The 144,179-nt window shown below is 40.7% G+C and overlaps 1 protein-coding gene and 1 non-coding gene across 2 annotated transcripts; both read left to right on the top strand.

Annotated features, from left to right (window-relative positions):
• Window positions 1-34,829: 34,829 nt before the first annotated feature.
• Taf1 (TATA-box binding protein associated factor 1) lies at window positions 34,830-132,020 on the top strand. Its single transcript, XM_032889549.1, is given in 41 exon segments — window positions 34,830-35,068; window positions 35,656-35,770; window positions 35,910-36,026; window positions 40,653-40,772; window positions 42,480-42,721; window positions 44,177-44,395; window positions 44,765-44,855; window positions 44,858-44,982; window positions 45,495-45,704; window positions 49,312-49,486; window positions 50,374-50,501; window positions 50,595-50,702; window positions 50,794-50,967; window positions 51,609-51,782; window positions 52,228-52,332; window positions 62,012-62,212; window positions 62,344-62,485; window positions 63,124-63,254; window positions 64,690-64,770; window positions 66,689-66,838; window positions 66,987-67,106; window positions 67,358-67,533; window positions 76,760-76,938; window positions 78,690-78,903; window positions 79,398-79,563; window positions 79,861-80,072; window positions 82,201-82,309; window positions 83,310-83,408; window positions 84,674-84,851; window positions 88,801-88,868; window positions 90,804-90,926; window positions 92,059-92,151; window positions 92,238-92,322; window positions 102,795-102,862; window positions 103,370-103,486; window positions 103,632-103,637; window positions 106,922-107,047; window positions 108,179-108,335; window positions 109,112-109,289; window positions 113,705-115,016; window positions 131,998-132,020. Coding segments are annotated over 40 exon segments (5,679 nt in total). The 5' UTR covers window positions 34,830-34,888; the 3' UTR covers window positions 113,922-115,016; window positions 131,998-132,020.
• Window positions 64,017-64,137, top strand: LOC116889537. Its single transcript, XR_004386472.1, has one exon. It is a non-coding gene; the product is annotated as a small nucleolar RNA SNORA26 (small nucleolar RNA).
• Window positions 132,021-144,179: the final 12,159 nt, after the last annotated feature.

Below are 144,179 nucleotides of genomic sequence, written 5' to 3'. Positions count from 1 at the left end.
GGGACTGCTCTTCCAGAGGTCCTGAGTTCAAATCCCAGCAACCACGTGGCAGGCTCATAAACCATCATTAATAAGATCTGATGCCCTCTGGTGTGTCTGAAGACAGCTACAGTGTACTTATATGTAATAAATAAATTAATCTTAATAAATAAATAAATAAATATCAAAAATAAAAAAAGATGAGAGCTGTCTAAAAGAGGGCTGGAGAGATGGCTCAGTGGTTAAGAGCACTGGCTGCTCTTCCAGAGGTCCTGAGTTCAATCCCCAGCAACCACATGGTGGCTCACAACCATCTATAAAGAGATCCGATGCCCTCTTCTGGTGTGTCTAAGGACAGCTACAGTGTACTTATATATAATAAATGAATAAATCTTTTAAAAAAAAGAACCAACTCTTTTGAAGGAATTCCTCTTGTAAAGGACTCAGATTTAGTTCCCAGGACTTATCCACATGGTAGCGCATAACCATCTGTAATTCCAGGTCCAGGGGATCCAGTACCCTCTTCTGGCCTCCACAGAAGAAAAAGAAGAAAACAAGAGTTGCTAGGCATAGTGGTATACACCTTCAATCCCAACACTGTTGGGATGCAGAGACAGACAGATGTCTGTGAGTTCAAAGCCATCCAGAGCTATATAGTGAGATGATGTCTCAGAAAATTTAAAAAATGGACTTGTTGGTAGAGTGCTTGCCTAGCATACACAAAGCCCTGCTTCCATCCCCATCTGCCCCATACATTGGATAGGTGCACACCTATAATCCCAGCTGGGAGCAGGAGAAAGAGGAACAAAATTCAAGGTCATCTTTACTACATAATGGTATTTGAAGCCAACCTGGGCCAAAGGACATCTTGCCTAGAAAGAGAAACAAAGAAAGAAAATAAGCTAGGAGAGTTGCCTAGCATGTACAAAGCCCTGGGTTCTGATTCTTAGCACACCTTACACAAACACATTATAGGAGATTAATTTCTCCTCCTGTCCCATCCCTGACTCTTCTAGATTATTCTAAATACAACTATTTCCATGCTTCACTGATTCACTGTCATATTAAAGTGGATTTTCAGTGCCAGATGTTTGCAGCACCTCAGCTGAAACTCAAGGATTCTATAGAGGTGCTCATTCATGTCTGTTTTCTGTGGTATTCCAGGTGGGGCCCTAAACGATCATCTCAAACCAGGTTGTTTTGACTCTGATCCTTCTGTGTGTACTCCCGAGGCTCGCCTTACAGACCTGCATAACCATGGCCTTGTCACTTTTTTTTCTTTCTCCACCACCTCTGACTGTGTGGCTGGTCTCCGCCCTGAGCTCTTGCATAGTACTAGGATTATGGAGCCAAGACCAGCGATCAGCAATGGCTGATGACCATTGCTTCTTTCTGCTCACGGAACACATTAAAAGATAGCTGATTTGATAGGTTTTACTGTAATCTCAATGACTGGCCGCCTCTGATATAGATTCTGCCATATCTTCTCTCTGTGACCAAGTCAATTTTATTTACGTTTTTGTTGCTGTTGTTTTTGAAATCTGGGTGTTAGGACACTGGAAGTGTTCCATTATAAGAGGCAGTTCTAGAAAGCCCTGCCTCAGGGCATTAATGGGTTTTGTTTATTTAACGTTACAGACATCTATTAGTGACTGGTATAAACCACTTCTGCAGTCTATGTCTTTGTGTGTTTTGTTCCTGACATTTTTAATTTTTAAGGACTTATTTATTTATTATATATATAGTACACTGTAGCTGTGTTCAGACACACACTAGAAGAGTGCATCGATCCCATTACAGATGGTGTGAGCCACCATGTGGTTGCTGGGATTTGAACTCAGGACCTCTGGAAGAGCAGTCAGTGCTGTTAACCACTGAGCCATCTCTCCAGTCTTGGTTGGCTTTTTTTTTTTTTTTTTGAGACAGGCTTTCTGTCTAACAGTCCTAGTTGTCCTGGAATTCACTCTGTAGACCAGGCTGGCCTTGAACTCACAGAGATGCATCTGCCTCTGCCTTCAAGTGCTGAGATGAAAGCCCCAGCAACAACCACCTAGTGTTTAGAGGTTTTGACTCTAGATTTATAAAATTAAATTCTTAAAGCTGAAGAGATGGTTTTACTGTTAGATATATACTGTATATAATTGTTAAGAGTATATCTGTAACTCCAGTTCCATGGAGACCTGGTACCTCTGTCATCTACAAACACCAGTACCATGTGCATATACCCACACACATAATTAAGAATAATGAAATACATCTTTTTTAATTCATTTAAAAATGTGTTTTGATGTTTGGCCTGCCTGTATGTCTGAGGTGGGCTGGGCTTGGCATGCTAGATTCTCTACAACTGGGGAGTTACAGACAGTTGTGGAGTTGTCATGTAGGTGCTGGGAACTGAACCCAGATCTTCCGGAAGAGTAGCCAGTGTTCTTTTTAATGACTGAGTCATCTTTTTCCAGCTATAACATTTTTAAAAAAATGCTTTTAAGTGAGGAGATTTGAAAGGCCTGAGCCTGGCTGACTCGAAGACAGGCAGTAAACTAGCAGTTTAGGAGAGACCAGGCCTGAGTTTCTACTTCCCTAGAACAGGGGCCAGAACTGAACAACCACAGATTTAGCGGGGGACCTCCTCAGCTTGTAAAGGATAAAGCCAGACTTGCTGCCAAGAGGTGAAGAGGTACTTCTCCTTGGCATGAAGCAAGAATAAATAATCTGAATCATAGAGACAGAACCATTTAATCTAAACATAGATCACTTTACCCTCCCTAATGTCCTCTTTTTGGCTTTCAAACTGAGTCTATGAATCTTAGTTGTGGTCTTTTCCATCCTGGTGGAATTGGGCCCCTGCATACAGGAAGAAATGCTCTTGCTTTTGCTTACTGTTTGAGTCTATCGTTTTTAGTGATTCACAGACCTTACCACATCGTCAATCCCAAGTGGCCTAACTCCCTAGGATATAGACACAACGGGTGTGGTGGCAAATGCCTTTAGTCTCAGGACTCAGGAGGCAGAGGTAACAGATCTCTGAGTTTGAGCTTGGCCTGGTTTACAGAGTGAGTTCCAGGACAGCCAAGGCTATACACACAAATCATCTGAAAAAGCAAAGCAAGGATTTCTGTCTCTCTCTCCTTTCTTTATATACATGTGTATATGAGTGTATTTCATGTATCGCTTATAATTATAGGAAGTATAAAGCTGCATGTTTTTGAGGCTTTAGCAACAGCTTTGGTGTTGTCTGTCCATCACCTTCCATCCCTCTGTGTTGTAGTCCCTCCTCTGTCACCCTTACTCCATATCAGCTGTGTCTTCTTTATGCTCTTCTCAAGCCCCACACACACCCTCACGGGGTCCCTTTATGCTCTGTTGGTTTCGTCATTACTCTAATGCTGTATACCACATCTGAGGGTATGGAACTAGAACCTAATGAGAGAGAACATGTGACATGTATCCTTCTGGGTCTGAGTTAAGTCACTTAATATGAGCTTTCTATGTTTACCCATTTACCTGCACATTTCATTTTTTACATAGGAATAGTATCCATAGTGTATGTAAACCACATTTTCATTATCAACTGTCACTTGAAGGACATGCAGGTTGTTTCTTTGTTTCCTAACCATTGTGAAGAGAGCAGCAGTGAACTTGGCTGGAGTGAATTGTGGAGCAGGATGTCAAGTCCTTTGGGGCAGATGCCAAGGAGTGGTATAGCTGAGCCATAGTAGACATATTTTTAATTATTTGAGAATTCTCTATGCCAATTTCCAGGGAAGCCCAATCTGCAATTCCACCAACAGTGAATGACAGTTCCACTTTCTCCAATTACCAATATTTTGCTGACCTTAGCCACTTTGACTGTGATAAAATCTCAATGTTGTTTTAATTTGCATTTTCTAATTGCTAAGGATTATGAATATTTTTGAGGTATTTCTTAGCCATTTTATTTTCTCTATTGAGAAGTTTGTTTATATCCCTACCGTCTTTTTTTAAAGATTTATTTATTTTTTATTTTATGCAGTGGTGTTATATCTGCAGTATGTTCATGAAAGGTGCCAAAAATTTTGAATTGAGCTACAGACAGTTCAGGAGCCACCATGTGGGTGCTGTGGGAGTTGAATCCAGGTTCTCTAGAAGAATACCTAATGCCTTAACCACTGATCCATCTCTCTAGGCCTCCCCTACCCCATTTTTTAAATTGGGTCATTTGTTTCTTTGATTTTTTAGTTATTTGTATAGTCTTGATATCAACTTTCTGGCATATATGTAGCTGACATGATAACAAAATCCCTAGCACCAGGAATGAGAAACCTTCCTTGACTGGTTGGTCGGCATAGTCCAGGTGACCTCAAAACTAGACTATCCATGTGGCCCTTTGCTTGTTTTCTCAGGTTGAGGGTGACCTCTGTTGCTGAAGATGCTTAGGACACAGGACTCAGATGATTAGAGTTGATCTGACCTGAAAGCCTCTTTTCCTGCATTCTAGTTTCCCATGGTGACAGAAAATATAAAACAACGGAGGGAAGCAAATTAAATAGTCCAGGTGCACCATTATGACCCATGACAATTGCCAGCAGGGTAAGGTATATAAAGTGCAGTAAGTGCTACTCACAAGGTCTCATAGGCCCAAAACAGAGGAAATTGCGTGAGAACTGGGAAACCTAGTTAATTTTCTGGAGTTTAGTGAGGTCATGAGCCTTAGAAAAGAATCTATTATTGCTGCTTTGGTGGTAACAGCATAATACCTTACTACACCTAAATCTTATCTTTATACCTATTGGTAAGTGTAGCTACCATCACCATCAAAGGCTTCCTCATTTTACAAAAAAAAAAAATCACAGAAAAACCACAACTGGAAACAATACAGAAATCAACTGATCATGGAAGCCCAGCCCTAACAGATATACATATCTGTGTATATATAGTCTTGTGTCTGTGGCTCGGGACCATCGAGAAAAGGGGACAGAAGATTACAATCTTCTGAATCCCAGGAATTGCCAGAAGCAGCCGCCTCCTAGAAATGGCTGTACAAACAAGACCAGAACAATGACAAGATCAATGGACATGTTAACATGGAAGGGAAAATTACACATGGTCCCACCCCTAGACAAAGACCTACAGGCAATGATGACTGTTGGGAGGAGAATCAAGTTTTCCCAGGTTGAGCCTCTTATTACTTGTCCAATGCCGAGTGATCAACCCTAAACAACATAAACACAAACAACAAAACAAACCATGTTGTATTTATATATTTGTACATATGGGGGTGTAAAAAAAAATAAAGAGGCTATCAACTTGAGGGGGGTGTGTGTGTGTAGGAGGGGTTGGAGGAGGGTACGGGAGGGCCTGAGGAAGAAAGGGAAGGGGAAAAATAATTTATTTTGATTAAAAAACATTTAAAGGGGGTTGGGGATTTGGCCCAGTGGTAGAGCGCTTGCCTAGGAAGCGAAAGGCCCTGGGTTCGGTCCCCAGCCCCAAAAAAAAAAAAAAAAAAAAAAAAAAAAAGAACAAAAAAAAAAAAACATTTAAGGGGGGCTGAGAGATAGCTGAGTGGTTTAGAGCACTGGCTGTTCTTCCAGAGGTCCTGAGTTCAAATCCCAGCAACCAACATCGTGGCTCACAAACCATCTGTAATAAGATCTGATGCCCTCTTCTGGTGTGTCTGAAGACAGCTACAATGTATTCACATACGTAAATAAATTGTGGGGTTGGGGATTTAGCTCAGTGGTAGAACGCTTGCCTAGCAAGCGCAAGGCCCTGGGTTTGGTCCCTAGCTTCAGAAAAAAAATAATAAATTGTAAAAAAAGTCACTGTTTAAAAAACAAAACAAAAAATTAAAAACAAAACAAAAAGTTAAAAAGTAAATTGTTAGCTATATTTTAGCTTTTTTGTGTGTGAGACAATTTCTCTTATAACCCAGGTTGACCTTGAACTCAAGATTTTCCTACCTCCACCTCCCAAGTGTAAGAATGTGTATGCTACCATGCCCTAGTTCATGTACTGCTGAGAATGGAGGCCATTCTTAGTCTTGATGTTTGTCCTACTTTAAGTAAGGCTTGCCTCAAATAGGTGATCTACCTGCTTCCACTGCCAGAATCTCACCATCAGAGGTGTATGTCCCTATATATGGCATAATAATCATTTATTAACAGTTATACAGTTGGGGATTTAGCCCAGTGGTAGAGCACTTGCCTAGGAAGCACAAGGCCCCGGGTTCGTCCCCAGTCCAAAAAAAAGAACCAAAAAAAAAAAACAGTTATACAAAAAGCCAGAAAATTGCTAGGCTAAGATTATATATATATATATATATATATATATATATATATATATATATATATATATATATTGCTAACAAGCCCTTAGGTTGAACTCGATGGTAGGAGAGGATTTTCCATGGCACCTTCCTCCCCACCAGCCTTCTAGTTTGTTGTTGTTGTTGTTTATGTCCCTGATTGGGCCTGAAGCTTTCCACCACACAGACTTTTCCTGTTTTCCTGGATGGGGATTTTCACCTGCCTTGTTGTTTTCCACGGCTTTTGCCTCTGGTATATAAGGAGATCTCAGTGAAGCCTTGGTGACACTCTCTGAAAACGGGTGATCCGTGTACGTGTTTTCTTTCAATCCCACAGACCTACGCCCGATTTCACACACTGGCGGTGCAGGCGCTGACAAATACTAGTCATGCACGTGGTGCACAGATATGTATGCATGCAGATCACTTATACACACAAAAGAAACCAAACACAAAACTGGAAGAAGGGTTAGCTGTGAGTTTTAGCCTTGCTTACTATGAAATATACCTGCAGTGTAACCCCTAGAACCAAAACAAAATTTAGTACTTTTGAATTATTATAATGGAAAAGTTTTACCTAGCTACAAAGCCAGAGTCATAAAGGATACATTGTGTGATCTACAGATAACATAGACTTTTTGTTATGTGCTGTCAGATAAACCAAGCAATTGTAAACACAGGCGGAACACCTAGAAATCTCAAATCCAGGATCTAGAACTTTTATGTTGGCACTCAAAAAAGTTATAATTTCTGGCTTGAGAATTTTAGTTTAGAGGTTTTCAGCAGGTGAATTGTATATAACTGTTACTTTATACAGAAACCTCCGAAGCCTGGAATGTTGCTGTTCTGAGCAGTGTGGATAGGGGACACTATACCTGTATTTGCACACATTGTTATTATAGCCAGCAGTGGAGCTGATAAGGGCCAGATTATTGAGTTCTTTAATATTACTGGTGAATTACAGTTTTTATTTTTATTATTTCTTTAATGGCTTCTTTTTTCAGATTTATTTTTATTTGTGTGTGTTTGTGCTTATGTGAATGTATCTGTCTGCTGTGTGTATACCATATGTAGATGGGTGTCTATAGAGGCAGGAAGAGGGTGTCAGATGGTCTGGAAGCGGAGTAATAGTCTGTCTGATATGGGTGCTGGGATCTAAGCTTGGGTCCTCTGGTAAAGTTTTATATTTTACACTGATCCATCTATCACTCTAGCCCCTTTATTATTCATGATTTATTTTCAGATGGATTCTCATTATGTGACCAGTCTGGTTCTGAACTCTAGGACTCAAGAGTTCTGACTTCTGCCTCAGCCTCTTAAATAGCCAAGTCCCCAGTTCTATGCTCCCACATCCAGCTTAGTACATTTAATTAGGTCAGTTTATCAGTGATATGTCAAAGCCTTTGTGCATGCTAGGCAAATGCTCTGAAGCCCAGTAGTCCCCGCTTTAGTCAAACTTCCAAGCTACAGTGAACCAGAATTAACACTAATAACTAACATTGGAACAATCCAGTATTCTTCATGTGTCATCATTCATCCATTAGCTTTGAATAACAACTTTACAGCATACATAGTATCATTTTATGTGTGGGAATGAGGCCAGTTAAATTTGTGTGCCTTGGATTATAGAAATACCTATGAAAGTTAGTTGCAGTGTCTCTTAAATAGCTATAGACTTTTTGATTTAAGTGTTCTTGCCTTGGTGGCTTTGAGATACTTAATCTTCCATAATAGTCATTGTGTTCATTTGTAAAGTGAAGATAACCTTCCATAAAATAATATTAAATGAGCTAAAAAATGGCTAGTTTTGTTAATTAAGAATGGGGGCTGAGATAATTCACTGGATAAGAGCACTGACATCAAGTCTTCCAGAGGTCCTGAGTTCAATCTCCAGAAACCATCTGTAATGGGACCTGATGCCCTCTTCTGGTGTGTCTGAAGACATTGACAGTGTATATAATACATAAATAAATTTTTTTTTTTTAAAAGAGGGGCTGAGAGATGGCTCAGTGGTTAAGAGCACTGACTGCTCTTCCAGAGGTCCTGAGTTCAATCCCCAGCAACCACATGGTGGCTCACAACCATCTGTAATGAGATCTGATGCCTTCTTTGGTGAGTCTGAAGACAGGGACAGTGTACCCACATACATAAAATAAATAGTAAAGAAAAAAAAGCTAGGCAATGATAGAATACATGTTTTTTTTAAAGATTTATTTATTATGTATAAAGCATTCTGCCTGCATGTACATCTGCAGGCCAGAAGAGGGCACCAGATCTCCAGCCCCTGCAAAATCCTTTTATTTTTGTGGGCTTTTTTTTTTTTTAAAGATTTATTTAATGTATATGAGTACACTGTAGCTGTCTTCAGATACATCAGAAGAGGACATCAGATCTCATTACAGATGGTTGTGAGCCACCATGTGGTTGCTAGGATTTGAACTCAGGACCTCTGGGAGAGCAGTCAGTGCTCTTAACCACTGAGCCATCTCTCCAGCCCTTTATGTGGGTTTTTTAAAATAGTTTTTTAACATAGGGTTTCACTATGAAGCCATGGCTGGCCTCAAACTCACAGAGTTCTGCCTGCCTCTCCCACGTGCTGCGAGTAAAGGTGTACACCATCACAACCCAGCTGAAATATTTTTATATTAAAAATAATTTTACTCATATGAGTGGTTTGCCTGCATGTGTGTGTGTTCACCATGTGTGCGTCTCGTGCCTGCAAAGGTCAGAAGGCACTGGTTCAGGACTGGAGAGATGGCTCAGTTGAGAGCACTGACTGTTCTTCCAGAGGTCCTGAGTTCAAGTCCTAGCTCAAAACCATGTGTAATGAGATCTGACATCGTCTTCTGCTGTGTCTGAGACAGCAAGAGTGTACATGTGTAATAGATAAATCTTTAAAAAAGAAGGCACGGACTCTCCTGAAACTGGAGTTTGTGCTTGTGGATTTGTGAGTCTGTGGCTGTGAACCCACATGTGGTGATGGGAAATCAATCTGGGTCTTCTGCCAGAGCAGCCACTGCTCTTAACTGCCAAGCCAGGTCTCTACACCTGATGTAGGGTTTTTTTTTTAAATCAAAATAAACAACCCAGCCACAAAACCTCCCACCCTGTGGGTGTGCTGCGTTAAAGTTGGCTGAGAAATTGTGAGAGTAGCCAACCAATGACTGGTCTGACTTGAGACAGAGGGGAGTGGTTGCCACAAGAGGGAGAAGCCCATGCCTGACACTGTCTGCAGGGCCAAGTCCCAGAGGCTGGATAGCTCAGAGATCTAAGATAGAACCAAATACAACCAGAAAATAAAAGTCAGTAACGTGATTTCCAATGATACTCTGCTATACTCATAGATCAGAGCCTAGTATAATCAGAGAGCATTCATCCAGCAGCTGTTGGAAATGGATGCAGAGACCAGGGCAGAGCCCAGGGAATCCTTTGGAAGGATTTGTTGTGTTTTAACCTTTGTAGGAGGGTAGAGGTGTGTACGGTATGTATACAACTTTGAAAGACTTTCTCTCCCACGTGCAGTTCCAAGGATCTAAATCAGGTTGGCAGGTTTGCGGCATGACCTTTCAGGAGCCAGAGAGGTTGGAGGGCACCAAAAAACACAGCAGCCACAGAATCAAGTAACCAGGGCTCATAGGTGCTAACAGAGACTGAAGCGACAATCAGGGAGCCCCTATGAGTCTGAGCTACGCCCTTTCATGTATATATGGTTGTGTAACTTGGTGTAATTATGGGACTAACAGTGGGAGTAGGGGTATCTCTAACCCTTGCCTGTTCTTGGAACCCTTTTCCTCTTACTGGGTGTCTTGTCCAGCCTTAATACGAGGGGATATGACTAATCTTGTAACTTGTTATGCTGTGTTTAGTTGATATCCCTGGGAGGCCTGCTCTATTCTGAAGGGAAAGTAGGAAGGGAGAGGAGGAGGACTGGGAGGAGAATAGGGGGAAACTGCAAAGTCAGGATGTAATAAATGAGAGAGAAGAATTTTTTTTTTTTTTTGGTTCTTTTTTTTCCGGAGCTGGGGACCGAACCCAGGGCCTTGCACTTCCTAGGCAAGCGCTCTACCACTGAGCTAAATCCTCAACCCGAGAAGAATTATTTTTAAAAAAAGAAATAGGGGTTGGGGATTTGGCTCAGTGGGGTTGGGGATTTGGCTCAGTGGTAGAGCGCTTGCCTAGGAAGCGCAAGGTCCTGGGTTCGGTCCCCAGCCCCGAAAAAAAAAGAAAAAAGAAAAAAAAAAAAGAAAGAGCAGGAAAAAAATAGCCAAGTCCTGGGGTTGGGGATTTGGCTCAGCGGTAGAGCGCTTGCCTAGCAACCGCAAGGCCCTGGGTTCGGTCCCTAGCTCCGAAAAAAAAAAAAAAAAAAAAAAAAAAAAATAGCCAAGTCCTTACTAAACCAAGAATTTGGAGAGAGAAGAGAAAAACTTTCCTCTTGTTTCCGAATCATACAGCTATCTTTTCAGGGAACAAGTCATGTTCTCAGCTTCCCACAGATTGTATTATATATTGCATGCATATATACAAGCGTTTATAATCTTTGATTTCCCTTGCACAAATGATAGTCCACATTGTTTTGAGTCTCAAGGCATATTCATTTATTTTGGGACAGGGCCTTACTCCGTAGCCCAGGCTGGCCAGAAGCTAACTTGTATAATCCAAGCTGGCTTCAAGCTCCTAGTGATTTCCTGCTTTCCTCTCCAAGAGCTCATTTCACATGTCCCAGGCTGGCCTCCAACTTGCTCTGAGGCCAACAATGTCTTTGAACTTCTGATCTTCTGTGTCTCTCTCCAGAGCACTGAGATTAGCAGTGTCCAGCAGCACAGGTGGTGACTGGGGACTGGAACTGCTGTGCAGACACTCTACTAAGGGATACCTTCGTCCCATTTGTTTCTCGTTTTGTTTTTACAAGTGCTGAGTTTCCAAGTATGGGTTTCAATACCTGTCTTCCTTCCTCCCTCCCTCTGGTCCTCTCTTCCCTTCTTCCTTTTTCCTCCATTCCTCCTTTCCTGTCCTTCCAGGTTTTCTTCCCTTTCTTCTTCTCTCCTTTTTTTTTTTTTTCTGGATTTTTGAGATGAGGTGTTAGTATTCTCTCTAAGCTCCAACCCACAGTTACCTGGCAACAGCCTTGTATGCTCTGGCCCACAGTTACCTGGCAACAGCCAGGTATGCCTGACTCACTATAAAAGAAACTGCTTGCCCCCTCCTCTCTCTCTTGCTCTCTTGTTCTCTTTCTCTTGCCTTCCTGCCCCCACTCTCCCCATTCCCTCCCCCCTCCACATGTTCATGGCTGGCCTCTACTTCTCTACTCTCTCTCTGCCTTTCTCCACCTCTATACTCTCTTAACTCCCCTCCCTATTCCCTGAATAAACTATTCTATATTATACCATTGTGTGGCTGGTCCCTGGAAAGGTGGGGGAGGGATGTCTCAGCATGGGCCCGCAGAGGCACCCCTTCCCCCCACAGCTCACCACACATCCATAGAAATATATCCTCCCTCTTTTTTTTTTTTTTTTTTTTTTTTTTTTTTCGACTGGGGGACCGAACCCAGGGCCTTAGCGCTTTGCTAGGGGCAAGTGCTCTGCCGCTGAGCTAAATCCCCAACCCATATCCTCCCCTCTTTATCTTTTTGTAAACACATCACAAGTTATCTTGTAGCCCTCGTGGGCTTCACACTCACTATGTAGCGAAGAGTAGCCTTCAACTTCTGATCTCCTTACCCAGCCTCATGAGTACTGGGATTATAGGCAAGAGCCATGGTACTTTGCTATTACCTTTGTTAAGTTTATATTTTTATTATATTCCTATTTAGCGTGTGTATACATGTGGCGTGTAAGTGTTCATGCACCCACTCCACAACGCTTGTAAGGGAGTTTATTCTCTTCTTCCACCACGTGGAAGAATGCAGTGGTCAGGCTTGCTAGCAAGCACCTTTATCTACTAAGCCCTCCAGACAGCCCTGACTGTTTCTTAATGTATTCTTTGTATTCTGGGCAAGCAGTCTACCACTGGTGTGTGTGCCCAGCCTTTCCTTAGAACCTTTAAACTATTCTAGATGTCCATTTCTTCTGGGCTCTTCCTATTTTTTTTCTTTTTTCGGAGCTGTGGCCCGAACCCAGGGCCTTACGCTTGCTAGGCAAGCGCTCTAGGACTTAGCTAAATCCCCAACCCCCTATTTTTTTTTTTCTTCTTCACACCTTTACTTTTAAATGTCCCACTGAAATCCACTATTACTTCTCTCTCTCTCTCTCTCTCTCTCTCTCTCTCTCTCTCTCTCTCTCTCTCTCTCTCTCTTGCATTCTTCTTCACGTGTCTGTCCTATAACACCCCAGGACAGCCTTTTTTTTTTTTTTTTTTTTTGAACTGGGGATTGAACAGGGCCTTGCGCCTTCCTAGGTAAGCGCTCTACCACTGAGCTAAATCCCAGCCCCAGGACAGCCTTTAATGCACACAGATCTGCCTGCCTCGGCCTTCCAAGGACTGAGATAAAGGCTTATGCTACCATGCCTGGCTGGAAGTTATTTCCTGAAACCCAGTTACAAATTAGCTATCCTTTAAGCTTAGGATAGCATCCCTTTCCCCTGTGGTATCAGAGGTTTGAGCCTTGTGCATCCTAGGCAAAAGTTTTGCCCTTATCTATACCCCCAGGTAACCTGGTAATGTTAAAAATGCAGTTAAGGGGTTGGGGATTTAGCTCAGTGGTAGAGCGCTTGCCTAGCAACCGCAATGCCCTGGGTTCGGTCCCCAGCTCCGGGGGAAAAAAAAAAAAGTTAAAAAAATGCAGTTAAGGGGTTGGGGATTTAGCTCAGTGGTAGAGCGCTTGCCTAGGAAGCGCAAGGCCCTGGGTTCGGTCCCCAGCTCCGAAAAAAAGAACCAAGAAAAAAAAATGCAGTTAAGTGCAAAATCAAAATGAAAGTTAATAGGCAATTCACCATTTCCAGACTTTAACACAACTGGCTCCATGATGGAAGTACCATTCATGCTGTAAAAGTAAGCATGTGGACAACACCACCTGTCGAAACTAAAACAAAACCCTAATTCATCAGTCCCTTGCTTTTTTGGCTTCTATAATTCTACTTCTGGTTATCTGTTCTTGTTAATTGAAATATGTCAACCCAGAATATGATTTTTGTGTTTAAAAGGTCACCCTGAGAAAGGCTTACTGCTACACTGGGATCCTGAACACCCAGTGTAGTCACCGGCTGGCTAATAAAGACTTTCTATTAGCTTAAACCCATGTCTTCTTTGGTTAATACCCCACAACAATGTGGAAATCCAAAACAACCAACTCACCACTTCATTAAACAAAGGAAGCATTTATATGCAAACTGACCACTTACAAATTATACCCAAATCATGAGGGCTAGAGGGATGGCTCAGCTTTTAAAGAGCACTTATAGAAAATAAACTCCATTAGAAAAAGTAAAAAAAAACTTAAAACAATGAAGGAAAAAAAAAAAAAAGAAAAAAAAAAAGGACAACAGTAGTAAGACACAGTAACAGGGATGAAGGAAAGCCCACACGTCCTCATCCCTAAACAAAGAACTACAGGCAACTAAAGAATGTTGAGAGTGGGAGAAGTAGTCTTCTCCAGGGAAGAGCACACCAACTGGTTGTCCAATACCAAATAGCTCTGAAAACATGCATTTGAGTCACTTTATGTGAATTGAGTAGGTTATTTTAGGAATATATGTGTATATACATATATGCATATAACAACAATCAATGAAAAGAGGTTAAAGAGAGCAAGGAGGAGTATATGGGAGGGTTTAGAGAGAGAGAAGAGAAGGGGCAAATTATGGAATTATAATCTCAAAAAATGAAAGAAATAATTTTAAAAAGTAGGCTGGGCTATGGTGGCTCATGCCTTTAATCCCAGCACTCAGGAGACAGAGGCAGGTGGATCTCTGAATTTAAGGTCAGCCTGGACTACAGAGCAAGTTTCAAGATAGCCAGGACTACACGGAGAAACCCTGTCTTGGAAAAAAAAAGAATATAGGCAAAGAGCGATTACACATAAGTAGATTAATATTAGATTTCAAGTTTAAAATGTCTGCTAGTTTTATATAAGAAAATGAAAGGTAAGTGCACACTGACAGAAAATACCTACAACACATGTCTGTAACAAAGGCTTTGGATCCAGAACATGAGAAGAATTCTATAACTCAAAATCAGAAAGCAGCCCAACAACGGAAGGAACAAAGGGAAGTGGCTGGGGCATAATATGCTGCAGTTCTAGCGACATGAATGGTAGGACAGTTGGTGCTAAAGCCACACTGGCAGACCCATCTCCAAAAGATATTTGTTCAAAGAATTATTGCATGTACATGAGTACATTGTTGCTGTCCTCAGACACACCAGAAGAGGGCATCAGATCCCATTACAGATGGTTGTGAGCCACCATGTGGTTGCTGGGATTTGAACTCAGGACCTCTGGAAGAGCAGTGAGTATGCTCTCAACCACTGAGCCATCTCTTCAGGCCCAGTGATGCACATCTTTAATCTCAGCACTAGGGAACCAGAGGAAGTGGTTCTCTGAGTTTGAAACTAGCCTGGTCTACAAACTAGCCCAGGACAGCCAGGGCTATGTAGTAACCCTCTTTAAAACAGCAACAACCACCAAACAAAACAAGGACTTGGAGGGCTGGGTGTGTTTGTGCACAACGTTAATCCCAGCACTCAGGCTACAGAGGCAGGTGGATCTCTGTGAATTCTAGGCCAGCCAAGGCTGCATAGTGAGACCTTATCTAGGAAAAAAAATAACAAGAAATTAACTCCCTCTACACAGACACAGGGTGGAAAGTGGGGAGCTGGAGAGATAGCTCAGTGATTAAGACAAATGGCTGCTATTCCATGAGATCCAAACTCAATTCCCAGAACTTACATGGTGAGTTAAAACAGGCTACAACTCCAGTTCCAGGGATGCTGATATCCTCTCATGGCCTCCCATTCACTGAATGAATGTGCTGCATAGACATACATGCAGGTAATACACATGCACATAAAATAATAAAATTAAAAATGTAAAAAAAAAATAATAAAGTTAAAAATAAAAAAAAAAAAAAAAAAATAAAAAAAAAATGAGAAAAAGAGAAGAAGAGAAAAAAAGAAAAAAAGAAAAAGAAAAAAAGAAAAAGAAAAGAAAAATGTAGAAACCAAACCAAAGATAATAGAAATGAAATAAACATATTAAAGAGGAGCTGAGAATGGTGGTATGCATTTATAATTTTAGCATTTGGGAGACAGAAAGAAGAGAATCATCACAAATTTGAGACCACCCTGATCTACAGTGCAAGCTCTAGGCTAGCCAATGCAACATTACATTCAACAACAACAACAACAACAAAACAAAACAAAAAAAAATAAAAAAAAAAAACCCTCAGGACCATACCAGACTGCCAGGTGTGGTTGCTCGAGTCTGTAATCCAAGCACTCAGGAAGTCAAGACAGGAAGTTAATTGAGTTTGAGTCTAGCCTGGGTTACATAGTGAGACCATCTCAAGAAACAAAAATAAATGACAGAAAGCATAAAAAGGAACACGTCACAGAGGAACGTATATAACTATACCTGAGAAAGTGCTTAAACCATTAGTTATCAGAGTAATGCAAATAAAAGTGCTAGTGACATATGACTGTGTATCCACTAGAATAGCTGAAGTGAATGCCATTGGCAATACTAAATAACGGGGACTATTTGGAGCCCCTGGGATTTTTCATGTCAGAGTGTGAAACAATAGCTTTATAATGTTAAAACGGGCAAATGTATACCTATCCAATGACTGCTGTTAAAGTTAAATGCTAGCGCACATCAAAAAAGGCACATGTTTAGAGCAGCTCTATAGTAACTGAGACAGAAACAAGTTTCTATTATGACTGATGACTACCAGGCCACTAAAAAAGAATGAAACATTGATTCCCCAATACTTTGTGTAAGGTTCATAAACATACTGAGGACAATTAGTAAACAAGGGGCTGGAGAGGTGGCTCAGTGGTTAGGACTGTGTGAATGCTCTTGCAGATGGTCGGTGAGCTTCCCAGAACCCAGACCGGGCAGTTCAAACTTCTCATAACTCCAGCTCTCTCACATAACTTCTGGCACACACAGCCACCACACACCAATGGCATACCCTCCCACAGACATGCATGCATGCACATAACAACAAATTAAATATTTTTAAGTAAACAAGAATAAAGTTATCTGCAGATAAAAGCCAAGTTCAATCTCCACACTCAACATCGGGTGACTCACAACCATCTGTAACTCCAGCTCCAGGGAACCGGAAGCCTCTAACATTTATGTGTTCATAACTCCCCACACACACACACATGCACACCTACACATTAAAATTTTAATTTTTAGGGGTTGGGGATTTAGCTCAGTGGTAGAGCGCTTGCCTAGGAAGCCCAAGGCCCTGCGTTCGGTCCCCAGCTCCGAAAAAAAGAACCAAAAAAAAAAATTTTAATTTTAGGGGCTGGAGAGATGGCTCAGTGGTTAAGAGCACTGACTGCGGGGTTGGGGATTTAGCTCAGTGGTACAGCGCTTGCCTAGGAAGCGCAAGGCCCTGGGTTCGGTCCCCAGCTCCGAAAAAAAAAGAACCAAAAAAAAAAAAAAAAGAGCACTGACTGCGGGGCTGGAGAGATGGCTCAGCGGTTAAGAGCACCCAACTGCTCTTCCAGAGGTCCTGAGTTCAATTCCCAGCAACCACATGGTGGCTCACAACCATCTGTAAACAGATCCGATTCCCTCTTCTGTTGTATCTGAAGACAGCTACAGTGTACTTATATATAATAAATGAATAAATAAATCTTTAAAAAAAAAAGAGCACTGACTGCTCTTCCAGAGGTCCTGAGTTCAACTCCCAGCAACCACATGGTGGCTTACAATTATCTGTAATGGGATCTGATGCCCTCTTCTGGTGTGCCTGAAGACAGCTACAGTGTACTTATATAAAGTAAATCAAATTTTAAAACAATTTTAATTTTATAAAAAGAAGAGAAATACAACGCTGAGCTGGGTATGGTGACACAAATGCCTGTAATCCTAGCATTTGAGAGGTTCTCACAGGGTCATGAGTTTAAAGCTAGACTCTGCTATAGGAGACCCTGCCTCAAATGAAAGAAAACAAACAAAACCTACAAAGAAATGTAATTAAGAAATAAAAGTAGACAAAGTCTCATGTATACTGTAATATGGACCTTAAACTAGCCATGAAAGATGATATATTCTTGGGAGACTATCCCTGGGAGATGTAAGTTAACATCTGATTTTTAGTCAAAAGGCCAAGAAGAGCTGATACCTGACTCTGCACTGGGACGGCACTAATAGATCAAAGGATGGCGTATACAAGTGAATCTTCAATAGTACATCTATGGGGCTGGAAATATAACTTACTGATAGAGTCCTTAACTAGCATTGTGAGACCCTGCATTCAGTCCCAATGCCAGAGAAAAGTTTATTAGAAAGTTGCTTACAGAGGGAAGGACAAATGTGGACAGTTGCATTTTTCCAAAGTTGCCAACCTGCCTCCCAACCTCCTGTGGTTTGTGGCTCTAAGGCTGCAGCAGAATTAACAAATCTGAGTTTAGACCACCACCTAGTGTTTTAGCTGCAGCAGTGACCACAGATTTGAACCAGACTCTGGGAACATTATCTTTATGTGCACTCCATTTTTGTCTTTATGTGCAACTTCTCTGGATTCAGAAAGCACTGTCAAGCTGTGAGCAATTTTACTGAAATCTGGCGTGTGCAATGGCCACCTGGTGGCTCATTACAACATGGAGTTATTTGCTGCGTGTGGCAGTGCATGCCTTTAATCTCAGCACCCTGAAGGCAGAGGCAGTTGGATCTCTGAGTTCAAGGTCAGCCTGGTGGACAGAGCCAGTTCCAAGACAAGTCAGTGCTACTCAGAGAAACAGTTTCAAAAAACAAAAACAAACAAAACCAAAATCAAGATGGAGTTACTCTAAGTAGACCAAGAGAACCAGTCTCACTAACATGTATGACCCAATTTAAGCATCCAGAAAGACACATTTATAGGAACCATAAAAATTGCCTGCATGTGGGGGTAGGAATGTGGAACAACTAAAAAATAGGTACTTTTGGATGGGCATGAAAATGTTCTAAAATCTGATTTTAAATTTTTTATTTTTATTCTTATGTGTGTTTTGATTTCATGTATGTATATGTACCACTTGCATGCCTGTTGTCCAGGGAGGTCAGAAAAAGGCATTAGATACCCTGGCACTGGAGTTATGGACAGTTGCAAGACAACGTGTGGGTACTTGGAATGGAGCCCAAGTCTTCTACAAGAACAATAAATGTTCGTAACGGCTGAACCATTTCTGCAGCCTCATAAACTTTATTATTTTTGAGACAAGGTCTCTACATAGATCTGGCTTGTCTGAATTGGAATCCAGGATGGCCTCTGACTTGGAGAGATCCACCTGTTTCTGCCTGTGAAGTGCTGAGGTTAAAGCATGCTCTACTACACCCAGATAAACTTTTTTGTTTAAATTATTTTTTTCTTGGAAATTTTATACATGAGCCATGCATCTACATCACTTGAGTACCTCCCTCTGCTCCTTCCAACTCTCCCTGAAAATTGCGTGCTCTCTTCTTTATTATTGTTAGACACACATACACTCACTCACACACACACACACAACTTACATACTGAGTTTGTTTATTTATTTATTTATTTATTTATTTATTTATTTATTTATGTATTTATTGGTTTTTGGGGACAAGGCAGTTGAGTCAGAATCTCACTATGTAGCTTTGGCTGGCCTAGAACTCACTTTGTAAACCAGGCAGGCCTTGATCTACCCATGTCTGCCTCTCCCTCCCAAGAGCTACTATTAAAGATGTGTACTGCCATGGGTAATGGTACAATAATTCTTGAAATTACAGTGTCTACCCTAAGAATACTTAAGCAGTCAGTAAAATAGCAAAGAACTGAAGCTTGAGAAGGAGGAGAACTCACAGGGGAAGTGCTTACCATGTGTGAAGCCCTGGGTTCTATTGCCAGGAGCACAGAAAAATGGGGTTCCCGGTGCAGAGTCGGATATAGGCTGTTCTCGGCATTTTTTCTTTATGTTTCCCTCTACATACCTTTGAAACAAATATCTATCAGTGTGGGCCAATTACTGGTTTTTCTATTACCACCATAGACTTGGTGATAGAGAATTATCAACCCTTAGAAAGCCTATGTCCTAAGTCTTTTGTGTGGCCATTTCCTTTCTCATTCATATCTTACCCTAAGGACACACCACAAGTATCATCCCAAAATAAAACAAAACCAAAAATTAAAAAAAAAAACCTGTCATGCCAGCCATTATCAGGCAGTCCTAGCCTATCTTCCCAGGGGCTTCTGTCCCTGCCTTTAGCTGTTCCAAGTCTATAAGTATTGGTATCAGGAACCCATCCCAATTTTTAGGAAGCCCCACAAAGGTTTTATTACAATACCCTGTTCTGGACCCTGAAAACCCAGAAGGTAAGCAACTTTTGATGACCTATTTCTTTTCCCACAGCTACCTCAAATAAAAGCCAAACTTAGAAAGCTAGAGAGGGGGCCCTTAACTCCACAGGCAGAAGTTTTGGTGTGGCCTTCAAAGTATATCGGGTTGGGGATTTAGCTCAGTGGTGCGCTTGCTAGCAAGCGCAAGGCCCTGAGTTGGTCCCCAGCTCCAAAAAAAAAAAAAAAAAAAAAAGAGAAAAACAAAGTATATCATGAGAGAGATGAGAAGGCTTGCAGACAAAAATACCATATGCTGGCTAAAGCTCTCCGCCAGCCCCAGCTACTGCCCCGAACTCCTGGCCTTCTACGGCTAAGGGACCACCAGGCTCCTGATATAAATGTGGTCAACAAAGTCGTTGGGCAAGGGCTTGCCCTAACTTCCACAAGCCAAAGGGGCCATGTCCTAGGTGCCATTAGGAGGGACATTGGGCTGTCGATTGCCCTCATGTTGCACAGGACAGAGGGACATCACTCCCAGGTATCCATCCAGCTGATCTCCTAGGCTTGGCTATGGACGACTGAAGGGACCCGACCACTGCCATCACTAGCAGGGAGCCCAGGTAGCCATCATGGTATGTAGGCGGCCCATCTCCTCCTTCCTCTTGGACACTGGGGCCACTTACTCAGTCCTGATGGAGTTTTGGGGACCCACATCTCTTTTGTTTTCCTGTTGTTGGGGTAGGAGAACAACTTTACCTTCCTCACCAGATCCCGACACTTAGTTGCTTTTTTTTTTTTTTTTTTTTTTTTTTTGGAGCTGAGGACTGAACCCCGGGCCTTACGCTTGGGATCTACCACTGAGCTAAATCCCCAACCCCAACTTAGTTGCATTTTTAGGGGTAGACCTCTCACCCATTCCTTCTTGGTAGTGCAACATGCCCTGTCCTTATTGGGATCTTCTAGCCTAAGGGAGCCTCCATTTCCTTTGCTCCACCCATTCGCCTTAACCCAAGCTCGCCAGCAGCCCCTCTGCTCCTTCTTCTAGCCAGTCAACCTACTCACACTAACATGTTGTTTCCTTTACCAGCTTCTCAGATTGACCCCCAAGTCTGGGACTCCGGAACCCCTCTGTTGCTAAACAGCCGTCTCTTGTTGTCATCCAGTTACTGGATCCTACCACGCACACAGCTCCAAGCTCAATACCCTCTCCTCTCCAGAGCCTTAGGGGGACTTAAGTCTATCATTTCTGACCTCTTAGGAAAAAACTCCTTCGCTCTACCTCTTCCCCCTTTAACACCCCTATACTAGCAGTTAAGAAGCCCAATGCAACCTATTGGCTGGTTCGAGACCTCAGGCTCATTAATTCTGCAGTGGTTCCCCTCCATCCTGTTGTGGCTAACCCTTACACACTTCTTTCCACCATCCCCTCAGGGAATTCCCATTCTCAGTCCTAGATCTCAAGGATGCACTTTTCTCTATCCCTCTGGACACCTGGTCACAGGACATACTTGCCTTAACCTGGACAGATCCTGACACCTACTTCTCTGCCCAACTTAACTGGACTGTTCTACCTCAGAGATTCCAGGACAGCCCACACCCGTTTAGCCGGGCCCTGGCTTCTGACTTACTCTCCCTGTCTCTCCCTAAAATCCAAGATCATGCTTTATGTAGATGATCTTCTCCTTTGTAGTCCCTCTTTAAAAATTAGCAAAGCTGACACCTCTGTGCTTCTAAATTTAGTTTCCAGTCGAGGCTACAGGGTCTCACCTTCTAAAGTCTAACTGTCCACTCCTCATGTTACCATTTGGAACTAACAATTACCACAACCCACAAAGCTATATTACATTAGATAGAAAGAACCTAATTCAGTTTCGGTTCCTTCTACAAAGGAAGAGATTTTATCATTCCTAGGAAGAGCTAGGTTTTTTGTTTTTTTTTAATGTTCCTGGGTTCCTTCCTTTTCCCTCTTTTCTCGTCCCTTATAGGAAGCAGCGTTAGGCCCCACCCACAAACCTCTTCTCAAACCTGTTACCAAGCCTTTTCAAAGGTTCTAACAGGCTCTCCTTAAGGCCCCAGCCTTATGTCTCCCTGACCTGACTCATTCTTTTTCCCTCTACAAAGAGGAATTTGCCCTTGGAGTCCTAGGTCACCAACTGGGACCTCTTTTGTAACCTGTAGCATATTTGTCAAAATAAACTAGATCTAACCATCCAGGGATGAGCACCTTGCATTTTTACCTTAGCAGCCTCTAAACTCCTTATTCGAGAGTCAAAAAAAACCTAACCCCTGAGTCGCCTATAACTGTCTTCTCTTCTCATAACCTGTCACAGCTCCTAACTTAAAAAGGATTGCAGACTCTACCTCCCTCCAGGGTTCTTTCTCTCCAGGTAGCACTAATGAAGACTCCACACTCACCTTCCAGTCACGCCCGCCTCTCGATATTTCCAGTATTCTTCCTCTATCAAATACTAACCACTCCCTATCTCACTCCTGCACCAAAACTTTAAAGGAACTATTATTATCTATCCCTCACACATACAGGAGAGCACATTGCCTCAGGCCACATACCATATATACCTGGTATATAGATGGAAGCTCCTTTCTACACGAAGGAGCCAGAAAAGCTGGCTACACCATAGTGTCAGACATGGTAGGTGGTTGGGACACAGGCCCTTCCTACTCATACTACCAATCAACAGGCTGAACTGACAGCCCTTACTGGTGCCTTTCAATTGGCACAGGGATGATCCCTCAATATCTACACAGATTCCAAATAGGATTTCCATATCCTCCTGTCCCACTCGCTATCTGGAAGGAGCACAGATTACTAATGTCTAAAGGAGGATCAGTAACTAATGCAAACCAAATTATGGCTATGCTAAAGGCCTCATATCTCTCCACAGATATTGGAATTGTCCACTGCAGATCCTGCCAGACGGATGACTTTATTGTCTCCAATGGAAACAGCCGAGTCAATGAGGGAGCTAGTGCTGTGGCCCTTAAGGGCCTAGACTTGTCTCACCTTCCCCAGGACATTCTTACACTGCCATCCAGTACCCTACTTTCACCCCCTGACAGTCACCAAATTCTGTTCTATCTTCACCAGCTCTTTCAACCTAACAGCCAAGTTGTCTTATTTTGTTAAGACCCACCTACAGCCTACTCCTGAGGACTTAAGTTTCTTTTTTTTTTTTTTTTTTCTTTTTTCGGAGCTGGGGACCGAACCCAGGGCCTTGCGCTTGCTAGGCAAGCACTCTACCCCGGAGCTAAATCCCCAACCCCAGGACTTAAGTTTCTTAAAACCTATCATAGCCTCTTGCAAAATCTGTCAGATGTCAGACTCCAACTCCAGGTATCATAGCACCCCTTTCTTACCTATCATGCTATAGGTTCTCTTCCAGGAACTGATTGGCAACTTGACTTTACCCACATGCCCACTGTCAAACGTGCCAAGTACCTCCTGGTCTTAGTGGACACCTTCTCAGGGTGGGTAGAGGCAATTCCCACAATTAACAAAAGGGCTCAGACAGTCTCCGATCTCCTCCTCCGAGAGCTCATCCCCAATTTGTGTCCCAGCTCCCTCCAGTCAGACAATGGTCCTGAATTTACTCCCCAAACCTCTCAAATTCTGGCTAAGGCCCTAGGCATCCCCTGGCATTTTCATATTCCCTACCACCCTCAATTTTCAGCTAAGGTAGAAAGAACTTCTTTAAAAACCACTCTTGTCAAGCTGTCACAGGAACTTCACCTTGATTGGGTAAAACTCTTACCTCCGGCCCTTTTCAGACTACGAGCTCTCCCCAAGGGGCCTTTCTTCATTTCATTCTTTGAATCCATGTATATACATCCTGTCCTAACTCCTGCTCTTTCATCTAAATGCTCTGCCCTCCCAGACCACATACTCACCCCATTGCATTGCCACCTTCGTTCTCTCCTTTGGAACTTTGCTGACTACCATCTACCTTGGCCACACACTGTCCCTTGTCTGCTGCCTGTCAACATTGGAGACCAGGTTCGTCTACCTCCTCATCCCTCTCTCCTAAATGGCAGGGCCCTTTTAAGGTAATTCTTGTGACACCTACAGCTGCTAAACTCGAGGGGCTCCACCTGTCTCACCTCAAACCTTTCACCCCTCCACCTAAACATTCTTCATACACATCGACCCTAACAGGACTGTGCTCTGTTAAGCTCCAGAAGACCACCCACCTTGTCCCCAATCCCAGAAAGTGAGAATCCACTCTGTCAGCTGTGCTCAACACCATTGGATTAAACATGGGCTTCTCATCCTCCCCCTGCTGCTTGTTTCTATTCAGGGTAGCCCTTACATCTGGAGATTTGAGGTTCAAGAAACCCCCACAGATAACAGTCTTTCCAAATAGGGTCCAGAAACTGCTCCATGGCCAGATGCCATGAGCCAATCCACATTGCTGCATCCCTGTATCTGTTATCCCATCGAAATATTATGATCTCTTTACTTGCTTTCTCTTTGACCAGACAAAAAATGATTGTAAAAGAATGGCCAGATGAATATGGGGGCTGCCCATATTGGTCTTGTCAGATACATATGCTAGGATCATGGACCAATCACTTCTATCAACAACGCAAGACACTCTTTTCCTACATAGGAGACCCATGGAATCCCAGGTGGGAGACAGGAGTTGTTGGTAAACTAGCTCTACCGGAAAAATCAAGTAGGAACTCCAATAAGTACTATCCACATTAAGAGAAAATATGTCTCAATTGCCCAACCTCTAGATAGGAAAGGTAGGAGAGGTAGTCAAACACTCCTCTGAGGTCCTCACCTCTTTAACATCCCCCCTCATAAACGACACCAACCTGTTATTCGCCTTTTGCTCCAGACCTTGACCTCAGCATACCAACTCCTTAACGTCACCGGACCTGGTCACTTCAAAGATTGCTGGCTATGCGTCCCCCCAGGAACTAACTCACAGCTGCCACTTACGGCTTCTCCAGTGATACAACCAGATAACTTTACCTCATGCTTTGTCAGCTGCCTTGACTCTGATGTCTCTACGACTCCATACCTTTCCTCTATTTCTGTTTTTGGTGTGCAAACTCTTTTTTTTTTTTTTTTTTGGTTCTTTTTTCGGAGCTGGGGACCCAACAGGGCCTTAAGCTTCCTAGGTAAGCGGCTCTACCACTGAGCTAAATCCCCCAGCCAGCAAACTCTTTTAATACCCTAGGACACATTCTGTAGGAACTCTAAGCTCCCTAGACTGCAATAGAACCACAATCCTTGATACCTCATCTCTCCCACAATGCCCTGCAGTCCAAAACACGTCAATCCTCTGTGGCACCCAGGTATATCATTGTCTGCCTGCCAGCTGGTCAGGAGTTTGCACGTTGGTGCTCCTCCTCCCTGAACTAGAGGTAATCCAGGGAAACAAGCCCCTGACAGTCCCAGCTGTAGATATGACAGCTGCCCAGCATAAGAGGGCAGGGCAGGTCGTGCCACTCTTGGTCCCTACAGGGATAGCCATAGGGGCTGGCACTGGGATTGCAGGGATAACTACTTCATGACCCAATATAATGAGTTCACTTACGAGCTTAACGACAGGTTTCAAAAGAGGTCTGAAGCCATGCTTACCATCCAGAAACAGATTGATTCTTTAGCAGCTGTGGTGCTTCAGAACCTGTGGGGGGGGTGGATGTCCTGACACCTCAGGAAGGTAGTCTTTGCCTGTTCCTCTAAGAAGAATGCTGTTTCTACATCAACCGATCTGGGATAGTGAGAAATAAAATTCAGGAGCTACAATCAGACATGCAGAATTTCAAGGAACGTGAGACTTCCGATTCTTGGATTTTCGAAAACCCTATATGGAAGTGGATACTCCCTTTCATAATGCCTTTCCTAGTCATCTTCCTGGCATTATTATTTGCTCCCTGGCTTATTAATCTTGTCTCTACATTCCGTCAGCGACAGATACAGAAATTTCTAACCATTAATCAGTTCCTGTTACAGGATTACCAGCCACTGTCCTCAGAGGAGCCTGGTGTGAACGTTTACCAAGTGGACCCTGATGGTGAAAGTCAGCTGTTCCTGGACATTGATGATGCCCCAAGACAGCAGGAAGCAGCCTAAGGGACATGACACCCCTATTCCCCTTTCTTTTTTTTTTTTTTTTTTTTCGGAGCTGGGACCGAATCAGGGCCTTGCGCTTGCTAGGCAAGTGCTCTACCACCTAAATCCCCCAACCCCTATTCCCTTTCACCATCAATTCCCCTTCCCTTCTCTTTATGATAAGAAAAGGAGTTATGTTGGTATCAGGAACTGAATTTTCCCCTCCAGCAGTGACGTCACCTGGCCACCTGCAGGTGACAGGGACCATGGCTTCTGTTGCCATGGCAATGGCCATAAATTCCCAGCATACACTTGGTTCAGTTCCCACCTTCACCTGGGAGCAGTTCACAATTTAAATAAAAGGCACACTCTTTCTTCCCCCCTGCTTTTTTTCTCTCTTCTCTCCCTCTTCCCCCTTTTTGTCTACATCGTTCTCAATAAACCTCTTCCGTGTGGGACTGTATTGGTTTGGTCTGGTCTGTCCGGATACGAGCCGCGATTCTATCACAACAATAAGGGTGGTTTGCTAACTTTTCATCCTCAGTGACTTCCCTACATTCTCTGAATGCTTCTCAATTGTTCTAGCTTTAAATTTTAGTGTGTATGGGGGCTGGTGAGATGGCTAAGCGGTAATAGCACTGAATGATCCCAGCAACCACAAGGTGGCTCACAACCATCTGTAATGGGATCCGATGCCCTCTTCTGGTGTGTCTGAAGAGAGCGAGAGTGTACTCACATACATAAACTAAATCTTTAAAAATAGTGTATATATTTAGAATATTTTTTAATTGTGTAGGAGTGTATATGCAGTGGACGAACGCGCCCTCAGAGACGACAGGTGCTGGATCCCCTAGAGGCGGAGTTACAGATCGTTGTGAACTACCTAATGTGGGTGCTGGAAAGAGAACTCAGGATTTCTGGGAAAGCTTACAGATCACAGATGTTACCATGCCTGGTTTCTTTCCTTAAGTATTTCATATGAATAGAATCCTATACTGTGTGTATGAGAAGCTGGTACTAAAATCTGGTTCCCTAATTGGTTCTTGATTATGTCAATAAAGATAGTGGAAGCCAATTACTGAGCAAAGGGAAAGGTGGGACTTCCGGGTCTCAGGAGGTAGAGGAGGGATTGTAGGGCGTCTTTCCCGCCAGGGTTTGGAAGGAGAAGCGTCCATCCAGCCTTCACTGTGGACGGAGTCGCGAGATGGTTGGCGGAGCAAGCTGTTAGTTGATGAGATTAGGGCAGGAGATTCTTTGCCCAGCCATTGTGTGTGCGTTTACTATCAGCGGGGCTAAGGTGGGTGGGCAGGAGGAGAAAGAGAGCAGCTGAGGCAGTTTTTGGCAGCCTGGCAAAGCTAGCCAGGAGAAATGGGCAAATTGGAAGTGAGGCCGAAGGCAGCAGATCTCAGAGCTAAACTGGGAGAGGTCGGAACGCGGGCTGGTGGGAGTATTATCTTGGAGCTAAGCTGAAAGCGCCGCCCCAGGCAAAGGAGCAAGCGTGGTTTTAAAATTACACACTCGCAACAGATGATGTCCAACGTGGAAGGCGAGAATCCACTATTAATTTAGGGATTCTTAGATGGATCATACACACAATGATATAAGTCTAGGAGGCGGAGAATTGGTTTCTTGGAGCAAAGCAGAGTCATGTGGCTCCTTAAACACAGGGACAGGCTCAGGAGGCTCACAGGGTTAGGAATGATTAACATAAGTTAAGGGTCTGATAGTAAACTCATGGTTCTGAGTTAATTAAAAAAGGGTGTTTTCAAGATATTTCAATTAGAAATAGCAGAGAGTAGTCAAGGTTTAACAGCTCAGATCACCTTATATAGTCTTCAAAGCCGTTAGAAGTCCACAGTTAAGGCCATTTCATTATTAAAAAATCATTTGACTAGAGACATGTCTGGTCCTAACAGCACCCCCTTCTTGGTTCAAAGATGATTTGAGCAGCTTCACTTCCAGGTGAGGTTGCTTTGGGCAAAGTAGCCACTGGGCAGAAATTGCCCATTTCATTTACAGACAATACTGTCCAGAGAAGGACACTTTTTGCAGAATAGTTGACTACTAGCTTTGCTGAGACAGGGTCAGCAGCCCTTCAAATTTCTGCATTCTAAGTCTGTTAGAGGACTTCTGGGAAAGCAGCAAGCATTTGTAACTGCTGAGCCATTTCTCCAGTCCTCAAGATAAGTATAAATTAATTGCACAACATAACTAGTTTTATTATGACATTTAATATATACATATACTTCGATCATTTATAAAAGTATATCAAATTATTTTGCACTTAGATGTTTTTTCTTTTCACATGCAAAGTAGCATTTTCTTACAAATTTTTCATATCTTACTTGGGTTTGGTTGCCCCTCTCTCCTCCACCTCCCTGTCTTCCATCACCACTTAAACCTTTCCACACTCAGTATTCTCCATTTCACTTTTTATTTATGTGTATATGTGTTTTGCTCACATGTACATGTGTGTAACATATGTGTGTCCGTGAAGGCCATACTAGAGCATTTGATCCCCTGGGACTGGAATTTAAGTCAGTTCTGAGCCACCATGTGGGTGCTAGGAATTGAACCCACATACATATACTATATAAGCAAAGCACCCAGAAAAAAAGTCTTCATCCAGCACGGCTCCACCTCCTAAAGGTTCCCAAACTCCCACAAATAGCACCACCCACTGGGGAGCAAGTGTTCAAATATGTGACCTGAACAATAGGGCATTTCACTATAGCAGGGTTGCTGTATGTATGGTTAGTTACTTTGGCACTCAGTTTTCCGGACCCAGGTCAGTTCATCCTTGCATACATGCTGCACACAACCATCTGTTCAGTTTTCCAGTACCAGAGACCCCCATCTCCTTTGGCCTGATTCTGGCACTCAGAAAGTGTTGGTGCTTCTGAACACACACAGGCAGGAACACTCATACATGTAATTTTAAAAAGTGTTGTTTCAAGTGTATAGCTTAAAGTCATTTAGTACATTTATTTTGCTGTGATAAGTCACCAAAATGTCATTCTGGTGCACTTTTTTTCCCGGTGTTTTTTTGAGACAAGGTCTCATGTAATTGAACCTGGTCTCAAACTCACTATGTAGCCAAGCTGACCTTGAACTCTTGATCCTCCTGCCTCTACTTTTCAAGTCCCTGGATTATAGACTCACACCATTGTGGGTACTTTCAGGTTTTTTTTTTTTTCCAGAGCTGGGACCGAACCCAGGGCCTTGGGCTTGCTAGGAGTCCCCAACCTCAGTTTTTTTTTAAACTCTTTTTTAAAGATTTATTCATTTTATTATATATAAGTACACTAGCTGTCTTCAGACACACCAGAAGAGGGCATCAGATTCCATTACAGATGGTTGTGAGCCACCATGTGCTTGCTGGGAATTGAACTCAGGACCTCTGGAAGAGCAGTCGGGGCTCTTAGCTGCTGAGCCATCTCTCATCCCCCCCCCAGTTTTTTCTTTATAGATTTGTCTTCCAGTAACCCATGTTGGCCTTGAATATAAGATTCTCTTGATTCAGGGTTCCCCAAGTGCTGGGATTACAGATTTACAATGTCTGATTTCTTTCCTTGTGTATTTCATATGAATAGAATCATACACTATATAGTCTTTGTCTTAAGACAGGGTCTTTTCTTTTAAAAAGGGATTTGTGTGTGTGTGTGTGTGTGTGTGTGTGTGTGTGTGTGTGTGTGTGTATACATACATACATACACATAAGCATCTATCCCCACAGGTGAAGTCACAGGCACTTGTGAGCCACTGAACACAGGTGCTGTAAATTTAGGTGCTCTGGAGGAGTAGTATAACTGCTGAGCCATGGAGACAGGGTCTTATGCCACCCATGCATACCCTGAACTCCCTTTGTAATCCAGGATAGACTTGAACTCCTGATCCTCTTGTTTCTACCCTCTCTCAGGTAGACCAGGCTGGTCTTAAACACAGATCCCGGTCTCTGCCTCCTGAGTGCTAGGATTAAAGGCTCGTGTCACCACCACCCAGTGGCTCACTTCTGAATGGTGAATATTGCACTGTACAGATTTCTCATAATTGCTTCCTGACTTCTGAAATGGTAGACATTTTGGGTTTTACTATTTTTGGAGACTAGATTTCACTGTCCAGCTCAATTTCTAGGATTTTATGTGTGAGCCACCATATCCAGCTTGAGTTTTCAATTTTATTACAAAGTAATATGAGATCCAAGACAGCTAGGGCTACACAGAGAAACCGGTCTTGAAAAGCCAACCAACCAAACACCAATATGACCATTTCTGCACAAGGTTTTCTGTGAACACGGTTTTTTAAGTATTGAGATTACCATGCTGAGTCTGTTTTCTCAATTGTTACAGTACTAGAACATGAACTCTGTCTCACGTGGACTAGGGAACTGTCCTACCCCTGAGCTACGCCCTGCTGAGCAGATTATATACTTTTGTGAGACAAGGTCTCACCACATAGCTCTGGGTGTCATCTCCTAAGTACTGTTACAGGTGTGAGGTACCACAGCCAGGCTTGGATGGATTTTGTTTATTTTGTGTGGGCCTGTTTTCTTGTGTGTGGATGTGAGGGACGACTTGTAGGAGTTGGTTCTCTCCTCCCACTGTGTGCGTCCTAGGAATCAAACTCAGTACATCAGGCTTGATGACAAGCGCCTATGTCCATTACATTATCCTGCCAGCCTTGGAGATTTATATATATATATATATATATATATATATATATATATATATATGTGTGTGTGTGTGTGTGTGTGTGTGTGTGTGTGTGTGTGTGTGTGTGTGTGTGTGTGTGTGTGTGTTTTCATTTTATCCCGTGCTTATGAGTGTTTTGTCTGCATGTATATATGTGCACCATGTGCCTGCAGTTCCTGTGAACATGGAGGCCAGAAGAGGTGATAGATCACCTGGAACTGGAGTTACAGGCAGTTGTGAGCCACCATTTGGGTGCTGGGAACCAAATGCCAGTCCTCTGTAAGAACAGCAAGTGCTCTTAACTGCTAATCCATCTCTCCAGCCCTTAGAGATATATTTTTCACTCTCTTGGATACAAAATTAGGAAAAGAATAGCTAGATCATGGGCAAATAAACCATGTTTATTGGTGCTAGGGATAGAAATTAGGGCCCTTAGTGCATGCTAAGTATGTACTACCACTGAGTTCTAGTACATCTCCAGTCTCTAAATCCATGTTTTAAGATAAGATTGTAGCCAGGTGTGTAGCACATACATTTTATCTCAGCACCAGCAGAGGCAGGTTGTAGGACAGCCAGAATTACATAATAGAAAGACCTTATCTCAGAAAACAAAACAAAGCTATGTAGGAACTGGGCTAGAGAGATGGCTCAGTGGTTAAGGGCACCTGCTGCTTTTCCAGAGGGTCCAGGTTCAATTCCCGGCACCCATATGGCATTTCCCAACTGTAACTCAAATTCCCTAACACTAAGATATATAGAATAAAGTTAAATACATTTTAAAAATAGATAGGCATTTGTAACACTAATAATATTCAAAGTTACTTTCCATGTACTACAAACCTCTATGTACCTCTCATTGACTCTGCTTTCCCTACATCAGAACTACCCAAGAGGCAATGTAGTATAATAACTACTAGAAAGCATGGTAAAGGTCATCATAGGAGCTGGAGAGGTAACTCAGTAGGTAAGAGCACTTACTGTTCTTGTTGAGGACCTGAGTTTAATTTCTAGCACCCACATTAGGTGTTTCACAACCATCTGTAACTCCAGTTCCAGGAGATTTATTACCCTTTTCCAGCTTCTTCAGGTGCCCACACACATATACATAAATACAAATAAAATTAATTTAAAAAACTCCTAACCAGGCATGGTGGTGCATGCCTTTAATCATAGGGCAGAGGGCTGGCTGGAGAGATGGCCCAGCGGTTAAGAACACTGACTGCTCTTCCAGAGGTCCTGAGTTCAATTCCCAGCAACCACATGGTGGCTCACAACCATCTGTAATGGGATCCAATGCTCTCTTCTGGTGTGTCTGAAGACAGCTACAGTGTATTTATATACAATAAATAAGTAAATCTTAAAAATTAAACTAAATCTGAAAAGCAAAAGTGAGGGGCCTGAGGAGGTAGCTTAGTTGGTAGCGTGTTTTCCTAGCATGCACAGGGCCCAGGTTTTGATCTATAGTCCCATATATACCTGACATCATGGTTCATGCTCAACATCTGAACAGTCAGGAAACAGAATGTGAGAATCAGAAGTTCGAGGTCATCCTTAGGTACAAGAGTTTGTGACTAGCCTGAGTTATATGAGATCCTATCTCAAATACCAAACCAAAATTAAAACCAAAATCAAATGGGTATCCAGGTGTAAATTCAGCTACCTGGTTAGCTGAGATAGTCCCTGGAGCTCCAGGTCAGCCCTGGCAATTTAGAGAGATCCTGCCTCAACATAAATTTAAAAAACTGTAATTCAGTGTTAGAGAACTTCTCTAGTATGCATAGGCTCTGTGTTCTAGCCATAGCATCGCAAAAAACAAACAAGGGACTGACGAGATGGCTCAGTGTTTAAGAGCACTGGCTGCTCTTCCAGAGGACCCAGGTTACATTTCTCAGCATCCACATGGCTCACAAACATCTTCAGTTCCCTGGGATCTTCTTGCCTCTGAGAGCCTCAGGCATGCATAAGGCACACAGAAATACACATGTGGTAAAAAAATACTGTGGCGTATGTGTGTTTTGTGTGTGTGTGTGTGTGTGTGTGTGTGTGTGTGTGTGTGTGATTAAAATGAAATAAATAATAATATGGAGTGGAAGGATGGGTTAGTGACTAAGAATGCTTACTGCTGAGGACCTCTGGCACAGGGCCTCCTATCAGTAGCCAGCACTGACATGGTGGGCTACTACCTGTAACTCCAGTTCCATGTGATCGAACAACTTATTCTGACCTCAGTGGCATCCTATATACACTTAGTACACACAAACTATGCGTACACACAAATATATGTAAAAAGAAATCTCTTTACAAAAAGCAAAGAAACAAAACACAAAAATAAAAAGAAAGGGGCTGGAGAGCTGGCTTAGTGGTAAAGAGCACTTGTTCTTGCAGAGGCCCTCAGTTCACTTTCCAGCATAGGCCAACTTCCAGCTATCTATAACTCTAGTTACAGGGGATCTAATGCCTTCCTCTGACCTCTGAAATCCCTGGGTACACACACACAGTGCCTAACCATATATGCGACAACATATCCATACGCATAAAATCAAAATAAGTAAATCTTGAATAAGAGTGTTAGGAAGGGGCACAGTATGAGTTTTAATCTATTATCATTATTATTTTGTTTCTGAGACAGGGTTTAGTTCCACCACACACATGGCAGCTCACAACTGTCTGTAATTCCAGTTCCAGGGGATCTGACACACTGCCCTTCCTGAGGACCTGAATTCAGTTCCCAGTACACACTACATCAAGCAGTTCCAACTGTGCTCCAACTCTAGGGGCAGTCAACACCTCTGGCCTCTGTGAACAATTACACTGCAGTGCATATACCCATGCACAGACATATACAGATAAATTAAAAACTATAAATCGTAGAAAATGTCCGCATGTATATACTAAAGAGGGGTGATCAAATATCATCACAGGGCTGAACTTGGTGGCAAAGACCTATAACTTCAGTTAGTTGGGAGGCAAAGAATAGAAAATTCAAGGCCAGGCCTAGGAAACAAACAAACTAGAGCTGGAGAAATGGCCCAGCGGTTAAGAACACTGACTGCTTTTCCAGAGGTCCTGAGTTCAATTCCCAGCAATCACATGGCGGCTCACAACCATCTGTCATGGGATCTGATGCCCTCTTCTGTGTGTCTGAAGACAGCTACAGTGTAATCACATACATAAGATAAATAAATCTTTTTAAAAAAACAAACTAGGGGCTGGGGATTTAGCTCTCAGTGGTAGAGCGGCTTACCTAGAGGCATAAAGGCCCTGGGTTCGGGTCTCCTCAAAAAAAAAGAACCAAAAAAAAAAAAAAAAAAAAAAACTAAACATGTACAAGGAAACATACAAAAATGCAAAGTAGGAACCCTGAATAAATCCTAGATTTGGCAACAAAGATGCTCCAATTCCACCAATTCTTTGTGTGAAACAAAAAATATATCCTCAGGATAGGACTCAGGTTGGGTTGGTGGCAGATATATTACTCAGTGAGGCATCTCGCTGGTTCAATATGTCTATTTTTAGACAAATATGTAAAATACTTTAAAAATGTGTTTTAAGACAGGGTTTCCCTGAGTAGCCTGGAACTTAACTATGTATACTAGGCTGGTCTTGAATTGAGAGATATTTCTACCTCACCTTTCTATACCAAGCAAAATAAGGTTTTTTTTTTTTTTTTTTTTTTGGGCACAGGAGTTGAACATACAGCCAGTGAGCTGTATCCCAGCCCTGTACATTTACTTATTTACTTTCTGTCTCTCACTTTCAATTTCTTCCCCCCCTTCCCCCTTCACCGCCATTTCTCCCGCTTGGTTTCTTTCTTCTATCCAGGCTTTTAAATATTTATTTTGGGTGCTGGGAATCAAATATGAATGCTAAAAAACACCGTGAAAATATGAAAATGTTTAATGTTTGTGAATCTTGAAGTTTCGGTTGTTTATGTTACTAAGCTTCACATTTTACGATGGGAAGATGTAAATTCAAAATAAGTAAGTAGGAATCCTACCCTTATCAGAATTCATAGCAACGTTCCTTAGGAGAACGGCACAAACCGGAAAACAGGGTTCAAAGTATTGAAGCCGCTGACCCGCGGATTCCAGGGGTCATAGGTCACGCGGACTCTACTTGCTTATTGGTGAAAAATCTGCCGCTCTTACCATAGCAACCGGAACGGACCCGCGCAGTTGATGGGCGGGACTGAAGTTGGTTTGACCAACCACCTTCCATTTATCCAGACTGATGTTGGGCAGCCCAATCATAAACACCGAATGAAGCAGTCATCCTGCGATCAAAGGATCACGTAGGACTGCCCGTCCTTTCCGTTTTTTTCAACTTCCGGTATTCTCTGGTTGGGTCAGGGAGCACTGCAAGTCACTAGTGTGCGACTGACGTTTTTTGTTTCCGGCCCATGGGGCCAGGGTGGGCTGGACTGCTGCCCGAAGACGGTTCTGGTAGCCCTTCCGCCGTCATGTCGGACTCAGACAGCGATGAAGATTCTGCTGGTGGAGGCCCGTTTTCTTTGACTGGGTTCCTGTTCGGCAACATAAATGGAGCAGGGCAGCTGGAGGGTGAAAGCGTCTTGGACGATGTGAGGCGTGGGCCTGGGGCTGAGGGTGGTGTGGCTAGGGGGAACCACTGACAGAGTGGAAGCTGTTTAGGAGCCGGTAATAGAGGGCGTTTTAACTCATTTTGGGGGCACAGAGGATCCCCCTTCTCTTGGGTTTGAGGTATAGTGGAGAGCGAGAGGGCTCAACTTTAAGGAAGAATGAAGAGAAGAGGAAAATGGTTAAGTGCCAGTCACTGATGTAGACGTGTTTGGCTTGAAGGTAACATTCTCCTTGCCTCATAGGAAAAGTAATAGTAAACTCTAGTAAGGTTATCAGAACGGCTACTGTGTAAGACCTTAAAGAGTCTTGGAACTCTGCTTTTCTGGCTTTCGGTGATCGGGAATGGCTCCAAAGCCAGGACTATGGATGGACTCTGTTGTTTGGATCTGATCTAAATGGAATTTAGTAGATTTCCTATACAGTTCTTGAATGTGATGTTTCTCTGAGCACATCATGGAATCATTTCTCAGATGGATTTGCGACTTTGTTATGAGCAAGGGAAATAAACTTTGTGTAGGACCTTCAGGTTCGGTTGTTACTTTCGACTCTCATGCTGTCCCTTTTTCAGGAGTGCAAGAAGCATCTTGCAGGCTTGGGGGCATTGGGCCTTGGTAGCCTGATCACTGAACTCACAGCAAATGAAGAATTGTCTGGGACTGATGGTACCCTAGTAAATGATGAAGGTGAAGTCTGGGTCATGGGGAGGACACTGTGGCTCATGGGGAGAGATTAACCATTGTACACTTACATTAAGTTGGGGATTATCTAAGGGAAGTGATAATTACTTGCTTTCTCTTGAGACATCCCTCTTTTTATCCATAGGATGGATTAGGAGTAGAGAAGATGCTGTGGACTACTCAGACATCAACGAGGTGGCAGAAGATGAAAGTCGAAGATATCAGCAGACAATGGGGAGCTTGCAACCCCTTTGCCACACAGGTGATTCTCTCTCTCTCTCTTGTTTTCTAGCAATGGGGTCTCTCGACATAGCCCTGCCTGTCTTGGAACTCACTATGCATGTCAGGTGGTCTCAAACTCAGAAAGAGCCACCTGTCTCTGTTTCCCAAGTGTTCCCCACTATGCTGAACATTCTTTAATGTTGTAAAATTGGTAGTGTGGTGCATTTTCTTCCTGAATAAGTCTGTTTTGGACTCTGACTTCTATATTTGATTTCTGCCATTGTTCTTGAATGTGTGTACATTTGCTCTCCCTGCTATTTCCATTGTCATTTTAGTGCCAGAAAGTAGTTATCCTCTTACCAGATTCAGGCTTTTAATCTTACAGTGTTTAATCTCAAATTGTTGATTAATAACAAGGGTGATAATGATTTCTTGTCATCTCATATATTTAAGTACCTGTAGGTTTGAGATAACTATTCTTAGATGCTCTTCAAAGTTAGAGGTTAAAACAAACCCAGTCTTTGCCCTTAAAGATTTTAGATTAAGAAGGATTAAGTTTACAATCTTATGTTAACAATCAAATATATTTTGGCTCAAATCATTTCCCTATTACACTTCTTCATGTTCAAAACAAATGTATTCACTGCTGTATTTTAGAATAACAATCCCAGAATTGAAAGAGGATTGGCCTCTGCCTCTAGAGTGTTGGGATTAAAGCCTTATACTACCACGTTATGCTTTTTTTTTTAATTTTTGAATGATTTAGGCCTTAAAATTGATTATGTAGCTGAGGTTAGTTTTGAACTCCTGATATTCCTGCCTCTACCTATCGAAGTTTTGGGATTATAGGCATGTACCATCATGCTTGACGTTGAAAAGATTTTATTATTTCTTTTTTTGTTTGTTTTTTGTTTCATATTTATAATTTTTATTAATTTAGTGTTTTAAAAACAACAACATTAGTAGGAGTGCTCAAAATTGTGTGTTAAGAAGAAATAAAATTTTATTAGGGAAGATATTAGGTGGATAGTCAGGTTGCAGTGCTGGGTGAAAGTTGAGATCGGCATTTGAAATGCTGCTTGAGGGCTGGAGAGATGGCTCAGCGGATACATAAGCACCGATTACTCTTCCAGAGGTCCTGAGTTCAATTCCCAGCAACCACATGGTGGCTCACAACCATCTGTAAAGAGATCTGATGCCCTCTTCTGGTGTATCTGAATACAGCTACAGTGTACTTGTATATAATAAATGAATAAATCTTTAAAAAAAAAAAAAAAAAAAAAGAAAGAAATGCTGCTTGAGGTTATCCAATTTGGAAAACCATTGCTTGCAGTATATACACTGGTAGGGGCACTCCCCAGTGCGCTTCTCCCCATGTCTGACAAGCATATCTAAAAGGCAGAATTTCCGTTAGAATCCCAGCTCACTGCTCACATAGGGCTTCTCCCCAATTTGTGTTCTCAGATGGTCTCTGAGAAAATAAGGCTTTGTGAAAGATTTCTCACAATAACCATATAGAAGTGGGGCTTCAAATTGTGAGTCTTTTTCTGGGGAAGGTGGTTCTGGGTCTTGAGGTTTGAATTGTCTAGAGGAACCTGTCTTGGACAAAAGCAGAAACTGAAACATTTTCTGGAGGTTGTCTTGAGGGACAAAGGACAAGGTGAATGATCTGAGGACTGTCCTCCACTAAAGGGAATCACCTGAGGATGGAGGACTTCATCACTGGGTGCTGTATTCAGACCTCTTCAAACATTCTGGCCATGATAGGGTACCAACTTGCCATAGTGGTTTATTTGGGCACTACTGGGGATGTGTTTTGTTTTCTAAAGCAGTGTTTCTTTGTGTTGCCTTGACTATCCTAGAAATAACTCTGTAGACTAGTTATTTCTATTTAATTATTTCATAAGTCATAAGCCAATAAAACAAAATTTGTAGATTTTTTATATATACATTATTTGAGATTTGATGCCATAACAAGTTAGTAGTCAACCTGACTGTAAAATAGTGTGATAGAATGGACAGAATAGATTTCTGGGTCAGAATACTAAACGTTCAATCCCAACTTCATATTTCACTTGAATTTGTCATTTGTAGTAATCCCCAGTTTTTTCTGAAATCAATAAAATTATTAATGTCTTTTGGGGGATTTAAGTTTGTGTTTACATGATAGGAAAGCATCTAGTAAACCCAAGAAAAAGAGTCTTGATATCTTTCTGGGAAGGTTCCTTTAGGCAGCCAAGATGTGTTAAAATTGTAGAAATAAGGTTAGGGTAAAATGTATATATTTGGATTTAAATTAATCGAGTGGGAAACAGAAGTAGATGTACTTCTGAGTTTTAGGCTAGCTATGTCTATATAGAAAGTTCTATGATAGAAAGTTCTATGACAGCCAGGAATATGTAGAGGGACTTTGTCTTAGTTAGGGTTGTACTGCTGTGTTGTCTTATAAAGGACAACATTTAATTGGGACTGGCTTTACAGTTTCAGAGGTTCAGTCCATTATCATCAAGGTGGGAGCATGGCAGCATCCAGGCAGGCATGGTGCAGGCAGAGCTGAGAGATTTACATCTTCATCTGAAGGCTGCTAGCAGAATACTGACTTCCAGGCAGCTAGTACTAGGGTATTAAAGCTGGCACCCACAGTGACATACCTACTCCAACAAGGATACATTTCCTAATAGTGACACTCCTTGGCCCAAGCATATACAGATCATCACAGACCTGGAAAAAAAAGATTGATACAGATAATATTTTGTATGTGCACCACAGCACATGTGTAGAGGTCAGAAGACAACTTTGTAGAGTTGGTTGTTTCCTTCCATCTCTACTCGGATTCTAGGGATTGAACTCAAGTGGCCAAACCTGTGTGCAGCAAACCATTTATCTAATAAGCTGTCTCATTGGCCTTTGGGGGCTTTTTGTTTAGATTTATTTTATTTTATGTGTAATGATGTTTCTGCCTGCATATGTGTCTGCATTGTCCACAGATGCCAATTGGGTGTGCTGATGGTTGTGAGTAACCATGTCACTACTGCAAATCAAATTCAGGTTGTCAGGAAGAATAAGCCAGTACTTTTAATGACTGAGCCATCTCTCCAACCCCTGCCTTTTAAAATAGTTGTATTTTTATCATATTTTTAAAAGATGTATTTATTTGGGTGAGTGTGGGTGTTTTGTGCCTACATGTATGTATCTACACCACGTGTTTGCCTGGTTCTCATGGAAGTCAAGAACATGTCAGATCCTCTGGAATTGGAGTTATGGAGTTATGGAAGATTGTGAGCTGCTCTAAGTCTTCTGCAAGAACAAAAGTTGCTTTATCTGCTGAACCATTGGTCCAGCCTCTATTTTTGTTTATTTTTAAAATTACATTTATTTGTTTTGTGTGTGGAAGCTTATGTCCCAACACACAGGTCAGAGGATAACTTGAAGGAATCAGTTCTTTTCTTCTACCATGTGGGTTCCGAGAATCAAACTGAAGTTGTTAGAATTAGTGGTAGTTGTCTTTATCCACTGAGCTATTTTACCAGCTCCCTTGAGGGCTTTTTCGTTGCTATCTTCAGGCAGCATAATCCAGAGCAATCTTGAATTTGGTATGTTAGTTAAACATGGCTCGAACTCCTAATCATCCAGCCTGACTGCAAGTGTTGGGACTACAAGCATGTTCCACTATATTGGCTGGTAAGGGTGATGGTTGAAGAAAGGAGGTGTGTAGAACAAAAGAATTGGGCAGGGAAAATAGTACATGCCTGTAATCCCAGTACTTACGTTGCATGAAATTTTATATCAAAACATTGAAAATAAAATATGGGGGACTGGAGAGATGACTCAGTAGTTAAGCTCTAAGTCCCAAGTTTAATTTCTAGCAATCACATGGTGATTTACAACCATTTATATTGGGATCTAATGCCATCTTATATTGTACAGATGTACATGCAGAGCAAGTGCCAATACACATAAAATAAATAACAGACCTTTAGCCAGGTGGGGTGTTAATCCCAGCACTTGGGAGGCAGAGGCAGGTAGATCTTTGAGTTCTAGGCCACCCTCGTGTACAAAAGAACAAGTTTTAGGACAGCCAGGATTACACAGAAACCTTATCTTGAAAAACCAAACCAACCTAAAATAAGTTGTTCAGGACTAATTATTGAGTATTGCCAATAGTTAAAAAGCACTGAAAAGAATGATCAACTACTAAAAATATAGACAGAAAAAGTATACCTAGGACTTTGAAACTGTGAAGAAAATTTAGTTTAGTTTTTTTTTTTAATTTTAGAAACTGAGGAAGAATATTCAATTAGGAGATTGAACAACGTGAAAAACAAAACCCAGTATGATAATGAAAAAGTTTCAGACAGTTCCCAGAAGCTCTCCTACTCTTGTGTGAGAATGAACATTTGGCTATACCACGGCTTTTTTGAAGCAGAGCTACGTTTTTAATATATCATTTGGTTTTTGAGATAGGTTCTTACTATGTAGCCCTGGTTGTTCTCAAACTCAGAGATCTACCTGCTTCTGTCTCCTGACTGTTGAGATTAAAGTCATGTGCCACACAGAGAAGGCTCTTCTGTTATTCTATGGTGCTATAAATTCTTGAGATTTGAAGGAAGCTCAAGGGTATTGTATAGCATTCTTCATATTAAGGAGATCATCTTGGTTTTAACAGATTATGATGAAGATGACTATGATGCTGATTGTGAAGATATTGATTGCAAATTGATGCCTCCCCCACCTCCACCCCCAGGACCAGTGAAGAAAGAAAAGGACCAAGATGGTCTTACTGGTGGTAAGTAAAACAAGGTCTACTTCCTTTTAGGAATGAGTGTCTACTCATAAAACCAGGCTTTTGGCATGCTTAAGGGGCTTTCAAAAATGACCTGTTATAGGGCTGGAGAGATTGCTCAGTGGTTAAGAGCAGTGGTTACTCTTCCAGAGGACCTGGTTTCAATTCCTAGCACCCCTATGACAGCTCACAGCTATCTATAACTCCCAATCCAAAGAATATGATGCCCTCAGATAGACATACATGCAGGCAAAACCCCAATGCACATGAAAGTAAATCTGAAAAAATATGTTAGAAAAGGATTGGTCTTCTTAAAAAATTATATAAGTGTCAAATTCTGCTATTGAATAGAAATTTTCTTTATAAAATGTTCAGAAACACACAGTTAAGAAATAGCAATTTAATTTATTGCTCCCTCCTCAAATTAGTTTGCCATCACAGTTATAGGAGTTCTTGACTCAGAAGAGTTTCCCTAGAACTTTGTTTTTGTTTTTGTTTTTGTTTTTTTCTGGAGCTGAACCCAGGGTGGCCTTGCGCTTGCTAGGCAAGCGCTCTACCACTGAGCTAAATCCCCAACCCCTAGAACTTTTTTTTTTTGAGACAGGGTCTTACCATCAAGCACCTCGCTGAAATTTTCTATAATAGGCCAGATTTTAAACCTGTAGCAATCCTTCTGTTTCTGCCTTCTTAGTGCTGGGATTATATGTATGAGCTACCTACCATACTCTGTACCCCCAAGACTTTCTGATGTAACTAATTTATATACTCATATTTAGAACTTATCTTTTTTTTTTAAAAAAAAAAACAAACAAACTTTTAATCGGTCATGGTAGTGTATGCCTATATTCCCAGTACTCTGAAGACAGGAGGATGACTGCTAGATTGAGGCTAGCTAGGACTATGTAACAAAGGACTGTCTCAACAATAAAGCAACTTTCAGGGATGTAGCATCACTCATATTCTGAGATTATAAAGATTTATGAGCTCTTGAGTTGTTATCTCACCATTCTTAACCCTGTAACAGTAATAATCCTGCCATAGGTTAGATGAAGAACAGCATCTGTCTTGTTTTTTCAAACAGGGCTTCACTGTGTATCCCTGGCTGGCCTGGAACTTTATGTAAATGGGTTTGGCCTTAAATTCATAGAGATTTACTTGCCTCTGCTTGCTGAGTGCTGGGATCAAAGGTGTATGCCACCATGCCTGGCCCTGGTCTTTTATATTTTGAGACTATGTTAACTTAATTCCTTCAGTTGGTACTTTGAGCCATTTTCTTTAGTTTGCAGAGTAAATGTTATTTGACTTATAGTATAGAATTTATTTTTTTTCTGTGGGCTTTAACAATTCTTCATCTTATAGATCTCCGAACTGAACATAACAGGGCCTGATTAATGTGAAGTATTAATATAATTTTGTTATTATTTACAATATTGGGCACAGTACTGGTCATTTATGGAAAGTAGTAAATGTAGTAATAGTGTTTATTTTCTCTCATCACAACCCTAGGGTACCAGGTACAAGGTGAGTTTGGGGATGTTGGGAAATAATAAGTAGGATGAGTTTTCTGGCCTGCATACTAGTAACCTGGGTGCTTGGGACTATATCTCCTGCCACAGAACCATGCATATTAGCTTAGAACGGGGTGTTGGCTGAATTTGAGGAAATGTGTTCATAGTTACATGCCAAAGGGGTTTCTTTTCCTTGTTGCAGTGTCTGAAGATGGAGAAGGCATCATCTTGCCCTCCATCATTGCCCCTTCCTCTTTGGCCTCAGAGAAAGTGGACTTCAGTAGTTCCTCTGACTCAGAATCTGAGATGGGACCTCAGGAAGCAACACAGTCAGAATCTAAGGATGGAAAGCTGACCCTACCATTGGCTGGGATTATGCAGCATGATGCCACCAAGCTGTTGCCAAGTGTCACAGAACTTTTTCCAGAATTTAGACCTGGAAAGGTACTTTGTACGAATAATGTCCATAATGAAAACTGACTTTTTCCAGATTCCAAGTTCTGTTGTTATAATGCTAAGTATACAGTTATGAGTCATGAGATTTACCACTGGCATGAATATAAGTCTTAGTGATGTTCTTATTCAGTGGCAGATAATTGTTTATATAGGAACTTTTTATGCTGTATTAGATTTGGTTTTTCTTTTTTTGAAGTTGTATATAGGAAATGTGTATCCTGTTGCCAAGTATGGTTGTGCATGCCTTCAATCCCAGCACTTGAGAGGTAGAGGCAGGTGTGTCTTAGTGAGTTTCAGGCCAATTTGGTCTACATAGTGAGTTCCAGGATAGCCAACGCTATGTAGAGAGACCTGCCTCAAACAATAACAGCAACAAAGTTGTCCTGTTGGTGGCCGGTGAGATGGTTCATTGGGTAGAAGCACTTGCATGCAGACCTGAGGATCTTCGTTTGCTCTGTAGATCCCACAAGTTGATCAGAGAGAGCCGACTCCTGAGACTTATCCTCTGACCTCCACACATGCATTATGGCATGTACATCTGCATACATACATAAACACATGACTAAATAAAATAAGTTTCCTGTTAGAATAAACAGTAAACCAAGTATCTTAGTTATTATTCTATTGCTATAGACAACATGACCAATGCAACCTATAAAGGAAGGCATTTAATTGGATGCTTGCTTACCATTTCAGAGGGTTAATCAATCCAGAACAGTATGGCAGAGAGCTTAGTGGCAGGCATGGTACCTAAGCGGTAGCTGAAAGCTTATATGTGAATCGACAGGCAGACAGTGAGACTAGGGCTGGCCTGGGCTTTTGAAACTTAAAGACCACCCCCCAGTTACACACCTTCTCCAGTAAGGCCATACCCCTTGATCCTTTTCAAGCAGTTCTATTAACTGGGAACACAACATTCAAATATATGAGTCTATGGATCAAACCTAGTAGTAGGACCTTGACTCTAGCTACTATGGAGGCTAAAGGGGGGTGATCATTAGTTCAAGGCTTCCTGGGCTTAAGAGTGAGTTCAAGAGCAACCTAGGCAACTTAGTGAGACCTTGACTCAAGAAGGTAAAGACTAGCCAGGTTTGGTTGTGTTTGCCTTTAAACTCAGGCAAAGAAAATGGATCTCTGAGTTTGAGGCCAGCCTGTTCTACATAGAGTTCCAGGCCATGCCTACATAATGAGACCCTGTCCCAGAAAACATAAAACAAAACTAAGGATTGAGAATGTAGCTCATTGATAGAGCACAAGTCCCTAGGTTCAAATCTCAGTACCACACCAAAAAAGAACAAAGAAGAGATAATTGTCCTATTCAGGGATAATACTTCTGTGGTCTCAACTTAACACACCTTCATTTTTTCCTCTGCAGTTGAATAGATCACTTGAGAGTTTTTCAGACACTGAATCTCTGACATAATACTATGTTCTACGTTCTAGGTGTTACGCTTTTTACGGCTTTTTGGACCAGGGAAGAATGTCCCATCAGTTTGGAGGAGTGCTCGGAGAAAGAGGAAAAAGAAGCACCGTGAACTTATACAGGAAGAGCAGATCCAGGAAGAGGAGTGTTCAGTAGAATTAGAAGTCAACCAGAAATCTCTGTGGAACTATGACTATGCTCCACCACCACTTCCAGAGCAGTGTCTCTCTGATGATGAAGTAGGCAAAGTCTACAAGGGCGCATGTAGAAAGCTCTCTAGCTTATGTCAAAGTTGTAACTAACACTTTAGCGTTAAGAGTTCTTTGTAATTGTCAGTGACTAATAATGAGCTAAATCTAATGGTTTCACTTTTCCTGTTGTATCAGAAAAATGTTTGGTGGGGCAGGGCAGGGTAGATGGTGATACATTGCTAAATATAAAGCCATTACTCATGGACAGAACATGTCATGTTATATCCAGGTAAAAATTCCTGTTCAGGAATCATCCTTGTGGTTCCTCTCTCTAACCTTATAATTGTTAATTCTCTGTAGCCTTAGGTCATTTGGAATAGGGAACCCCCGACCTCTACATCTCTCACTTTGTTACAGATCACAATGATGGCTCCTGTGGAATCCAAGTTTTCCCAGTCAACTGGAGATACAGATAAAGTAATGGATACCAAACCAAGAGTGGCAGAATGGCGTATGGACCTGCCCGGCTATGGTATGATATGTTAGGTGTTCCTGAAGATGGCAGTGGCTTTGACTATGGCTTCAAAATGAAGAAGACTGAACATGACTCTACAATGAAATATAACATAATGAAGGTAAGCAAACTTGATTTATGAGAGAGGAATCATCAGTGTGCATAGGGGTCTATCATTTTTACTACTTAGCTGGGGATTTCTTGAGTAGGATCTTTAGTAGGAAATTTGCATAGTAGAGTATCATCTAACTAGGCCCTGTTCTAACAATTCTATTTTTGAAATTCATGCTGTTGGAGTGGGAGAGGAGGCAGATTTTTTTTTTATTATCAGGTAGTTTGCACAAGTAAAATGTCATTTTCTCTGTTCTGGAGAGTGATTCCAAGAGTGATTCCATATGCTGGGGTAGCACTCTTATCACAGGGCTACATTCCCAGTCCTTGGCTTTTGAGACAGTCACACTTTGTATCCTGGGCTGACTTCAAATTGGAATTCTCCTTTCAGTCTCCTAAGTGCTAGGATTGCAGGTATTTGACACTAAGCCTGGCAAAGCACCACTTTATGAATCATTTAGTATCTAGATTAGAAACTTTGACCAGTGACTGATTGATTTATTATTCTTTCTACTTATATAGAAACTAAGAAAACTTGAGGAAAACAATGGCGTTGATCTTCTGGCAGATGAAAACTTCCTAATGGTGACACAACTGCATTGGGAAGATGATATCATCTGGGATGGGGAGGATGTCAAACACAAAGGAACAAAACCTCAGCGTGCAAGTTTGGCAGGTTGGCTTCCCTCCAGTATGACTAGGAATGCCATGGCCTACAATGTTCAGCAAGGTATGCCTCTATGCCAGCAATTTCTTTCTTTTTTTTTTTTTTTTTTTTTCCGGAGCTGGGGACCGAACCCAGGGCCTTGTGCTTGCTAGGCAAGCGCTCTACCACTGAGCTAAATCCCCAACCCCCATATGCCAGCAATTTCTAACACACAGGCTTTCATTTCAGTCATTATAAGTAATCCTAGTTGTAGTCTTTTAAGCGTCAGAGGGACAGTGAAACACTTCAAATCTAATCTCTGATTTTTTTCTTTTTCTTTTTTTTGTTCATAAAGGTACTTTATATTTATCATTTTATAATTTTTTTTCTCAACGAGGTTAAAATAAAAATACTGTGCTTAGCTGAACAGTGGTGGTGCACGCCTCTAATCTCAGCACTCAGGAGGCATAGGCAGGCTTGATCTCTGAGTGTGAAGTCAGCCTATAGAGTGAATATTGGGACAGTGAGGGCTACAGAGAGACCCTGTATTAAAGAACCAACCAAACAAATAAATCAAAATTACATACACAAAACTGTGCTTAACAGCATGAAAACAGTGTCAGAAAGGAAAATTCTGATAACCACCAACCAAAGAGTACACAGGAATGTACCCATTGCCCCAGCTGCATATGTAGCAGAGGATGGACCTTGTTGGGCATCAATGGGAGGGGAGGCCCTTGGTCCTGTGAAGACTCGATGCCCCAGTGTAGGAAAATGCCAGGGCAGGGAGGTGGGAAGGAAGGGGTCAGTGGAGGAGCACCTTCATGGAGGCAGGGGGTGGGAGGATGGGATAGGGGGTTTCTGGAGGGGAAACAGGAAAGGGGGATAACATTTGAAATGTAGATAAAGAAGGTATCCAATAAAAAATGGGAAAAAAAGAACACTAGAGAACAAATATCTCTAAATCACAACTAAAAAAATGGTTATCATTTAAAGATAGTCAGCTTTGGGGTGCTCTGTTATACAAATGTTATACAAATGTTATACAAATAAAGGAAATGAGAGTCCTAAAAAATTATCAATTATTAACTTTTTTGATATTTTGTTTTCTGCAAGTATATGGTAAGCTTAATTAATTAATGTTGAGACAAGGTCTTGCTCTGTACCTGAAGCTAAACTGGCACTCACTGTTTAGCTCAGGTTCTCCTTAAACTCACCATCTTCCTAAGTACTACAGTACAGGTATTTGTTGCCATGCCATTTGAGTTCAGTGTTACAATGCTGTTTTTGTTTTGTTTGTTTGTTTTAAGCTAGGGTTTTTATGTAGAGTAAGCTGGCTCAACTCACAGAGATCCTGACTCTGTCTCCTGAGTGCTATGGTGGCAGTGTTTTTGGAGATAGAGTCTTGTGAATCTTGTCCCTCGGGTTGGCATCAGATTTACTGCAGTCTTCCTACCTTGGTCTCACAAGTGTGCAATTACATGTGTAAGCCATTACAACCTTCTATACTGTGGTTTTTCTTTTGCTTTTGTTTGGTTGTTTTTGTTTTTGAGATAAGTTTTCACTGTGTAGTCCTGGGCTATGTGTAGACCATGCTAGCCTGAAATTTACAGAGATCTGCCTGCCACTGCCTCCCAACTGTTGGAATTAAAGGTATTTGCTACTACTCCTTGTTAATTTTCTCTTAAAATGTAATTTTATATGTAAGTTTTCAAAGTTGTGTATATAAATGTTAATGACATAGGAAACATGAATTTTTAGAAGAAAAGTGGTTTTAAGTATTTCTATGTGAGAGCCATCAGTCAGACTTGAAAGCACTTTTTAACAAGTTCTTGGCAATCTCTAAATTATTCTTGAACATTTTGATAACCCTTTGACCAACACTGAGGTCAGAGGGGTATATTTAAAAATCACCTTGATTTATTGGATTTTTTTGAGACAGGATTTCACTCTGTATCCCTTGCTGGCCTAGTACTTGTCATGTATGTAGTTCAGACTTGCCTTGAACTTGAAGTAATCCTTCTAACTTAGCCTCTTGAGTACTGTGGTGGACAAGTAAATGCCAGGAAATATTTAAAATGAAGGAAAAGGAAATATGAAACAGCATATTTGGTATTTTATTTGTAAAAAATAAGAAAAAAAAAACCAGTTGAACTATAAAACAAAAATCTGGCAAAAATATATTAAAGTATCTGCAGTGGTTATTTTAGTTTCTTCAGTTTTCTTTATACCATTCTGTATTCTCCACATTTTCTCAGTAACTCTGGATTTATTTTACAATTTAGGCAACATACTACCACCACCACCACCACCACCACCCTGCTGTTGGTTTTTCTTTTCAGCAAGTCTTACTATATATAACTGAGGTTGCCCTTGGACTCAGTATTCTAAGCCCTTACCTGTTGAGTACTGATTATACTGATACATCACTACACCCAACTCAAAAAAAAAGCCTTAATTTTGTTTTTGTTTTTTTCAAGACAGGGATGTCTTTGAGCTCTCTGTAGACCAGGTTGGCCTCAAACTCAAGAGATTCACCTGCTTCTTGAGTTCTGGGATTAAAAGTGTGTGCCATCACCACCTGACTAAAAATGGCCTTAATTTAAGAAGTCATTTGAAAAGAATTTTCTCTTTAGTTCTGTTAAATACTTTTTTAGGATTTTTTTTTATTATTATTTTTTATACTCCAGATTTTATTCCCTCCAGGTCCCACCCCCAGAGTTTCACATCCCACATACCCTACCCCCAACCTGTGTACTTCCCTCCACCCCTGTCTCCACAAGGATGTCCCCACCCCACCCACCCCAGACCTCTAAACTTCCTGGGGCCTCCAGTCTCTTTGAGGGTTAGGTTCATCTTCTTTGTTTCTTTGTTTGTTTGTTTGTTTTGGGTTGGTTTTTTTGGCAAATATCCACTTTTCAGTTGCTTAGTTTCTTTTCTAAATTTTTGTTTTTTTGAGACAAAGTCTTGCTGGGCAACTCTGGCTAGTCTCTTCCTATCTCTGCTTCCCAAGTTCTAGGATTAAAGGAGAATGCTACCATATCCAACTCAGTAACATAGTGTTTTGATATAAGATCTTGGTGTGTAGCCATCTTGTCAGGCCTCAGGCTTATAATTCTTCTTTCTGTCTTCCTGAATGCATAGTATTCTTAATTAATTATTCTTATTCTTATTTAGAAGCACGTTTTCCTTACCGATATTCGTTTTATTTGCTAACATAGCTTAATATCAATATTGATCACTGTAATTTTTTAAATGATTTACTTATTTTATTTTGTGTGTTTTGGAGTTTTTGCCTGCATGGTATGTCTCTGTGAGGGTGTCAGATTCCCTGGAACTGGAGTTACAGGTGTAAGGTCCTAGGTGGGTGCTGGGAATTGAACCTGGGTCCTCTGGAAAAGCAACCAACCAGTGCTCTTGCCTGCTGAGTCATTCCTCCAGCCCCTTACCATAATTATTTAGCTAGTCCCTTAGTAAGTAGTCTGATTAAGTTTTAAATATTATAAACAATATTGCCATGAATATTTTGTTAGCAGTGTTTTCTGTTAAAGTGAGATATATATGATATCTAGTAGCTTTCTTTTGAATAGTTATATGAGTACCTGCACTAATTTTTTCTTTTCTTTTTGCTTGAATCATAACTAAAGGAGCATTAATGCTTTGTTACTACTCTCTCTTCTTGTTCTGGTCAGGTTTACAGTTACATTGGATGATGATAAACCATGGTACTCCATTTTCCCCATTGATAATGAAGATCTGGTATATGGACGTTGGGAGGACAATATCATTTGGGATGCTCAGAACATGCCTAGGATTTTGGAGCCTCCTGTTTTGACACTTGATCCCAATGATGAGAACTTGATTTTGGGTATGTTGATAGCCAAAGCCAATGCTCTTTATCTTTGACATCTTATTATTGATGTCAAAGGGCAAGAGGATATAAAAATGTTAAAGAAAGCAAAAACTAGAAACTTAGGTGATGCTTTTTTAAAAGAAAAGCTGTAGCTTCCAGAGTTTGAGTATGGTTTAGGAAAAACTCATGTAGAAATGTTGAGGGGTTGGGGATTTAGCTCAGAGGGGTTGGGGATTTAGCTCAGTGGTAGAGCGCTTGCCTAGGAAGCGCAAGGCCCTGGGCTCGGTCTGACTCAAAAAAAAAAAAAAAAAAAAAATGTTGAAAAATTGTATCTTCAAGACATCATTAGACATGACTAGGCAATGGTGGTAAACACCTTGGGAGGCAGAGGCAGGCAGATCCCAGAGTTTGTGGCCAGCCTGGTGTACAGAGTTCCAGGACAATCAGGAATACACACAGAAACTCTTAAAACAAACAAATGATATCAGATATAGTCTAGCTGGAATTACTGACTAAAAGTCTGGAAGTAGAGTGAAAAATCTACTTAGAAACTCCAAAAATATCAGTGGAAAGGTGAGTTTTAGCTGTGCCTGGTAGCATGGATCCCAGCTACTTAGGAGGCCGAGGTAAGAAGACTGTAATTCCAGACTGTCTAGGCTGCAGAGTGTGTTTCAGGACAGCTTTAGCAATTTAGTGAGATTGTATCTAAAAATAATGGGAAAAGAGTTAGAGGGCTGGAGATGTAGCTCAGTGATAGAATCCTTACCAATCCTTCGTATTGTACAGAGGAGTGGGGAAGAGGGTAGGAGAAAGGGAAGAAGAAGAGGAGAAAACAGGAGGAATAAACAAAATTGAGCATTTAGGGATAGCAATTCCAAAGTCATTTCTTGTTATATCGTCAGAGATCCCCGATGAGAAGGAAGAAGCTACTTCTAATTCCCCTTCTAAGGAGAATAAGAAAGAGTCATCTCTGAAGAAGAGTCGAATTCTCTTGGGAAAAACAGGAGTTATCAAGGAAGAGCCACAGCAGGTTTGTGAAAAGAAAAGGACTTGGTATTTAGAAGAACAAAGAAAGGTATTAGGAAAGGGTAATCTGACCAATACTTATTTGATCTATCATTAGAACATGTCTCAGCCAGAAGTGAAAGATCCATGGAATCTCTCCAATGATGAGTATTACTATCCCAAGCAACAGGGTCTTCGAGGTACTTTCGGAGGGAATATTATCCAGGTACAAATTGCTGCTTTGTTTTGTTGGAAGGTATGGGTAAAGATTGCCTGGGAAGTAGTATTTAATTTTAACTCTTCTGTTTCCTGTTTAGCACTCAATTCCAGCTGTAGAATTACGGCAGCCCTTCTTTCCCACCCACATGGGACCCATCAAACTCCGGCAGTTCCATCGCCCACCTCTAAAAAAGTACTCCTTTGGGGCACTATCTCAGCCAGGTCCACACTCAGTCCAGCCTTTGTTGAAGCATATCAAAAAGAAGGCCAAGGTATAAATGAATCCTGGTTATGAAAAATGTTCTGTAAGATAATTGGTACAAATTTTGGAGTTATACTAGATATTAGATTATCTTAGGGAATTATTTTCTCAGATGTGATATAATTTTATTTTGGTTATTTAGAAGAATGTCTTTAAGGGTTGGGGATTTAGCTCAGTGGTAGAGCGCTTGCCTGGGAAGCGCAAGGCCTGGGGTTCGGTCCCCAGCTCCGAAAAAAAAAAAAAAAAAAGAAAGAAAAAGAAAAAAAAAAAGGAGAATGTCTTTAAAAATAAAAATTATTTTTTTTTTTTTAGAAGCCGAGGATTGAACTCAGGGCTTTGAGCTTGCTAGGCAAGCACTCTACCACTGAGCTAAAACCCTAACCTCTAGTAGATTTAGATGAAGATACCACAGGATAAAATATTGCAGCTTTCAAAACTAGTTTACTAAAATCTGTAGAAAATTTACAGATTAAATAGAGAAAATGCTTAAACAGTGAGAGAAAAGATGTTCAGAATGCTATTTTTCAGTTTTAGAGATATGTTTGAAAGTTTTCACAATAAAATTGAACAAACACGTAAAAAAGTTTTGGTATTGTCTCAGATTGGCTATGAGTGTGTGTAGTTTATCTATATTGTCTTCATTTTGGACAGATGAGAGAACAAGAGAGACAAGCCTCAGGTGGTGGAGAGATGTTTTTTATGCGCACACCTCAGGACCTTACAGGCAAAGATGGAGACCTTATTCTTGCTGAATACAGTGAAGAAAATGGACCATTAATGATGCAAGTTGGCATGGCAACTAAGATAAAAAACTACTATAAACGGGTGAGACTGTACTCAAATAATTTTTGTGGTTTTTTATATGTGTATGTTTTTTAAATACATATTTTATGTGTATGAGTGTTTTGCTGTATGTATATATGGATGCACACCACATACATGTGACTGAGGAGGCCAGAAGAGTGTGTTTCCTGGAAGTATGGATGGTTGTGAGCCACTATATGAGTGCTGAGAACCAAACCTGGGTCCTCTGTAAAAACAACTAATATTCTTAACATGGAGCCATCTCTCCAGGCCCTGAAATTTTTTGTTATCACTATAACTCTAATTAGGTATGTAATGATACTCTGTGAACATGTATTTTACCATATATGTTTCTTGGGGGAAAGGACTAGCATTCTTGTTTATAGCAAATGCTATGCTTATGGAAAATTACATGTATGTTTATTGGTTTTATTCTGTGAGTCTGAGTTTGCTGTGTTTCTTCTAGAAACCTGGAAAAGATCCTGGAGCCCCAGATTGCAAATATGGAGAAACTGTTTATTGTCATACATCACCTTTCCTGGGTTCTCTTCATCCTGGCCAGTTACTGCAGGTGAAGAATTCTTTCCTGTCTTTATTCTCTTCTAAGGAAGTTGACAGATAAGGAACAAGTTTTCCCAGAAAAGAACAATTTTGGTTGATTGAGGCATTCATGTATTAGGTATAAGTTAGTATAATCACTGGGAGTAATTATGGGTGTAGTGGTGGACACCATTAATCTCAGCACTTGGGAGACAGAATTTGAGACTAGCTTGGTCTATATATTGAGTTCCAGGTCATCCAGGGCTATGTAGAAAGACCCTGTCTTGGGGTTGGGGATTTAGCCCAGTGGTAGAGCGCTTGCCTAGGAAGCGCAAGGCCCTGGGTGCGGTCCCCAGCTCCGAAAAAAAAGAACCAAAAAAAAAAAAAAAGACCCTGTCCAAAAAGGGAGGGATCTGGAGACATGGCTCAGTAGCTAAGAACATCTAGAGGACTGAATTTGATTTCTCAGCTCCTACACAGCAGCTCACAAACATCTGTAACTCTAGTTTCAGGAGATCTGAACCGTCTTCTAGTATCATTGAGCACTTTATCCATGTCGTGCACAGATAAGATAGATAAAGGCAATCCATGCATATTTTAAAAAATAAAAAAGAATTAAAAATAAAAGCTTAGTATAATTCACTGGATATGGAGGGCAGGAGGATCGCTATGTAGCAAGTTTCTGTCTAGTTTGGTAAATTGGAGACTGTCTCCAAAAACAAAACCAGTAAAACAAAATTTAAGGCAAGATAGTTCCTTGAAAATAATTCTGTGTTATTTTAGATTTTTGGTCTAAATATAGAAGAATGGGGTTGTTTATTGTTTGATTTGTGGAGGTTTGTATGTGTGGGGATGTGTGTTTTGAGTTAGGATCTTTATAACACAGGCTGACCTGAAAGTTACTATTTAGTCCAGAGTGGCCTCAGACTGGCCTCAAACTTTGGGGCAGTCCTCAGCCTTATGAGTGCTTGGATTGCATATATGACCATGAGCTACTATAAACTACTATTTAAAAAGTATACACTGGTTGGGTGTGGTGATGCACACCTTTAACTCTAGGGAGGCAGAGGGAGGTGGATCTCTGTGAGTTCAAGGCCAGCCTGGTTTACAGAGTGAATTCCAGGACAGGCAAAGGTATTGTTATGCCTGCTTATAATCCCAGTACTAGGAAGGCACAGGCAGGAAGATTATAAGTTTGAGGTGAGCCTTGGCTGTACAGCAAGACCATGTCTCAAAAATAAAAAAAAAAAAAAAACGAAAATACATTAGGAAGTCTACCTAGAATTAATAAAGGTTATAAGTGTTTTAAATTCTTCATGTAAAATTTGTTTGAGGGACTAGAGATGAAGCTTGGTGGTACTCACCTAGCTTGTTCAAGGTCCTGGGTTTGTATCTACCACTGCAAAATAGTGGCATATTTTTATGATAATTTGTTATGGTGATCGTGAATAATGAATCATACTTGAATGTTATAGTCTTGTCATAGTAAAGTGTAGATATACATTTTTTGGCAACCTCTTTTTTTTTGGCAACCTCTTTTTAATAAGGGTTCAATCTCTTCTCTAGCTCACCACCCAGTAGAGGTAGTGGAAGAGAAAAGAGAAAAGTTATTAGGATAGGGGGAATTGGACCTGTTCAGCAATAGTTCTTTGGGGGCAAGCTTGATATTTCTCAGCAGTTCAGTCCCATAGCAAACACCAAATATGACACAGCAGCTGCAGACCAGTCCTCTAGGCAGGCAGACACCAGGCATGAACCAGCAGCTACAGTCCAATCCTTTCAGCAAGCTCTCACCAGATTCTGATTATCATTGGCTTTCCTCTTCAAATTTTCTTTCTGGTTTCTTGTTGGTTTTAAACCAAACCATCTCCTTCTTTTGTCACTATTTTTATAGTTTCTTTTCCCTAGTTTCTTTCTCGGCTTGTTTCTCTTTTTTTGTAGAGGAAGGCTACTGATTTATTTGAGTTAATTTTATACCCAGCCACTTTGCTGAAGGTGTTTATCAGGTTTAGTAGTACTCTAGTGGAACTTTTGGGATCACTTAAGTATACTATCATATCATCTGCAAATAATGATATTTTGACTTCTTCCTTTCTAATCTGTATCCCTTTGACCTCCTTTTGTTGTCTGATTGCTCTGGCTAGAACTTCAAGAACTATATTGAATAAGTAGGGAGAGAGTGGGCAGCCTTGTCTAGTCCCTGATTTTAGTGGGATTGCTTCAAGTCTCTCCATTTAGTTTAATGTTAGCTACTGGTTTGCTGTATATAGCCTTTACTGTGTTTACGTATGGGCCTTGAATTCCTGTTCTTTCTAGGACTTTTATCATGAAGGGGTGTTGAATTTTGTCAAATGCTTTCTCAGCATCTAATGAAATGATCATGTGGTTTTTATCTTTCAGTTTGTTTATATAGTGGATTACGTTGATGGTTTTCTGTGTATTAAACCATCCCTTCATACCTGGGATGAATCCTACTTGATCATGATGGATGATTGTTTTGATGTGTTCTTGGATTCGGTTTGCAAGAATTTTATTATTTTTGCATCAGTATTCATAAGGGAAATTGGTCTGAAGTTCTCTTTCTTTGTTGGGACTCTGTGTGGTTTAGGTTTAAGAGTAATTATGGCTTCGTAGAAGGAATTCGGTAGCGCTCCATCTGTTTTCAATTTTGTGGAATAGTTTGGATAGTATTAGTATGAGGTCTTCTATGAAGGTCTGATAGAATTAATTCTGCACTGAACCCATCTGGACCTGGGCTCTTTTTAGTTGGGAGACTTTTAATGACTGCTTCTATTTCTTTAGGCGTTATGGGGTTGTTTAAATGGTTTATCTGTTCCTGATTTAACTTTGGTACCTGGTATCTGTCTAGGAAATTGTCCATTTCCTGCAGATTTTCAAGTTTTGTTGAATATAGGCTTTTATAGTAAGATCTGATGATTTTTTGAATTTACTCTGTTTCTGTTGTTATGTCTCCCTTTTCATTTCTGTTTTTCTTAATTTGTATACACTCTCTGTGTCCTCTGGTTAGTCTGGCTAAGAGTTTATTTATCTTTTTTATTTTCTCAAAGAACCAGCTTTTGGTTCTGTTTTATTCTTTGTATAGTCCTTTTTGTTTCTACTTGGTTGATTTCAGCTCTGAGTTTGATTATTTCCTGCCTTCTACTCCTCCTGGGTATATTTCCTTCTTTTAATTCTAGAGCTTTTAGGTGTGCTGTCAAGCTCCTGATCTATGCTCTCTCCTGTTTCTTTCTGCAGGCACTCAGAGCTATGAGTTTTCCTCTTAGCACAGCTTTCATTGTGTCCCATAAGTTTGGGTATGTTGTACCTTCATTTTCATTAAATTCTAAGAAGTCTTTAATTTCTTTCTTCATTTCTTCCTTGACCTGGTTATCATTGAGTAGAGAATTGTTCAACTTCCATGTATATGTGGGCGTTCTTTTCTTACTGTTATTGAAGACCAGCTTTAGCCCGTGGTGGTCTGATAGGACGCATGGGATTATTTCTATCTTTCTATGTCTGTTGAGGCCTGTTTTGTGCCTGATTATATGGTCAATTTTGGAGAAAGTACCATGAGGTGGTGAAAAGAAGTTATATTCTTTTGTTTTAGGATAGAATGTTCTATAAATATCTGTTAAGTCCATTTGGTTCATAATTTGTATTAGTCTGTCTATGTCTGTTTAATTTCTGTTTCCATAATCTGTCCATTGATGAGAGTGGTGTGTTGAAATCTCCTACTATTATTGTGTGAGGTGCAATGTGTGCTTTGAGCTCTAGTAAGGTTTCTTTTATGTATGTAGGTGCCCTTGTATTTGGAGCATAGATATTTAGGATTGAGAGTTCATCTTCTTGGATTTTTCTTTTGATGAATATGAAGTGTCTTTCCTTATCTTTTTTGATGACTTTTGATTGAAAATCGATTTTATTCGATATTAGAATGGCTACTCCAGCTTGCTTCTTTAGACCATTTGCTTGGAAAGTTGTTTTCCAGCCTTTCACTCTGAGGTAGTGTCTGTCTTTGTCTCTGAGGTGTGTTTCCTGTAGGCAGCAAAATCCTGGGTCCTCATTACGTATCCAGTTTTTTAATCTGCGTCTTTTTATCGGGGAATTGAGTCCATTGATGTTGAGAGATATTAAGGAATAGTGATTGAGGCTTCCTGTTATCTTCGTATTTGGAGATGAAATTATTTTTTGTGCTTGTCTTCTCTTTGTTTTGTTGCAAAATGATTAGTTTCTTGCTTTTTCTAGGGTGTAGCTTGCCTCCTTGTGTTGGGCTTTACCATTTATTATCCTTCGTAGGGCTGGATTTATAGAAAGGTACTGTGTAAATTTGGTTTTGTCACGGAATATCTTGGTTTCTCCATCTGTGTTAATTGAGAGTTTTGCTGGATACAGTAACCTGGGCTGGCATTTGTGTTCTCTTAGGGTCTGTATGACATCTGTCCAGGATCTTCTGGCTTTCACGGTCTCTGGTGAGAAGTCTGGTGTAATTCTGATAGGTCTGCCTTTATATGTTACTTGACCTTTTTCCCTTACTGCTTTTAATAATCTTTCTTTGTTTCGTGCATTTGATGTCTTGACTATTATGTGACAAGAGGAATTTCTTTTCTGGTCCAATCTATTTGGAGTTCTGTAGGCTGCTTTTATGTTTATGGGCATCTCTTTCTTTTAGGTTAGGAAGTTTTTTCTTCTATGATTTTGTTGAAGATATTTACTGGTCCTTTGGTTAGGAGTCTTCACTCTCTTCTATACCTATTATCCTTAGGTTTGATCTTCTCATTGTGTCCTGGATTTCCTGTATGTTTGGGCTAGTAGCTTTTCCGCTTTACATTATCTTTGACAGTTAGTACGATGATTTCTATGGAATCTTCTGCTCTTGAGATTCTCTCTTCTATCTCTTGTATTCTGTTGGTGATGCTCGCATCTGTGACTCCTGATCTCTTCCCTAGGTTTTCTGTCTCCAGGGTTGTCTCCCTTTGTGCTTTCTTTATTGTTTCTATTTCCATTTTTTAACTCCTGGACGGTTTTGTTCATTTCCTTCTCCTGTTTGGTTGTGTTTTCCTGTAATTCTTTAAGGGTTTTTGTGTTTCCTCTTTAAAGGCTTCTAGTTGTTTACTTGTGTTGTCCTGTATTTCCTTAAGGGAGTTATTTATGACCTTCTTAAAGTCCTCCATCATCATGATAAAATGTGATTTTGAATCTAGATCTTGCTTTTCTGGTGTGTTTGGATATTCAGTGTTTGCTTTGGTGGGAGAATTGGGCTCTGATGATGCCATGTAGTCTTGGTTTCTGTTGCTTGGGTTCCTGTGCTTGTCTCTCGCCATCAGGTTGTCTCTGGTGTTACCTCATTTTGCTATTTCTGACAGTAGCTTGACCATCCTATAAGCCTGTGTGTCAGGAGTGCTGTAGACCTGTTTTCCTGTTTTCTTTCAGCCAGTTATGGGAACAGAGTATTCTGCTCTCAGGCGTGTAGTCTTTTCTGTCTACTGGCTTTCAGCTGTCCCTTTGGACGTGAACCAGAAGGGCCTGCCCCTACTTCTCCTGGGTCCCTGTGCACACGGGGCCCAGATGGCACTAGGCATTTTCCTGTAGAGTCAGAAATGTGGGCAGAGAGTAGTCTCCTCTGGTTTCCCAGGTGTGTCTGCCCCTCTGAACATCTAGCTCTCCCTCACATGGGATTTGGGTGCAGGGAGCTGTTTGACCTGGTCCTTCATATCCGTGCAGTGTCTGCACCACAGCGTTGAGTGCCCCTGTCTTCCTGTTCCCAGAGGCCCTATATAGTTTCCTCTTGGGCCAGGGATGTGGGCAAGGGTGGACAGTACTGGTGGTCTCTCCTACCCTGCAGTCTCAGGATTGTCCACACTTCTGACTGATCAGCTCTCTCTCCCACAGGGTTTGGGAGCAGGGAGCTGTGGGTTGGGATTAGCAAGGTTCGGGCGCCAGCTAGAAGCCGGAAGTGTCTGATCCCAGAGGAATTTTGCCTTTGTCTGAGTCTACCAGACAGGTCACTTGGAGCAGAAAAGTTGGTCTTACCTCTGGTCTCGGGTTTGAAGTCGCTCCTTGCGGCTGAGTTTCAGCTCTCTGTGAGGGCAGCAACCAGAAGGGCCTGCCCCTACTTCTCCTGGGTCCCTGTGCACAGGAGGCCCAGATGGCACTAGGTGTTTTCCTCTAGAGTCAGAGTTGTGGGCAGAGAGTAGTCTCCTCTGGTTTCCCAGGCGTGTCTCGATAGCTCTTTTTGTTTTTTAATTCTTCCCTTTGAAATGGAAGTCTCATGTAGCACAGAGGGGCCTTGAACTCCTCATCTTCTTTACACTACTTACCAAGTACAGGGATTATAGGTGTATACCACTATCATGCCCAACTTATTTTTGTCATGAGTGTTTATACGTGCACATGTGTATGATCACATGAGTGTGTGGATACATGTACATGTGCATGCAGGGGTTAGCAGGATGTTTGAATTTTGTGGTTCTTAGTTCAAAATATCACACAAATGGTTCTGATAGTCTTTGAGGAACTCCCACACTTCTGTCTAAAATGTCACAAGCCATGTCTCCATCATCTGCACTGTTTGAAGCATTATCTTCAATGTTTCCATAGAACAGCTGATTAGACTCAATGGCTTCCCCAGTTTAATTTTCCAAACTCCTTTTACAGTCCTCCAAAAAACACAATCATTATTTCACAGCAATATCTCATGATCCTGTGCAAGTTTCTATCTTAGGATTTCTATTTTTTGTGATAAAGTACCAGGACACACCAGGATATACATGATAGAAAGAGAATTGACTCATGCAGGTTGTCCTCTTAAGTTCTATGAGTACTCTGTAACACACACGTGCCCACAAATGTGCACATACTCACTCACTCACTCACTTACTCTCTGTCTCTCTGTCTGTCTCTGTCTTTGTCTATAAATAAATAAATAAATAAATAAATAAATAAATAAAGTACTTAAAGTTTTAAGAAATATTTACTATCTTTTGTTATTTTATCTACAGTAAATGTTGAGAATTTAATTTCTTAGCCTAGACGTGGCACATATTTAAGTCCCAGAATATAAGAAGCAGAGGCAGACGGATCACTGATTTTCAGGCCACCCTGATCTACAGAGCTACTTTCAGGATGGCCAGGGCTACACAGAGAAACTGTATCTCAAGCCCCTCAACCAAAGAATTTAATTTTTCCACCAGTGTAGAAGTCTTTCTTTTTAGTGTTATTAGAGTTTTTAAAAACTGATTTAATTGAGTTTTTACTTTTTCTGTGTATTATTGTTACATCTGTGTGAGGGTGTCAGATTCCCTGGAATTGGAGTTATAGACAGTTGTGAACTCCCAGTGTGTATTGGAAATTAAACTTGGGACCTCTGGAAAATCAGCAAGTGCTCTTAACCACTGAGCTATATAACATCCATTATTAGGAATCTTTTTTTTTTTCCTTTTTTCAGAGCCGGGGACCGAACCCAGGGCCTTGCGCTTGCTAGGCAAGCACTCTACCACTGAGCTAAATCCCCAACCCCCATTATTAGGAATCTTAAACAATTTATTTTAAGCTAGGAAGTGGTGGCTCATGTGTTTAATCCCAGCATTTAGGAGGCAGAGGCAGGTAGATCTCAGAATTCAAGACCAGCCTGGTCTAAAATTTGTGACTTCCAGGGCTGTTACACAGAGAACCCCTGTCTTAATAACAAAACAACAAAAGAGTACATACCTGTGAGTTCACCTGTGGAGGCAGAAGAGGATGTTTCTGATTCTTTATCTAAAGTTATGGGTATTTGTTAGCTGTCAGATGTGGAGGCTGAGATTAATTAGAACTCCAGACCTTAGAATAGAGCAGCAATTGCTTAACTGCTTAGCCATCTCTCTAACTCTTAGGACTTTTTGGTGGTGGTGGTTACTTTTCTTTAGATTCAAAGCTTGTAATAGTTGATTTCCTATCTAGCTTCTGCTTCTATCTCAAATATTTACATCCTCTGCTCTCCTATGTTTTTGTTTATTCTGTCCTTTTAGCATACTTTGCTTCATTGTTTTTGTTTCATTTATAATTAATTAACTAATTTGTAAAAAATATTCTGAAGCCAGGTATGATGGTATATGCCTATAATCCTAGTACTCAACAGTTTGAGTGATACAGGAAAGATGCCTCCCTGGTCTTCTGTGAGACCTTATCCCCCTAAATTATTTTGTCCTCACCTCTCGTAAGTGAAACTGCAGGTTAGGAATATATTATTGTATTTTTAAAGCTTTTCATAATAGTCCTATGAAGTATAGGCATTTTAAATATCCTGCATTTTACAGCTAAGGAAACTTAAGCTCAGAAACTTTGACTTTTATGACTTCATACAGTGACTGGCAAAGGTTATTTCTTCTGAATTTAAACTGTATAATTTTTTTCACTTCTTTTTTTCCCTTGGATATTTTATGTATTTACGTTTCAAATTTTATCTCCTTTCCTGGTTCCCCACTATCCCATCTCCCCTCCCCCTGCTTCTATGAAGGTGCTCCGACACCCACCTGTCTTCACTTCTTCTTTTGAGTCAAGGTCTCTTTCATATAGCCTCTGTTGCCTTCAAATTTGCTTTGTGGTCAAGGATGGCCTTGAACTCTTGATCCCCTTGCTTCTGCTTTTCTTTGTATTTCCTTTAAAATTTATTTATTTTATGTATGTGAGTCCACTGTCGCTGTTGTCAGACACACAGAAGAGGGTACCAGATCTCACTACAGATGGTTGTGAGCCACCATGTGGTTGCTGGGAATTGAACTTGGGACCTCTGGAAGAGCAGTCAGTGCTCTTAACCACTGAGTCATCTCTCCAGCCCACTTCTGCTTTTCAAGTGCTGGAACTTATGTGTTACAATACCTTTTCCTCCAATACCACTAATTAATTAGTTAGCTAGTTAATTAGTTTGTGTGTATATGTACATATTTTATATCCATGTATGGAAGCCAGAGATCATTGTCAGTTGTCTCCTTCTATTACTTGTTGCTTATTCTTGAGATACCATCTGCCTCTCATAGATCTTGGAGTGCAGTTTTGCATAGAAGAGTTGTACGGCAGGCTTTATAGGGTCGTCTTGTCCCCACTATTCCATTTCTTGCTACCACTGGGATTATAGGCATATACCTCTGTGCTCAGCTTTTTATGTGAGTGCTGGTCTTCATGCTTGTGCAATAAGCACTTTACCTGCTGAACCATCACCCAGCCCCATTTTTTTTCTTTTTGTGGGAGAGGGAGAGTCCTCATATAGTCAGGCTGGCCTCAGATTCACTGTGTAGTCAAGGCTGATCTTGAATCCTAATCTTCCTGTTTCTAACAAGGGCTAGAATTACAGAATATGTTATTACATCCAGCTTTGACTCAATTTTTTTTGAGAGACAGTTTCCCGCCATAGCTCAGGATGGCCTGGAACTCACTGTGTAGCCATGGATGGCCTTGATTCTCCTGCCTCAGCCTCTGGAATGCTGGGATTAAAAGCACACACTACTATTCCTGACTATATTTTTAAAGTTTTTCTTCCTTTTTATCTGTTAGGTTCTAAAAGACAGTGCATTAAAAAAACTAAAAAAAAAAACTGTTTGATATTCCATATTTTGCTCATCTTACAGACTTTAGAGCTAATGCATATAGATCAAAGTAAGCTTTTCCATTTTTAATCATTGACTAAATTTTTTGGGGATTCTCTGTAAATAACTTTTGTGGTTTACCTTCATTAGGCATTTGAAAACAACCTTTTTCGTGCTCCAATTTATCTTCATAAGATGCCAGAGTCTGACTTCCTGATCATTCGGACAAGGCAGGGTTACTATATTCGAGAATTGGTGGATATTTTTGTTGTGGGCCAGCAGTGTCCCTTGTTTGAAGTTCCTGGTCCTAACTCCAAAAGGGCCAATACACACATCAGAGACTTTCTGCAGGTAAGGTGGGAGTATGGGAGTTGGGCTAAGATGCACATGCTAATAGATGAAAACATATTTGAGTTGGAGAAGGCACCCTGGTGAGGGTTTTTATCCTTTATATAATAAAATGTATTTGGCTTATTGGACAGGTTTTTATTTACCGGCTCTTTTGGAAGAGTAAAGATAGGCCGCGGAGGATACGGATGGAAGATATAAAGAAAGCCTTTCCTTCACATTCAGAAAGCAGCATCCGGAAGAGGCTAAAGCTCTGTGCTGACTTCAAACGTACAGGTCATCAGTGTGACTTCTTGTCTTCTCTGATGCTCTCATAATCCTAAAGAATTAATGACGGGGTTGGGGATTTAGCTCAGTGGTAGAGCGTTTGCCTAGGAAGCGAAAGGCCCTGGGTTCGGTCCCCAGCTCCGAAAAAAAGAACCAAAAAAAAAAAAAAAAATTAATGACATTCAGTTAAAAGAAATCATAGCTAATAGAATATAAATTGATGTCTGTTAAAAGGAGAAGGTACTAAACCTTGTAACTAGAGACTTTGATAATTTGATGATAATTGGTTGCTAGTATAGTCCACGTGAGTATTTGCATGTATTAAGATGTGAGAAACTGGGCTGCAGAGATGGCTTAGCAGTTAAGAGCACTGGCTGCTCTTCCAGAGGTCCTGAGTTAAATTTCCAGCAACACATGGCGGCTCATAACCAACTGTAATGGGATCTGATGCCCTCTTCTGGTGTGTCTGAAGACAGCTATAGTGTACTTACATATAATAAATAAAATAAATCTTTAAAAAAAAGAAAGATGTAAGAAACCTGGCAGCGGTGTCATATCTAGGGCATTTCTTGTTTCAGTGTCAGTTAACTATACTGTTATTTTGGGGTCTTTAGAATTCAGAACAGTTTTCCCTGAATCTTTTCCAGGGATGGATTCAAACTGGTGGGTGCTGAAGTCTGATTTTCGTTTACCAACGGAAGAGGAGATCAGAGCTATGGTCTCTCCAGAACAGTGCTGTGCTTATTATAGCATGATAGCTGCAGAACAGAGACTAAAGGTAAACCTCTTCTTGTTAGGCACTGCTTATGTCTATATTTCTTTTCATAAAGAAGAGTACTGTAGAGATGATAGTTACTATTATTAAACTGTATTAGGTACTTCCTGTGTGTTAATGGATTCTAAGGAAAGCTAAATGTACCTAAATGGCAATGTGAGGCCCTGTGAGGGACTTAAATCATACTGCCTTGCTTTGAAAATGATAGCACATTTGAGTGATAACTGTTGTGGAAAACAAGCAGGGAAAGGCCTTTATAGATTTCCAGGTAGGCAGAGGTGATAGCTGAAAGTATGGTTTAGAGATGTACGCATATAAGGAAGGCTGTCTTAGTTAGGGCTTCTGCTGCTCTGCAGGGATACCATGACCATGGAAACATTTATAAAGGACAATGAGTAATTGGGGCTGGCTTACAGTTCAGAGGTTTAGTCCGTTGTCATCATGGCAGGAAGCATGGTGGCATGCAGGCACTAAAGAGGTAGCTGGAAGTTCTATATCCAGGTTGGCAGACAACAGGAAGACAGCATGACATGGGGTTGGCTTCAGCATTTGAGACCTCAAAGCCCACTTCCACTGACTCATTTTCTCCAACAAGGCCACACCTCTAATACAGCCACATCTAATAGTGCCACTCCCTGTGTGCTTATGGAGGTCGTTTTCATCCAGACCACCACAAAGGCCAAAACAGAAAATTCCATAGTTAGAATTTCTCTTTATCTTTACTTTAGATTGTTTGGTTTGAAAATGTGCCCTATGCCCTTTCATGTGCCCTTTTAAGGTTGTTGCAGTACTTTAAGAGGCTAACACAGAAGGATAAAGGAAGTCTCCATAAAACCCAGAGAGGAAAACTGCACCTCCTCTTTGGATCCTGTCTGGAGTCACAGATGAAGGAAAAAAAAAAAAGAAAAGAAAACGTGCCCTAAGCTATCTACATGTCCACATAAGTTCCTTGAAAACTTTTTTGTGTGGGGAATGTAGGGATGGCTCAATGGTTAAGAGCACTGGCTGCTTCTCCAAAGGTCGTGGGTTCCCAGCACCCACATGGCAGCTCACAACTACTGTTCCAGGGATCTGATGCCTTCACACAGGGCATACATGCAGGACAAACACCGATGCACATACGATAAAATATAAATTAATTTTTTAAAAGATTCTAGGAAAAAAAAACTTGTTTGAATCTAGGACCATGCACATGTTAAGCAAGAATTTTGCCTCTGAACTAAAGCAGCAAATTCCTTGGAATTTGGTCTGTCTTCTAGTAGTTCAAAGTTATCAAGGGTGCTCAACAGTAATATATACATTAAAAATTACAGAATCTATTTTCTGTGCAGAATATTTTTTGGTAGTTTATATTTGTTATTCAGAAAAACTGTTTTTGGAAAAAAACTTATGTTTTGTTCATTTGACCATATTTATGCATAGAATTGTCTTCTTTCAGGATGCTGGCTATGGAGAGAAGTCCTTCTTTGCTCCTGAGGAAGAAAATGAAGAAGATTTCCAGATGAAGATTGATGATGAAGTAAGATTTTACTTTTTTTTTTCTGAGACAGAATGTTGCTAGTAACCCAGTCTAGCCTAGAATTTTAAATTTTCCTACCTCTGTCTCCCAAGTGTTGAAAGTACAGACATACCAACATGCGCAGTAACTCTTATTTGTTTGTTTGTTTGGTTTGCTGGTTTTTGAGACAGTGTTTCTCTGTGTAGCCTTGGCTGCCCTGAAACTCACCCTGTAGACCTGGCTGGCCTGGAACTCAGAGATCTGCCTGCCTCTCTGCTTCCTGAGTGCTGGGATTAAAGGAGTATACCACCGCTGCCCAGCTTATAGATTTTTTATTGTTAATTATATGTCTGTGTGTGGGTATGTGCACATAAGTAGGTGAATGTTGGGACTGGGAGAGATGGCTCAGCAGTTAAGAACACTGACTCTTGGGGTTGGGGGATTTAGCTCAGTGGTAGAGCCGCTTGCCTAGGAAGCGCAAGGCTCTGGGTTTGGGCCCCAGCTCAGAAAAAAAAAAAGAAAAAAAAAAAAAAAAAAAAAAAGAACACTGACTGCTCTTCCAAAGATCCTGAGTTCAATTTCCCAGCAACCCCATGGTGGCCCACAACCATCTGTAATGTCTGTAATGGAATCTGATGCCCTATTCTGTTGTCTCTGAAGAGAGTAACAGTGTACTCACATATATAAGATAAATCTTTTTTTTTAAAAAAGTAGGTGAGTGTAGGTGCCTGTTGAAGATTAGCAACATTGGATCTCTCTGTAGGTGGACTTTTACAGGTGACTAGTTGTAAGCTACCTTATGTGGGCATTTGTAACTGAACCCAGGTCTTCTGAAAGCAGTAAGTTTCTTAACGTCTGAACCTTATCTCCAGCTTGCATTATATTTTTCTTCCCTTTTCTTTATTTTTCTCCTTTCCCCCCTTCTCCCTCTTCCTTCTTTCCTTCCTTCTTCCCTTCCCTCCCTCCCTCCCTTCTTTCAGCAGGGGTTTGCTTTATGTCATTCTTGCTGTTTTCTGGAACTTAGACGTAGACCAGGCTGGCCTAGAACTCACAGAGATCTCTCTGCCTCTGCTTCCCAAGTGCTTGGATTAAAGGTGTGCCACCATACCCAGCTCTGTACTTTTTCTTAATTCAAAGAAAACTTTTAAAGATTTATTTATTAGTGTATGTATGTGTGTGCTTCTGTACAGAATACAAAAGGGGATCACATAGATCCCTTAGAGCTGAAGTTTCAGGTGTTTGTGAACATGGGGCTTCTTATGTGGGTGCTTGGATCCAATTTCTAGTCCTTGTTATTGTACACCAAATGCTTTTAGTCACTGAGCCATCTCTGGCTCTCAACACTCTTTTTTTTTTTTTTTTTTTTCGAGCTGGGGGACCCAACAGGGCCTTGTGCTTGCTAGGGCCGCTCTACCACTGAGCTAAATCCCCAGCCCCTCAACACTCTTTTTTAATCAGTGCTTCTCGTTATCTCTTTTAAAAGTAAGGTTTTGGGCTAGCAAGATGGCACACATCTGTAATCCCATCACTCTCAAAGCAGGGAGATCAGATATTTAAGGATAAGCTTTCCTACTGAGGGAGTTTCAGGCCAACCTGGGCTATAGACCCTATTATAAAAAATCAGAATAAGGAAGCCATCTGAATTACAATCAAATGCAATTGTCCTTCTAACTATGAGCATTATGAGTGTGGGTACAACACTACCTACTGAAGTCCTATATGGATAATGGACTGAAGAACATCGTTTCCTCATATTCCCTATCCTGATTACACTCTGAGTCTCTATTTAATATCATGATATAAGTACCATAGAAAAGAGCCGATAATTGGATAGCCACTATATTTACATTGATAATTTAAGAAATCATGAAAATCTTTTTAGGTAGTAGGTATGGAACATTGTTTCCCACAACCCTGAGAATCCTTTCCTTTATCTCAGGTTCGTACTGCTCCTTGGAATACTACAAGGGCTTTCATTGCTGCCATGAAGGGCAAATGTCTCCTGGAGGTGACTGGAGTAGCAGATCCTACAGGTTGTGGTGAAGGGTTCTCCTATGTGAAGATTCCAAACAAACCAACACAGCAGAAGGTGAGAGTCTAGAAATCAAGGAAGGAATGAGGTTTGAGCAGTAGAAATGAAGAGTGGAGGGCATGGAAATGCTTCATTTTCCAGAATGGCATCAAAGCTTACTGTTAGGAGGTCAGCTCAGATTCTTACTTGTTTCTGTTTGACACAGGATGATAAGGAGCCTCAGCCAGTGAAGAAAACAGTCACAGGAACAGATGCAGACCTTCGTCGCCTATCTTTGAAAAATGCCAAGCAACTTCTTCGTAAATTTGGTGTGCCTGAGGAAGAGGTAGGTTTAGAAGAGGAAGATTCTTAATAAGAGGCTTTGTATGCAGATAGAACAGGTAGGAAGGTGTTACAAAGAACCATTTGGGGTTTTTATATGGTGTAGATCGTGATAGGTCCTAAATATGTTACCAAAACTTTCTAAATTTTTTTTTAGGCTTTGGTTTTTTTCCCCTATGTTTCTAATTATGGCCCTGTTTTGTCCTTTAACATCCTTGAATGCGTTATATATATATAGTTCTGTGTTTCTCTCAGATTAAAAAGTTGTCCCGCTGGGAAGTTATTGATGTGGTACGCACAATGTCAACAGAACAGGCTCGTTCCGGAGAGGGGCCCATGAGTAAATTTGCTCGTGGATCAAGGTTTTCTGTGGCTGAGCATCAAGAACGTTACAAAGAGGAATGTCAGCGCATCTTTGACCTACAGAACAAGTATGTTGACTCAGTACTGTAGAAAGTTTAAGCTAGAATAGGAAGGTTTCCTGGACATGTTTTATTTTGAACTAGTGGTCTTGGACATGCAAGACTAATACTTTATCATTAAACTCTGTCTCCAGCACTCAGATACTATTTTTGTATTTTGGAATGAGGTAGCCCTGCTAATCTTGAACTTGCTATGTGGGGGTACACTGGCCTCAAACTTTTGATAATCCTCCTGTATCCATCTCCTATATTCTGGGCCACAGGTATCCATGCTCTACCAGATATTGCAAATGAAGAGGATGTCACCTAAAAAATGTAATTAGGTGGTAGGATATCTGGAATATCAGGCACTGTCTGTAATAATACTGCTAGAGTACCTAGGCCTGTTTTTTTTGTTTTTTGTTTTTGTTTTTTTTGTTTTTATTAACTTGAGTATTTCTTATATACATTTTAAAGTGTTATTCCCTTTCGGTTTCCAGGCAAACATCCCCCCTCCCCTTCCTTATGGTTGTTCCCCTCCCCACCCTCCCCGCAACAGTCTAGTTCACTGGGGGTTCAGTCTTAGCAGGACCCAGGGCTTCCCCTTCCACTGGTGCTCTTACTAGGATATTCATTGCTACCTATGAGGTCAGAGTCCAGGGTCAGTCCATGTATAGTCTTTAGGTAGTGGCTTAGTCCCTGGAAGCTCTGGTTGTTTGGCATTGTTGTAAATATGGGGTCTCGAGCCCCTTCAAGCTCTTCTAGTTCTTTCTCTGATTCCTTCAACGGGGGTCCTATTCTCAGTTCAGTGGTTTGCTGCTGGCATTCGCCTCTGTATTTGCTGTATTCTGGCTGTGTCTCTCAGGAGCGATCTACATCTGGCTCCTGTCGGTCTGCACTTCTTTGCTTCCTAGGCCTGTTTTTAAAGACGAGGTTTTACTGTGGAACTCTGGCTGGCCTTGAACTCACCATGGACACCCAGCTGGCCCTGAATTGTAAAAGTATCTTTTATTTACCTGATGGAATTATTGTCTCAGAAGTTTATTGCTTCAGTCTGCTAACCCAGGCCTTCTAGCCTCTTTACAATCTTACCTAGCTGAACGAGTTCACCCTTTCTAGTTCTGAGCTCTCACTTGCTGGTTCAACTCAGCTGTTCTGACTTAAACTCTTCTCCAAGCTGACTGATTCAATCTGGCTTCTCTCTCTTGGCCTCTCCTGAATTACTCTGCTTGGCCTCATACTAACTTTGGCAGTATGTTCTAATCTTCTGCCTTCTTATTCTTTGCCATGTCTATCTTTACCTGTGTATCTTCAACCTGTCTCTGTAAAACTCTCCCAGATAAAATGCCTCCTTCCTTTCTCACAGCCCCTTAAGTAGCTTCCCTTTCCTCTCTTTTCATGGGAGTTGGTCATACCTTTCTCCGATTTGTCACTTTGTCTGCCACTCAATTAGATATCACTTTCAAACATGGGTGCCTTCTACCAAGTAACTTTATCTTTATTGTTTGGGACTAAAGGTGTGTGCTAAAGGCTGAGCTACACTATAACACAATCTTGGGGTTCACAGTGTGATCAAATATCCTTCAGCACTGAACCTATCACCTGCCTTTTTGCTTCCTGTGTGCTAGGATTAAAGGCACATACCACCATACACAACTTTTTTTAATGCTCTTTTTTTTCTAAGACAGGGTCTTGCAATGTAGCCTATATGAGTTTCAAGCCTTTGGCTTGTCTTTGCCTCCCAAGTGCTGGGATTATAAGCAGCATGTACCACCAAAACTGTTGAACCTGCTGTTTTCAATTAAGCAAAGGTTTTGAATATCATAGACTGCTAAGCTTGAGCACTTAGTTCTGTAACAGTTCTTGTGGCCTACTAGAGCTGGCCTAATAGTTTTAAGTGTGGTAATGGCTATATTTTTTCTTTTTTTTTTTTTTTTTTTTTTTTTTTTTTATTTTTTTTTTTTTTTTTTATTAACTTGAGTATTTCTTATGTACGTTTTCCGTGTAAACTTCCCCCTCCCCCCTCCCCTTCCTTATGGGTGTTCCCCCTCCCAACCCTCCCCCCATTGCCGCCCTCCCCCCAACAGTCTAGTTCACTGGGGGTTCAGTCTTAGCAGGACCCAGGGCTTCCCCTTCCACTGGTGCTCTTACTAGGATATTCATTGCTACCTATGAGGTCAGAGTCCAGGGTCAGTCCATGTATAGTCTTTAGGTAGTGGCTTAGTCCCTGGAAGCTCTGGTTGCTTGGCATTGTTGTACATATGGGGTCTCGAGCCCCTTCAAGCTCTTCCAGTTCATTCTCTGATTCCTTCAACGGGCGCCCCGTTCTCAGTTCAGTGGTTTGCTGCTGGCATTCGCCTCTGTATTTGCTGTATTCTGGCTGTGTCTCTCAGGTTCGATCTACATCCGGCTCCTGTCGGTCTGCACTTCTTTGCTTCATCCATCTTGTCTAATTGGGTGGCTCTATGTGTATGGGCCACATGTGGGGCAGGCTCTGAATGGGTGTTCCTTCAGTCTCTGTTTTAATCTTTGCCTCTCTCTTCCCTGCCAAGGGTATTCTTGTTCCCCTTTTAAAGAAGGAGTGAAGCCTTCACATTTTGATCATCCGTCTTGAGTTTCATTTGTTCTAGGCCACTAGGGTAATTCAAGCATTTGGGCTAATAGCCACTTATCAGTGAGTGCATACCATGTATGTCTTTCTGTGATTAGGTTAGCTCACTCCAGAATGATATTTTCCAGTTCAACCATTTGCCCAATAATTTCATAAAGTCGTTGTTTTTGATAGCTGAGTAATATTCCATTGTGTAGATGTACCACATTTTCTGTATCCATTCCTCTGTTGAAGGGCATCTGGGTTCTTTCCAGCTTCTGGCTATTATAAATAAGGCTGCGATGAACATAGTGGAGCACGTGTCTTTTTTATATGTTGGGGCATCTTTTGGGTATATGCCCAAGAGAGGTATAGCTGGATCCTCAGGCAGTTCAATGTCCAATTTTCTGAGAAACCTCCAGACTGATTTCCAGAATGGTTGTACCAGTCTGCAACCCCACCAACAATGGAGGAGTGTTCCTCTTTCTCCGCATCCTCGCCAGCATTTGCTGTCACCTGAGTTTTTGATCTTAGCCATTCTCACTGGTGTGAGGTGAAATCTCAGGGTTGTTTTGATTTGCATTTCCCTGATGACTAAAGATGTTGAACATTTCTTTAGGTGTTTCTCAGCCATTCGGCATTCCTCAGCTGTGAATTCTTTGTTTAGCTCTGAACCCCATTTTTTAATAGGGTTATTTGTCTCCCTGCGGTCTAACTTTTTGAGTTCTTTGTATATTTTGGATATAAGGCCTCTATCTGTTGTAGGATTGGTAAAGATCTTTTCCCAATCTGTTGGTTGCCGTTTTGTCCTGACCACAGTGTCCTTTGCCTTACAGAAGCTTTGCAGTTTTATGAGATCCCATTTGTCCATTCTTGATCTTAGAGCATAAGCCATTGGTGTTTTGTTCAGGAAATTTTTCCAGTGCCCATGTGTTCCAGATGCTTCCCTAGTTTTTCTTCTATTAGTTTGAGTGTGTCTGGTTTGATGTGGAGGTCCTTGATCCACTTGGACTTAAGCTTTGTACAGGGTGATAAGCATGGATCGATCTGCATTCTTCTACATGTTGACCTCCAGTTGAACCAGCACCATTTGCTGAAAATGCTATCTTTTTTTCCATTGGATGGTTTTGGCTCCTTTGTCAAAAATCAAGTGACCATAGGTGTGTGGGTTCATTTCTGGGTCTTCAATTCTATTCCATTGGTCTATCTGTCTGTCTCTGTACCAATACCATGCAGTTTTTATCACAATTGCTCTCTAATACTGCTTGAGTTCAGGGATAGCGATTCCCCCAGAAGTCCTTTTATTGTTGAGCATAGTTTTAGCTATCCTGGGTTTTTTGTTATTCCAGATGAATTTGCAAATTGTTCTGTCTAACTCTTTGAAGAATTGGATTGGTATTTTGATGGGGATTGCATTGAATCTGTAGATCGCTTTTGGCAGAATGGCCATTTTTACTATATTAATCCTGCCAATCCATGAGCATGGGAGATCTTTCCATCTTCTGAGGTCTTCTTCAATTTCTTTCTTCAGAGTCTTGAAGTTCTTGTTGTACAAATCTTTTACTTGCTTGGTTAAAGTCACACCGAGGTACTTTATATTATTTGGGTCTATTATGAAGGGTGTCGTTTCCCTAATTTCTTTCTCGGCTTGCTTCTCTTTTGTGTAGAGGAAGGCTACTGATTTATTTGAGTTAATTTTATACCCAGCCACTTTGCTGAAGTTGTTTATCAGCTTTAGTAGTTCTCTGGTGGAACTTTTGGGATCACTTAAATATACTATCATATCATCTGCAAATAGTGATATTTTGACTTCTTCTTTTCCGATCTGTATCCTTGACCTCCTTTTTTGTTGTCTGATTGCTCTGGCTAGAACTTCAAGAACTATATTGAATAAGTAGGGAGAGTGGGCAGCCTTGTCCAGTCCCTGATTTTTAGTGGGATTGCTTCAAGTTTCTCTCCATTTAGTTTAATGTTAGCCACTGGTTTGCTGTATATGGCTTTTACTATGTTTAGGTATGGGCCTTGGATTCCTATTCTTTCCAGGACTTTTATCATGAAGGGGTGTTGAATTTTGTCAAATGCTTTCTCAGCATCTAATGAAATGATCATGTGGTTTTGTTCTTTCAGTTTGTTTATATAATGGATCACGTTGATGGTTTTCCAGATATTAAACCATCCCTGCATGCCTGGGATGAAACCTACTTGATCATGGTGGATGATTGTTTTGATGTGCTCTTGGATTCGGTTTGCCAGAATTTTGTTGAGTATTTTTAAGGTCGATGTTCATAAGGGAAATTGGTCTGAAGTTCTCTTTTCTTTGTTGGGTCTTTGTGTGGTTTAGGTATAAGAGTAATTGTGGCTTCATAGAAGGAGTTCGTAGTGCTCCATCTGTTTCAATTTTGTGGAATAGTTTGGATAATATTGGTATGAGGTCTTCTATGAAGGTCTGATAGAATTCTGCACTAAACCGTCTGGACCTGGGCTCTTTTTGGTTGGGAGTCCTTTAATGACTGCTTCTATTTCCTTAGGAGTTATGGGGTTGTTTAACTGGTTTATCTGTTCCTGATTTAACTTCGGTACCTGGTATCTGTCTAGGAAATTGTCCATTTCCTGCAGATTTTCAAGTTTTGTTGAGTATAGGCTTTTATAGTAAGATCTGATGATATTTTGAATTTCCTCTGAATCTGTAGTTATGTCTCCCTTTTCATTTCTGATTTTGTTAATTTGGACACACTCTCTGTGTCCTCTCGTTAGTCTGGCTAAGGGTTTATCTATCTTGTTGATTTTCTCAAAGAACCAACTTTTGGTTCTGTTGATTCTTTCTATGGTCCTTTTTGTTTCTACTTGGTTGATTTCGGCTCTGAGTTTGATTATTTCCTGCCTTCTACTCCTCCTGGGTGTATTTGCTTCTTTTTGTTCTAGAGCTTTTAGGTGTGCTGTCAAGCTGCTGACATATGCTCTTTCCTGTTTCTTTCTGCAGGCACTCAGCGCTATGAGTTTTCCTCTTAGCACAGCTTTCATCGTGTCCCATAAGTTTGGGTATGTTGTACCTTCATTTTCATTAAATTCTAAAAAGTTTTTAATTTCTTTCTTTATTTCTTCCTTGACCAGGTTATCATTGAGTAGAGCATTGTTCAATTTCCACGTATATGTGGGCATTCTTCCCTTATTGTTATTGAAGACCAGCTTTAGGCCGTGGTGGTCCGATAGCACGCATGGGATTATTTCTATCTTTCTGTACCTGTTGAGGCCGTTTTGACCAATTATATGGTCAATTTTGGAGAAAGTACCATGAGGAGCTGAGAAGAAGGTATATCCTTTTGTATTAGGGTAGAACGTTCTATAAATATCCGTTAAGTCCATTTGGCTCATGACTTCTCTTAGTCTGTCTACGTCTCTGTTTAATTTCTGTTTCCATGATCTGTCCATTGATGAGAGTGGGGTGTTGAAGTCTCCTACTATTATTGTGTGAGGTGCAATGTGTGTTTTGAGCTTTAGTAAGGTTTCTTTTACGTATGTAGGTGCCCTTGTATTTGGGGCATAGATATTTAGGATTGAGAGTTCATCTTGGTGGATTTTTCCTTTGATAAATATAAAGTGTCCTTCCTTATCTTTTTTGATGACTTTTAGTTGAAAATTGACTTTATTTGATATTAGAATGGCTACTCCAGCTTGCTTCTTCCGACCATTTGCCTGGAAAGTTGTTTTCCAGCCTTTCACTCTGAGGTAGTGTCTGTCTTTGTCTCTGAGGTGTGTTTCCTGTAGGCAGCAGAATGCAGGGTCCTCGTTGCGTATCCAGTTTGTTAATCTATGTCTTTTTATTGGGGAGTTGAGGCCATTGATGTTGAGAGATATTAAGGAATAGTGATTATTGCTTCCTGTTATATTCATACGTGGATGTGTTATGTTTGTGTGCTTTTCTTCTCTTTGTTTTGTTGCCAAAACGATTAGTTTCTTGCCTCTTCTTGGGTATAGCTTGCCTCCTTATGTTGGGCTTTACCATTTATTATCCTTTGTAGTGCTGGATTTGTAGAAAGATATTGTGTAAATTTGGTTTTGTCATGGAATATCTTGGTTTCTCCATCTATGTTAATTGAGAGTTTTGCAGGATACAGTAGCCTGGGCTGGCATTTGTGTTCTCTTAGGGTCTGTATGACATCAGTCCAGGATCTTCTGGCCTTCATAGTTTCTGGAAAAGTCTGGTGTGATTCTGATAGGTCTGCCTTTATATGTTACTTGACCTTTTCCCTTACTGCTTTTAATATTCTTTCCTTATTTTGTGCGTTTGGTGTTTTGACTATTATGTGACGGGAGGTGTTTCTTTTCTGGTCCAATCTATTTGGAGTTCTGTAGGCTTCTTGTATGCCTATGGGTATCTCTTTTTTTAGGTTAGGGAAGTTTTCTTCTATGATTTTGTTGAAGATATGTACTGGTCCTTTGAGCTGGGAGTCTTCACTCTCTTCTATACCTATTATCCTTAGGTTTGATCTTCTCATTGAGTCCTGGATTTCCTGTATGTTTTGGACCAGTAGCTTTTTCCGCTTTACATTATCTTTGACAGTTGAGTCAATGATTTCTATGGAATCTTCTGCTCCTGAGATTCTCTCTTCCATCTCTTGTATTCTGTTGGTAAAGCTTGTATCTACAGCTCCTTGTCTCTTCTTTTGGTTTTCTATATCCAGGGTTGTTTCCATGTGTTCTTTCTTGATTGCTTCTATTTCCATTTTTATTTCCTTCCACTGTTTGATTGTGTTTTCCTTTAATTCTTTCAGGGATTTTTGTGTCTCCTCTGTATGGGCTTCTACTTGTTTATTTATGTTTTCCTGGAATTCTTTCATGCATTTTTGCGATTCCTCTCTGTAGGCTTCTACTTGTTCTCTAAGGGAGTTCATCATGTCTTTCTTGAAGTTCTCCAGCATCATGATCAAATATGATTTTGAATCTAGATCTTGCTTTTCTGGTGTGTTTGGATATTCCATGTTTGTTTTGATGGGAGAATTGGGCTCCGGTGGTGCCATGTAGTCTTGGTTTCTGTTGCTTGGGTTCCTGCGCTTGCCTCTCGCCATCAAATTATCTCTAGTGTTACTTTGTTCTGCTATTTCTGACAGTGGCTAAACTGTCCTATAGGCCTGTGTGTCAGGAGTGCTGTAGACCTGTTTTCCTCTCTTTCAGTCAGTTATGGGGACAGAGTGTTCTGCTTTCGGGCGTGTAGTTTTTCCTTTCTACAGGTCTTCAGCTGTTCCTGTGGACCTGTGCCTTGAGTTCACCAGGCAAGTCACTTGCAGCAGATAAGTTAGTCTTACCTGTGGCCCCGAGGCTCGAGTTCGCTCGCGGGGTTCTGCCCACGGGCTCTCCGCGGTGGCAGCGACCGGGAAGATCTGCGCCGCCTCTTCCGGGAGCCTCCGTGCACCAGGGTTCCAGATGGCCTCCGGTATTTTCCTCCGGTCTGTTTCCTTCAGGATCCGGCGGTGTCTCAGGCTGCTCCTCCTGGGCCCTTCCCCACAGGAACCCAGAGGCCTTGTACAGTTTCCTCTTGGGTCAGGGATGTGGGCAGGGGTGGGCAGTGTTGGTGGTCTCTTCTGCTCTGCAGCCTCAGGAGTGCCCACCCGACCAGGCAGTAAGGTATCTCTCCCACGGGTTCTGGGAGCAGAGAGCTGCTGCGGGCCGGGATCCGCGGGTGTGGGACTTCCGGTAAACACAGGACGTGCCTGGTCCTAGAGGGATTCTGCCTCTGTTGTCCCGATTCCACCAGGCAAGTCACTTGCAGCAGATAAGTTAGTCTTACCTGTGGCCCCGAGGCTCGAGTTCGCTCGCGGGGTTCTGCCCCACGGGCTCTCCGCGGTGGCAGCGACCGGGAAGATCTGCGCCGCCTCTTCCGGGAGCCTCCGTGCACCAGGCATTCCAGATGGCCTCCGGTGTTTTCCTGCGATCTGTTTCCTTCAGGATCTGGCGGTGTCTCAGGCAGGGCTCCTGCTGCTCCTGGGCCCTCCCCCACAGGAACCCAGAGGCCTTGTACAGTTTCCTCTTGGGTCAGGGATGTGGGCAGGGGTGGGCAGTGTTGGTGGTCTCTTCCGCTCTGCAGCCTCAGGAGTGCCCACCCGACCAGGCAGTAAGGTATCTCTGGCTATATTTTTTCTTATAGTGACTTACGAAAGAATAATAGTGTGCTATTGTAATGATCCATGAATCTAAATGTTGTGGTGTACTAGAGAGCTGAGCATTGCTTGGAAGGCTGAGGCAAGAGGACTAAACAATTCAAGGCATACCTAGGGGCAGAAGAGAAAGCATACAAACAGTGAGAGTCTCTTTCAGGAAAATAAATGAAAATGACCTGTGTGCTGTTTTCTCAGCTTTTCTCCAGGAATTCTGAAAAAAAAATTACTGCAATTTTGCAAATTTGTGAAATGTCTAGCAAGATGTAGTTTTTCTGTTATGGGTTTCGTGTCTGTGGATTCAGCATGTATCTTTTTTTTTTTTCTTTTTTTCGGAGCTGGGGACCGAACCCAGGGCCTTGCGCTTGCTAGGCAAGTGCTCTACCCCTGAGCTAAATCCCCAACCCCTTGCATGTATCTTTTTTAAGGTTGATTTCTCAATTTTCTTCTCTGGTCCTTCTTCTTTGTGTACTTGTATTTCCCTCGTCTTTAATTTTTTTTCCTCTTTTCCTAGGGTTTTGTCATCAACAGAGGTCTTATCAACTGACACAGACAGCAGCTCAGCTGAAGACAGTGACTTTGAAGAAATGGGAAAAAACATTGAGAATATGCTGCAGAACAAGAAAACAAGCTCTCAGCTGTCCAGGGAACGGGAGGAGCAGGAACGAAAGGAACTCCAGCGGATGCTACTGGGTGAGCGGACTTCTCAGATTAGAGAAGAATCAAAAATGGAACATGGCTAACTGCAGACTATAACTGAGCCTAAGCTGAAGACCAAAAAGGGAATGAATATACAGAAATTTGTAGATGAGATAGCAAGATTTCTACAAATGACTGTAGTCTGTGGGGAAGAAATTGAATAGATGCTGCCAGATTACTGCTTCCTTTTTCTGTGTCAGGTATTTGCCTAAACCAGGCTACCAATACTGTACATAAAATCAAATCAGCTTTCTAGGCTTTGATCCTCCAAAGTAACAGGCTTTTTCCATCCATCCATCCATCCATCCATCCATCCATCCATCCATCCATCCATCTATCCACTCACTTACTTTTCATCCCAATACCAGGTGCTCATCCCCCCATTCCCCGTTCCCCTTCTCTGAGAAAGCGGAGGCCCCTCTGGATATCACCCTACCCTGGCACATCCTTTCCCACTAAGGCAAGCAAGACAAGGAGGCCAAGTTAGGGGAATGGAATCCACAGACAGGCAACAGATTCAGGGACAGGTCCCAGATCTACTTGTTGAGAGACCCGCATAAAGACCAAGCTGCACATCTGCTACATATGTGTGGTGGGCCTATATCCAGTCCATGCTCACTTTTTTGTTGGTGGTTCAGTCTTTGGGAGCCTCAAGGGTCCAGGTTGGTTGACTCTGTTGATCTTTGAAGTATCTGGCTAGGTATGGTGGCAGATATTTTTAATCCTAACACTTGGGAGGCTGAGGAAGGAAACTCTTGACTTCCAGGCCAACCATGGCTACATAGTAAGACCCTATCTTTAAAAAATAAAGTACAGAATCTCTGGATGAATTTGCCAGATTGTCTTTGAACTCTCTAAGTTGTATGCATAAGATTCTAAGACCTATGGCTTGCAGAAGATTCTTAAAGAAGTCTTTGATCCTAAAATGAACTAAAAGCCATCCACCAAAAGTTGCAGAAGCTGATGATAAGGGTGATGGATAACGAGGTCTCCATGATGCTTCCAATTACAGATATCATCAAGCAGGCAATGAATATAGATACAAAGAGGATGAAGTCTGAGGATGAACATTAGCGTGACCATTTTCATTCATACTGGTCTTATCTTTGTTGTCCATCTCTATGAAGCTTTGAAAAATTTTGTGTTTCTGGCTACTTTGTAAAGATAGGTGATTCTTTCACCATTGTAGTCCTCCAGTTCTTTGCTAATATGATCCTAGAACAGTATCTATATTACATGGACATTTGTTAGAAAGGCAGAATCATCTCGAGCCTGAGCTCTCCATACATTGAGTTTAGTCTTACATTTCTACAAGATCTCTAGGGGGTACCTATTCATATTAAGGTTTTAGCGGCATATTATATGTTAGGTAGGTCTTAAGACTGGGCTTAATTCCTTCCTCTTGAGTACTTGCTTGGATGTTTTCATCAACTATTTGCTGCTGGAAGTTTTCTGTCACCCTGCTATTTAGTGGAATAGCAGTATTTAACTATTGCTTCTCTGTCTCCAATAGGAAGCTCAATACTCCGAGGTATTTCTAGAACATTTGTATTTAGTAAAATGGAAATGGGCAGTGGTTAAAAAGGAGTCTGGAAAAAGTAAATCAGGGTGTTCTTGCAGCTAGTAGCAACTCTGTTTTTAGTAGAATTGTAGTTTAGTGGTATGTTGAACATCTCTGTTCAACCCCAAGAAGTGGCTATTTGAGTGTTAGAGGGTATGTTTGGAAATTGTTTTTTACCTTGTAGCAGCAGGCTCAGCAGCAGGAGGAAACAATCACAGAGATGATGACACAGCCTCGGTGACTAGCCTTAACTCTTCTGCCACTGGCCGCTGTCTCAAGATTTATCGAACATTTCGAGATGAGGAGGGGAAGGAATATGTTCGGTGTGAGACAGTCCGAAAAGCAGCTGTTATTGATGCTTATGTACGCATACGGACCACAAAAGATGAAGAATTCATGTGAGTTTGATAGTGATTGAGAAGTGTGTATGTGAGTTATAGTGATGGGAATATACACCACTATCCCTAGAAATCTACTATTATTTAAAGCCTCTTTGTCTTTTGATGTTTGGATTTGAACAGAGCCATATCACTAGAGAAATAACCATGTTTACTACATTTGGATTGTGGTAGTTTGGCTCTGCAAAAATCTTACACAAAAGTTACTCCTATAATGGGAGATTTTGGCAGGAGGAATTCAGGTTCTAGACCGGTCTGGGTTGTAAAACATTGTCTCAAAAATCAACAGCAAAACCTTAATGATTATCCAGGACTTAGATTGAGAAATGTTATTCTATACATGTGGGGGACTGACTAACAAAGAAGATGAAGATGGCGGACAGTTTATTTCACTTCAGCCTGGATAAATTACTAATATTCTGAGATGGTAGCTTTCAGGATAGTCACCTTGACTTAAGCTGCTTGTGGTTTTGTCTTTTTTCCCTGTTATTCAGTCGAAAATTTGCCCTTTTTGATGAGCAACACCGAGAAGAGATGAGAAAAGAACGGCGGAGGATTCAGGAGCAATTGAGGAGACTTAAACGAAACCAGGAAAAGGAGAAACTGAAGGGTCCTCCTGAGAAAAAGCCCAAAAAGATGAAGGAACGTCCTGACTTAAAAGTAAGTGTATTAAGCCAGGCATGGTAGCACATGCCTTTAATCCCAGGACTCGGGAGGCAGAGACAGAGGCGGGTGGATCCCTGAGTTTTAGGCTAGCCTGATCTACAGAGTGAGTTCCAGGACAGCCAGGGCTATATAGGGAAACCCTGTCTCAACTTCCCCCCCAATCCCCAATGATGTCTGTTTTTGTTTCTCCCCTGCTGTGTGTATGTGTGTGTTTTTTTTTTCTTTTTCTTTTTTTCATTTTGACACACTTCACCCTGTTTACCTTTAACACGATATCTTTTTTTGTTGCAGCTAAAATGTGGAGCATGTGGTGCAATTGGGCACATGAGGACAAATAAATTCTGCCCTCTTTATTATCAAACAAATGCACCACCTTCTAATCCTGTTGCAATGACAGAGGAACAGGAAGAAGAGCTGGAAAAGACAGTCATTCACAATGATAATGAAGAACTTATCAAGGTTGAAGGGACCAAGATCGTTTTGGGAAAACAGCTAATTGAGAGGTAAGGGATACCAGGCAGGGAGTGCTGTAGCAAAGACCTGTTCAAGGTTGATGATTATGGCTGGCAGGGCTAAATGTGGTGTGATTGTTCTTTGAAGTGGAACTGGGGGTTGTAGGAACTTTGAATTATCACAAGTAATTTTTGCTGGTAATGAAAACCTAATGATTGGGGCTTACTACTTGCCTTTGTACATACTATGTTTTCTGACTCAGTATTTTTCTTCTGGTTTTGTTTGGTTGGTTTTGTTTTGTTTTCTTTTGTTTCAAAACAGAGATTCTACATAACCCTAACTATCTTGGAACTCACTCTGTAGACCAGGCTGGCCGTGAACTCAGAGATCCTCCTGCCTCTTCCTCTGGAGTGCTGGGATTAAAGGCTTTTGTCACCAAGCCACGATAAGTCTTAATATTTATACAAATACCCTTACCGGAGTAGTTTTTTGTTCTGTTTTGGTTTGCTTGTTTTTGTGGTACTGGTAGGCACAGTAGGAAAGTAAGTGTTCTATCACTGAGCTACATTCTCAAATTCTTGCACATTTTTTTTTAAGGTTTTGCTAAATTAGCCATGTTAACCTCAAACTTTGAATCTTTCTTTCTCAGCCTCCCACATAGCTAGGATTATAGGCATGGAACACCATACCTTGCGCATGAGGGTAGTTAAAATTAAATGAGAGACTATAAAGCAAAGTATACTTATGCCCAATCTTCTTGCCCTTAGAATTTAATGAATGGAGATGTTTGGGACTGGAGAGATGCTTCAGTAGTTAAGAGCACTGGCTGTTTTTCTAAAGGACCCAGGTTTAATTCCTAGCATCCACATGGCAGCTCACAACCATCTGTTCCAGGGGATGTGACTCCCTCCCACAGATATACATGTAATCAAAACAAAATGTACATAAAGTAAAAATAAATAAATTTTTAAAAATGGAGATATTAAAGATTTTCCCATTTTAAAAATTATAAACCAAGCTGGGTTATAGTGGCCAAACATAAAGGCTTTACTATATATACCACTATATATACTTCTTACACATAAATAAAAATAATAAAAAGTAAATCTTAAAAAACAAACAGAAAAAGGAATTAAGATCTTGGTGTTGCGCAAGGCCCTGGGTTCGATCCCCAGCTCCGAAAAAAAGAACCAAAAAAAAAAAAAAAAAAGATCTTGGTGTTGCATATGTTTGTTAGCACTGGGTTATCCTTGATTTTTTTTTTTTTTTAGTGGATAGAACTCGTAGTATATATGTATTTTACATTGTGACTTCATACTAATGCTTTAATTCACATTATTCTTATCATCCCATTTCATATTCAAATCCTTTTCTGATTTTTTTTTTTAAAGATTTATTTATTACATATAAGTACACTGTAGCTGTTCTCAGACACACCAGAAGAGGGGCATCAGATCCCATTACAGATGGTTGTGAGCCACCATGTGGTTGCTGGGATTTGAACTCAGGACCTCTGGAAGAGCAGTCAGTGCTCTTAACCACTGAGCCAGCCCCTTTTCTGAATGTTAATATCAATATATTTGTCCCTTTTCTCTGACTTGAAGTATAAAATAGTTTCAAAGTTACTATACTATTATTAACACACACACATACACACAAACACACACAAAAATTCTATAAAATAGGTTCACAGCATCTGTAATGGGATCTGGTGCCCTCTTCTGGTGTGTCTGAAGACAGTGACAGTGTACTCACATATATAAAAATATGAAAATGTGGGGCTGGGGATTTAGCTCAGTGGCAGAGCGCTACCTAGGAAGGCATAAGGCCCTGGGTTGGGTCCCCAGCTCCGAAAAAAAAAAGAACCAAAAAAATATGAAAATGTTATATGATTTATATTATATGAGTTATATGATATATTCTATGTGTTTGAGTATTTTGCCTGCATGCATGTAAGTGAACCATTGTGTGCGCCTGGCACCCACAAAAGTCAGAAGAGGCTGTCAGATCCACTGGAACTGGAGTTACTGTGTAGTTTTGAGCTACCGTGTAGGTGCTTAGAGGTGAACCAGGGTCTTCTTTGTTAAAGTAGAAAGTACTCTTAAGCACTGAGCCATCTTTACACCCTTATTTCTGTGAACTATAAATAACACACTATGACAATGTTACTGATTGCAGTGCGGATGAAGTACGCAGAAAATCTCTGGTTCTGAAGTTCCCTAAACAACAACTTCCTCCCAAGAAAAAGCGTCGGGTTGGAACCACTGTTCACTGTGACTATTTGAATGTGAGTATTTTCTTCTTATCAGATGGATTCTCATTAATTCTGCTACCTTTCTGTAACATGGTTCTGTCAGTGTCAGATGTTCCTTATGTCTATTCCTTGAGCATTATATATACTGTTCATTATGCAACTTATTAAAATGTTGTCTTATTTTTTGTTTTTTTAAGATAGGGTTCTCTAGGTAGCCTTGAGACTTTTTTGGAACTCACTCTGTAGACCAAAGCTGATCTTGAACTCAGAAATCTGCTTGCCTCTGCCTCCACAGTACTGGCTTAAAGGCATGTGCTATCACACCTAGCTTTAACATAATACACACACACACACACACACACACACACACACAGAGAGAGAGAGAGAGAGAAAGAGAGAGAGACACACATACACATTGTGTGTGTATGCAAGTGTGTGTGCATGTGCCATGATGCACATGTGGAAGTCAGAGACATATGGAATCAGTTTTCTACTTCTTTACCTGGAGTCTGGAGATCAAATTCAAATTATGGTCACTGTCTTGTATGGCAAGTGTCATTATTCCCTGAGCCATCTTACTGTCTGACCCTCTGTGGTGTACATGATTATTTTGCCTATGTGTGTATAAATAAGTTGACTAGATGCATGCCTGATGCCAGAAGAGGGTACACTACAGAGTTAGTTGTGAGACATTATGTGGATGCTGGGAACTAAACCCAGGGCCTTTGTAAAAGCTGCAAGGTATCTTAACTACTAAGCCATCTCTTCAAATACCATCTCCCCAACTCCTGTCCCCTAGCTTTGCTTTTAAGATTGGTTTCCCTCTACTCCAGGCTTGTCTAGAACTTACTATGTAATCTAAGCTGGCCTTGAATTTACAGCAATTCTCCTACCTCAGCCTCCTAGTTGCTCAGATTATTGACTTAAGTCCTCAAAGTCTGGCATTATTGAAGATTTCTAAAATATATTAGTATATTTGAAAATACTGTGTATTTTTTGTTTCTCTAAAGCATTCTGATTTCTTGTTTTCTAGAGACCTCATAAATCCATCCACCGACGCCGGACAGACCCTATGGTGACACTGTCTTCTATCTTGGAGTCTATTATCAATGACATGAGAGATCTTCCAAATGTAAGTTCATTCAGTAGATACATATAATAGAAAATCAAAGGCCCTTTGCTTTTTCTGTTACTTCCGCTAGATGGCAGTAGTGTGTATACCTTTGTTCTGGAACTCTTAATTCTTTGGGATATTTTTCTGTTTTTAAATTATTTAATAGACTATTAGTGATGAAGGACAGAATGTAGGCAGAAGGACACATGAATTATATGAGGATATAAAGCTCATTTTTTTTCTAATTTCAACTCAGTTTTTTTTGTGATGAATATGTGAATTCAAATTTCTGGGTATTAAAGCAGAAAGAATCTTTTTTAAAAAATTATGAGTATGTCTATGCATTTGCAAGTTTCCTTAGAAGCCAGAGGCATTGGATTACCTGGAACCAAAATTACAGGAGGTTGTGAGTCCCCAGGCATAGGAACTGGGAACCGAATTTAGGTCCTCTGGAAGAGCATACTGTGCTATTTATAACCACAGAGCATCTCTCTAGCCTCCAAATTGTATGTCTTACAAGAATAAATTTTACATTCCATGAGTGTCTAACTTATGTGGAACTAGAAAGACAGTTTAATGGTTAAGAGTACATACTATTGGGGCTGGATAGTTGACTCAGTTGTTAAGAACACTTGTTGCAAAGGACCCAGGTTCTTTGTACCTTTCCAGCACCCATGGAAGCTCCCCACCTCCTCAGACACCAGGCACATATGAGGTGCACAGACTACTTATTGGCAAAACACTCATATACAAAAAATAATAAAAATAAATTCAAAATTAATTAAAAAATAATATGTACCGCACTTACAGAGGATCATGCTTGATGCTCTGTTCTCAGCATTCGTGTGCTCTCAGTCACCTGTAACTCTAGCTCCAAAGAATTCAACACCTTGCCATATATGGTGGCTTATGCCTTTAATCCCAGCACTTGGGAGGCAGAAGCAGACAGATCTCTGATTTTGAGGTCAGTTTGGTCTACAAAGCTAGTCCTAGGCTACACAAAGAAACCCTGTCTTGAAAGCCAATAGGGAAGGGAGAGAGGGAGGGAGAGAGAGAGAGGGAGAGGGAGAGGGAGAGGGAGAGAGAGAGAGAGAGAGGAAGGAGAAGGAGGAGGAAGAGGAGGAGGAGGAAGAGGAGGAAGAGGAGGAGAAGAAGAAAATGGTTTAATCAAGAAACAGAATTACTACATCTGAAAAATCCCGTATAGTTGGTAAACCAGTAAGATATAATTGGCTGTGTCGAGTGTTCTTGTTCACAAATGGTGTTGACTCTTGTTTCTACAGACATACCCTTTCCATACTCCAGTTAATGCAAAAGTTGTAAAGGATTACTACAAAATCATCACTCGGCCAATGGATCTACAAACACTCCGTGAAAATGTGCGCAAACGTCTTTATCCATCTCGAGAAGAATTCAGAGAACATTTGGAATTAATTGTGAAAAATAGTGCAACTTATAATGGTAATAGTCCCTTGTTCCTTGACTGCAAAGGTCATCTTTCAGATTCTTATCCCCTTGTTCTAAGTTCAGAGTAGATGAGAATGAATGAAAAGATTATAATGTGCATTTTTTTAGTATGAACATCAGGATAGTGTTCATTTTAGTCATATAATAAGTGTTACTTTTTTTAGTTTTATTATTTAATCTTTTTTTTTTTTTTTTTTTTTTTTGGAATTGGTTTCCCTTTGTAGTTTTGGTTGGCTTGGAACTAATTTTGAGGACCAGACCAGTCTCAAAATCATAGAAACACTTTGACCTCTTCTCCCAAATTAGTGCTAGAATTAAAACCATGTTCTACCACACCCATTCTCCTATTTAATTTTTCATATATTCTCTGGTGATTTTGAGGTATTGGGTGTGGGTGGAATCTACAAAAGACTTCTTACAGCCATATTTTGTGTATTTTAACTCAGACTGCATTTTTGTTACAAGGGCTAGATGTCCCTTTTGTTTAAAAAAGAAAAATAGGAATGGTGGGAAGGAAGAACTTGCTTTCAAGTGCTTTGCCCTCTTGATTACTGTGACTGCAGAGTTGTACCACCATAGCTAACTTAACTTCTTTTATGGATAATAAGTTTTTAGAAATTAAGTTAATAAATATTTTGGGTTTGTCCACTTTAAAACTAACATAAACAGTTGTGAACATTTATGTTTAAACTTTTATGTAGACATTTGCTTTCGTTTCTCTTTGGTATATACATAGGAGAGGAATTGCTGAATTTATGGGGTAGCTTTGATCAGCATCTTGAAAACCCACTTCTTTCCCAGTTTCTAGAGTAGCTGTATCATTTTGTAGTTCTACCAAAAATGTAACGTAATTTCCTACACATTCTACCTTCTTATCCTCACCAACACGTTAGCCTTTTTATTGTAGTCACCCTAGTTTGTTTAAAGTGGCACATCGTGTATATTTACAGCTCCTTAATGACACTGAGAATCTTTGTGTGTACTTTGGATATTGTCAGCCTTTTCCTTCTTGATGCTCTTGTCTCCTTTCCAGGAGTGTTTTTTTTTTTCTTTTTTTCAGAGCTGGGGACCCAACCCAGAGCCTTGTGCTTCCTAGGCTAGCGCTCTACCACTGAGCTAAATCCCCAACCCCTCCAGGAGTATTTTATATAGCATTTTTAACTTTTACTTTAAAGATTTACTTTACTTGTATATGTTTGGGTGTATGCATGTGATTGCAAGTATCTACACAGATTGGAGGCTTTGGCTCACCCTGAAGCAAGAGTTCTAAGTGAGTTACCTGATATGAATACTGGGAATTGAACTGCAAGAGCAGAACACACTTTTAATCACTGAGCTATCTCTCTAGCTCTTATTCTTTTCTTACTACTTCAGCTCCTATATGTTCAGTGATGCCCCATCTTTTGTCTCTTCATCTATTCAAGGCTTCATAGCTTTGCTTCCAGGTATTTGCTAGACATGACAGTTCTCATTGTCCTACTGGCAATTCATTATCTGATTGCCTATGTAGATAAATAGTTTTGCTGGCTGTCTAGTACAGTCTAGAAATTTTAGTCCCAATTGATCCCATGCTCCTTTTCTCACACTTATAACTAAGTCCTATAAACAATACTATCTGCATTTTTTGAACTTGTCCCTTTCCTTTTTTGTCATTCTTGTTACTTGGTTAATTGGAGCCCCTGATATTTCTTGTTTAACCTCTTTCAGCAGTTTCCAAATAGTGTTTTTGCTTTAATTCTTTCTATTGTTGACGGGGGGGGGGGGATTTTTCCCCTAGAACTCAAATTTAGGAAATTACTATCTGAGTGGGTGTAGCACAGAGGTAGAGCACTTGGTTAGCATGTTTGATATACAAGTATCATTAAAAAAAAAGTGAACAAAGGAAAGAAGCATCATTTTAAAATGAGTTTAGAATACTCAGTAGCTTTCTAGTACCTATAAAATTGTCTAATGTGGTCCCTGATGAAATGCATGTTTATATGAATTTGACTAATTACTTCTGTGTCTTTGTTCCTTCTCTCTGGAATGTCCTTCCCTATTTTATGCCCATTAAACCTCTATTCTTTGTAACTACCTAAATGTGAGTTAGAACAAGCCTTCCCTACTCCCCCGGAAAGCAGATTTTTTTGCTTTCATTTTATTGTACTAAAGATTGAACCCAGGACCTCTAGCATGGTAGGCAAGTACTCTACCTCTTAGCTATAGACCAGCCTCCCTTTTAGTTTTTTATTTTGGAATGAGGCCTTACTAAGTTGCACAGGCTAGTCTTGAACTTTTCTTGTACACCAGCCTGAATTTAAACTTGCAACCTATGCCTCAGCCTCCTGAGTAGCTATAATTACCAGCCTGTACCACCAGTCTTGGTTTCCAATTAGCAGACTTGATATACAGTGAAATAGAATGTGGTTTATATGCGATCAATTTATTTCATTTATACTGATAGGTTTTTTAACTCTTATGGAAACTAAGATGAATAAACTTTAGTGTACCTAGTGGACTTAACAGTTTGTTTCTGGTGAGTCTTGTTTATTATAGATTTTCTGACTGTATCATTTCAGTCATAGATATTTGATAGAATTACACTGTTCTGCAATGATTTCTTCTCAAGTCATTTTCTTTAACTAATCCAAGATCTTTCTATAATAGGAACTCTTAATTATCCTTATATTCCCATCATTGACCTTGTCTTAGACAAGGCATAAAACATTTGAATGAATAACCAAATGCTAAAATAAATACTAGGGTTGAGGTTAAGGCTCTGGGGGACACTAACAAGGACAATCATCTAGTAAATGATACTGAAAAGAAGTGGTCAGATATGCGAGTTAGAGCTCGGTGGTGGTGTAGGCTTTAATCCCAGCACTTGGGAGGCAGAGGCAGATCAGATAGATCTCTGGATTTGAGACCAGCCTGGTCTACAGGGTGAGTTCCAGGACAACCAAGGCTGCACAGAGAAACCCTGTTTTATAAAAAACAAAAGCAGAAAGAAAAGAACAAAAAGAAATCCTATTTAGATGAAAAAGTTTTGGGGGTTTCTTTTTAGCTTTGAGATGGTTTAATTATGTAGTCTTGGCTACCCTGGATCTCCTAGTTCTCTGGTTGAAGCATCTCAAGTGCTGTGTTTATAAGAGTGTATCCCCGACTCCCAGCTTAAAACGTTTTCATTATTCCAAAGATGAGCTTAAATAAAGCAGCTATAAGCAGAGGATGTACAAGAGAGGTCAGATAGTTCAAGAATTGTCTGAAGCTCTTGGTGAGGATTTCTGAGAAACTGAAATAATAGACTGTATGCTGGAGAATCTGTCTACTAAGCAGAAAAAAATTAAAAAAGATGTTCATTGATCTCTTTATCATTCTTAAACACATTGTTCTCCATCCGTAGACTAATTTTCAAGATATTAAAAAGCAGCATTAAAGCTGGCTCATGCCTTCACTCCCAGCACTAGGGAGACAGAGGCAAGTGAATCTCTTAAGTTTGAGGCTAGCCTTGTCTACATAAACAGTTCCTAGCTAGCCAGAGCTACATAATGAGACCCTGTCTCAAAAAACAAAAGTGACCAAAAAAGCAGCTATAATACAAGAATGTATGGTCACAAATAAAACATAGTTAAAATTCTTTCATATTGTTTACCCATTGATATAGGCACTGAAAAATGGAGTAAAGACGGTAGTGTCTGTACCTTATATGGTAGCACATACCTGTAATCCCAAGGAGGTGAAGGCAGAAGAATTTGAAGTTAAGGTCATTCTCAGCTACATAATGAGTTCAAGACCAGCCTAGGATAAATGAGACTTTGTCTTAGAAAAATAAAAAAGGAAAAGACTGCTAGATTTCAGTTACTAGACTGCTACCTGGGACCTTTTAGGTTCTTTAGTAATGTATGAAGTGTTGGAAACATGTGGCAACTTAGATTTATAATGGCTATTTCTTATTCCTCTGTAGGGCCAAAACATTCACTGACTCAGATTTCTCAATCCATGCTGGATCTCTGTGATGAAAAACTCAAAGAGGTAAGAATTAAAGGTAATACAAAGTAGTGGGCATAGTGACATTCACCTAGAATCCTAGCACTTGGGAGTTGGAGACAGGAGGATCAGGGGTGTAATGTCATCCTCAGCTACATATTGAGTTCAAAAAGAGCCTAAGCTATTAGGACTTTGACTTAAAAATCAAAATAAATAAAATTTTAAAAATGAAAAATGCTGTGGTATATGAAGGTGAAGAATAGTGGAGTTTAGGAACTAGAGTATTTAACAGAAGGAACAGTACCCAAGGGAATGACAAATCTTGGTGTATTTGAGGGGTAAGGATTTAGAAATTATATAGGCACTATCCTCTATATATGGGAAAGCCAAGTCCAAAGAAGAAAATTACTTGCTTTGGAATCATATAGGATATAAGATCCAGAACGTAGTAACTTTGGAAAGGATGATGGAAAATGACTTCCCAGGAGACCTCCTATAGCTTACATTTCAGCTTGTTGCTATCCCAGAGAAACATACTGAAAAAGCAATGAGATACTGCCGAATCTAGCTCAGGCTGTCTTAGAACCCCCTCAGCCTCCCGAGTTCTAGGATTATAGGGCTGACTGAGTCACTAGGGCTAGAAACAGCTTAATTTTTAAAAACTAATCTAAAAAATTTAAGGAAAATCTTCTGGGCTGTTTTGTTTGTTTCCCTGTGTGCTTGAAACTGAACCCAGGGTCTTCTTACCTTACTAAGTAAGCACTCTACCACTAAGTTACAGCCCTATCCCTCTATAAATCCCTTTTCTTACCCAAGAAGAAGATTGTGGTACCTTAAAAAATTTATGGGGTTGGAGATTTAGCTCAGTGGTAGAGCACTTGCTTAGCAAGCGCAAGGCCCTGGGTTCCGTCCTCAGCTCCAAAAAAAAAAAAAAATTTATAAAATCACAGGTGGTAATGAAGTTTGATACTGACATAGATGGCTTCACAAAAGAGAACATGATTGATAAACATGGAAATTTTTATCACCTTGGTTGAGATAAATAAGTAAAATTTTAAAAATGCATGTTTAAGCCACAGTTAGCTGGGCATAGTAATATATACCTGTAATCGTAGCACTTGAGAGGCAGAGGCAAGATGAGCACAAGTTCTGAGCCAGCCTGGGCTATATATTGAGACCCTGTCTCAAAATTATAAAAAAAAACAAAAACATCCTCCCCTAATTAGCTTCCTCTCTGTATCTGTTAGAATGCCAAAGTCTTGTATACAGTATGGAGATTCAGTATTGGTACACAAGGGAGGTATAGGTAAGAGGATCAGAAATTCAAGGTAATTTGTTTCAATACTGAAAGTTCAAGGTTAGCCTGTGACTTTGAAGACCCTGTCTCCAAACCAAAAAAAAGGGCTGTGAGACTAATGATTGAGGATACAGACAATGAGAACACAGAATACAGGCAATGAGAACATAGAGATTTTTGGAGTACACAGACTGAAATGAATTTGTTTAATTAAGTTTCCTTGTATAAGTCACTAATCAAGCTGGAGTTGTATATTAAATATGAAGTCAGCCTGGGCTACATAGGATATATAACCTATTAGAAAAACAAACAAAAAGAGCCATTAACGAATGATAATGTTGTTTTGTATTGGTGTTTATTTTATATGAAAGACAATGTTATAAAAGCCAAATTTGCCAAAGATACTCTTGTTGCAGCTAAACTAATGATGTCTTTACCTTTCTATTCTTGATGCTATACAAGAATGGGATGTAGAATATGGGATTTGCTGACATGTTCCTTTGTGATCTTTTAGCCTAAGTATAATTTATCTAGATTGACCTAAGACTGGAGTAGATAATTCAGAGGTAAATTTTTGGGGACTAAAGTCATAGACAGCTAGCTGAACTTTAAAGTATCTTTAGCTTTTATGTGAATATCATACTTCAGAAAAACCGCTTTCATTTTGTTTTGCTTTATTTCAGAAAGAGGATAAGTTGGCACGTTTAGAGAAAGCTATCAACCCCTTGCTTGATGATGATGATCAAGTAGCATTTTCTTTTATTCTGGATAACATTGTCACTCAGAAAATGATGGCAGTTCCAGATGTAAGTAATTTTCATGTCAAATATTGAGAGGATATTAGTAGAGGATGCAAAGAAGTGCATAGAGCAAGCATGTGTGTATATTTATTTGTGCATGTTGGGGAGGAAGGCACAAGTCATGTTTTATGTGTGGTCAAAACAATTTGGTAGGGTGTGGTGGTACAACCTTTCATCCCAAAACTTAGGAGGCAAAAAGCAGGTGGACCTGTGAATACAAGGCAAGCTAGGGCTACACAATAGGACCCCCCCCCTTTTTTTTTTTCTTTCAAGCCCCTGGGGAATTGGGCTTCCCTTCTAACTTGTGGGTTCCAGGAATTAATTTCAGGTCAGTGGGTTTGTTGGTAATCACCTCTACCCACTAAGCCATCTTGCCTATTCACAAAAACAAAAACCCTCAACAATTACTCATTGTTTGTTGTCCTTTTTAATTTGTTTTTAAAGATTTATTCATTTATTATATGTAAGTACACTGTAGCTGTCTTCAGATACACCAGAAGAGGGCATCGGATCTCTCTCTTTTTTTTTTTTTAATTTATTCATTTGTTCTATATGGGTACACTGTAGCTGTTTTCAGACACACCAGAAGAGAGCATCAGATCCCATTACAGATGGTTGTGAGCCACCGTGTGGTTGCTGGTATTTGAACTCAGGACCTCTGGAAGAGCAGTCAGTGCTCTTAACTGCTGAGCCATCTCTCCAGCCCTTAACTTTTCTTTTTTAAACTTTTATGACAAGATTAGCATCTATCCCAGTAGTTCTGTGGGCCATTTTACCTATTGGTCCGCCCAGAAATTTTTAATTAAATTTTCTGTTTCATATAGTTATAATGTTCTATGCTGCACTGTTAAAAACTTTCTTGATGGATCTGTAGGGTAAGGAATTTTATTCTCATTTGCGAAAATTAGTCTTTAACACAGAAATAAGATTTTAGTTGTAAATTTAGAGGAGGGATTCTCACTTTATCTGGGTGTCCTTAATGAGATCCTGAAATTACATATAATTTTATGTGTGGATGTGTATTTCTGTGTAAGGAGTCTGAACTTTTCATCAAAAATATTTATAACTCAATGAAAATTGGGCCTCTTTGGTATAAGTAATGGTTTTCATTTGACTTCCCATCCTTTCTTTTTACTAGTCTTGGCCATTTCATCACCCAGTTAATAAGAAGTTTGTTCCAGATTATTACAAAGTGATTGTCAATCCAATGGATTTGGAGACTATACGTAAGGTGAGTAATTTTTTTTTATAATCAGTGGCTTTTTATAATAAATATTTTTAGATGTGTAACTGAGTGCCTGATTGTTTTTATCATAGAATATCTCCAAGCACAAATACCAGAGTCGAGAGAGCTTTTTAGATGATGTAAACCTGATTCTGGCCAACAGTGTTAAGTACAATGGTAGGTATTTATTTTTATCTCTATCATCAGTCTTACCTCTCCAGCATTAATTTACATTACTAAAATTCTAAGGCTTAAGCAGATTTGAGCAGTGATAGCTAAAATCAAGTAACTCAGTTACTTTTTAAATTTTTGTTTCTACATTTATGTATTTGTTGTAAGGGTGGGAGTGCTATCCTGGTATGCTTTTGGAGGTTAGAGGACAACTGAAAGAATTGGTTCTCTATTAACACCATGTGGTTTGGAACCTAGGTTGTCAGGTTTGGGGCTGAACCCTTTAATCTGCTCAATTTGTTTTTTTTTAAAAGTAGGTACATATTTTAGTGCGTGTTCTGTAAGAATCACTATTAAAGAATTATGGAAATCAGTCTATCCTTACATTTGAAATTGTGTAAAGCATAGGAAAAGGAGGCATTAATGAATATCAAATGAATATTCTCTGTTCTGCGAGTCATCATTGTGTTTTCATAAGCTTTGAAAAGGTATATCCCAACGTTACATGGTGCTGAGACTGAAATGTTTAGCTGGCTATAGACCATGGCAAACTTTGCTGTGTGTAATTTTGCTTAGCACCTGAGTTGATGGGATAATGTGTGCTATATGCTTTACTAGCTGCTTAATCTTTTGATAGTAAAGATGGTCTCTGTGTTCAAGTGCTTTAAACTTCAGTTGATATAAACAAAATGCATCTTGACAAGGGCTATAAATAGATATACAAACTGCCCAAGTGGGAAAATAATTCTTTAATCTGAGGGCTAGGTAAGACTTCATAAACTAGTAAAAGTTAAAGATTTTTACATGGTCTCATGTATCATAGACTGACCTTGAGCCTGCTCTACACTTGAGGCCTGTTCCCACCTTTCATGTTTGTGTGGCGCCAAGCATGGCTCATTTTTTTTTTTTTTTTTTTTGAGACAGAGTCTTACCATGTAGAGCTCACAGAGACTGGCCTCTGTTAGGATTAAAGGTCTGTGCCATCACACTCAATCCAAAACAATTATTATAATTAAAAACCTTTTTAGGACCAGGTGTGATGGTACACACCTTTAATCCCAGCACTTGGAAGATAGAAGCAGATGGGTCTCTGAGTTTGAAGCCAGTCTGGTCTACATTGTGAGTCCGGGACAACCAGGGCTTAGTTACACAGAGAAACCCTATCTTGGAAAAAAACAAAAAACCTTAATATTTATATTTTAATTATGTGGGGGTGGTTGGGTGTGTGAGGCAAGGGGCCTGTGGAGGCCAGAAGGGAGCATGAGACTCCCTAGAGCTGGAGTTAGAATGGATATGAGGTACCTGACATGGGTGCAGGAAACTGAAGTCAGGTCTTCCTCAAGAGAAGCAAATGTTCTTAACCATTTGAGTCATCTTTCTAGTCTCAGGAATTTGTTTTTGAACTGAGTTTTAAGGGATATTGACTCTCATGGTTAATCACTGAACATCTACTATGATGAGATAGTCAGCCAAATGCAGAGATATATAAAATGCTTTAGATGGAAAAGTACAAATAAGTTTGGCTTGAATATACGGTGATGGCTGGGTTTGACTGTAAAACGAAACAAGGTAGGTAAGACCCAGATTGAAAGGCCCAGTAAGTCACACTAAACCAGTAGGAGAGGAGAGGGATAGAGTTTTAGTAAATACCATTCGGGAAGTTAACTAAATAATAAAGTGGAGGGGAATGAGATTTGGAGACTAGTAAAGAAAGTTTTAACACTACCCATGTTGAAAAACAGTTAAGATGCAGTACAAAGTACATGGTTGCACATGCCCTTAGTCCTAGCTCTCAGGAGGCAGTGGCATGCAGTGAGTTCGAGGACAGCCTACTTGGTCTACATGGTAAATTCCAGGATAGCCAGGGCTCCAAAGAGAGACTCTGTTTCAAAAAAACAAAAACAACATGGGCAATGGTGGTGCATGCCTTTGCAATGGTGGTACATCCCTTTGATCCCAGCACTTGGGAGGCAGAGGCAGGTGGATCTCTGTGAGTTTGAGGCCAGCCTGCTCTGTATAACAAGGTCCAGGACAGCGAATAACAAAACAGAAAAAAGAAACAAAAAAGAAAAAGAAAAGAAGCAGCAATAGGCATGGAAAAATGGAAAGGTAGGACAGATTGTATAGACAGTAGGAAAGCAGAATTGATGCTTCATAATTGGACCACAATTGATACTTTCATAAAATGCTCTGTGTGTCTGTGTTTTAAGTAGGACATTATAGTTGAACTATACAAGGAGAGCCTTGTGGGCCAAGTGTGTGACTGACACTGTTATTTCTAGCACTCAGGAAGCAGAGACAATCAGATCACAAGTCTTTTTGAGTTTTACATAGAGTTCTAGGCCAGCCATAATTACATAGCGAGACCCTGTCTCAAAAGCAAACATCAAAGAGACAATGTTATAGATGTTAACCTAGGATATGTTCTGCTAGAATGGAGGTATAAACTATTTAACATGAAGTATCACAGTGAGTTTTGTCTTAGGACTTACATTTTAAAACTGTTTTTTGAGATGAGGGAGGGTCTTAGTGTGTTGCTCAGACTGGCCTACAAATCCTGTCCTTGAGTGATCCTTCTGTCTCAGCTCTCTAATACAGGTACACACAGCCATACTTTACCCTTATTTTAATTTTTCATTCAATTTTTTTTCATTTATTTATTTATTTTACATCCCAATATCCAGTTTTTATTTAATTTTAAGTCCTTCATATATACCACATTATATACAAGACTATTTCCATAGAATTTCAAATTTTCATTCTTTTTTAATGATAGCCAGATTTCTTTGAATATGCAATATTTCTCCATCTTTTTGTTTCCCATTCATGTTTCACTTAGAGCTTTTGAGATGGTCTTGCTGTGTTGCTTAGGCTAACCTCAAATTGGTCATTTTCCTCAACTTCCTCAGTGCTAGGATAGTATAGATTTATGCCTCTGTGCCCAGGTTTTTACTCCAATATAGCTCCTACTATGCCAAGTATATCCTAAGTGAACAATGTCACATAATTCTTCTCAATAATAGAAACTTTACAGTCCTTATCTTGATCTTGCTCTGAGAGAGTTAGACTCCCTTTCTTGAAACTACTGTGGTGACAGCTGTCCTCCTTTTTAAACCTTTTCTGTCTCCTTACTGAATATTCAACTATCATCTCTTTCTTGATGACACTATTGTAAACAAAGTTTTATGTCTCCAACCACCTGCTTTAAAATGTTCTTTTTTAAAATCATGACTACATGTCTGTATACCATGTACATGCAGCATCTACAAAGGCCAGAAGAGAACATCAGATTTAGATTCTCTGGGGCTGGAGGTGGGGAGGATAAATTAGTTATGAGCTACGACATGGACATGTGGATGATGGTCCTCTGCAAGAGAAGCCAGTGCTCTTAACCATTGAGCACCTCTTTGGTCTTATAAAATAAGTATTAGAAAGAAAGGCCAAAGGGCCAAAGATAAAAGCACAGTGCCTGGAAAGTGAGGTGATGCGATAGAATGACAAGAAGTATAAGAAAGCTTGTCAGGATCAGGTCTGGAGAGTTGGGTTTGGCAGTGTTTCATCACTTACTGAATAAAAGTTCAATAAGTGTTGCTTGTCGCTCTTTATCAGGACACTTTTGTAGTACTGTATGTTTTATTGAAATTTGAAATTTGGGCTGGGCATAACTTTAATTCCAGCACACTCTAAGCAAAGGCAGGCAGATCTCTGAGAGTTTGAGGCCAACATGATGGTGAGTTCCAAGCCAGACTAGCTAGTGTTGCATGGTAAGATTCTTTCTCATTGTATAGCCCTGGATAACCTGGAATTCCCTATGTAGACCATTGTACTTTTTATCTGAGTGTTGGTAACACTTGCTTTTTTTTTTTTTTTTTTTTTTTTTTTTTTTTTTTTTGAGCTGGGGATCGAACCCAGGGCCTTGCGCTTCCTAGGCAAGCGCCTACCACTGAGCTAAATCCCCAACCCGGTAACACTTGCTTTTAATCCCAGCACTTAGGAGACATAGATAGGAGGATCTCTGAGTTTCAGACCAGCCATGGATATATGTAGGACCCTGTCTCAAACAATAAAAGCAAACATAAGTAGTAATAACCTCTTTTTTAAAAACATTGTTATTTTGTTTGTTGAAGACAGGGTCTCACTCTTGGCTAGCCTTAAACTCATAAAGACCAGCCTGCTTCCGCCTCCTGAGTGCTATAATTAAAAGCATATGCCACCACATTCAGCTTACCTAGACTTGATTATGTAGACAAAGCTGGCCTCTGCTTCCTAAGTGTTGGTATTGTTTTCTGCATGTGTATGTGTGTGAGTGTGATATTTATTTTCTTAGGAGAGAGTTATTTCTAGTACAGTAGAAGTAGTAGTAAGGAACTATAAGCCTAAGAGTAATAGCAAACCTGTTTACCTAGTGAACAGGTGCTTGTCTTTGTAAGTTTATAGCTGTCTAGTAGTAGCAATGCTTGCTTGTTTTCTCCTCTCCCTGCTTTGTTTGCTTCTCCTTATATCACTGCAAATACAGGAAAAAAGGGACTTTTTATCTTAATAACATACTGGTTTCCTAAAGCAGTCATTGAAATTACCACTACTTAAGAACATGATTCTTTAGGCTCTGCAAATTCTTACTTAATTGGGTAAACTCGAAGGAAATGCATTTCCCCCCAGTAAAACAGTTAAATTCTCTCTGGTCATGATTTAATAAAAAAGTGAAATATAATCACAGGTTTTCTTTTTTTTCTTTCTTTTTTTCTTTTTTTTTTTTTGTTAATGGGTAACTTAATCTGTTAGGTAGAATGATAATTTATCTTTCCTGGTAATTATGGAATCATTTTGGAAACGTGTGTGTGTGTGTGTGTGTGTGTGTGTGTGTGTGTGTGTGTGTGTGTGTGTGTGTGTGTGTGTGTGTTTTTTGTAGGGTCTAGGAATTGGACTTCTATTCCTGTTTAATTCTCCCTCCTGGCAGACTCAACACTTTGATTGTTCCTTGAGAGGCCCTGTTTCCTTCACATGTCTATCTTTTTTTTTTTTCCAAAGCTACAGCTGATCAGCCTACTTTTAGTAAGTTCCTGGTGTATTTCAAAATACAGAGTAGTAATTTTAGCTTTATGGAGGTGGATATGGACCTTTGGATAATTTTATTCTACCCAGAAAAAAGATATATAGGGAATTTTGTTCAGGAAGTTTGTGAATCTATTGGATAATCATTATTCTTCATTCAAGAACTGCTGCTATAAATATCAGTAAGAAAATGTCTGGGTAATTGTATACACTTAACAGTGGTTTACCAGCTCTAGCATATTTCATTATAAAGACTTAAATGCTAATTTTCTTACATAGTACCATAATGGAATTAAATAACTGGAAACTCTAACTCTTGAACATAGGCTGTCTAAAATTAGTAGTAGTTAAAGATAGCTAGTGATAAAAACATAGGCAAGGGATATCATTTGTAAATTAATTTTTTATATTCTAGAGGCATTATTAGTGAATATTTCTTTAGAGGTATTGGTTTCAAAGGAAGTTGGAAGAGATGTTTTAAAAATGATTTCCATAGAGAAACATTGCAAACTTATAAAACTAATTGCCTTCATATTATAATTGGCATGGTGAGAATTTCATCTGTGTTTACATGCCCAAACTGAAATCAAATAAAGGCTGGATTCCTAATCCATGTTCTTGTAGGCATAAGAGCCAGTATACAAAAACTGGCGTTCTATTAGTTCATTTTAAACCTGTAGCCTACCTGCAGCCTTGATTTGTCTGTATCATTACATAATCTCCACATGAACGCTTGTTCATCTGTCTCTGTGCAGACACAGACTAGAGGTGTTGGATATCCTTTTCTCTCATTCTCTGCCTATTCCTTTAAGGCAGGTTCTACTCCTGAACCTGCAACCTGGTCTTGCTAGGCATGAAGCCAGCAAGCCCCAGCAATCCTCCTGTGTCTGTTCTGCTCAAATCTGGGGATACAGGTATTTTGGAGAATGTTCAGCTTATTATGTGTGTGCTGGGATCTGACTCTAGTCTCTATGATTGCAGAGCAAGTGCTCTTAAGCACTGAGCCATCATTCTGGGTCTGCATTAAATTTTTATTAAGACAGAGTCTCACCGGGTAGTGGTGGTGCATGCCTTTAATCCCAGCACTCTGGAGGCAGAGGCAGGTAGATCTCTTGAGTTCAAGGCCAGCCTGGTCTACAGAGTGAGTTCCAGGACAGCCAGGGCTACACAGGGAAACCCTGTCTTGGGGAACAGGGGCAAGAGTCTTGCTCTATAGACTGGGCAAGAACTTGTCATTATCCTGCCTCAGTCTCCCAAAGTGCTGGAATTATAGGCATAAGCCACCATGCATGGCTTGCCTGAGAACCTTTGTATATAGTCTTTCTGTCAATATTTTGAATATCAAACTACTGATTGATTAGAACTAGGAGATCCAAAAATAACCAAAACAGAAAAACAAACTATGCATCACTATGCATGCACTCGGGAAGAAGAGGCAGGTGGATTTCTGAGTTTGAGGCCAGCCTGGTCTATAGAGCAAGTTTTGGGAGCCAGGACTACAGAGAAATCCTCTTAAAAAAACAAAAAAACAAAACTAGGAGATCAAAAATCCAGAAATAAGCTATAGCTGTACTTTGTGCATGTTGGGGAGGAGGATAGGTGACACAGTATCTTGCTGTTACAAGTTGTACTGGCCTCCTGCCTCAGCCTCTGTAGTACTGAGATAAAAGGTCAGTGCCACTACACTGTTCTTAATTATGTGTGTCCTTTTGATGATTGGCTTAAACTTTCTTTCTGGTTTGTATCTGGCATAAGGATACATCATCATCATCATTTTTGTTTTCCCAGACAGGGTTTCTCTGTGTAGCCCTGGCTTGTCCTAGAACTTGCTCTAAGACTGTGGCCTCAAACCCACAAAGATCGGCCTACCCCTGCTTCCCAAGTGCTAGGATTAAAGGCATGTGTCACCACTGCCTAGTGAATTTTATTTTATTTTATTTTATTTTATTTTATTTTATTTTATTTTATATATTTTTGTGTGTGGGTGTGGTAAAGACTGAAGCCAGAGCCTTGCACATGCCAGGAATGTACTCTCCAATCAAACTATATCCCCAGCATTGTCTCATTTTTTTCTAAAGATTTTACTTTATATGGTGATGCATACCTTTAATCCCAGTACATGGGAAACAGAGGCAGGAAGATCTCTGTGTGTCGGAGGCCACCCTGGTCTACATAGCACATTTCAGGATAGCCAATGCTACTTAGAGAGATCCTATCTGAAAAAAATAAAAAGATTTTTATTCATGTTTGTGGTATATGTATGTGTGAGGGAGAGACAGAGAGAATGATCATGGGTGCGCTTAGAGGTCAAAAGAGGACATTGGATCTCCTAAAACAGATGACTGTGAGCCACCTGGGTGGGGGTCTGTAAGAACAGAGAGCATTGGTCCCCAGCTCGAAAAAAAAAAAAAAAAAAAAAAAAAAAAAAAAAAGAACAGAGAGCATTCTTAACTACTGAGCTACCCTGGAGTTTGGATATAAGATAGAAGGTCTCTAAGTTTTACATGCCAACCTCAAATTTAACTATAGTCCAGGTTAGCCTGTAGTTCATGATCTGCTGCCTTAGCCTCCACAGCACTGAGATGCAGGCACAAGAGTGCCTGGCTCCATTTCATATAGTTAAAGAATAGATTGTGTAGACTTAGGAGATGTTTTACTTGAAAAGGAATCATTTTTTTAGCTTCATTTTATGTGTATGAATGTTTTGCGCTATATATTTCTCTACATCACATGCATGCCTGGTACCCAAGAAGGTCAGAGAGGGTGTCGGATCTTCTGGAACTGGAGTTACAGATGGTTGTGGACCACCATGTGAGTGTTGGAAAATGCCCAGGAATCCTCTACAAGAACAAGTGCTCTTACCTTCTGAGCCCACTCTTCAGCCCTTGAAAAGGACTTTGTTATCCATATAGTGGCTTGTAATAATTATAGTAGATATGGCTAGAAAGCTTCACAGGTATATATATGGTATACTTTTTGTGGTGCTATATTGCCAAACCCAGAGCCTTGTGCATGGCAGGTAAACTATACTACTAAGCTATATCTCAAGTCCTCCTTCCCCCAATATATGGTATACTTTTTATTATTATATCATGGTAAACAGTAGGTAAATTTCATGGATTACATCTGTGAAAACTTTTCTTATTGGTCTGGGAATATATTTCAGAGAACGTTCCTAGAATCAAAGTAGACTGGGGTCAATACCCAACACCAGATAAACTGGATGTGGTGGCACATGTCTGTAATCTCAGCACTCAGGAAGAGGCAGTCAGATCTCTATAAATTCCAAGGCCAACCTGGGCTACATACAGAGACCATGTCTTAAAACAATAAATGAAAGATAAAAAGAGAAGCTGCTGTTTCTAAAACATTTGTACTTAGGAAAATGGAAATGGGCAATGGTTAAATAGGAGTCAGGAAAGAGTAAATCAGGGTGTTCTTGTGGCTAGTAGCAACTCAGTTTTAATAGACCTGTAGATTCTCTCTCTTGCCATATCTTAATTTTTGTTGTTTTTATGGCCTCACTGTGCAGTTTTGGATTGCCTGGAACACACTATATATCTTCCTGCCTCTGCCTCCTGAGTTCTTGGATTAAAGGCATGTGCCACAATGCCTGACCATTAACCTATCTTAAATTTTACGAAACATCAACCATTGGGTTTTTATCTGAACTCTTGTAGTACATGTTGTGCATTAGTTTTTTAAAAAGTTTTCATTGAGATATAACTTACTATAGGAAAATGCATATAGGAGCTGAAGATGAATCTTAGTTTGTAGAGTGCCTAGCATACATAAAGCTCTGGGTTCAATTGCTAGGAAAACATCAACTAGTCATAGTGCTGTGGACCTGTAATTTGAACATTGACTAGCTCTTCATTTATCTTAAGAATTCATTCATTCATTCATTCTTTACTGTGACAATGTCTTAGTATATAGATCTGGCGGGCCTGGAACTATGTAAGCCAAGCTGGCCTTGGATTTACAGAGATTCACCTGTCTCTTTCTCTGGAATTAAAAACATGTGCCAATACACCTGGCTCAAGGGATTATTATTTTAGATTTGATAGAGTTTGGCTTAAAAAGTAGTTCTTATTTTGTAAGTAGTCTTTATATTTTAGGGTAGTTCAGGTTTATGGCAAAATTGAAGTTACAGAGGTCCAATATACTCCCTACTCCCTTATACCAAACTGGTACTATTCTATTCATAGATGAACCTCCATTGACACTCCATATCACCTGCAACTATAGTTTACATAAGGACTCTCCTTTGTTTATTTTGGGTAGGGTCTCTAAGTGTAGCTTAGAACTTATTGTGTAGAGATAGAGTGGTGGATGCCTATAATCCCAGCACTCAGGAGGCAGAGGCCAAGGGATCATGTGTTTGAAGCCAGTGTAGAACAACACATAATGAGATCTTATATCCAAAATGATTTGAGGAGAGTCTGAAAAATTAAAATATAAGTGAAACAAGACTAGCCATGTGTTGATAATTGTTAAGACTGACTAATTAGGCTAATTGGAATACTAATTAGTCTGATTTTGTATGTTTAAAGTTTTTCCACTTAAAGCTAAGTGTGGTGGCAGAGGCAGGTGGGACTCTGAGGTTGAGGCCAGCTTGCTCTACATAATGATATCCAGGACAGCCAGGACTATATAATGAGACCATGCCTTTAAAAAGGAAAAAAAAATACAAAATTCAAACAAAAATTTTCATTTAAAAAAGTTAAGCAGAAGTTTAAGGATCAAACATAGGTTTTCTGAATCTTGAATAATGATACATATTATTGGGTAAAAAACATTATCAAGGATTTTTTTTTAAATTGCAAAAGGAGGCTAGAGTGATTGTTCAATGATTAAGAGCACTGGTTACTCTTCCAGAGGACCTGGGTTGGCTTCCAGCATGTACATGGCAGCCCAAATCATTTATTTGTAACTCCAGTCCAACAGCCTCTTCTTCTCTCTTTGGGCACCAGGTATGTATAAAGGTGTGCAGAAATACACATGGGTAAAACATCCACATACATAACATTAAAAAAAAAAAAAAAAAAAAAAACACTGGGGTTGGTGATTTAGCTCAGTGGTAGAGCACTTGCCTAGGAAGCGCCAAGACCTGGGTTCGGTCCCCGAAAAAAAAAAAAAAAAAAAAAAAAAACTTTTAGCAAGGTGGTGGGTTTTAACAGTTTTAATCACAGCACTCAGAAGGCAGAGGTAGGCAGATGTCTGTGAGTTCAAGGCCAGCCTAATCTACATAACTAGTTCCAGGACAGCGAGGGCTATACAAAGAAACTCCTTAATAAACAAACAAACAAACAAACTTTAATGATTATTTTAATAAATAAATTGCAGTGGATTTATTAAATCGGTATGTTGGAGAAATGCAAAATTCATGAAGTTACAAAGGTAATGGCATTTTACTTCTTTTGTAGGGCCTGAGAGTCAGTATACTAAGACTGCTCAGGAGATTGTGAACGTTTGTCACCAGACATTAACTGAGGTAGGTGGTAGTGAAGATCTAGCTCCTGAAACCTTTGTTGTATCCTTGAGTTTGAAACTTTACCTCACTACCCTATTTATTTTCAAATATAATATTCCACCTTCTACCCTCATTCCATTATTTCTTTCTCTGCTTTCTTTAGGTTATCAGCTGTGTTCTGCTCTTAGAATAGAAATACTATGAAGACTGCAATTTTCTAAAAATGTATTTATGGTTTTTTTTTTGTTTTTTTTTTTTTTTGTTTTTTTTTTTTGTTTTTTGTATATGAGTGCTCTTATCTTCATGTACACCAGAAGAGGGCATCAGATCCCATTACAGATGGTTGTGAGCCACCATGTGGTTGCTGGCAGTTGAATTCAGGACCTCTGGAAGAGCTGCCAGTGCTCTTAACCACTGAGCCATCTATCTCTCCAGCTTCGAAGACAGGAATTTTTGTGTGTGTGTTTTATTTTTGCATGCGCATTACCTAAATGTTGAATGAATTCATTAATTTCATTTGTTTGCCAGTATGATGAACATTTGACTCAACTTGAGAAAGATATTTGTACAGCTAAAGAAGCAGCTCTGGAGGAAGCAGAATTAGAAAGTCTAGACCCAATGACTCCAGGACCTTATACCCCTCAGGTAAGCCAAAGGATTAGGAACTTCTTACGATCGTCTTATGGTTTGGGAAATTGGGAGCATGTTAACAGATCTGTTTACTGAGATACCATTCTTCTCTGTCCTTCCTCTTCATATGCCTTTCGTGTGCTTTCTTGTCTTCTCAAAGGCTAAGGTGAGTGAGGGCCATGGGTCTTTGTGGCCTTGTTGAATCCAGAAGAGGCAACTTTGGGATGAATGAGTTGGGTGGTTGTTTATAGTGTGTGAGAATACCAGATTCCTGACTACTATAGCCAGAGACATCCTCTAGGTCTCTAGTTGTTTTGTTGGTAAATTTTGGGGTTCTAGGACATCCTAGAATGCAGGCTGCTCAGTTAACAGATAGGGGCCAATTGTTCTCGTGCCTTCTAGATATCCGATTACCCATTATTTTAGCAGTATGTCAGTATAGCTTTTATCACTTAATTTCCAGGGTTAATTCCTTTCTACTACATGAAGACTGTTTTAAGTTTATATGTTAAAAGACTAGAAAGAAGGATGAATAAGGAATTTTTAGTTCTTTCTGGTCTAACTGAATCTGCTGATTATTTCCTCTAGTCTTAGAAAGTTGGCATATTTGAAAATAGACTTGAAGTAGAATATTAACAGGTCCTTGGTCTATATTGGAGACACAGTGGTGGAATAGAAAGAACATGAGGTTTGATGTAAAACAGGCCTGAGTGTGAGTCTTAGCTCTGCTAGAATCCACTTTCGTGATACTGGGAAATTAACATTTCTATTTCCATTTCTCTAAGACATGCTTTCCAACATTAAATGGGTTAATTTGTATGGCACACTATAGGCATTTGGTTAATATTTGTTTCCTTGTATATATGAAGGATTTTTTGGGTAAAGTTCCAGAGGCTTTTTCAAATTTAACTGAATGCTTTAATGCAGAATTCCTTCCAATTCTATAGGGTTACTTTTCATTCTTCTCAGGTTTCACTTCAAACTTATATGCACCATACGTGATCTCTGTTGGATTTTGCTGTCTTTCTTATTGGTACACTTTCTCTATCTATCTTTTACTCTTTCTTTCATCCCAAAACATAGGTTACTGAGGGGCCAGGTATAAAGAACCCTCAGATACTTCTTCAAGGTCCAGAACAAGGAAAGGCTCTTGGAGTTGTATGGGCAGATTGGGTCAAGGGGGCTTGGGTGAGTGATATTGCCCAGGAAGGCCTTGTTTGCTAATAGACTCAGTGTCCACAAGGTACTTTCTGGTAAGTTAAAGCTTGGATACTAGCTATCATTCTCTAGCAGAATCTAACCACCTATTAGTATGTCTTTTCTCGGGTCTTAGACAGTCATAAACCTAGACCATTGATGAATCAAAGTGTCCTTCCTGAGCAGTAGCTGCTTTGGTATACTTAGTGAGTTTCCTTTGGAGAGTATGGTATGGGTTGTACTGCTTCATTCTTTTCAGTTCACACTCTCGTCTTTCCCTTCATTTATGTGTATAAATTTTAAGATAGCCAGAGTCATTGCCTGTTAACTCAAGGAAGATAGATCCCCATGTGTGTGATCATCCAAACTCATTAATATGAAAAATCAAAACATTATTAGAAAGTATCTGTATTAGATTAACCTGTCATAATACAGTTTTGATTGTATAGAAGCACAGCATTAATCACGTCATTTTCAACTTCCAAATTGTGACAGTCAGTAATGTATTTGCATCTGGATACTTATACTGAAACTTGCATTGAGTTTAATACTTTGGAATCATTTTACAGTTTCCCACAATCCTCTTTATTTTCATACATTTCAAAATTTGCAGAAAGTTTATTTGTAATGTAATATTTTGAAATCTATTTTGCTTCTATTATGGAAAATCAAATCTCAGTCAATCTTGTTTGCTTGCTTGTTTACAATATTTATACGGGTATGTACTTGTTTCTTTGAGACAGGATCTGGCTTTGTGGTCTAGACTGTGATCTTCCTGGTTGAACTTTCCTGGTGCTGGGGCTATAGGCTTTTGCCACTATTCCTTGCTCATAAGCAAGTTTTGTATTGATGAAAGAAATATCATTCTTAGGGAGAATTAGAAGATAGGGCTAGAGAGATGGCTCAGCAGTTAAGAGTGCTTGCTGCTCTTTCAGAGGACCTGACTTTTGGTTTCTAACACACACGTTCTGTGACTTGCTGTTTTAACTTCAGCTCCAGAGGTTCTGACACCTTCTGGCCTCTACAGACACGGTACTCACATGCACAAGCCCACACTCAGACATATATATGAATGTATATATATTTCGTTGTTGTGTATATATAGAGGGTTTCTCTCTATAGTCTTGGCTGTAGACCAGACTGGCCTTGGACTCACAGGTATCTGCCCACCTGTGCTTCCCAGGTGCTGGGATTTAAAGGCAGGCACCATCACTGCCCAGCCATATAATTTTTAAAATGAAGAAATGAAATCATTTTTTAAAAATTATTGAAAGATACAAATAAATATTACTTATCAATTCCATTTTCATAACATCAACTTCTGAATATTTTGAGCTTTCATATCTGTGATATGTGTATTTATGTCTGTAAATATACTTTAAAAGTGAAATTAATGAATGTTATTTTCTCATTATATTTACTTTGTGAATATTTTATCTAGTCTCTCTTATTAAGTTGAATCCATTTGCTAAATTCCTGCTCTTTTCAGGGATGGTAAGAGGGAAAGGAGCTATCATTTATTGAATACCATATATTGAGTACACAAGCTCTAAATTCTCACAACAACCCCGTGAGGTAGATTTATCATCCATGTTTTACAGTTGAGGAAAACAGGGTGGTTAATGATGGTAGAGCCAAGACTCTGTCCCAGGGCTGTTTACTCCAAAGCCCATGTTTTTTTTTAACCATGCCATTTTGCTTTGAAGTATCATCCTCAAGCTTATGAACTATCAAACCATTCCATGCTCTTTTTGAAATTTAATTCCTTGTATCCAGTTTCCTTTCATGTCTCTAAGTCAGTAAAACTATTACTAATATCCCTGAGCTTAAAAACAGCAAGGCAAGGGGTTGGGGATTTAGCTCAGTGGTAGAGCGCTTGCCTAGCGAGCACAAGGCCCTGGGTTCAGTCCCCAGCTCTGAAAAAAAAAAGAAAAAAAAAAAAACAGCAAGGCAAGGCTTAGAAGAAGAAAGTAGGTTACTGACTAGAAAGGTTGTTAATACATAAACGTCCCTACATTTTATGCATTTCTGCTTTAGTTTTTGAACATATACAATAGATGCCCGTCTGCTAGAGTAAATGTTATTTGAAGGATTCTAAAAATTTGTATACAAAGCTGTACCAGGCTGTGGTTCCTCTTTAACTGGGTTGTTTTGCATGTCCTTTTTCTTCAGTGAATTTTATAAAGAAGAATTCTTTGTATTCTTCTAGCTGCTTTCCTTGGTAGAAGCTAAGTTGTATGTTTTCTGCCACAGCCTCCTGATTTATATGATAACAGCACATCCCTCAGTGTTTCTCGAGATGCTTCTGTGTATCAAGATGAGAGCAATCTGTCTGTCTTGGATATTCCCAGTGCTACTTCAGAAAAGCAGCTAACACAGGTAGAATGTTATTCTTCTTTGTGAGATTAGAGGTCTGCCTGGTGACTGAATGTGCAGGGATGGGGAGTGATCCTATGGATCCTTTGGCCCTGAAAACAAGGTTTGAAATGTGCTATCTGGTGAATGGTTGGCAGATTGAAACACAACAGACCTTCAGGGAAAGTATCTGAGGCATCAGAACAGCCTAGAAAGTGACTGACTAGGAAGACCAGCTACATTCAGAGACAGAGTTCACACCAATTGGGGTAGTATTTTATGTGTTTTATGTTATAAACCAAATTTAAAATATGTGTAATTTTAATTGGCCTTTGCCAGAGGCATCAAAATATAATCCACATCTAATGCTATTCTCAAGGTTTCACAAGAGAGAACAAAACCCAGAAGAATTTTCTATCTCAAAAGTTTGGGTTAGAAAGGAAACATTTCCTTCTGATGACAGTTAAGAGTGGACCAAAAACTTCCCTGTTCTTTGGATTTTCTTGCCCTGTCTTCCAAAGAATGACTGGGAAAAATACACATGCCTCGTGCTGTGTAAACAGCTTCCATTAGCAGTGCGATTGGCTGGGATATCAAGGAAGAGCATCTGCCCAAGGTAAAGAACCCTTGGTTAGGGGCTGGGGATTTAGCTCAGCGGTAGAGCGCTTACCTAGGAAGCGCAAGGCCCTGGGTTCGGTCCCCAGCTCCGAAAAAAAGAACCAAAAAAAAAAAAGAACCCTTGGTTAGCTTCTACAGGCACATCCCTCAATGATGTGCTGTTTGTGTTCCTTACTCAGACTTGGCAGACTTGGCGAGGTAAGCTGGGTGAGGAATACTCTGGTGTAGATATTGAAGGGAATGAGGAGGAGGGGGATGGGAAACCTAAGACTCCAGCCCAAGTGAATATGCATACAGAAAGCTTATGGTTACATTGCACATTTATATGATAGGAGCCCCAGTAGTGCAGGGCAGATCAAATCCCAAGGTGATATCATAGAGTCTCCTCATAGTGAGCCTCAGTCTAACTTTAATCCTTGAAATAAGCTAAACAAAGCTATCCACTATAATTAATTTCTTGTGTGGCAGCAAATGGGATGTGGGGGAAAGTGTTCTGGTCTCTCAGTCAGTGATTGACGGCCACCTGGACTTGTTTAGGAAGGTGGAGACGGAGATGGTGATCTTGCAGATGAAGAGGAAGGAACTGTACAACAGCCCCAAGCCAGTGTCCTGTATGAGGATTTGCTTATGTCTGAAGGTGAAGATGATGAAGAAGATGCTGGGAGTGATGAAGAAGGAGATAACCCTTTCTCTGGTGAGTCTTCCTCCTTTGGTTCTGTTGTTATATAGTTCACTGTTGTACCTCAGGACTGAGTGGTAGCCTCTTTGCTACTTACTATGTGCTATTATAAAAAATCTATCTCTTTTATTAGAGTCCTATTAGTGGACCTGAGAGTACTGAACATACACTTAGAGGATGATCATGTCAATTAGCCTTAGGGGAAGTGAGGATGAACACAGAGGCATAAAGATAATAGCAGAAAAGGCAATGCCCAAGTAGCACCTTTGAAGGGTTGTGTTTGGGAGCAGGAAAGGAAAATTAAGCAAAATAATAGAAATGGTAAACTAAAAGTATTGGCAATGATAGAAAACAGGTACATGGGGTTGGGGATTTAGCCCCGTGGTAGAGCGCTTGCCTAGCAACTGCAAGGCCCTGGGTTCGGTCCCCAGCTCCGAAAAAAAAGAAAAAAAAAAAAAAAAAGAAAACAGGTACATTAGACTGAGAGGAAATAAGTTGCTTAAATTCAGTTTCTAAACTATAGATTTTACTACCACTGTTGACCTTTGGTAGTTAAAAGAGATGCCTTAGATGTGAGGACTATAGGCACAAATGAAGTCTGTGTAGACTACTTTTGGAATACTAGACTAAAGATGCTAATTATGACAAAAATTACTTTTTCTTTCTCTCATTCTTGTTTTGTTATTTTGAATATACTGTCTCCTGTATGCTAAGCAAACACTGTAGCACTGAGCCATAATCCTAGTCCATCAAGCTTATCTCTTAATGAAACACAATTTGTGCTTTTACAGCTATTCAGCTAAGTGAAAGTGGAAGTGACTCTGATGTGGAATCTGGCAGCATAAGACCCAAACAGCCCCGCATGCTTCAAGAGAATACAAGGATGGGCATGGAAAATGAAGAAAGCATGATGTCCTATGAGGGAGATGGTGGGGAGGCTTCCCGTGGTTTGGAGGATAGCAACATCAGGTAATGGGCAGCAATATGCTCTGAGGCTGTGGTGACAAGGGGCTAGCATCAGATAGCTTTCATCTGTCAAACATTTCCTGAGCACCTCTACTTGGGCCAAGCATTGTCTAGTCTCTGGGGATACACAGAGGAATAAGACATAACCTCCTCTTGAGGAGCTCTTCTAGTGGGAAGATTGACACAAATCATTGTAGATATGATGTTCTAAGTACCAAACCATAAGTAAGTACAAAGTGCTGAGGTATCCCCAAAAGGGGGTGTCTTACTGTGCCTTTTAAGTAATCGGTCAATTTCATGTAGAAGTATTTGAACTATGCTTTACAGGATGGATAGGAGTCTGCTAAGCATTTACAATGGCAGCAAGGAGGTCTTTATTGATGAAATAGTATGTCAGAGGCATAGAAATAACAATATGAGTAAAGGGAGTGGTTGAAGAATAAGACTTTTGAAATAGGAACAGACTATATTATGGAGGACGATAAGTAACATGCCAAGGCACTTGGATTTTGTTCTATTAGGAGTTAATACTTTCAAGAAAAGGAAGTTGTTAGGTATGCTGGCACACTTCTGTAATCTCAGTTCTTAAGAAGATATGAGTAGGAGTATCCTGAGTTTAAGGCTAGCCAGGTGAGGTACTGCATGCCTAAAAAGAGACAGTGGATCTCTGAATTCAAGGCCAGCGTGGTCTACATAGTGAGGTCCAGGCAGTAAAACTCTGAACCCTACCCCACCCGAGAGAGAGGTGGAGAGTGGGGAGAGAAGAAAACCACAAATCTGGGCTATATATTAAGATCCTATCTAGGAAAAAAATACAGAAGATATGGGTGTGGTGATGTGTTCCTATGCACACTTTCAAGGTGGGAGTAATCCTCAGCTATAAGGTGAGTTCAAAGCCAGCTAGAACTACATGAGATACTGGAAAAAAATACGAGGAAGAGAAAGTAATATCAAATATGTGTGCTAGATAACTTTTAAGGGCAGTAGGGACAGATATTCAGCATTCAGTTGAATTTGGGGATTAAATCTGATAACGAGAATTTCATTGAGGAAAGAAGAAAAACAGGATAGGAACATGGTTTTCGTTTCAAACATGTTGGATTTACTACATATGCAATCCAGCAAGTAGGTAGAAATCTTTATTTTTTTATTCTGCAAGTATTTTGTCCTAAGTGAAAACACAAGTAAGATACGGGATTCCTTTAAGGACCACTGCCTCTCAGGAATTATGAAACAGGTTAGCAGGCAGTGGAACATGAAAGACATGACAGGTAACCACAAGGTTTTTCTGGGAGAGAAGGGTGGGGAGGGAAGCTGATAAGAGAAGGAAACTGAATCAAATATAAGTAGTAGGTTTATAGGGTAAGAAACATACAGTATCCCAGAGACTTGGAACAGCATTGTAAAAACCCAGAGACATGAGACACTTACTAAAATTTATTTATTTATTTTCTTTCCATCCTGACCACCATTTCCTCTTCCTCCTTTCCTCCAAGTCTTTTCCTTCACCTCCCTTCCCTGCATCTGCTCCTCCTCCCTTTCCCTTTAGAAAAGAGGAAGCCTCCCAGGGGTGTCAACCAGCCTGGCTCATGAAGTTGCAGTAAAACTAGACACATCCTCTGCTATTGAGGCTAGGCAAGGCAGGCAGTAGGAGGAAAGTGTCCCAAAGGCAGGCAACAAGAGTCAGAGACAGGCTCTGCTACTGCTGTTAGGATCTCAACTTGAAAACCAAGCTACACAACTGTAACATATGTGCAGAGGGCCTAGCTTGGTCAGTCCCTTGCAGGCTCCCTGATTGCCAGTTCAGTTTCCATGAGCCACTATGGGACAGTTTTAAAGAATATAAGTAGACTGGAGCTTTTGATTGATCTATGTAGTAGAAATTATTAAAGAAGTAGTTAAGAATATCTTAAATAAGGTTCTTTTAAGTTTTTTAAAAAGTAGGTAAGACCAAGTTATGAAGGACACAAATGTGGGGTGGGCAGGTATTAAATGGGAATAGTGTATGATCTACTTTGTGTTTTAGAAAAGTATTTTATGGGGTTGGGGATTTAGCCAAGGGGTAGGGCGATTGCCTAGGAAGGGCAAGGCCCTGGGTTTGGTCCCCAGCTCCGAAAAAAAGAACCAAAAAAAAAAAAAAAAGAAAAGTATTTTATGCCCTAAAGAACAAAGGATACGGGCTGGGGAGATGGCTCAGTGGTTAAGAGCACTGTCTGCTCTTCCAGAGGTCTTGAGTTCAATTCCCAGCAACCACATGGTGGTTCACAACCATCTGTAATGGGATCTGATGCCCTCTTCTGGTGTGTCTGATGATAGCTACAGTGTGCTTACCTATAAAATAAATAAAATTTTTTAAAAAAAGAACAAAGGATAAAAGATGTGAACTAAGAAATTCACAAGTTCAAATGGTCAATAACTGTATTTTAGAAGTATGATAAACAATGTGATATACTTTCTTACTCATCAGGTTTGTGATGATTTGGGGAAAGGGTTTGAGGAAAAAAGACATTCCTAAATGGCTAGTAATAAATGTAAACAGATAGGGTAGGTGGGAGTGAAGTATAACAATTATGTCACTCTAAGTAAAAAAAAATTTAAATCTGTATTCCCATTGGTTCTAAAGTTCTTCATCTAGGAAGTTTTCCTGTGAGAAGTCTTTTTATCAAGATGTTTGAGTAGCCAGATGTGATAATGCATACCCTTTACCCCTGCACTCCAGGGGGCCTGGGGCAACCTGGTCTACATATAGCAAGTTCAGGACAGGCAGGGCTGCGTAGTAAAATCCTGTTTCATAAAACAAAAAAAAAAGATTATAAAGTTTTCATTACAGCCCATTGTTTCTAATGGTGAAATAAATGAGAAACAGCTAAATATACAAGTGAGAGACTATTAAATAAATCATGTTAGAGCCATATACCAGAATATCATGCAGCTGTTAAGTCTGGCACATTGTAAACCCTACACTTAGGAGGATGAAATAGGAGGATTGCAAATTTGAGGCTAGCCTGAACTGAATAGTGAGACTCTGGCTACAAAAACTACCCAGAGAATTATGCTGGAGACTTATATTGACACAGAAGAATAGTCATTGTAGTCATTATTGAAAAAAAAGCACATTTCTGAGGAACAAACATCTTTTTCAATTTTTTTTAATGTTTAAGTTAATTGACTTATTTCTTTTAAGACAGATTTCTCTGTAATCCAGGCTGTCCTGGAACTTGCTATGTAGACTAGGCTAGTCTCAAACGTGGAGATCGCCAGATCGCCTGCTTCTACTTCCCAAGGGTTGAGATCAAAGGCATGTGCCACTACTCCTGGCAAGCGTTTTTTTTTTTTTTTTTAAAGATTTATCCATTATATATAAGTACACTGTAGCTGTCTTCAGACACACACCAGAAGAAGGCATCAGATCCCATTACAGATGGTTGTGAACCACCATGTGGTTGCTGGGATTTGAGCTCAAGACCTCTCGAAGAGCAGTCAATGCTGCAGTCCGTGCTCTTAACCACTAAGCCATCTCTCCAGCCCAAAGCATTGTATTTTTCTAAATATAAAATATTTAAGTATCTAAAATGCATAGAAAAAAAGTCATATATAAGAATATTATCTCTGGGGATGGAGATGGCTTAGTGGTTAAGAGCACTGACTGCTCTTCCAGAGGTCCTGAGTTCAATCCCCAGCAACCACATGGTGGCTCACAACCATCTGTAATGGGACCCAATGCCCTCTTCTAAGTGTGTCTGAAGTCAGCGACAGTGTACCCACATACATGAAGTAAATAAATAAATCTTAAAAAAAAAAGAACATTATCTCTGCTAATCTCTGTAAAGATACTGCTAATCTCCTCCCTCCTTTTTTTCTCGTGTATGTTGTAATTTTTTTAATAGCAAATGTCATTTGTGGGTTTTTGTGAAATAAAATTAGGATAAACAGAAAATAGAATACACTTGCAGAAATGTGAAGAATTAGTTGAAGGAACTCAATCCTAGAGCCCTGAAGACTTTTCAGTAGTGCCAGCCAGGCACCTTAAACACACAGGACTAAGTGACAATAAACAAAGCAGGAATAGAAAGGAAGTAATAGAGACACTGTATGTTAGAGAAATTATTCAGGACTGCTAACTAATTTTGGATACATAAATGAGTGAAACTAAATACAATGAAAGAGTGGGGCTTGACAGTGTGTATGGTCATGTTAGTCAGTAGTGAGTGTTGGTCTGTTTCAGGTTCTCGTGTATATGAAGTTGACAAGTTGATGTTTTTGAATGGGGTCATTTTTCTTAGGGGCACATGAAACAGTTAACAGCCTGTTTGTGTCCAGGGGAGGTGAGATGGACTGATCCCTTGACAGTATAAAGCATGCAAATGATTGGCTAGGGGGTGGTGCCCAAGCTTGAGAAATGTTGTTTCTCTTCTCAGTTATGGGAGCTATGAGGAGCCTGATCCCAAGTCGAACACCCAGGATACAAGCTTCAGCAGCATCGGTGGGTATGAGGTATCAGAGGAAGAAGAAGATGAGGAAGAGCAGCGCTCTGGGCCCAGCGTTCTAAGCCAGGTCCAACTCTCAGAGGACGAGGAGGACAGTGAGGATCTCCACTCCATTGCTGGAGACAGTGACTTGGACTCTGATGAATGAGGCTTCCTTTAAGCCTCTTCAATCAGCCTAGGCCTATTACCTTTTACCCAACTTGTTTATGTGTATATAGTAGCTAATAATGATATCACTAGATTAACACTTTAGTTTTAGTAATAAGTAAAATAGTAATTATTTCTCTAGATCATATAGTAGCAAGTTCTTTTCCCTAATCACTACCAAGAAGAGAGAGCAGACTCACTCTTCATTACACTCCTTTAATGGCATTTACTGTTTTTGGTGTATAAACATGCCACCATTTTATTTTCTAATTGGTGGACTAGAATAGACGAAAACCCTTCTGCTGGTTTAGAGAATTAGGTCCTGATGGGCTGGCTCTGTGTCACACTTAAAATGTAATCCTCTTGAACAAACTGATTGTTCATGTGTTACTTACTTGGATGGACAATGCCTTGTTGCTAAATAGATTACAAGGATGTAGCTCTAAATCTGTGAAACAGCCTATGTATCCATGTAAATGTGCTCTCTCCCATCCTAGAAAAAATTATAGGAAAACGGTTCCTTAGGGCAATGACTGTCTTTTGTTTCTTTTTTATGCTTAGGATATGGTTTTATGCAAAGTAGCTACTCAGTAGATGGTCTTAAAAATCACAAAATCCCAACAGAGATGTTACTGTGTACCTGACTCATGCTAAGCACTCTATCATATCTTTGGAGTGCAAAGGTTAAATAAGAGCTTGCCATCAAGTTGGGGCAGTGAGACTGGAATTCAAGCCGTGTTAATAAATCATAGAATGTAAGTACAATTAAGAAACTAGGTATAAAGTACAAAGAAAAGAATTAGAAGAGGTCATGTTTGGAAAGCAGAGAAGTCTTCCAGAGGCCGCCTGAAAGCTGACTGTTGAGAAGTCGTAGATAAGTACTATCTCAAAAAGTTCAGGCAGGTTGTTAACAGTTCACAGTCTAGATATGACAGAACGTGTTCCTTGTTTGTACCTGCCTTGTTTCAGAGAGGATGCTGGAGTGACTAGACATGACACTGAAAGACGGACAGGAAGCATATCTTCAAGAGCTTTGCATTTGAGCTAGGCGTGGTGGCGCACACCTTTAATCCCAGCACTCGGGAGGCAGAGGCAGGTGAATCTCTTGAGTTCGAGGCCAGCCTTGTCTGCAGAGTGAGTTCCAGGACAGCCAGGGCTGTAAAAAAGAAACCCTGTCTCAGAAAATCAAAAGAGAGATAGATAACAGTGAGTAAATGTTATATTTAAGAATATAAAGTCTCGAGGATTAGATTTGTTTAAGAAGTTTTCAGAATGTTGAATGAAGACAGAAATTGAGTCAAATAATAGACATGTATGATTCAGTTTATGTAAGACTCAAAAACTGGATGTTTATATATACTTATATGCGCAAAGTTTTCAAAAAGATATGAAAGAATATACATTAAAGTATTAGCAGTGATAACCTCTGAAGGATGGGAATAGAGAGGACGTGGTTTATTTAGTTTATATACAGTAGGTAAGTGTTACGCTTTTATTTCTGTATCTCAATTTTATAATGTGTATTTTTTTTTTAAATAAAACTTTAATTTAACAGTGATTCAATGGAGAGTTATTTTGAGTGGAGAGCAAATGTAGTTCAAGCTAAGGGGAGTGGAACCTAAAGTTTGATGGTGCCATTGGAATGGAGAAAAGGGGAGTGGCTTTGAGACATCTTCAGAAAGAGGTGTGAGCAACAGGACTTCATAACCAATTGGCACTTGAGACTCCAAAGGAGGACTAGGATGGGTTTCTAGAATTTTAACTTGGGAGATTAAATAGGTACATGATATTTATTTTTATATTGTCCATATTTATTTTATTTTATTTTTCATTAAAATATAATTACATAAATTTTCACTCCATCTCCTCCCTCCAATCCTTCCCAATCTCCCCTCTCTCAAATTCATGGCCTCTTTTGATTTTACCACTTGAGTTAAAAACTAATAGAGAATATGTAGTTTCTGATTGCAAGGATCTTGAGATCTAGAATAAGAGACTTGTAAATACCGGTGTATTAAAAAGTGGTCCTTGAGGGGAAAAACATTTACAACGAGAAGACTGAACTCTGCTTGCCAAGTATGTACAGGAATGCTCCACAGAGAAGACTAAAAAGCTAGATCATAAAGCCAGGCATGGTGGTTACACCTGTAATCCCAATGCTTGGGAGGCTGAGGCAAAGGATGCTTCTGAATTGAGGTCAGCCTGGACTACAAGACCCTAACTTAGGGGAAAAAAAAACAGTTAAAGAGTAGGCAGGAGTTTAGTGGTTAGCCATAGGGGCCACAAGTGAGAGAACACTCTAGGCTGAGCAAATGTTTGGGGACATGAAATGACAGGTTCCAGTTATGGTATTAAGATTGCCAGCTTTAGGGGTTGGGGATTTAGCTCAGTGGTAGAGCGCTTGCCTAGGAAGTGCAAGGCCCTGGGTTCGGTCCCCAGCTCCAAAAAAAAGAACCAAAAAAAAAAAAAAAAAAAAGATTGCCAGCTTTAGGGTCAAATGGTTATTTTAGAGTAATCATTCTGTATGATTTTGGATAGAGAGAAGGGGAGCCAGATGGTAGATGATTAAGGTCTAAGCCATGACTGAATCATTGGTAGTAGGGATAAAATAAGACTTTTGTCTTAATGACTGGATAATGGGAAATAAAGAGAGTGGAACCTGTGTTTCTGACTTAGGAGTTTCTAGTCACTGAGAAGTGGCTCTTCAGTTTCAGTCAGAAGCAGATGAATTTAATATATATGCATGTAGAAAGCTTAGGATTTATGCTATGTAGACAGTAGACAAAACTGGGAAACATAGAATAAGATGGAAGACAGATTCTTGGTGAAAACCAGAATTTAGGTAATGTCAGAAATAGAAAACCTGAAAAGTCTGATGTCTCAACCAAGAAAGGAACTTTAAGAGCCTTATTCATACCCTGCCAGCAGGAGCTAGAATTAGAACATGTCTCAAAAAAGCAAACAATCTAGTTAGGATTGGAGTTCATTTGATAAAGTGATTGCCTGGAAAAGACAAAGCCCTGGCTTCAATCTCCAGCACTAAATAACTGCGATGGCACATGGCCGTAATCCTGGCTCTTGGATCAGAAGCAGGAGGATGAGAAGTTCTGAGAGGAAGTCAAGATGGAAGGTCATTAAGTAGGCTTACATAGACCTAGAGGGGAATACCATATAGTAAGGGTTAGAAAACTGAAGGATTATTTGTTAGAAAGACTTGTGTAAATAGAAAGGGGTGATAGCTATAATAGGAAAAATTCCCTTATACAGAGAGGCCTTTTGCTCTGAAATAGGTAAGGTTGTCTTTGGGACAAAGGTGAAAATAGTGTGGGAATCTGATGTGTTGAGTCTTTAGAGAAACACCGAGAACTGGAAACAAGCTAAGATGCCTTTGAGGGCTGGAGAGTATGCACTGCTTTTGAAGAGGACCCGAGTTTGATTCTTGGGACCCTTCTGGAACTTTGAGTACCTACACTCAGGTGCACACTTACAAAATAAAAAAATACTTTAAAGCAAAATGGCCTCTTTATTTTTTAATTCTTCTTTTAGAAAAAATGTTCCCGTTTATTAAAAATAGATTCTTTTTCTCAAACAATATGTCCTGACTACGGTTTCTTCTCCCAGTTCCTCCCCACTTCCCTTCCCATCTGGATTTACACACTTTGTGTCATTAGAAAAAACCAGGCTTCTAAGAGATAACAAAACAAAATAAAATGAAATAAGAGGGGGAAAAACTACATCAATCATTTGCCTGGATAAGGCAAATCAACAGAAGGAAAGGTCCCCCAAGAGAAGGCATGAGGATCAGAGACCCACTCATTCACACACTCATGAGTCCCATAAAATCACAAAGCTGGAAACCATAATATATACACAAAAGGCCTGGTGTGCAGGCCCTATGCACAGTGCTTCAGTCTCTGTGTGTTCATCCGAGCTGTTGTTTTAGAGGTCTTTGTTTTCCTGGTGTCCTCTATTCTCTCTGACACGTACACTCTTTCCCCTCCTCTTACTTAGGGATACCTAAGTTCTGAGGCTCTGAGGGGACAGATTTGATGGTGACATCCTATTTAGAGTTGTGTGTTCCAAAGTGTGTGTGTGTGTGTGTGTGTGTGTGTGTGTGTGTGTGTGTGTGTGTGTGTGTGTGATGTCATGTCTGGGTGTGGGTCTCTATTCTCATCTGCTATAGGAAGCTTCTCTAAATGATAGCTAGTGATCTGGTTTCCAGAAAGACTCTTTTTTTTTTTTTTTGTAAATAAAGTGTCTATCATTAGCAAATGGGATTGAATAATAAGATGTCCATTCAATAGAAAACTACACAGTTGTTAGTAAGGAAAACATATGATGTGCTAGTATGGAAAGATCCTTGAAAAAATAAATCATAAAATAGGGTTTGATTTCATTTAAGGAGCAAAGGAGGATATTAGTCTATGCTCATGTATTTATAGAGTAGAAAATTATTGAGCAATATGCCCTTTGAACTGCTGACACCTCAGATTGAGATGGAATGGGCAGGGTTCATTCTTTTTTTTTTTTTATTAACTTGAATATTTCTTATATACATTTTGAGTGTTATTCCCTTTCCGGTTTCGGGCAAACATCCTTCCCTCCCTTCTTTATGGGTGTTCCTCCCACCCTCCCCCATTGCCGCCCCTCCCCCAACAGTCTAGTTCACTGGGGGTTCAGTCTTAGCAGGACCCAAGCAGGGTTCATTCTTGACTCTAAACTTTTCAGTTTTAGTTTTAATTTGGTGTGTGTTTGTTATATGTACTTGAAAGTATAAATCTGTGTGGAGGCCAGAGATTGATGTCAGATATCTTTACCTAATCATGCTCCAACATTATTTTTTTGAGACAAGGTATCTTGGTGAAATGGAGGCTCACTGATTTGGCTAGACTAGCTGGCCAGAAAACTCCAAAGATCTTCCTGTCTCTACCCTATTTTCCACCATCACCTTGGTTAAAGATATGCACCACTTATGCCTGGCTTTTTACCTGGGTTCTGGGGCCTGCCAAGCCTAAAGACCTAAATTCAATCTCTGACACCTAAATGGTAGGAGAAAAGTGCTCCCCAAAGTTGTCCTTTGATCTCCACATACATGGTGTGGCATGCATGCATATTCAGGGACGGACTGAAGAAGCTGAAGAGGTTTGCAACCCCATAGGAAGAACAATATCAACTAACTGGACTAAACCACCACCCAGACAGTACACATGGATAGATAGACCCATGGTTCCAGTTGCATATGTAGCAGAGGATTGCCTTATCTGGCCTTATCAGGCCCTTAGTCCTGTGGAGGCTTGTTGTCCCAGCATAGAGATGGTAGGGTGGTGAGGTGGGACTAGGTGGGTGGGTGGGGAGCAGGGGGATGGGGATAGGAGAGGGGGTTTGCAGAGGGGAAACTGAAAAGGGGGACAACATTTGAAATGTAAATAAATAAAATAACCAATTAAAAAAAAGAGAGAGAACACCAGTGAGATAAATATGGTTCTGGGCATCAAAACTCAGGTCCTCAGGATGACAAGGTAGGTACTGCCAGAACTATCTGCCTATCTGCTCAGTCCTGTTGTGTCTGTTAAGACTAATTTATTTCTGGGTAATCCAGGCTGCCTTGTTCTCTTTTGTAGTTGGTTGGTTGGTTGGTTGGTTTAGTTTTGGTTTTGGTTTGTATGTTTGTTTTTGTTTTGAGACAGGGTTTCTCTATGTAGCCCTGGCTGTCCTAGAACTTTCTCTGTAAACCAGGCTACCCTTGAACTCTGATCTACCTGCCTCTGCCTCTAGAGTACTAGGATTAAAGAAATGTGCCATCATACTCAGCAACAGTGTGTGTGTGTGTGTGTGTGTGTGTGTGTGTGTGTGTGTGTGATATTTGTACATGTAAACACATATCACACTTATGCGAAGGTCAGAGAACAACTTTATGGAAAGAATTGTTTCTTGCCTTCCACCTTGATGTGGGTTATAGAGAATAAACTCAGGTTATCCAGTTTGTTCCTTAAGTGTTTTAGCCACTGAAGCATCTTGCTATCTTCCTGGTTTTCTTGATATTTTTAAATGACCACTGAGGATAGGGGAGCTAGAGCTGGCTAGAGCTCCATCACGAAGTCAATGGGCATTTGATATACAAGAGAAGTACTGTTTCATTTTATTTTGGTATCTTTGGGCTTGAGGAGAGATAGGAACTCTGTTTATAGTCCTGGACTATCCTGGAGCAAACTAAGTAGCCAAGGCTAGCCTCAAACTCAATTACCTTCCTGCCCCAGCTTTCTAAGTGCTAAGATTACAGGTATTTGCCACCAGGGTCAGCTCAGTGTTCATTTTAAATGATAACAATTTATTTGTGCTTTTTTTTCTCTCCAGAGGTTCTTAGCAAGACAGTTGTCAAAGTATAGAAGTAGAAAATACATTGTGTACCAGGCTAGGTGGTGCACATCTTTGATCCCAGTGCCCAGGAGGCAGAGGGAGAGGCAGAGGCAGGCAGTTTTCTCAGTCCAATACCAGGCAGGGCTACATTGTGAGAGACTCTGTCAAAAAATAGTGTAAGGTCCTGGTTGTAAGAGATAGGTTGGTGAAGAACCTCCACTTGGAAGGCAGTCTGGGCAAGAACATCACATTCATCTTTGGTTTTGCCTTTTTTTTTTTTTTTTTTTTTGAGATAAGGTCTCACTATAGCTCTGGCTACTGGCTCTCCCAGAACTCACTATGCAGACCAGGCTGACTTCAAACTCACAGAGATGTCCTGACTCTGCTTCCTGAGTGCTGGAACTAAAAGAGTGCACCAATTTTATTTTATTTTGTATATATGAATATTTTGTCTTTATGTATGAAAGTGAACCTGCAATGGGCAGAAGAAGGCATAAGATCCCCTGTAACTGGAATTATGGATGGCTAGAAGCAAGTCAAACTCCTCTGCAAGAACAATAAATTATCTTAAACCCTGAGACATCTTTAAGACTGTGATGGCAGTGATGAGGCTAACCTGGGTTATATTAGCAATTCCCTGTCTCAAACATTCTTAAAAATAATTTTGGGGTTGGGGATTTAGCTCAGTGGTAGAGCGCTTGCCTAGGAAGCGCAAGGCCCTGGGTTCGGTTCCCAGCCCGAAAAAAAAAAAAAAAAAAAAAAAAGAACCAAAAAAATAATTTTGTATGTTTTGTACACACACACACACACACACACACACATATATATATATATATATATATATATATATATATATATATATATATATGCAGTGTTATATTTACACACGTGTGTATGTATGAAAGGACAACCTGCAGGAGTCTCTTCTATCACACGGGTCCAAAGTGTTGTGAAAGTGAGGGGAATGAAGGTGTTAGGTTAATGGTCATCTAATATTTTGCGGCATAGCTGTCATTGGCCTATATGCATTAACTTGGGCAAAATCAAAGTACTTTTTACAATTAGAAGGTGTAGGACTGGTATAGCCCAATGGCCATCCATAGAATGCATGCCCTAGTATATGTGAAGCTCTGCATCTCATCTCTCCACTGCTAGGAAAACAACTTTTGAAATTATGATAAGCAATGAAAAGAATACTTTCGGAACTGGCCAGAGAAGTATGTGTAAATGAAGATTCACTGTTTTGAGGGAAGCCAAAGGAAGAGTCTTTCAAAGGATAGATGGTTCACAGCTTCTGATACTTATGAATGGCCAGTCACATAAGGCCTGAAAGTTATGATTTGGATGTGGAAATGGAAGAGTCTAGGAAAAGCAGTTTCTTTGGAATTGTGAGTACAGAAACCAGATGGCAGTATCATTTCTAGGAGCTTGGTTTGGGTGTGTTTACTTGATCTAACCCAATCCTGAACTGTTTTTTTTTTTAAACTCAGATTTTATTCCTGCTGGTCCACCCCCCAAGAGTTCCACATCCCATACCTCCTTCCTGTCCCCACCCTACCTACCCCACCAGACCTCTAAACTTCCTGGGGCCTCCAGTCTCTTGAGGGTCAGGTGCATCTTCTCTGACTGAACCCAGACCCGGGAGTCCTGCTGTATATGTGGTGGGGGCCTCATCTCAGCTGGTGTGTGCATGCACCAGGCATGGTTGGTGATCCAGGGTCTGAGAGATCTCGAGGGTCCAGGTTAATTAAGACTGCTGGTCCTCCTACAGGGTTGGCCTCCTCCCTAGCTTCTGCCTGCTTTTCCCCTAATTCAACCAGAGGGATCAGCAGCTTCTGTTCATTGTTTGGGTGCACATATCTGCATCTGACTCTTTCAGCTGCGTGTTGCATCTTTTGGAAGGTAGTATGATAGGTCCCTTTTTGGAGCGCCCCATAGCTTTAGTAATGGTGTCAGGTTTTGGGGCCTTCCCTTGAGCTGGATCCCCCTTTGGGCCTGTCGCTGGACCTTCTTTTCCTCAGGCTCTTCTCCATTTCCATCCCTACATTTCCTTCAGACAGGAAGAATTATGGGTCAGAGCTATGGCTGTGGGATAGCAATCCCATCTCTCACTTGATGCCCAATCTTTCTGCTGGAGTTGGGCTCAACAAGTTCCTTCTCCCCACTGAGGGCCTTTCATCTAGGGTCCCCTCCCTTTGAGTCCTGAGAGTCTCTCACTTTCCAGGTCCCTGGTACATTCTAGAGGGTCTTCCTAACCTCCTTCCTCCTGAGGTCACCTGTTTCCATTCTTTCTGCTGGCCCTCAGGGCTTCAGTCCCCCACCAATACCAGATCATGTTCCCCTCTCCCCCCATCCCCTTTCCCTCCCAGGTCCCTCCTCCCCCCACTTGTGGTTGCTTTCTTCTCCCTTCCAAGTGGGACTGAGGTATCCTCACTTGGACCCATCAGCTTGTTGACCTTTTTGAGTTCAGTGGTCTGTATCTTGGGTATTCTGTCCTTTGGTGGGGGGGCTATTATCCACTTATTAGTGAACTTTTTTATGAAAATAACTATTTCCATTTTGCAAATAAGGAAACTCATTTATGTTTATACAAGGAGAAATAATTAGGCTTGGGTTGGAGGATTACTTTTTTAAGTATGTATGTATGTATGTGTGTGTGTGTGTGTGTGTGTGTGTGTGAGAGAGAGAGAGAGAGAGAGAGAGAGAGAGAGAGAGAGAGAGAAAGAGAGAGAGAAACAGACAAGACAGACAGATTCATACATTGTATTCACTAGAAACAAACCCTGCTTCCTGGACATTGTGAATCCTAGTAAGATTTGTCTTTATCCTAAAAGTAAGGGTAAACCAGTAGCTGTAGCATAAAACCTGGAAAGGTTACCTTTAGCTTGTGTTGGCAATTTGATGTGAAATGGCTGTGGTTGGGCTGGAAGAATGGCTTAGATTAAAAGAATAGTTTGCTCTTGGAGAAGACTAGAGTTTGATTCCCCAGTGGGGCAGCTCACAACTCCAAGTAACTGGCTCTGCAGGCATGTGCCTTCCTGCATATAACTTCCCACCCCCACATACATATCATTTTAAAAGAGAATTGTTTTTTAAGAAAATAGGCTAAGGCTAAAGACATGGCTCTGCAGTTAAGAACATTGACTACTCTTCCAGAGGACCAAGGTTCAAATTCTAACACCCACATGGCAGCTCACAGCTGTCTGTAACTCCAGTTTCAGGGGATCCAACACCCTCATACAGGGGTATATACAGGCAAAACACCAGTTACCAGGGTACATAAAATAAAAAGAAATAATTTTTATTTGTTTTTTTATTATTTATTTATTTAATGTATGTGAGTATGCTGTAGCTGTCTTAGACATACCAGAAGAAGGTATCAGATCCCATTACAGATGGTTGTGAGCCACCATGTGGTTGCTGGGAATTGAACTCAGGACCTCTGGAAGAGCAGTCAATGTTCTTAACTGCAGAGCCATCTCTTTAGCCTTAGCCTATTTTCTCTTTTAAAAGAATCTTTCTATCCCAAAAGAAATCACTTTTAAAAATTAAATATATATATATGCAGGGGACCCAGTGCAGACCTGTGTGGGCCCTGTGCTTGCTGCTTCAGTCTCTGTGGGTTCATGAGCTTTGCTCAGTTGTTCTACAGGTGAAGAACAAGACAAGCTCGTCCACTCTACCCATACCTAATAGTACTTGAAGTCTTAGCTAGAGCAACAAGACAACTTAAAGGAGACCAAGGAGATACAAATAGAAGGGGAAATGTTGAAGTATCTTTATTTGCTGATGATATGATAGTATATATAAATGACCCTAAAAATTCCACCAGAGAACTACTAAACCTGATAAAAACGTTAAGCAAAGTAGCTGGATATAAAAATAACTCCAAAAAAATCGGTAGCCCTCCTATATACAAGTGACAATCGGACTGAGAAAGAAATCAGTGAAATAACACCCTTCATAATCGCCTCAAGTAATATAAAATATCTTTGGGTAATTTTAACCATGCAGGTAAAAGACATCTATGCTGTTTTTCTTAAGCTCTCTTCATCTCTGTGCTACAAAAAAAAAACAAAAACAAAAAAAAAAAAAAAAAAAAAACCAAAAAAAAAAACACTGATTCTGCCTGGAATCCCAGCACTGGGGAGGCTGAGGCAGGACAATAAGTTTGAGTCTAGCCTGGAGTACACACAACCCTGTCTCAAGAAAACACACACACACACACACACACACACACACAGAGAGACAGAGACAGAGAGACAGAGAGATAGAAACTGAGACTGATAGTCACCAATTTAGCTCCTGAGTCAGAATGTCTGTGGGAAAACCGTGCTGATCTGTGTTCCAGAGGCTCAGAGCCTCCCATGTGCTGGGCAAACATGTCCTTCCAGGTGACTGTGATTCGAGAACTTTGGTGAACTGTTTTAGCAGCACTCCCAAGTGAGCACTATCTTGTACAGAAGTTGCTCTTTCTCTAGTAGGCATCACAATGGGCATAAGTTGATGTGATACATGAGTGTGGGGGGGGGCTTGGAGTGTGGTTGGTAACATGCACACCTGTTATTCTGCTGCTGATAATCCCTAAAGCATTGTGGGATGAAAAATGTCCCTTTGGTAAGTAAACAAAATGTAAGATCATAATTTTTGTGTACCTTTTTGTTTATTTTTATTTATATGTATGTGTCTCTGTGGACACCTGGGGTGCTAGATGTCCCTGGAACTGGAGTTACAGGAAGTCATAAGGTGCCTGATGTGGGTGTAAAAAATTGAACTGAGATCCTCAGAAGAGCAGTGTATGCACTTACCCACCAAGCCAGGTCTGTAGCACCATAGACTCATAACTTTTAAATTGTAAGATGCATTTTACTGAAGATTTAAGCCTTTGTGTCTTGGTTCATAATAGTAAAGATTTTAATAGATTTATTATTTTTATTCGTGTGTCTGTATGAATGTATGCTGTGTGTGTGTGACCAGCCATGGTTACAGTGAGACCTTGTCTCAAAAAAAAAGAACATAGCCCAACTTGATTCATATGTAATTACTTACAGTAATCCTGTAACATGTTTCAGAAGTGGTTAAATAGCAAAATAAGTGGAATTAATTTACATTTTAGTGACTAGGGGGATATCATATAGATGATGACAAAATTGCCTGCTCTTGTATTATCTTCTTATGAAATTAGGATTCCTAAGAGAAGGAAATAGCTATATTGAAAAAGTAGAAGTAAATACGTGGTCAAAAGTAGAAAAATTGCTGGACATAACGGTGCATGTCTTTAATCCTAGCATTTGGGAAGCCAAGATAGGCGGTTGTGAGTTTGAGGCCAGCCTGACCTACAGTTCTAGGATAGCCAGGGCTACACACAGAGACCCTGTCTCAAACAAAAAATAGTTACTAGAAATTCTTCTTCAGGAAAAGATGGCTCAGGGGTTAAAAATACTGGTTGCTCTTCCAGAGGCGCTGGGTTCAATTCCCAGCACTGAAATGGCAGCTCACAATTGTCTGTAACTCCACTTCCAGAGAATTCAACCCATGGTGTACAGATACACATGTAGGCAAAAAGACCCATCATATAAAATAAAAATAAAGGTTTAAATTTTTTCCTGGGGCTGAAGAGATGGCTAAGCAGTTAGGAGCACTGACTGCTCTTCCAGAGGCCCTGAGTTCCATTCCCAGCAACCACATGGTGGCTCACAACCATCTGTAATGGGATCTGATGCCCTCTTCTGGTGTGTCTGAAGACAGTGACAGTGTACTCATATACATAAAATAAATGAATCAATTTTTTAAAAACATTCTCTCATTAATTAATCATTTAATTAATTAACTAAAATTAAATAAACTTATTCATTCACTTTACAGCCTGATGGAAGGCCCTTCCCTCTTCTCTCAGTCCCATTTTCACACCCCTTCCCCAACCCCTCCCCTTTTCCTCGGAGAAGGGGAGTACCCCCCACCCAGTCTCAACCCACCCTGGTACATCAAGTTGCAGCAGGACTAAGTGCATCCTCTTTTTAAACATGTATTTATTATGTATGCAGGTTTCCGCCTGCATGTGTGTCTGTACCCCAGAAGAGGGCACCAGATCTCATTATAAATAGTTATGAGCCACCATGTGGTTGCTGGGAATTGAACTCCAAACCTCTGGAAGAGCTGCCAGTGCTCTTAACTGCTGAACCACCTTTCCAGCCCAATTAAAAAATATTTTTACAAAGAGAAATTTTTCTTCAGAAGTCTTAATATTGTTCAAATTTGAAGAACAAATGTTCTGCCAGGCAGTGGTGGTGAATGCCTTCACGCCCTGTTTTCAGAAGACAGAGGCAGGTGGATCTCTGAGTTCAAGGCCAGCCTGGTCTACAGAACTAGTTCCATGACAGCCAAGGCTATACAAAGAAACCCTGACTCAAAAAAGAAAAACAAACAAACAAGAATTAATGTTCTAAGGGGTTGGGGATTTGGCTCAGTGGTAGAGCGCTTGCCTAGGAAGCGCAAGGTCCTGGGTTCGGTCCCCAGCCCTGGAAAAAAAAAAAAAAGAATTAATGTTCTAGGTGAACATAAAAACAGATATATACATATCCATAGTTAAATAGTCCCGTATTTTTAGATTAAGAATCATAAGCAATTTGCAGACTGGGCCAACACATTTTTCTTGCTTGAAGTACCCTTTCCATTCTTTCTACCTCCTCCAGCCTTGGAAGGGAAATGCCAGCTTCCTGTGTTTTCTGGACCAGAAGTAAGAAAACATTTTAGGGGCTGGGGATTTAGCTCAGTGGTAGAGCGCTTACCTAGGAAGCGCAAGGCCTTGGGTTCGGTCCCCAGCTCCAAAAAAAAGAACCAAAAAAAAAAAAAAAAGAAAGAAAACATTTTAGCAAAAGTCCACATTCCAGATCCAAATGCCTTAGAAATGTGAGGCTTGTGACATGTTGCAGTCTTTGTCTAACTGAGTGGCTCTCACTATTGGTGACCTTGAACAGTTTACTTGGGGTTCCATTCCTCAGCTATCTGTCAGGGTCAGCATTTCAGAGGTGACTGTCAGTAAAGCTGGCTGTGACTAAAGCTGCTGTGATTTAGATGTGGCTTGTTTGTGCCCCCAAGGAGCTCACATTCTTTGCTTGGTTCCAAGTGCGGCATGGTTGGGAGATGGTGGGATCTTAACTGAGGCTTACTAGTTCATTAAGAGTGCTGCCCCCAAAAGAGACTCAAATATTATCTAGAGTGCCAGGCAGAACCTGAGGTGGTGAATTTGTAGAAAGGAGTAAGACTAACTCTCTCACCAATCTCTACCTCTCACATGAACTGTCAGCATGATACCATCCTTCATAACGAAGGAATTGATATTGTTACCCAAGCTTGACCTTTCTTCCAAAATTAAGAACTAAGTAGGGGTTGGGGATTTAGCTCAGTGGTAGAGTGCTTGCCTAGCAAGCACAAGGCCCTGGGTTCGGTCCCCAGCTCTGAAAAAAAGAAAAAGAAAAAAAAAGAGTTAAGTAAACTTGTGGTGGTTTGCATGTGCTGGGTCCAGGGAGTAGTACTATTAGGAAGTGTGGCCTTGTTGGAGTAGGTGTGTTACTGTGGGTGTGGGCTTTAAGACTCATCCTTGCTGCCTGAAGTCAGTCTTCTGCTAGCAACTTCCAGATGAAGATGTAGAACTCTCAGCTCCTCCTGCACCATGCCTGCCTGGATGCTGCCTTGCTCCTGCCTTGATGATACAGGACTGAATCTCTGAACCTGTAACCCAGCCTCAAATAAATGTTGTCCTTTATAAGAGTTGCCTTGGTCATGGTGTCTGTTCACAACAGCAAAACCCTAACTAAAACACTTGTTTTCTTAGAAAACTAGATAGCTTCATGCATTTTGTTAGAGTGATGACAGATTGATTAGTCATTAGTATACTGGCATATAGTAAGCATCTATATGCCAGTATACTTTTGTCAACTTTTATCTCTTCAGAATAAGCAGAAGTTCATAGATTTAGAACAGTGGGAGTTAGTCTGTTCTTGCTTTTCCATGTTTTGTTTTGTTTGTAATAAGAGTTCATGTAGCTGAGGCTGGCCTGGAACTCCTGATCTTCCTGCTTTCAACCTCAAATGCTGTAATGACAGTTATATACCATAATGCCTGGCTTGGAGCTATTCTATTATCAACATGAAATATTTTAAAGATTTAAGTCACATGTAGTGGCCTACCCAGCTCCCCAGAGGCAGAGGCAAGTGGACTCTGTGTTTGATGCCAACCTGGTCTACAGAGCAACTTTCAGGTTAGCCAGGGCTATACAGAGAGGCCTTATCTCACAAAATCAAAATACAAAAACAAAGAAGGGAGAAGGGAAAGAAAGAAAAGAGAAGAGAAGAAGGATGTTTAAGAACACTTGCGGGGTTGGGGATTTAGCTCAGCGGTAGAGCGCTTGCCTAGGAAGGGCAAGGCCCTGGGTTCGGTCCCCAGCTCCGGGGGGAAAAAAAAAAAAAAAAAAAAAAAGAAGGAGTGAAGAACACTTGCTGCGGGGTTGGGATTTAGCTCAGTGGTAGAGCGCTTGCCTAGGAAGCGCAAGGCCCTGGGTTCAGTCCCCAGCTCCGAGGGGAAAAAAAAAAAAGAACACTCGCTGCTCTAGCAGAGGCCTTAGGTTTCGTTCCCAGCACCCACATGGCAGTTCAGAACTGTCTCTAATTCTAGTTCCAGGGGAACTGACACCCTCTGGCCTCCACAGGTGCCAGGCACAAATGCAGTGCACATACATACATGCAAGCAAATCACTTAAACATAGAAATACTGGCACTCTTCACATTCCTTATTTTAATAGGCGTTTTGGGGCGGCAGAGGGTGACAACTATGTGAGTCCCCGGACAGCTTCAAGCTCCAGGATAGCCAGGAGAGAGCCTGTCTCAAAAACAACAACAACAACAAAAAAAAAACTTAAAGAAGTAGTTATTTGTTTTGTGGAAATACACTGTATACTGTCATTGTCTTAAGACACACCAGAAGAGGGCACTTCAGATCCCATGTGAGTCACCATGTGATTGCTGGGAATTGAACTCAGGACCTCTGGAAGAGCAGTCAGTGCTCTTAACCACTGAGCCATCTCTCCAGCCCCCCAAAAACCTTTTTTTATAAAAGCCTAGGCTTCCCTGCCTGAGGCCATGTCCCTGGAGGGAAGCTCCTCTTCTCACACTCTGACCTAGCAAATTCCTTGGGCTTTAGTTTATCAGTAAACAAGAATGTCCAAGGCACTTTGGTGAATGTCTATAGTCCCAGCTACTTGGGAAGGCTGAGTCAGGAATGAGTGAATATCAAAGGTTGCCAGCCTAGGCAGCATAGAGATCATCTCAAGCAAAAAAAAAAAAAAAAAAAAAAGGGGATGCATGTGCAGTGCATATAGAATGTTTGGTTTACAATAAAGATTCTTTATGTGTCTGCGTGTGTCTGTGTGTGTGCATGCATGTTCTATGTGCATATGCATGCTTGAAGTCCAGGACTTCCTGAACACTGTGTGCTACCTCCAAGCTATCCCCGACATGTGCTCTTATACAGTCCTGGTGGGTATAAACTGGCACCTAGTCCTTCTACCATGTCATCTCTATAGTATGTTTTGACCTTTGCATGTTCAATATCTACTTTATCTACTTTACCAATGAACCCCAGGCCTAGAACAGAATTTTTAAACCTGGATGTGCACCATGCTTTGAGAAATTATTTTTCATCAATAGTTTTATTGAAAGAAAAGTAATTTTAATCTGGGTGTGGAGTTGCACACCTTTAAACCCAGTGTGTGGGAGGCAGAGGCAGGTGGATCTCTCTGAGTTAGAGGCCAGCTCAGTCTACAAAGCAAGTTCCAGGGCTGTTATACAGAGAAACCCTCTCTTAAAAAAAAAAAAAAAAAAAAAAAAAAAAAAAACCAGCAGGCTAGAAAGATGGTCAAGCTTTTAAAAGCACTGGATGCTCTTCTAGAGGACCCAGGTTCAATTCCCAGCACTTACATGACAATCACAACTGTCTGTAACTACAGTTCCAGGAGATCCAACACCCTTACACAGATATAACAACAATTCATAGAAAGAAATAAATAAATCAAAGAACAAAAAAAGAGACTTTTAAAGAATTTCAGATCCACAGGGAAGTTTTTATTTTCTTCTTCATTTGATACAAGGTTTCATGTAGTTCAGGCTGGCCTTGAACTCCTATGTAGCTAAGGGTGGGTCTTAAATCCTGATCTTCGTGCCTCCACCTCCCAAGTGCCAGGATTATGGGTGTGCACCAAGCCCACGAAGGACAGCAGAGAGTTGCTCTATAGCCCCTTTCTGCCTTCCCTCACATAATCATGATCCGTACCAAAGCCAGGAAGTGAGCCGTGGCAGTCTTCTGAGCTGTGTTTCTTTGTTCAGGTTTTACTATGTTTTGTACTAATGTCTTCTTTTCTATTGCAGAATCCAATCTGGAATCTCACATTACATTTATCTACCGTGTCTTTCATGACTAGTTTATTTTGGAAGGGTCCATAGCAAGTATTTTGTAGGTGTCTTAGTTAAGGTTCCATTGCATGGAGAGACACCATGACCATGGAAACTTTTAAAAAGGCAAATATTTGGGTTGGGGATTTAGCTTAGTGGTAGAGCGCTTGCCTAGCAAGCGCAAGGCCCTGGGTTCGGTCCCCAGCTCCGAAAAAAAGAAAAAAGAAAAAAAAGGCAAATATTTAATTGGGTCAGGCTTACAGGTTCAGAGGTTCAGCCCATTATCTTGGTAGGAAGCATGGCAGCATGCAGGCACACGTGGACCTGGAGCAGCTGTCTGAAGGCGGCCAGGAGGAGTCTTTCTTCCATGCTAGGAGACCTCACACCATACGTACCACGTCCACTTTACAGTTCTTTATGGACGGGAATCTAGCTGGTCTTGGACATCCTGAAAGCCACAGGCGTTTGTTGAGTAGTCCCCCAACACATCTGATTATCATACTCCATGTGAGGATACTTGTTTGAGATTTCTAGGCCTCTCTAAAATCAGATTTAGTGTGTCTGGCATGTAATCTTTGAAAATGCTTACACTTATTGATTGCATGGCTGTACATGCATTTAGGGGAACACTTGTGAAGGTCAAAGGAAGGCTTTTGGGAGTTGGTTCCCTCCTTCCACAAAGTCCTGAGGACTGGACTCAGGTCATCAGGCTATGGTAGCAAACACCTTTACCGGGTAAGACATCTCACCTGCCCAGAACTAGTATTAAAAGCTTCCCTAGTGACCCAGATGTTATGGTGCACAGGTGTAATCCCAGAACTCTGAAGACTGAGGCAGGAGGACTACTTTGAGTTCAAAGACAGCCTGTGTTACATATGTGTTATTAAAAGCAAAAGCAACTCTCTTCTCTCTTCTCTCTCTCCCCCTCCCCTCCCCTTCCCTCTCCCTCTCTCCTCCTCCCCTTTTCCTTCTCTTCTCTCTGTATGTGCCCTTTCTCTCTTTTTCTTCTCCTTTCCCCCCTCCCCATGATGAATCCCCTGCCGCAATCCTTGGGGCCAGTGAACTCGCCCAAGAGCAGCTTCCCAATACACTTTAAAATAATCTAAAACAGGGGTTGGGGATTTATCTCAGTGGTAGAGCGCTTGCCTAGCAAGCACAAGGCCCTGGGTTCGGTCCTCAGCTCTGAAAAAAAGAAAAAAAAAAATCTAAAACAAAACAGCAAAAGCAAAAACTCCAAAAAACTCTTCTCTAACCAGGCACTTACTTGTAGGGCAGAGGCAGGTGAATCTCTGTGAGTTCAAGGCCAGCTTGGTCTGTATAGCAAACTCCAGGTTAACCAAAACTATATGCATAGTGAGGTCCTGTCTCAAAAAAAAAAGTTACAAGAATGAGTGTTACCCTGAATGTACAGTGTCAAAGGAAGTCTGTACTGGCTAGTTTTGTGTGTCAACTTGACACAAGATGGAGTTATCACAGAGAAAAGAGTTTCAGTTGAGGAAATGCCTCCATGAGACCCAGCTGTAAGGCATTTTCTCAATTAGTGATCAAGGGAGGACCCGGCCCATTGTGGGTGGTGCCGTCCCTGGGCTGGTAGTCCTGGGTTCTATAAGAAAGCAAGCTGAGCAAGCCAGGGGAAGCAAGCCAGTAACATCTCTACATGGCCTCTGCATCAGCTCCTGCTTCCTGACTTCCTTTGGTGATGAACATCAATGTGGACAGTGTAAGCTGAATAAACTCTTTCCTCCCCAACTGCTTCTTGGTTCTGATGTTTGTGCAGGAATAGAAACCTTGACTAAGACAAAACCTGATGAGTGCTTTTGATGCCCTGGAACTGGAGTTACAGATAGTTGTGAGCCACCATGTGGTTGTTAAGAATAGAAACCTGGGGTTGGGATTTAGCTCAGTGGTAGGCGCTTGCCTAGGGGCGCAAGGCCCTGGGTTCGGTCCCCAGCTCGAAAAAAGAACAAAAAAAAAAAAAAAAAAAAAAAAAAAGAATAGAAACCTGGTCCACTGCAGGAGAAGCCAATGCTCTTACCTGCTCAGCCATCTTTCCAACCTCCAAATGGTCACCTTTTTTTCCAAGACAGGGTTTCTCTGTGTAGACCTGGATGTCCTGGAACTCACTCTGTACACCAGGCTGTCTTCAAATTTAGAGATCTTCCTGCTTCTGCCTCCCATGTGCTGGGATTAAAGGCATGTGCTGCCACAGGGCTTGGATATATTTTTATTTATTTACATTCAAGTGTTATCCCCTTTCCTGGTTTCCTTCCATAAACCCCCTATCCCATCCTTCCTCCCCCTTCTTCTATGAGGGTGTTCCCCCACCCATCCACCCACCCCTTCCCAAATGGTCACTTTTAATAGTGGCCTAAAGGCTGGCGAGATGGCTCAGTGGGTAAGGGCACTTGCCTCGAAAGCCTAATGAGGGGTTGGAGAGGTAGCTCAGCGGTTAAGAGCCCTGTCTGCTCTTCCAGAGGTCCTGATTTTAATTCCCAGCAACCACATGGTGGCTCACAACCATCTGTAATGGGATCTGATGCCCTCTTCTGGTGTGTCAGTGACAGGATGCTCATAAACATTAAATAAATAAATCTTAAAGCCTAATGAGCCAAGTTTAGTCTCTGGACCTAATATTATAAATTTGCCCTCTAACCTCTATGTGTGTACATCATGCACACATGGTAACACATGAATAAGCAACTCACCATGTAAATATAAAGCTCACCGTGTGACTCAGCTAGACTCAATCATGGGAATCCTGTCTCATTCTCCAAGTGCTGAGCATTACAGGTCTGAGTCGTCATTATGCTGAGCTTTCAATGTTAGACAACACAGTAATGACTTTCATGAATACAGCTGTCTTTTTCTCAGTTTTTATTTGTCAAGTTTACTGTACAGGGTCAGGCATGCAGTTCAGTGGTTAAGCTTGTATTTAGCAAGTCAAAGGCCATGGATTTAGCCCCAGCACACCTGTATAAAACTAGGCAGAAAATATATGTGTAAAACTCAAAGCTAAGACCCAGCATGGAATGTATGCACGGTGCAAAGGGCCCAGTGTAACTAGAATATTGAATATTTGAATAAGGAAGGGCAGAGAGGCGTTGGGAAGGAAGGCAGAGCAAGCACATCATGCCATAGATCCACAGAGACTGTAGTGAGGAGTCTGGAATTTATCTTGATCTTGTTGGATTATGCAGAATTGTAAACAGATGTAGGCTGCCATTAGATTTAGTCAGGTTAAGAGAGATTAACTCTGTCTTTAGAGTATATGTTGAATTGGTGATACACAAAAGGGATCAGTTTGAGGGAAGAAAATATGTTCCTAGGTTATTGGGTTAGTCCAGATGAAAACTGACAAGAAATTCAACTGAAGTGACAGCAGTAGGGTTGGAGAGGATGGGATGGATTTGGAAGATTTTAGGAAGTAGATTTGCACACATTTGATGACTAGCTGTTTTTGAGATGTAAAATATAAAGACATCATGCTGGAGAGATGGCTCAATGGTTAAGAGCACTTGTTGCTTCTGCAGAGAATTCAGGTTCAATTCCCAGCACCCACAGGGTGGCTCACAACCATCTGTAGCTCCAGTGGATCTGTTACCCTCTTCTGACCTCTGTGGACACCAAGCATCAGTGTGGTGTATATACATATGTGCAAGCAAAGCACTCATGCAACATGAAAATAAAGCAAATTTTCAAAACATTTTTAAAAATACTATTTATTTGCATGAGTATAATGTAGCTGTCTTCAGAAACACACCAGAAGACTGCATGGTATCCTATTATAGATGTTTGTGAGCCACCATGTGGTTGCTGAGAATTTAATTCAGGACCTCTGGAAGTGAACAGTCAGTGCTCTTAACTGCTGAGCCACCTCTCTAGCCTCAAATTTTCAAATTTAAAATAAACTTTGTTTTTCAGTCAGACTTTCTGTGCATCCTTGACAGTCCTGGAACTCACATGCAGACCAAGCTGGAACAAGTTTTAAAAAAATACAAAAATATGGGGTTGGGGATTTAGCTCAGTGGTAGAGCGCTTGCCTAAAACGCATAAGGCCCTGGGTTGGGTCCCCAGCTCAAAAAAAAAAAAAAAAGAAAGAGGAAAAAAAATACAAAATACATATACAAATGAAATGTTTACTGATGATAAGTCACAAACTATTTTTTAATTATTATTTATGTATTTTATATATATGAGTACACTATTCCTTTCCTCAGACACACCAGAAGAGGACATCAGATCCCATTACAGATGGTTGTGAGCCACCATGTGGTTGCTGGGAATTGAACTCAGGACCTCTGGAAGAGCAGTCAGTGCTCTTAACCACTGAGCCATCTCTCCAGGCCCCACAAACTGTTTTTTAAAGATTTATTTATTTACTATATGTAAGCACACTGTAGCTGTCTTCAGACACACCAGAAGAGGGCATCAGATCCCATTACAGATGATTGTGAGCCACCATGTGGTTGCTGGGAATTGAACTTATGGTCTTTGGAAGAGCAGCTAGTGCTCTTAACCAGTCCCACAAACTATTTTTAAGTCAAGATCTCACTCTTATAATCCAAGTTCAAGGCAAGTTACTCTCCCCCCCCAATAAATTTAAATTTTTTAAATTTTATTTTTGAGATTATAATACAGTGCCAATTTTTCTCCCTTCCCTTTCCTACTACCAAACTCTTTAATAAAGAAAGAAAGAAAATGTAAATGTTATAAATCTGCAGCCTAGAGGCTAGATGTTTACTGTCAAAAACAAGGGTTCACTGGATACCTTTGTATATGTGCCATTTCAAGCACTTATTTACAAACTATATGGAGAATAACATAGATTATATAGAATAGATGTAAAAGAATAACTTAAACACCACATAGGATAGATTTAAACACTTTTGGGTTGGGGGTTACTTTTTGAGACAAAGTCTCACTGTATGGCTCTGATGGAGCTGGGATTCAGAATGTACACCAGGGCTGGCCTCTAACTTGCAGAAGATGTTCCTGCCTTTGGGTCTCTTAAGATCACAGATATGAGTCACCATGCCAGTATGGTGAGGTTTTGTTTTCAAATATAGAATAGATAAGTGCTCTCTTTCAAAAATCCTCCCTAAGGTTATGTTTTCTTTATTACTAATGATTTTTTAGTATTTCCTTTTATTTTGTATGTATGTATGTTTTGTTCACATATATGTCATGTTCATGAAGTGCCTTCAGGGGCCAGGAGAGGGCATCAGGCCCCCTGGAACTGTAGGTGAACTGTCATGTGGGTGCTGAGAACTGAAGCCAGGACCTCTGGAAGAGTAGCCAGTCCTCTTAACACTGAGCCATCTCTCCAGCCCCAGAAAACCCATTTGTTAATATGGAATTTCTACACTGAAGAACATAACACCATTACTTTCTTTTTTTTTATTAACTATGTCCTTTTGGGGGTGTGATACGTGTGTACATGTGAGTAGAGGTGCCCATGGAATGTGGAAAAGGGTGCTGCTGAGGGGTTGGGGATTTAGCTCAGTGTTAGAGCGCTTGCCGAGCAAGCGCAAGGCCCTGGGTTCGGTCCCCAGCTCCGGAAAAAAAAGAAGAAAAAAAAAAAAAAAAGGGTGCTGAATTCTCTGGAGCTGGAGTTAAAGATGTTGAAAATTGCCTAATATGGGTGCTGGGTCTGCAAGAAAGGTTAAAAAAAGGAAAAAAAAAAAAAAAAGCTCCCACCTGCTGAACCATGTCTCCAGCACCAACACTGTTCACTTTTGATTGCTCCTTTCCACTGTTTTAAGGTGCAATTCTGTGGGAATGAGTGGTTTTGCTTGCATGTATGTTTATGTAGTATGGTTCATGACGAGAGCTGGCAGAAGTCAAAAGAAGGATCTTCTGGAACTGGAGTTATGAATACAGGTGAGCCAACATGTGGCTGTTAGAAACCCAGCCCATTTCCTCTGTAAGAGCAAGGAGTGCTCTTGCTGGATGAGTCATCTCTTCAGGCCTCCAATAATCTCTTAGACATTGTTGACATAACACTTGAAACTAGGTCTTCCCTCGGCAGCAGAAGATGAATCTTTCCACTTGAAGAACATGCCCTTTCTCTGGAGTGTGATCAGCCTTTGTGTAGTGAGGCTGCACGAATCTTTTACAGAGAGTGCTTTGTGTGTCGCAGCAGTGTTCAAATTCAGTTGTTCTACTACTCCTCACCCTGATCCCCGCCCAACCTTCTGCAGGGTAACTTCCTTCTGCCTTTCTTCTTTTTCCTTTTTCTCTTCCTCATGCACATGTTTTCTTTGCTTTCCTCCCATTGCCTGCCTTTTTTTTCTTTCTTTTTTCCTGCCTTTTTTCTTTCTTTCTTTTGTCCAGAGCTGGGGACCGAACCCAGGGCCTTGTGCTTGTTAGGCAAGCGCTCTACCACTGAGCTAAATCCCCAACCCCGCCTGCCTTCTTTTCTGATACCTTTGGGATTCAACTTGATGAAGCTATTCAATCAAGTGAAGCTAGGTATTGCTCTGTAGTTTGCTTGCCTGTTTTAAGTTGTGATTCATGGTCTCGCTATGACATTGTTGGTTGTTGCTTCAGTCCTGTCCTCATCTCTGAGCTATACCTCCAAACCTGAGTAGTTTTCAGGTGTTATTGGTTCCTAACTAGTTAATTTTAAGTAAAGAAAATTATTTGGGAATATGCCTGTGTGTCTGACTCAATCTATAGAAAGACTTGAATTGTAGAACAAATCCTCCCTTTCTTCCTTCTGTTTTGAGACAAGGGTATCAACACTGTAGCTCAGGCTGGTCTCAAACTTATGACAGTGCTCCTGCCATACCCTCCAAGTACTGGGATTACAAATTGGAGCCCGGCTAAGGTTTGCCTTATAAGACATATTCTCCCTGTAAATGGCCTCATTAGTCTGTGTCTGTGAATTCCAGACTGCCCTTTTCACACCCTGTCCTGTGCTTGGAACTCATCCTGCTAGCCCCTGCACACACACACACAACACACACACACACACACACACACACACACACACACACACACACGGATATGTGTGCATGTCTTCTGCCAGTTTCATTTCTCTGAAAGACCCCTGACACACCTTTCAAAGCATTTGCACCATCTAACCTGCAGCTATTCTCCTGATAAGCGTGGGGTGGCACTCTTCAAACATGTCATCTACTCTGTTTATCTGAGCAGTCTTAATGAGTACTTAGGAGCACTTGAACTGTCATTGCCTCTAACACTCCAACAAGAAGGAAAACTTTGTGGAGGTCCCAGGAAGGGTTTTCCAGTGTCAGGAACAATGTACCAGCACTACCACAGGGAACCACTGTAAGCTGATTGGTTGATGAGAATAAACAATATATCTGAGTCCAAACTAACACACACACCACACACACACACACACACACACACACACACACAGAGAGAGAGAGAGAGAGAGAGAGAGAGAGAGAGAGAGAGAGAGAGGACACAATCTCTGATTCAAAGGTATTCAAGTAACTGTGGAGACTGACCTTAAGGTCTGTGCTGCATATGGTGACTTCCCTTAAAATAGTACTCCAGAAGGAGAGTACTTCATTTCATAGAGAAACTTTCCTCCATTTAAAACAATTATTTATCAGGGCTGGAGAGGTGACCCAGCATTTAAGAGCACAGGCTTCTCTTGCAGAAGATCTGGGTTTAGTTCTCAACAACTATGTGGTGTTAACTCCAGTCTCAATGAATGTGACATCCTCTTCTGACCTCCTCCCCTCCTCCTGGCATGCATGTGACACACACACACACACACACACACACACACACACACACACACAAACAAACAAAACATCCATACACACAAACTAAAACACTTATTTAGTGTGGTGGGGCATGCATGCTGCAATGTGAGGGAGAGGTTAGAGATCAGTGCTCTCCTTCCCACATGTGAATTCCAGAAATCAACCCGAGGGCACCAGGCTTGGGAGCATGTATATTCCCCCATGGAGTCATTCCTCTAGCACCTGAATGATTTTTTGAAAAGTGTATCCATTCTAATGGTTATGAAGTTGTGTCTCACTGTGAATTTGGATTGTGTTGCTCTAATAACCAGGAAAAGTGATTTTTCTCTCTGTTTTTATAACCCTCCCCACTTTGAGACAGTATCTCACTATGTATCCCCAACTGGCCTAGAACCTTCTATATAGACCACACTTGCCTCAGACTCAAAGAGATCCATCCACCTGCCTCTGCTTGGATTAAAGGAATGCAACAATACACCTGTCCCCAGGAACAGTGCTTTTGTCTTGTCTTACTCCATAGCTAAGATTAGCCTAGAACTTATTATTTAGCCCAGATAGCTCTTGAATTTGAAACAATTCTCTTGCCTCAGCCTCTCAAATGTGAGCCACCATGACAGATGTCTTTCTATTTGATGTGTGCATGTGTGCTTTTAATTTTAAAAGATTTATTTAGATAGGTGCTCTGTTTACATGTCTTTCTGTGCACTACGTGTGTGCAGTGCTCACAGAGATTAGCAGTTCCCCTAGAACTGGAGTTACAGATAGTTGTGAGCCAACATGTGTGTTCTAAACCATCTCTCCAGCCCTAATAACTTACTGTTTGTTTCTTTGAATAGAGGAGAGTTTCTCTGCCAGAGTCTGCTTCCTTTGCTCCATACCGTATTATTTGAGTATACTGGAGTCTATATAATATCTGTTTTGTTATTCTGTAAGTCTAAAATTTTGCTTTAAAACTTAAATTTATTAAAATATATAGACAAAGGGCTGACTAGATATTTCTCCAAAGAAGACAGACAGATGATCAACATGAAAATTTGCTTAACCTTTCTGAGCTGGATATGGTGACACACACCTAAAGCCCAGCTGTTCAAGGGACAATGGCAAGAGGATTACTGGAGCCTAGGAGTTTGAGGCCAAATCAAGCACCATAACAAGATGCCAATTTCAAAACAAAACAACAGTAATAAGAACTAAACAGCCAGGAACAAGGGCTCTGGGTGTAGTTCAGTGGTAGAGCACATGCTAAGCAAGAATCAAGATTTAGTTCACAATACTGAAAAAAAACAAAAACCAAAGAAATAAACAAAAAACCAGAAGGGCTAGAGGGATGTCCTAGGGGTTAAAATACTTGTTATTTCTGCAAAGGACCCAGAAAGAAAGCAAGAACAAACTTGACAATTGTCCTCTGACCTACACATGTATGCACAAACACACACACAAACACACACACACACACACACACACACACACACACACAAAATTTTAAAATGTAATTTAAAAAAATTATTTAGGGGGTTGGGGATTTAGCTCAGCGGTAGAGCGCTTGCCTAGCGAGCGCAAGGCCCTGGGTTCAGTCCCCAGCTCCCAAAAAAAGAAAAAAAAATTATTCAGGAGGCTGAGACAGGAGAACTGGTAACAGTTTGAATTTGGCCTGGGCTACATAGCAAACAAAGCAAAAAATCAAACAGGAGAAGGAAGAAAGAAAACGAGGTAGTGTGGGTGACGGTGTGGAGAAATGAAAGCCCACACGTCCATGCTTTGCTGCAGGGTATGTAAGAAGAAGCAGCCTATGTAGAAGGCAGCATTGAAATTCCTTGAAAAAAAAAACTGTGAGAAGGAGTATTACTGGGCTAGGGAGCTAAGTTAGTGAGCAAATGACACGTGTGTCTGCTGACCTGAGTTGGGATCCAAAGAATACAGGTAAAAGCCAGACACAGACAGGAGCTCGGAAATTTGTAATTGTAAAGACTGGCAAGATGGCTCAGAAGTTGAGAGCACTGGCTGCTTTTCCAGAGATTTGACTTGGAGAGCTGGTTTTGATTCTCAGCACCCCCAGGGCAGCTCAAAAGCATCTCTAACTCCAATTCTGGGGGATCTGGAACTGGATCTGGGATCTGGGAGTTGGGCTCTCAAGTTTCAAAAGAAATGAGCTATTTTCAGTGTGCTCTCTGCTTTCCTTCTCTGGATCAGGATGTGGGTTCTTGGCTGCTGCTCCAGTGCCATGCCTGCCTGGCTGATGTGTGCTCCCTGCTCTGATGGTGACTGACTCCAATCCTTCTGAAACTGTAAGCCCCAATAAGCCTTCTTGCTTCTATAGGTTGTCTTAGTCATGCTATTTTAGCACAGCAACAGAAAAGTTATCAATATACCTGATAATTTGGGTTCCTTCCCTGGGACTCACATAAGGGGAAGGAGAGAATGAGCTCCTGTAGGTTGTCCTTCAACTTACACATTTGGACCACAGCATGTGCATACTCACACATATACACAGGTGTACATACATACACACACGAGTGTGTGTGTGCACACACATCCAGCACAAAGAAACATAATGAAAATAGCAAACGGAGAGATCTATGGATATTGCTTAGTGGTAGAGAAGTTTCTTAGCTTGTCTAATGCCCTACATAGGCCCCCAGTACTAAGGAAACTGGCAGGGAAGTGGTAATTGACATAAACAGGAAGGATAAGAATCAAGTGATTGGGAAATAAAAATAACAGCTCCAGGCCTCACTGGTTATATGTGAGAATGTGTCCAGATTCCTGTTTCATGAAGAGATCTACATTTGCCACAGCTTTTTGTTATCAGCGACAAAGACAAAGGCTGACTAAGCAGGAAAGACATTTTTTTTAAATGTTTTTTAAAGGTTTATTTATTTATTATATACATTGTAGCTATCTTCAGACATAACAGAAGAGGGCATCAGATCTTATTACAGATGGTTGTGAGCCACCATGTGGTTGCTGGGATTTGAACTCAGGACCTTTGGAAGAGCAGTCGGTGCTCTTAACCGCTGAGCCATCTCTCCAGCCCTAGGAAAGACATTTTTAAAAAAGAGTGTGAGTGGGTTCTGGGATGCAGGAGCTGTGGAGAACCATGTTGGAGGCTCAGCTTCCAGGAAGAATGCTCTCAAGCATTGCGGAAGCAGGCGGCAAAATGGATGACACACATTTGCCCACACAAAGAACAGCAGGGAACTGCTGAATCGGTTGCTGACAGAAAACACTCAAAATTTCCTCACTGATGAAGCGGGAGGATGAGGAGGACAGAAGAATCTCCCTCTCAAAGAGCATTTTCCTTGTATTGGGGGTGTGTGTGTGTGTGTGTGTGTGTGTGTAGAGTTCATTTGAAACATGTACTCTTTCTGAAGAACTAATCCAAGAACTAATACAGATGTCTAGCAGGTGGTAGTGTATTTGAAGTTCTTAGCATTCAGGTAGCAGTTAAGACAAGAATCTGTGAGGTGAGTCAGGGCTAGCATGACAGGTGAGATGGGAAGACAGAAAAGAGAATCCCAACTTTGGAGCTGGAGGAATGGCTCAGATGGCAGTGGCTGGCTGCTCTTCCAGAGGTCCAGCCTTCAATTCCCAGCAACCACATGGTGGCTCACAACCATCTGTAATGGGATCTGATGCCCTCTTCTGGTGTCTGAAAACAGCTATAGTGTATTCATATACATAAAATAAATAAATCTGAGAGAGAGAGAGAGAGAGAGAGAGAGAGAGAGAGAGAGAGAGAGAGAGAGAGAGAGAGAGCGAGAGAGAGAGAGAGAGAGAGAGAGAGAGAGAGAGAGAGAGAGAGAGAGAGAGACAGACTTTGGAAAGAAAAGTTACCTGGAATTCTCTGTGCACCTGTAAAAAAGCCCTAGTTTCTCACATGCATAATCTAGTGAATGTTTTCTTTCACTTTGCTCAGGCACATTTCACTGTTTATACACCATAAGAAGGGGAAGGAGAAGCCCTTGGTCCTGCCAAGGCTGGACCCTCCAATGTAGGGGAATCTGGGAGGCGGGAAGGGGGGTTGGGGAGGGGGAACACCCTTATAGAAGAAGGGAGGGGATGGGATAGGGGTGTATGTCTGGGAAACTGGGAAAGGGAATAACATTTGAAATGTAAATAAACAAAATATCAAATAAAAGAAAAATATCTCTAGTCCTATTTCACATTCATTGACCAAAGGAACAACATGTCTAGTCCTGTTTCTATTGATTTGTCCAGATCTAAAGGGATAACTCTGATCTAAGGGGTTAACCTTTATTGTCAACTTCACTGGATTGAGATCCCCCTAGGTAGGGATGGCGAGGTGGCTTGGCAGCTAAGAGTACTCCGTGCTCTTGCAGAGGACTCAATTTAGAGTCCGAGTACACATTTCAGGCAGCTCACAGCCTCCTGTTAGTCTAACTCCAGGAGAGCCAGTTTCCTCTGCTGGAGTCCTGGGCAGCTGTGTTCACAACATGCATATACTCATAGACACAAAATTATATATAAAACAATTTTATAAAAAAAAAAAAGGGTTGGGGATTTAGCTCAGTGGTAGGCGCTTGCCTAGCAAGCGCAAGGCCCTGGGTTCGGTCCCCAGCTCGGAAAAAAAAAAAAAAAAAAAAAAAAAAAAGAATCACCTAGAGACCCACTTCTGGACCTGCCATGAATTTGTTTCCAGAGAGATGTAACTGAGACAAAAAAGACCCTTCATGAATATGGACAGCACTCATCCCATAGGATGAGGTTAGAGATGCCCAGGAAGAAAGAATCTCAAGTGACATTGGCCTCTGGGCATGTCTGTGGTGCATTTGCTTGACTAATGACTGATGTGGGAGGGCTCAGCCTCCTGCGTGTGGGTGGTAGCACCCCTGGGCAAGTGGTCCTTGGCTATGTAAGAAAGCGAACAGTAAACCATGGCAAGCAAGCCAGTAAGTAGCACTCACTCCATGGTTCGACTTCAGGTCCTGCCTTTGGGTTCCTGGTTTGAGTTCCTGCCCAGGTTTCCCTTGATGACTGTAATCATAGGCTAAAATAAACTCTTCTAGGCTGGAGAGATGGCTCAGAGGTTAAGAGCCTGACTGCTCTTCCAAAGGTCCTGAGTTCAATTCCCAGCAACCACATGGTGGCTCACAACCATCAGTAATGAGATCTGATGCCCTCTTCTGGTGTGCCTGAAGACAGCTACAGTGTACTTACATATAATAAATGAATAAATAAATCTTAAAAAAATAAACTCCTTCCTCTCCAATTCAGTGTTTTATCACAGCAACAGAAAGCAAACAAGAACAATACACACATACAAAAAAAAAAGTGCTGGGAAGATGTTTCCAGTCAAGGAAGTTCTTGCTAGGGTAAGAACATGACTCAGATCCCCTGTGGTCATGCAAAAACCAGATCTAGCATGAGCTCCTGTAATCTCAATCCTGGGAAGATGGAAACAGGAAGGTTCCCAGGGGCTTGCTGTCCATTCAATTTGGCTGAATTGGTGAACTTCAGGTTCAGTGAAAGACCTTGTCTCAAAAGAACTGAATGAATAAACAAATAAGGGGAAAACAATTGAAAAGGGCATCTGACTCGGACCTCCAGCCTTCCACCATCACCCCCACACATATGCACCCACACACACACACACACAAACTCATGCAGACAGACACATACATACAAAAAAAAAGAAAGGAAAAAAGAAGCCAGAGCAGTAGCTCCCATCCCTCTCTTCTTCCTGACAGCTGCTTC

Source organism: Rattus rattus, chromosome X, assembly GCF_011064425.1.
Source record: "Rattus rattus isolate New Zealand chromosome X, Rrattus_CSIRO_v1, whole genome shotgun sequence".
Lineage (NCBI taxonomy): Eukaryota > Metazoa > Chordata > Mammalia > Rodentia > Muridae > Rattus > Rattus rattus.
This window is presented reverse-complemented; position numbering and strand designations above follow the sequence as displayed.